Below are 144,179 nucleotides of genomic sequence, written 5' to 3'. Positions count from 1 at the left end.
GAAGTGAGGAAGAAGGACTTCCTGCCCTGGTCATGACCGTCAGTGTCGTGCCGAAGGACCTGACTCCTGACTTTTCTGGGGGTTTTTTGTTTTGTTTTGTTTTTTAATCTGGGAATGACAACATTCCTAACCCAGTTGTCACCCTCTATTCCTTTCCCCTTGGGGATTATATAAGAAGTCTTATATGTGAAAACAAACTTCGTCCAGGTCCTTGAGCTTTTTCTGATGACAGCTCTGTATAAATATAAGATACCTTTTGTTATTGTTTGTAGCCCAAGGGATTTGTGAAAAGACTCTGAGAGCCAACGATGCTCATTTTTATAGGCAGAAAATAGCTGCTGGAAAAAACAACCTGATGTGTAGAGCACAATGTTCTTATCGAGCAGACAGAATTATCTTTCCCAGGCAGCCATGAACATGAAACACCTGGTGCACACGTTTCCTGCCCCTCCACATATTTTGAAGGAAAGAGACCTTTACCCTGGCCTGTCAAGCAGTGATCTTCATGAACTTATGTCCACCAACACTGCAACAGTTATCTTGCTCTGCGGCTATGGATTTAAATGGTAAACAGAGCTCGCAGGGAATCTTCTCTAGATATTCTTCCAGTCTTATCAGATGTACACATGCATTTCTTCTTCCCTAAAATGCAGCCACTGGTTGGCTACAAGTCAGGGGCCTGCTGCTGCATCCGTCCATCATTGTATTGGGTGCCTTTAAAAAGTAAAAGAACTAATCCTGACCTGAAAGATTTTTTTTTTTTGCCTCCAGGGTTATCGCTGGGGCTCAGTGCTGGCACTATGAATTCACTGCTCCTGGAGGCTATTTTTTCCCTTTTTGTTGTCCATGTTGTTTATCATTGTTGTAGTTATTATTTTTATAGTGATTTATATAAAATTTATTTATACAAATAAATTTATTTATTTATTTATATAAAATTAATTTATACAAATTAATAGGAGTGTACATAAACACCATAACCACCACCAAAAGACTGTGACCCACCCCCCTCCCCCTACCCTTCCCCCACCCACCTACTCCATGAAGCTGAACATCTACCCTCACCCTCAACCCAAGGTTTTTACTTTGGTCCCCTATTACAAATTTAGTCAGATCCTGCTTTGAGTTTCCCTTTCTGTTATTCTTTGTCAACTTCTGTTTATGAGTGTGATCATCCCATACTCATTTTATCTTTCTGACTTAGATCACTTAACATAATTCCTTCTAGCTCCATCCAAGATGGGTCAGAGAAAGTGGGTTCATTGTTCTTAATAGCTGTGAAGTATTCCATTGTGTATATATACCACAGCTTTCTCAGCCACTCATCTGTTGTTGGTCACCTGAGGTTGTTTCCAGGTTTTAGCTATTATGAATCGTGCTGCTATGAACATAGGTGTAAAAATATCTTTTTGGCTGAGTGTTATGGAGTCCTTGGGGTATATCCCTAGGAGAGAAATTTTTGGGTCACATGGAAGGTCCATGTCTAGCCTTGTGAGAGTTCTCCAGACTGCTCTTCACAGAGGCTGGGCAAATTTACATTCCCACCAGCAGTGCAGAAGGGTTCCTCTGTCCCCACAGCCTCTCCAGCATTTGTTGCTGCTGTCCTTTTGATGTATGCCATTCTCACAGGAGTGAGATGGTATCTCAATGTTGTCTTTATTTGCATTTCTCTGATAATCATGACTTGGAGCAATTTTTCCTGTGTTTGTTAGCCTTTGGGATCTCCTCTGTAGTGAATGTTTTGTTCATATCCTCTGCCCATTTTTGGATGGGGTCATTTGCTTTTTTGGTGCTAAGTTTGCTGAGCTCTTTGTATATTTTGATGATTAGTCTCTTGTCTGATATATGGCATGTGAAGATCTTCTCCCATTCTGTGAGGGGTCTCCTTGTTTGTGTGATAGTTTCTTTGGCTGTGCAGAAGCTTTTCAATTTGATGTAGTCCCATTGGTTTGTTTCTGCTTTAGTCTTCCTTGCAGTTGGGTTTGTTTCATCAAAGATGCCCTTGAAGTTTAAGTGGGAAAGTGTTCCACCAATGTTTTCTTCTAGGTATTTGATAGTATCTGGTCTAACATCCAGGTAATTGATCCATTTGGTGTTGATTTTAGTTTCTGGTGAGATAAGGTGGTTCAGTTTCTTTCTTTTGCATGTTTCAACCCAGTTTTCCCAGCACTATTTATTGAACAGAGCCTCCTTTCCATTTAATACTTTGGGCCTCCTTTCCATTTAATACTTTGGGCCTTCTTATAAAATATTAGATGTCCATAGGTGTGGGGATTTAGTTCTGGGCTTTCAGTTCTGTTCCACTGGTCTGTGTGCTTATTTTTTTCCAGTACCAGGATGTTTTGCTGATGATAGCTTTATAATATAGTTTGAGATCTGAAAGTGTGATGCCTCCATTTCTGTTTCTTTTCCTCAAGATGGTTTTGACAATTCTAGGTGTTTTCTGGTTCCAGATAAATGATTGTAGTGTTTGTTCTATTCTCTTAAAGAAGCTTGGTGGAACTTTGATGGGTATCCTGTTAAATTTGTATGTGGCTCTGGGGACAATATTCATTTTGACCATATTTATTTTTCCAGTCCATAAGCATGGGATGTCTTTCCATTTCTTGGTATCATTTTCTATTTCCTTGAAGAGTGACTCATAGTTTTCAGTATACAAGTCTTTAACTTCTTTGGTCAGCTTTATTAATAGGTATATTATTGATTTTGTTGCAACAGTGAATGGGAGTGATTTCTGAATGTCTTTTCTTCAGATTTAGCGTTTTCAAAAAGAAATGCCACTAATTTTTGTACATTGATTTTGTAGCCTGATACCTTGCTATATTGCCTAATAACTTCAATCGTTTTCTGCTGAATTCTTTAGGTTTTTCTATGTATACTATCATATCATCTGCAAATAGTGAGAAGTTGACTTCTTCCCTTCCAATCTGTATTCCTTTGAATTCTTTCTCTTGCCTGATTGCTATGGCAATAACTTCCAATACTATGTTGAAGAGTAATGGTGATAGTGGACAGCCCTGTCTAGACCCTTATCTGAGGGGGAATGATTTCAGCTTCTATTCATTGAGTATGATGTTGGCTGTAAGTCTGCTATATATGGACTCCACTATCTTGAGGAATTTCCCATCTATTCCTGTTTTTTGTACTGGTATGAGCATGAATAGGTGTTTGATTTTTGTCAGAGGCTTTCTCTGCATCTATTGAGATAATCATGTGGTTTTTTGTTTTACTTTTATTGATGTGGTGAATGACATTTATTGACTTATGTATGTTGAACCAGCCTTGCATTCCTAGGAAAAATCCCACTTGGTCATGATGAACAAACTTTTTGATATACTACTGTATCCGGACGGCCAGGATTTCGTTTAGTATTTTGACATCTATGTTCATCAGAGATATTGGTCTTTAGTTTTCCTGTTTTGTTGTGTCCCTATCTGTTTTTGGTATCAGGGTGATGTTGACTTCATAGAAGGTGGAAGGGGGTGTTCCTGTTTCTTTGATCTTATGGAAAAGCTTTGATCTTATGGAAAAGCTTTAGAAGTGTATTAATTATTTCCTGAAGGTTTTATAGAATTTGTTTGTGAAGCCATTTGGTCCAGGACTTTTGTTGTTGGGAAGATTCTTACTAACTGTTTAGGTTTCTTTGGCTGTGATTGGTGCATTTAGGTTTTGTAGTTCTTCTTGGTTCAGTTTTTGAAGGGAATGTGTTTCTAGGAATTCTTCCATTATTTCCAGATCCTCTAGCTTGGTGGGATATAGTTCTGCATATAAGTTTCGCATGATTTTCTGGATTTCTGTGGTGTCAGTTGTGATATCTCCTCTATCATTTACAATTCTATTTATTTGAGTCTTCTACCTTTTTTTTTTAGTGAGTCCGACTAGGGATTTGTCAGTCTTGTTTAATTTTTAAAAGAACCAGCATTTGGCTTCATTGATCTTTTGTATGGTTCTCTTATTTTCAATGTTGTTTATTTCTGCTCTAATTTTAGTGATTTCTGTCCTTCTGGTTGCTGTAAGGTTCCTTGGTTCCTCTTCATGTAAGTCCTTAAGGTGTGCCGAAGGTCATTTATTTGAGCTTTTTCTTGTTCTTTAATATGTGATTGTATGGATATGAGTTTCCCTCTCAATACTGCTTTAGCTGTGTCTCAAATATTTTGATAGCTTGTGTCTTCATTTTCATTTGTTTTCAGGAACATTTGAATTTCTTGCTTGAGTGTCTCTTTGACCCAGTGGTTCTTAAACAGTATGTTGTTTAGTTTCCAAATTCTGTGTCTTTTAGTAATTTTCTGTTTGTTGTTAAATGTTAGCTTTACTCCACTGTGGTCTGAGAACATACTTGGGATGATTTCAATGCTCTTGAATTTGTTGATGCTGTCTTTGTGGCCTAACATGTGGTCTATCCTTGAGTATGTGCTATGTGGATTTGAAAAGAATGTGTATTACAGTTTCTGGGGTGAAGAACTCGGAAAATGTCCAGAAGGTCTAGTCTGTCCATCTTTTCATTTAATTCTCTTGTTTCTTTGTTGATTCTCTGCTTTGTTGATCTAAGTGTGAGAGTGGGATGTTAAAGTCTCCCACTATTATTGTATTACTATTGGTGTATTTTTGTAGTTCTTTCAGTAGGTGTTGATGTTTTTAGATGGTGCCTCATTGGGTACATAGATGTTAATAATTGTTAGATCTTCTTGGTTGCTTGATCCTCTAATCATTATGTAATGGCTTTGCCTATCTTTTATTACTTTATTTAATTTAAAGTCTATTGTTGCAGAGAGGAGAATGGCTGTTCCTTTCCTTTTTTGTGTTCCACTAGCCTGTATTATAGTTTTCTATCCTTTCACTTTAAGTTTGTGTTTGCTTGTTTGGTCAGATGATATTCTTGCAGCAGCATATGGTTGGGTTGTGTTTTCTGATCCATCCTCCCACTCTGTACCTTTTAATGGATGAGTTTAAGCCATTGATATTTATTGATATTATGGATTTAATATATTGTAGTGCCATTCTTCAACAATTTTTTTTATTTTCTCTGATATATGGCAAGTATTATGGTGATGTTCTTATTTATAAGAGGTCTTTTAGAACCTCTTTCAGGGAAGGCTTGGTGATGGTTGCCTCCTTTAACTGTTGTCCATCTGAGAAGGTTTTGATCCTTCCATCTAGTTTGAATGAAAGTCTAGCAGGATATAGTATCCTTGGTTTAAACCCTTTTTCATTCAGGACTCAATAGATATCTTGCCATTCTCTTCTGGAGTTTAGAGTTTGAGTGGAGAAGTCCGCTGATAATCTTATGGGTTTTCCACTATATGTGACTTTTTGTTTTTCTCTTGCAGCCTTTAGGATCCTTTCTTTATCCTTACTTCTTTTCACTGTAACTGATGTGTCTTGGTGTCTCCAGGTCTGGGTTGATTCTGTTTGGTACTCTCTGGGCCTCTTGAATCTTAATCTTGTTTAGGTCTGGGAAGTGTTCTTTTATTATTTCCTCTAGAATGTTTACTTCCCCTTCCTCTCTTTCTTCCTCTGGCAGGCCAAATATATGAATGTTACTTCTTTTGAGATCATCCCATATGTCTCTGTTATTGTTTTCAGTCTCTCTCAATCTCTTTTTGAGCTCTTTTACCTATTTCTTAGTTTTCTGTAGCTCATCCTCTGTCTGGCTAATTCTGTTTTCTGCTTCTGTTAATCTGCTTTCCCTTCCCTCAGCTTCTTCATTTCTGTACTAGCTGTATTAGCTTGTTCTGCTAATTGACCTTTTAGTTCAGTTATTTCAGCTTTCAGTTCTCTAATTACCTCAAGGTAGCTAATATTTTCCTTGAGGGTCTCATCTGTTGTTTCCCTAATTCTGATAGCCCTTTCCTCCATAGTTGTCTTCATTTCTGTGATTATTAGGTTTACTATTTCTTGCATACTTTTCTTATCTATGGTTACTTCTGACTGATTTAGAGTTTCTTCTGGGCTCCTGTCTTGACTCATTGTGGTAGAGTTTTATTTGCTCTTGATTTAACCTTTTTTTTTTTTACTGATGTGTTTTTTGCTTTTCTGTTCTGTCATTCTTCACTTGTTGTGTTTTGAGTACAACCCACACTATACTAAAAACCTTTATGACAAATGAATTCACCAACCTCAGAAATTACAACAATAGTAACTAAAGCAAGTATTGATGCAGTTTAACCAATACAAGTTATCCAAACAACACCTCCGGTCCAAGAAAAAATAGAACCAAATCCAAAAGTAAAAGAAAGAGAAAGGAGAAAGGGGAAAGCAAGAATAGACAATTATGCAAACCTACTGTCCACTGGAAATTCTAGGGATAGCAAGAGGAGAAAGGAAAGTAGAGAAGAGAGACAGACACAGAGAGTCCACTCTGAGTCAGATTTCTCCCCCGAAATAATTCACAAATGAGTATCAGTGAATTCAGAAAGCAAAAGAAGGAGGAAGGAAAAAAACAGAAGACAAGAACAAGAAAAATATAAGATCAGTAAAAAAGAAAGAGGCTTTTTTTTAATTAGCTAGGAGGAGGGAAAATGGAGAGGAGAGTGGAGAGAAGAGGTAGTGTGAAACAAGTTCCTCTCACAATAGGACACCCAGTCACCTAGCAATGGAAAAAACAATAAAAGTTAATTTTGGTCAACCTGAAGAAGGAGTGGGGAAAAGGGACACACATATATATAATAGTAATAATAAAACAGAATAGGGTAAAAAACCCTAGCAGTCAGTCTGCAGTTTGGAAGGATCCAGATTGGCTCAGGCAGCCTGAGCAAAGACAGCCAATTGTAAGAAGTATCCACAAAAAAAAAAAAAAAAAAAAAAAAAAAAAAACCTCCAGGTAGCCTTTCCCAGGCAGATATTTTGTCACTCAAATAGAGCTCCAGCCACTTAGAAAAAAAAAGAGAAGGAAATAAAAAATAAAAAGGATTGGAATGACACCTCTGGTAAGCCAGGAATCCTGGTAAAGAAAATAGCTCAGTGGGAAGCCTGTTAGAAGCAGCTGTCCAGCCTCTAGGGTCTGGGGTGAGTGGGGGAGGTGAGCTTCAGAAATGTGGTGGGAATGGTGTTTATGTACACTCCTAGTAAAATGTAGTCATATAAATCACTAGTTAATTAATATGAGACGGGGGAAATTAATTGTATGTCTCAAAGTTTTTTAAAACACAGACTGAATCTTTTTAATATATAGGCTATGTATTTGATATGCAGACTCTCTCAAAAGCCTAGACCAAGTAGATCAGAAGCATCCAATAGCACAGCTATATACAAGATACTGGATACTGTACAGCAAACCCTAACAAAAGGACTTTTCAAAGTTAACCCAATTACCAAATAATGTGATGATAACATTAACTATCGATTGTCTTTTTGAACCCTAAGACAGCAGGAACCTCACATCTCCACTATAGAGCCTCTACTTCCCCCAGTCCTGGAACCGTTGGATAGGGCCCACTTTCCCATATGCCTCTCCCAATCCATATCAAATAATATTGCATCTGCCGATCACAACCTAACCAACACAACGATTGCCACCTCAACATGCTTCACCTCAGACTGTGTCCGGAGACTTCACGTGGAATGACAACCCTTCAGCTTCATTACTTGGGTGAGACCTTTCCTTTCATAGTATACTCTAATTCCATCTCAGGTGGATCACTTTCTAACAAAGTCCCAAAACCTAGATATACACCAGTTTCTGTGAGAGAGAGCATATGTTTACACGTATCCATAAATTACTGCAAAATATATACCTGAAAGCAGAAGTACACTAGAGTTTTCAGTGAGTATCCCCCTAACACTTCCTCTCCACTATTCCAAGCTTTGGGTCCATTATTGCTCAACAATTTGTTTGGCTTTGTATGTTAACTCTCTTTTCAGTCACCAGGTTCCAGATGTCACAAGGATGCCGGCCAGGCTTCCCTGGACTGAAGACCCCACCAATGTGTCCTGGAGCTCAGCTTCCCCAGAGACCCACCCTACAAGGGAAAGAGAGAGGCAGACTGGGAGTATAGACCGACCAGTCAACGCCCATGTTCAGCAGGGAAGCAATTACAGAAGCCAAACCTTCCACCTTCTACAACCCACAATGACCCTGGGTCCATGCTCCCAGAGGGATAGAGAGTGGGAAAGCTATCAGGGGAGGGGGTGGGATATGGAGATTGGGTGGTGGGAATTGTGCGGAGTTGTACCCCTCCTACCCTATGGTTTTGTTAATTTATCCTTTCTTAAAGAAAAAAAAAAAAGAAAAAAAAAAGAAATAATCAAAAGATTTCCTTTCTTTATCTTTCATTTTATAACCCAAAAGTGAGCTATAGGACCCCTCCCTCCTTGGTGTCACACTTAGGACCCCTTATTCACCCTCTTGTTGACGGCCCAGTATCCTACCCTATCCAGTGAATCCTAAGTCACAGGCCACTGCTTGCTGGAGCTTACACCAGCAGCTACCTCCAACTCGCCATCTTGGCTCCGCCCTCTGTAGTTATTATTATTGTTGCTATTGCTGTCATTATTGTTGGATAGGACAGAAATAAATCAAGAGAAGAAGGGAAGACAGAGGGAGAGAGATAATATAGACATCTGCAGATCTGCTTCACTGCTTGTGAAATGACCCCCTGCAGGTGGGGAGCCAGGGGCTTGAACCAGGTTCCTTACACTGGTCCTTGAGCTTTGCACCATGTGCTTAACCCATTGTGTCACCACCCAGGCCCCCTGGAAGGTCTTTAAAGCCTTTGGATAGAGAAAACAAAATAAATCCACTGAAAACTGTTCAAGGGCAATACAAATCTCTTCACTATAAGATTCACTGCCTACCTGCAGGAATCGAAGTGTTTCAAGAAGGTAAAAAGTCAACATCAGTGCATGGAAAACTCCATGGAAGACAAGGACAAAATACACATGAGCAGTGCTTAATAGATCTATATAATGAAGGAGGGAAACTGGAAGCAGGCTACAGATGCTGAAAAACATTTGAAATGATGGAGAAAGTGATGCATAACCTTGGCTGGGAGAGGCATCTGACACATTTAATTTACTTGCATAACTAAAGAGCAGATTAAGGATTGACATTGGTATGCCACTCAACAGCTGTGTGATTTTGGGTGAGTTAAATAGCCTCTCTAAGCTTCACTTCCATTTTCCATAGAAAGTGAGTACTAAGTGTACCTCCTCATAGGTTTAGGAGGCAATTGAATGAAGATAATATAGATAAGCTCTTAGCCTAAGGCCAAGCATAGAGTAACTATTCAAACTTTATTTAGAGGTGCTGTTGCTGATAATGCCATTGTTATTATTCAAGAAAACTTAAACCAAGGAAAGAATTATTTAATCTATACTTGGGAGGAAATATAGCTTCCCTATAATCAAGCAATCTAAAGATTTAGCATTATTATTTATGTGAGCATGAATAGACAGCAGCACTGTGAAGGAATGGACATGTGTGTTTATTACATCTGTCAAAATCTGATTTCTTTCCCCTTCCCTCCTTTCAGTGCCTTTCCCATTCCCACTCCCTTCCCTCCATCATCACTGTCCCACAGTCTCTCTTCCATGTCCTTTCCTGTTGTCCCCTTCCCTAGGGTTGGATAGAGCCTGGTGAGGCATAAGGGACAGATCTACATGTGTGACCTTATAGACAGCATTGAGAGAATGTGGAGTTCATGGGTAGAGATTCTCTTGGGTGTTTCTTCATCCTATCAAGTAAAATAGATAGATAGATAGATAGATAGATAGATAGATAGATAGATAGATAGATAACTTCTGACACAAGGAGTATTCAGCAGGAGAGCTTTGAGTTCCTTTACATATCAAATCTACAAAAAAGGAGAACTTCAGGAATTCTTAATTTTCCTCCTGACAGAGACATAGGTTAGGCCTGACATATAGCTAAGTTATCACAGGTCACTGGGGATGTCCTCATCTACTGCTATACTAAGACTCTGCATATCAAAGCTTGACATAGACATAGGCTCATGAAGCTGTAAGCTCCAGGTTGCTCCCTGCACCGTCTGCCCAATATGTGACAGTCTCATTCCTAGTCCTGATACAGCCTTAGTCACATTCCAAGGCTTGCTTACAAGACTCTCTTTGCTTCAAAACACCTACCTGATAAAAATGAAACTTATTAGTCTGACAGATAAAACTCTTCACATCTAACCTTGTTTTCTCCTTATCTTCTACAATAATAAACTTCTTTTTTAAGAGAATGTTTTTCCTTTCTATTAACTTTGATAGGACAGAAAGAAACTGAACTGAGAGGGAGGCAAAGATGGAAAGGGAGAGTGAAATATGGACACCTGCAGACCTGCTTCACCACTCATGAAGTGTCCTTGCTGCAGGTAAGGAGTTGGGGCTAGAACTTGATTCTTTGCATATGATAATGTGTGTACTCAACTAGGTGTGTCTTCACCCATCCTACTAATAATCTTACCAGCACCCCTAAAAGCCATCACTTTTCAAAACATTGTTCTTCAATCTGAATGCCTTTCTTAACTTTCTTCACCTGGTAACTCTGCTTTCTTTTCCAGAACCTGGTATTACTGGTATTACTCATGTCTCCCTCAGTCTTTTAACTCTGTAGTCCCCTCTTGTAGTTTCTTAGACCCAAAAAGTTTAGTGCCTAGTAGATACCTAAGAAATATTACTTAGTTCAGTGAATGAATATTGATATCAAAAATAACATGTGTTAATATGTGTGGGAATGTATTAGTCCCTCTTGTTTCCTCATCAGACTGTGGGCATCTCAAAACAGTGAGATAAGTGAAGTTTGTGTCTTTATATCTGTATTTGCAGATCTGAGCATAGTGACTCGCATGGTAGATTTTATGTCAGTTTGACTAGTGGAGTTCTAACATGTCTTTTGTGAAAGTCATTTCTTTCTCATTCTGCATCAGTTATTGATGACACTGCCCTTTTTTCTTCATATTGCAATGGGAGATGAAGAGGAAAGTGAAAAATTGCCCTTTATTCCTTTATTAGTGTCTCTTTAGAATATAGCAGAGAGAGAGAGAGTATGGGGGACAGGCAGTAGTGCACTGGGTTAAGTGCACATAGTGCGAAATGCAAGGATCAGCGTAAAGATCCCAGTTCGAGCCCCCGGCTCCCCACTTGCAGGTGTCTCTCTCGCTCTCCCTCTGTCTTCCCCTCCTCTCTTAACTTCTCTTTCTCCTATCCAACAACAACAGCAGCAGCAACAATAACAGCAACAACACCAACAATGGAAAAATGATGGCCTCCAGGACCAGTGGATTTGTAGTACAGGCACTGAGCCACAGTGATAACCCTGGAGGCAAATAAATAAATAAATAAATAAATATAAAAAGGAATATAGCAGATATTCCTAGGCTAGCAGCAGGGAGGGGAAGCCATCTATCTTTAGTTAGAGTCCTTAGAGTCAGAGTCTCAGATAGGGAGTTCTATGCACATAGTCTCCGGAAGATCTTACATGAGACTGAAGAAAGCAAGGCAGAGCTAAACAAAGAGAAGTTCAGTGAAGGTACTAATATTCAGCTGCAGTTCAGTCTCTGTGTACTCCCACGGGGAGCTCTGGGCCGTGGGTGAGCTAACAGAATTGTCCAATCTTGAGCCACAGGGGTGGATTTTCATATCCTTTATTCAAAGTTGGCTGCAAGCCATACCCAGAAGTAGGAGGACAAGGACCCAGAAATTTCTGGGTGGAGCAATTCCTATGAAGTCAGGAATCTTTGGAGCTCAGTAACAAGCCTTTGGTCCCCCTGCACTTCACAGCAGCTGAGTGGCAAGAGAGCTGGTATGATAAAAGAGATTGAACAGCATAGCAAGAGTCCCTACCACACCCCTAAAAATAAAGATGACAGAAAGCATTTATTCCTAGAAAGGTTATCCAAGCCTTTATTTAAAACCTACCTACTCTTGCTTGATCAATAAATCAAATCAGCATAGTACTTATCCAGACTGGTTTCTAATTTATGCTTTAGAAACAGTAAGATAGAAAAAAGATGCACAGACTCTCAACGGTAAATGTACCAAGAGAAGCAAAAAAGAAATAAGAACTTCAAAAAGCATAGTACTCTAGACTCTTGTTGCTCAGAACTCCAGAAGGTCGTAAATTAAAGTCTAAAGAGGTTGATATTTACAATGATGCTTTGAGTCGTGCGGAGATTAAAAATAAGCTTATGTCTGACAGTCTGTGTCTAAGAACATAGAGTGATGTGCAACATAATTTTTTGCAGTTATTATTATTATTATTTATTTTATCTATATCTATAACAGTGTAAATTCTATAACAGTATCTATAACAGTGAAAATTGAACTTACTTTTTTTTATTTAAGAGACATTAACATAACCATAGAATAAGAGGGGTACAATTCCGCACAATTCCATAACATAATTTTTAAATGATTTTATCTGAAGTTTGGGAACTTAAGACATTGGTCAATTACATAAGTCTTTGATTTTTTTTTTCTTTTTTCCTTGCAGGACAAAAATCATTCTCCTGCCAGCCCTGGATAAGTGAGGTGCTATTGAACTTGACTTTAGAGACTGTCTGACCCCAAAGTATTCACAGAAATTTCTCAGACAATAGACATAGCATCAAACTTTGTTTAATATTCTAAAAGTTCTAATTCTACCCTGTACATGTAATTGAACATTTAAAGTTGAAAGAAATCTCCAATCATTTTATATTCACATATCTGGTATAGAGAGCTCCAGCCTGGCATCAAACATGTGGCATTGAAGCATTCCACTGCTGTGTGGCTCCAGGCTGGTCATTTATCTTCTGAGTCTCCATGTTTTTACCTGTAAAAGGGAAACAATCACCTTCATCCTACTATTACATGAAATATCATATGTAATATAATATCTACCATATTAACAGTATTAGTAGGATGTCTCATTCATCTTCCATAAGCAGTGAATGAAATTAGGTTTATAAAGTTGCTTTTTAAAGGACAAAAATGATTCAAGGGCTGGGCAGTGGCAATGCCAGTTGAATGCACACATAACCATGAGCTAGGACTCAGGCTCAAATCTCCAGCTCCTATCTGTAGAGGGGAAGCTTCATGAAGGGTGAAGCATGCTGCAGATATTTTTCTTTCTCCCTCTCTATCTTCCCCCTTCTTTCTCAATGTCTCTCTGTTCTGTCAAATACAAAAGAAAAAAAAGAAGAAGGAGAAGAAGAAGAATTAAGAAAAATAACATGGCTGCCAGGAGCAGTGGGTTTGTCATGCAGCCAACAAACCCCAGAAATAACCCTGATGGCAATTAAAATAACAATAATTCAAATTAAAATGAAGCACTTTAAAATGTATCCATTTTCCATCCCTTCTTTGTGACGAATGTTTGGACAGTTTTCTAACCCCATCAAACTATTATACACATGGGCGCTACACACTTCCCATAGACTTGTTTTCTCGTAACTTACTACCATCTGACCTCCTATGCTGCCTATAGTGGCAGGCCCATATTTCATTTCTTGCTTCTGTTTCAAAGTGGATGTTTTTGGAGAGTGGGGCTTCTCAGCAAGGACATTGCACAATCAGAAAATGCTGATCTGCCAAGGCTACAACCTTTTTTTTTTTTCCTGGAGTCCTTTCAGGAATGTGTCACAGGAGGTGGGAGAGATAGGCTGTGGAACAGAGAGTACTAGGCACCAGCATCCAGGTAATAAAGTGTCAGAGAACTCCTTCTCAGAATATAATGAAGACATCAATCTTCATTGAGTCAAAGGATCTGAGGGTCTATGGTGGTGAGATTACTGAGCTGTTTCAAAAAGGTAGAGGAACAATGACCAAAATGCAGGCCATAGAGTAAGAGGCAGAGAATTCTAGTTGATGATGTCTATTTTCAACAAGTACTGGATTTGCCAGTAGCAATTATCTTTAGACATGAGCCTGAAGGTTTGTATTGTACCAGAGCTTTTGCCAACTCAAGAAAGTTGACTGTTCATGGTTCTTTGACATGTCATGCTTAGTGATACTGTGTTAACAACCTGAATCAGCCATGGTGGCAATATTTACAACAAAGAAAGAAATCAGAAAGTAACACAGACAGCACCCCTACCCCAGAGTCAGCTTACCAGAACACATTCTGTATCATAAGAAAATTCAGATTTAAATACCAATGAGAAAGTACTACATACCTAATTAGAATGACACAAATTGAACACAGTGATAACACCAAATGTTGATATATATATAGCAATAGGAACTCACATGCATTGCTGGTTAGAATTAAAAACAGTAACCTTGGAACAGTTTGGCACTTTCTTACAAAACTAAACATAGCCTTAACTATACAATCCTGCAACTATGCTCATTGGTAGTTACTCAAAGGTGTTGAAAACTTATGCGCACACAAAAACTTCTACATGAGTGTTTATGGTAATATTTGTAACTGCCAAATATTGGAAGCAACCAAGATGTCCTGCAATAGGTGAAAGGATAAATTAAGTGGTACACTCAGACATTGTGATATTTAAGTTCAGTACATGTTCTTGGGAGTCAGGCGGTAGAGCAGCGGGATTAAGGGCACGTGGACTGGCGTGAGGATCCTGGTTTGAGTCCTGGCTCCACACCTGCAGGGGAGTCACTTCACAGGTGGTAAATCAGGTCTGAAGGTGTCTATCTTCCTGTCCCCCTCTGTCTTCCCCTCCTCTCTCCATTTCTCTCTGTCCTATCCAACAATGATGACATCATCAACAACAACAATAATAATAACTACAGCAACAATAAAAACAACAAGGGCAACAAAAAGTAAATAAATAAATATTTATTTTAAAAAGTACATGTTCTAGTAAATCATGAAAAGACACGGAAGGTTGGCAAGATAGTTTACCTGGATAGTGCACCTGTTTTGCCATGTGAGCGACCCATATTCAAATTCAGCCCTCACCACATTGGAAGAAGTTTTGATGCCATATCTTTCTCTCTCTCTCTCTCTCTCTCTTCTCTTCTCTCTCTCTCTCCCTCTCCCTCTCTCTCTCCATCTCTCTCTCTCTCCATTTCTCTCTCTGTCTCTCTCTCCATCTCTCTCTCTCCATTTCTCTCTCTCTTTGTGTGTGTGTATGTGTGTCTCTCTCTGTCTCTCTCTCTCTTTCTCTATTTCTATCTAAAAAAAAAAAAAGCTAAGAATGGGCATCAGGCGGTAGCACAGTGGGTTAAGCGCACTTGGTGGGAAGCACAAGGACCGGAGTAAGGATCCTGATTCGAGCCCCCTGCTCTCCACCTGCATGGAAGGTGCTTTACAGGAGGTGAAGCAGGTCTGCAGGTGTCTTTCTCTCCCCCTTTCTGTCTTCCCCTCCTCTTTCCATTTCTCTCTGTCCTATCTAACAATGATGACATCATTAACAACAATAATAATAACTACAACAACAGTAAAAAACAACAAGAGCAACAAAAGGGAAAATAAATTTTTAAAAAGCTATGGAAAAGTGTCAGAAGCATATTTCTAAATGAAAGGAGTCAGTCTGAAAAGGTACATAATAGATATATAGCAAAACTATGGAGACAAATCTGAAAGCATGATCTAATGGTTATCCTTTTATATCACTAATTTGTGGTATGGTTTGTTATCAAAAAACAGATAAAAAGAGCTCTAATCATCTCGATGATTATATTAAATGTAATTTACGTAAACATTTCAAACAAAAGCATAGATTATCAAATGGATTGACGTGTAGTACTCGACTATAAGCAGTTTACAAGAGAAACACTGACTAGACAAATACTTTTAGGATAAGAGCAAAAAAGGGGAAAAATGTTTAAACATTAATCAAAAGAAAGTTAATATGACTATACTGATACCAGGCAAAATAGACTTCAGGACAAGGAGTGCTAGTAGTACATATAAAGAAACACATTTCGTAATAATGTACTAATAATAATTAAGACAAATCTCAAGTAGATATGTGCTTAGTAACAGAACTTAAAATTTTTAAAATGTGCTGGAATTAAAGGAGGAAATAACATCACAATTACAGTTTGAAAGTTTTTAACAATTATTCTTCAGTAATTGATAGTACAAGTGGGTAATGTCAGAAAGGATATACAGTATCTGATTAATCTGCCTAAGCTAATTAACATTTATAGAACATAAAACCTACAATACAGAATTCAAGTGCTTTTCAAATGTCTGTGGCATGAATATTCACCAAGATAGGTTTTATGTTGGCCATAAACAAATCTTAATAAAACCCAAAGGATTTATATATTATAAAATATATTATTTAAGCACAATATAACTTAATCAGACAACAATCTAAAAATGTATCTAGAAAACTGATCCAAAGCACTTGGAAAGTAAACAATATTTTTCTCAACAATCTTAAGTTACAGAATAAGTCATAGGGAAATTTAGAATTTTTTAAAATTTAAATATTTTAGGAGAAAGAGATAGAAAAAGAACAGAGTATTGTTGACTTATTGTGGTGCCAGAGACTGAACCTAGGAGCTTGGGCCTCAGACTGGAATGTCTAGTGCACAGCCATTGCGCTATCTATGTCCCTAGCCCTAGAAACTATTTTAATTAAAGGGTAATGAAAACGCAATATATCCGAATGTTTGTATTATGGATAAAGTATTCCTTAGGCAAACTTTCAGTTTATAATATTCATACAAAAATAATAAAACAAGGCAATTAATCTACTTTAAGAATTTGGGTAAAGGGGGCCGGTAGCGCAGAGGATTAAGTGCACAGACTGGCATAAGGATCCCGTGGTGCCAGCCCCCCAGCTCCTACCTGCAGGGGGGTCGCTTCACAAGTGGTGAAGCAGGTCTGCAGGTATCTATCTTTCTCTCCCCCTCTCTGTCTTCCCCTCCTCTCTTGGTTTCTCTCTGTCCTAGCGAACAGCAACAGCAATGACAACAACAGTAATAACAACAGCAATAATAATAACAACAATAAACAACAAGGGCAACAAAAGGGAAAAAAGGAAAAAAAGTGGGTAAAGAACAGGAAAATAAGTATAAAATCTGAAAAATATAGACAAGTATGAGAATCAATGAAGTAGAAAAGAAACAACTAGTAGAAAAAAAAAAATCAATAAAACCATGTCGGTACTTCAGAAGGATTAATACATTTGAAAAATTCTCAGCAAGAATGATCAAAAAGAATAGAAATAGAATACAATTTTTCAGTCTGACTTGCAAAGGAGAGGGCCCATTGGAATTCCACAAATATTAAGAGGAAAATAATAAACACCATGAATAGATTTATATCAATATATTTGAAACTTTAAATTGAAATAACGGGGGTGGTGGTGCACGAGGTTAAGCACACATAATAATACAAAGTAAAAGGACCATAGAAGGACCAGAGCAAGGATCCGGGGTCAAGCCTCTGGCTCCATACCCTGCAGGAGGAAAGCTTCAGAAGTGGTGAAGCAGAGCTGCTGGTGTCTCTCTGACTCTCTCCCTCGCTGTCCCTGCCTCCCCTTTCAATTTCTCTTTGTTCTAATAAAATAGAAATCATGGCTATCAGGAGCAGTGGATTTGGAATGCTGGCATGAGCCCCAGCAATAAATAAATAATTGAAATAACCAAATTCCTTGAAAAACACTATTAAACAAAATGGACACAATAAGATATATGTGTATAGCTACCTGTCTGACTACATTCTGTATCATTTATAGAAATTGATTTGAGGGGGCTGGGTGGTGGCGCAACTGAGCACACATGTGCAAGGACTGGGGTTCAAGGCCCCAGTTCCCACCTACAGGGGGAAAGCTTCCCAAGTGGTGAAGCAGAGCTGCAGGTATTCCTGTCTCTCTTCCTCTCTACCTCCCGCTTCCTCTCAATTTCTGGCTGTCTCTGTCCAATAAATAAAGAAATTGAAAAAATAAAAAATAAAGGGAGTGGTCGGGAGAGCAGCTGGTTAAGTGCACGTGGTGCAAAGCACAAGGACCCGTAAGGATCCCGATTGGAGCCCCCCACACACACCTGCAGTGGAGTCGCTTCATAAGTGGTGAAGCAGGTCTGTAGGTGTCTTTCTCTCCCCTTCTCTGTCTTCCCTTCCTCTCTCCATTTCTCTCTGTCCTATCCAACAAAGACGACATCAATAACAACAAAAATAATAACTACAACAATAAAACAAGGGCAACAAAAGGTAATAAATAAATAAATATTTTTTTAAAAAAATAAATAAAATAAAAAATAAAGGGGTACTAAAAAAAGAAATATGGGGAGCTGGGCGGTAGCACAGCGGGTTAAGCGCACTTGGCACAAAGCCCAAGGACTGGCAAAAGGATCCTGGTTCGAGCCCCCCGCTCCCCACCTGCAAGTCTACAGGTGTCTGTCTTTCTCTCCCCCTCTCTGTCTTCCCCTCCTCTCTCCATTTCTCTCTGTCCTATCCAACAACAACGACATCAACTACAATATTAATTTTTAAATATTTATTTATTTTCCCTTTTGTTGCCCTTGTTGTTTTACTGTTGTAGTTATTATTGTTGTTATTGATGTCGTTGTAGTTGGATAGGACAGAGAGAAATGGAGAGAGAAGGGGAAGACAGAGAGGGGGAGAGAAAGATAGACACCTGCAGACCTGTTTCACCGCCGGTGAAGCCACTCCCCAGCAGGTGGGGAGCCGGCGTTCGAACCGGGATCCTTATGCGGGTCCTTGTGCTTTGCGCCACCTGCACTATAAGCATTCTTATATAAACCCTTTGTAAACATTTTTCTTTTTTCAATATTTGCTTTCTTTATTTATTTTGAATAGAAACTAGGAGAAATTGAGAGGGAAGAGGGAGAAAAAGAAAGGTAGAGGAAGAGAGACACCTACAACACTGTTTAACCCCTCATAAAGCTTCTCCACTGCAGGTGGGGACCAGGGGCTTAAACCTGGGTCTGTGTGCACTTAAGCAGGTGCACCACTGCCTGGTTTCATGTTTGTATTTCTATGGGGGTAAATACCTAGAAGTAGATTTGCTAAGTCAAAGACAGTAAAGGGGATATATCATTTCACACTCTCTCAATACATACATAAGAGTTGTACTTAACACTGGCAGTAGGTAAACTTTTTCTCCTAAGGGTCAAGAAAATATTTTAGGCTTTGTGACCTATATGGTCTCTGTTGCAACTATTTGACTCCTGTTATTGTAGTGCAAGGAGGAGCAATAAACAATTTATAAACACGAGTGTATTTGTGCTCCTACAGCACTTTCTTTCTACAAACAGGTGGTAAATCGACTTGACCTGTTTGCCAGTCCTCTCCTATACCCTCATCATTTGGAATAGTCTTTTAAATTTGAGCCGTTATAGTTTGTGTGAAATGTTATTTCACTGTGGCTTTAATTTACAGTCCCTGATGTCTAATGGTATATCTGTTTCATTCTTTCTTTCTCTCTTTGACTCATTTTAAAACTATACTATTTATCTTTGAGTTGAAGGTATCCTCTATATTCTGAATTAATTTCTTTGTTAAGTCAATGAATTGAAAGCACTTTAAGTCTGAGAAGTGTCTGTGTTCTTGGCAGTCTCCTGATGAGTATTTTATTGACGAAATCTAATTTACCATTATTTTCTTAAGAATATATATGAGGACTACCTATTAAATTATTACTTGTCTCATGATAGGCCTAGACCTTTAACATATCCCTCTCACCACTGTCACTGGTCATTTCCATCAGGAACAACATAATGGACCCATTTGTGGGCCCCTATAGGACCTTGCCCCCAATGTGGATTAATAATGGTAGGGAATGTTCCATTCTCTGAGGGGAGGTTGGACAACATACTTTACTTACTACCTGAGGAAGATGGGTCCTGAAATTAGTGCAGCCTGAAATATTCCTAGCCGTGACCACAGAATGCCAGCTCAGACCTACAGGTATGCAGAGGTTATATAGGTTCTTGTGCTGAATATGGGCCCCAGACAAACCAATGGGATTTACAGTTTACAATATTTATATACTTTCCCCTTATTTGGGAGCTACTCTCTTCTCTGACCCAGCTTTCTAGTCCTTTTTCCAACAAAGACACCATCTCCCCAGACAATAACCTGGGTTTACCTCCATATTAGCTCAGGCAAAAACTAGTAAAGCCATGGACCCCTTGAGATATACCTAAAATAGACCCACTAGCTTTTTCCAAAACGGAGACCCCAAATCTTCATCTGCAATATTCTTGCCTTTATGTTCATGATTAGTCAACAATTTGTTATGCTTTATATCTTAACTCTATTTCAGTCACCGGGTTCCAGATGATACCATGATGCCAAACTGACTTTCTTGGGTAGAGGACCCCAGCATGTGTCTTGGAACCCCACCTTCCCAGAGCCCCGCCCCATTAGGGAAAGAGAGAGAGACAGGCTGAGAGTATGGATCTACCTGCCAATGCCCATATTCATCGGAGAAGCAATTACAGAAGCCAGATTTTCCACCTTCTGCACCCCACAATGATCCTGGGTCCATACTCCTAGAGGGATAAAGAATAGGGAAGCTATCAAGGGAGGGGATTGGGTATGGAGCTCGTGGTGGGCACTGTGTGGAAATATACCCCTTTTATCCTATAGTATTGTCAATATTTCAGTTTTATAAATAAAAATAATTTTAAAAAAATTAAAGGTAAATGCAAAGTAAAAAATTATTTGTCCCAAAGTTAAATGATTTTTTTTTCTTTCTTCTAGAAAATTTTCTTTGCTTTCTTCTAGTCTTTGTAGTGTGGGGGAGCAAAAATATGCTACCCCACACAAAATGTATTTCTTTGGCAAGGGGCTTATTTCATAGATGCCTGGCCAACTGAGGTAACAGGTATAACTATGATCAGGAAAAGCAGTCTCTCAACTGGATTATTTCAAATTCTATCCAATTTGTTGCAGATAAGTTATATTTTTAAATAGTTGAATAGTACTCCTGTTAGTATATCACAACTTCTTTCAGTTATCTTTCAAGAGGTTATTTAGGTTACTAAGTCTTGGTTATTATGAATAGCGTTACTATCAACACAGAGATACATACATTGTTTCAAATTAGTGTCTTCGTAGTCTCTGTATAAATATCTAGACATGGACTTGCTAGATTATATAGAAGCTTCACTTTGAATTTTTTGAGGAATTTATATGTGATTTTTCTTTCATTGAGGTTACAAAAATTTACATTTCCACCATAGTGTATGAGAGTTCCTTTTTCTTTTTTATTTATTTTATTTTTGAGAGAGATGCAGAGAGAGAGAGAGAGAGAAACACCAAAGCACTGCTCAGCTCTAGCTTATGATGGTATGGGGGATTGAACCTGAGACTTTGGAGCCTTAGGCATGACGTCTGCTTGCATAACTATTATACTATCTCCTCTACCCAAGAGTTCCTTTTTCTCAGCACAATCATCAAGACTTATTTCCAGTCTTTGTGCTATATGCCATTCTCAATTGTAGGAAGTGATATCTCTCTGTGGTTTTGATTTACATTTCCCTAATAATAAGTGATGGTGAGTATTTTCCCATATGCCTGTTGGTCATTTGTATATGTTCTTTGGAAACATGTTGATTCGATCCTTTGCCCATTGTTTGATTTGGATGTCTTATTGGATGCTGTATGACTTCTTTGTAAATTTGAGATACTCAGTCTTTGTTGGATAGATGATATGGAAATATCTTCTTCCAGTCAGTAGGTTATCTTTTCATTCTTGTGATAATTTCTTTCACTGTATAGAAATTTTTTAGCTTGAGGTTACCCTATTTGTGCTTTTGTTTCCCTTGCCTTTGGAATTTAGGTCCTAGAAGACATCCTTATGTCATGGAACATTTTGTTTATAATTTCTGCTAGGAACTTTTATGATTTTAGATCTTACATTCAAATTTTTAATTCATTCTGAATTAGTTTTTGTATATGGGTTTAGAAACAAAACAAACAAAAATTACACAAAAACTACTCTGATACTGACAACAGAAAAGTAGTTACTAGAAGGGAGAAAGGACACAGAAGCAAGGGGATTAACCTGACAATGTTAAATGGCAGTAGAACTTTGGTGGTGATTGTGATATATTCTTGAAGCATATTGTTGAAATCTGTTGTTTTGTAAATATAATGAAACACACTGATGTCTGCAATTTTCTAGCAATGCAATAAAAAGATGGATTAATGGATGGGTAGGGAAATAATAGATACAAAAAAGGAACAGTAGGGTGGGGGTAGATAGCACAATGGTTATGTAAGGAGACTCTCATTCCTGAGGCTCCATAGTCCCAGGTTCAATCCCCCACACCACCATAAGCCAGAGCTGAGCAGTGCTCTGCTTTAAAAATAATTAATTAATTAATTTTTTTAAAGGAACAGTTAATTTTTTTAAATTTCTTTATTGGGGAATTAATTTTTTACATTAAATAGTAAATATAATAGTTTGTACATGTGTAACATTTCCCAGTTTTCCATATAACAATACAATCCCCACTAGGTCCTCTGTCATCCTTTTTGGACCTGTATTCTCCCCCGACCCACCCCCAGAGTCTTGTACTTTGGTGCAATAAGCCAGGAACAGTTAAATTTTAATGGTAGAACTAGGTAAAGGATATGGAGATGTTTACTGCAAAAATTATCTCAACTATGTTGAAATTTATTTTTTTTAGTAAAATGCTGGAAATTTTCTCCCAAAGAAGCCAAAATCTGGGGCTGGGTGGTGGCGCACCTGGTTGAGTGCACGTTACAATGCACAAGGACCCAGGTTTCAGCCCCCAGGAAGCAGTGCTGCAGGTGTCTCTCTGTCTCTCACCTCCTCTCTCCCTTCCCTCTTGAATTTTTTTTCTTTTTTTTCTCCAGGGCTATTGCTGGGCTCGGTGCGTGCACCACGAATCCACCACTCCTGGAGGCCATTTTCCCCCCTTTTTGTTGCCCTTGTTGTTGTAGCCTCGTTGTGGTTATCATTATTGCCATTGCTGATGTTGTTCATTGCTGGATAGGACAGAGAGAAATGGAGAAAGGAGGGGAAGACAGAGAGGAGGAGAGAAAGACAGATACCCGCAGACCTGCTCCACTGCCTGTGAAGCGACTCCCCTGCAGGTGGGGAGCCGCCGGCTCGAACCAGGATCCTTACGCCGGTCCTTGCACTTTACGCCACATGGGCTTAACCCACTGCGCCACTGCCTGACCCCCTCCTCTTGATTTATGACTGTCTCTATCCAACAAATAAGTAAAGATAATAATAAAAGAATTTTTTAAAAAGAAGCCAAAATCTCTTTTTTTTAAAATAAATAAATTTTAAAAAAAATTTTTTTAAAGAGTACACAGAGAAAGGTGGGTAATGATTCACAAGTTAGGGTTGAATACATATGTGCAGGCCTTGAGACAGGTAGCAGAAAGTTTATGAGATGAGTAATCCGCTCACTTTGGTGGATTCTGTCTGTAACCAATCAGGCCACCTGGACGGATTCTGGATGTAACATTCTGGATTCTGGATGTAACATTCTGGATTAAGGATGTAACATTCTGGATTAAGGATGTTCTGGATTCCGGATGTAACATTCTGCATCATTGTGCAGATTCTGCAACAGTCTGTACCTTGGCGGACTCTGATGGTGACCAATCTGCTGGTGCCTTTTGATTTAGTTTGTTTTGTAACCAACCAGACAGCACTCTTTTTCAGTCCTGCTCTGGAACCAATCATCTTACGCCACACCCAGTTTGAAAGCATAAAAGCTGTTTGCCAAAGCTGTTTGCAGTCAGCTGTGGTAGCAGCCAATCTGGTTTCGCTGGAGTGAATTAAAGGTAACTCACTGCCGTCCACGCAGACTCCAGCTCATTTGTGGCTTCCTCCAGGCTGTAAAATGAGAGCTGTGACAAGGCTTCCTTTAGATACATTTTTATTATCTTTATTTATTTATTGGATAGAGACAGTCAGAAATTGAGAATGTTAGGGGAAATAGAGAGGGAGAGAGACAGGAACACCTGAAGCTCTGCTTCATCACTTGCAAAGCTTTCCCCTGCAGGTAGGGACCTGGGGATTGAACCTGGGTCCTTGTGCACTGTAACATGTGCGCTCAACCAGGTGCACCATAAAGCTGACAAAGGTTTCTTTTTGTAACATTTCAAAGCTCTCAAAGCCATGCAGACAATAGTTGAGGTCTTGAGCCACAGAGAGATCTCCAAAATCTCTTTAGAAAAGAGAAGGGTGGGTAGTTAGTGAGCACTTATAGAGTTGCTCTTTCTTCATTGCTGTATTTCATGCTTTTCAGTAAGGCAAGCAAAAGAAACTGCTTCTCTTAAAAAATTACCAGAGAGCATACTAGAATGGAATTTACAGGATACCTATATTAAATTTTCAAATCCTTGCAGAATAAGTAGGAAATAATCAGGTCCCTGAAGATGTAGGAGATTTGCTTGCCTGAAGTTGTCATAGCCTGTTCTTGGCTGCTGACCCATTTGAGAATAAGCTGCATATATTTGCTTCCAAAAACACTGAGACGGAAAGGTCTAGTAACAAATGTCTCGATGAATCATTTCTTCCAATATAGCATGCCCCACAATGTGTCCTATATTGCTTAAAAAAAAAACAGAAAAGAAAATCCACTGTAGTGAAACCCCACAAAGGCAGATGCTTATCTGTCTTGCTCACAAGTCTAGCTCAAACACCTAGTATAGTGTCTAGCACAAACTAAAGTACTGTTAAATATTTGTTGAAAGAACAAATGGATGATTCTTTCTTTTGAAAATCTTGGGTAATTTTCAAAAAAAAAAAAAAATATATATATATATATATATATATTTAACCTGTGTCCTTTTCACTCAGCACAAATGGAAACAATTCCCCAGCAAGCAAGATCTTTATCAAAACTAGAATTGTCGACATGGCAAATATGTTTTTCCAATAATACAACAATGGCTACTATTAACACCATTCCCTGAGCAAGTATCAGAAAGCTAAGGACTACAAGTATCTTGACATACAAAGCACCTTGTCTTGTCAATCCTTACACTTACTCTGAAAGGTAAGAAAGAGATGAGAAATCAGTACTTAATTAAGAAACAGCTTATCAATGGATCCGTTACTAGTAATCTCTAAAATATTTAAATGTAAACTGCCATACTCCAAAGCATGCTTATTAACACTTCTCATACTCTTGGCAACATATACATAAATGTAGAAAAGCTAGTGTCTAATTAAAATGTTTTCCCCACGTGCATATATGGAGAATCTCTTCTTGGCAGATACCTACTATTGACCATAGTGTGTGTGTGTGTGTGTGTGTGTGTGTGTGTGTGTGTGTGTGTGTGTGTGTAGAAACTGCCTAAACAATTAAGAGGAGGAAGGAAGCACATCCTCTCTGGCCTTTGGCCTCTCCCTTCCTTACCCTCTAGTAAATAAAAGCCTTTCCAAACCAGAAAGCGCTTCCTACTACTAGTAGAGATAATTACCCTTGCAGTATTCTTCTCCACCCAACATAGTTTGTTTTTTGTTTTTTGGACATCAGTTTGCATAAAAGGCCTGCGCCTGCAGTTTGTTGTTTCTCTATGCCATTTATAGGCTCCAGAGCCATGTTTGTCTCCCCACTGGAGAGCTGTTTAAACACTTGATGGATATTAATGTTTCTGCTATGATCACAAACATCCCTAAACAATAATAGCACAAGAATAGCATCCACCAAGGGACAGACCTGGGGAAGAAGTTCATCCTATAGAAAGTCAGGAAGTTCCTAAAAATTGTTCAGTACAATCCACCACTCCCCATCAATGCGTCTCTTCTCCTTGTTGAAAACTTTTCAGTATAGCTGGAGCATTTTTTAGAAATAAATCCATACTACATATGAGCCGAATAGGACAAGTGGTTTCTATAACACAGTCAAAAAGTCAAACTTCCAGGAGGAGGCTCTAATATAATACAGGTCCAATATTATAAATCAGAGTTATACTCCAGAAAAATGTATGTCATGTCACTTTACTTCAATGTTAATCTCAGATAAAATAAAATTCATACATATTTTCTTCCTTGTTCTGGATACATCATGATACAGAATAGAACATAGCATCTGTATGTAGTTAAAATAACTACAACATTAATACCAATCCTAATATCCAGATTCCAAAAGGAACTGACTTCTAAGAAGAATTCATTAATTTAAGAAATCAAAAATAGTAAGAATCACAGAGACCCACACAATTCTACTCTGCCATATTCCCTGACTTCTTTGCTAGAATGAATTTGCTATCCTCTAATGATAAGAAAAGCTCCTTCTTGTTCATTACAGTATGTACATGTTTGTGTTGTGTGTATAAATATTCACAAACAAGATAATTTGAATCTGTCTGGTTTTGAAGTTTATATGAAAGGACTTCAGTTATAAGAAATATAACTATAAGCATCCTTTTGTCACTTGCAACGGTCTCAAAATTATAAGCATGGGGTTCATTCATACTTATACTATAAGACACTAATTCTAAATTATTTTGGAAATATTCATATTTATAAATTTTTCTTTACATATCAAAGTTAATGAATTATAAACAACATTTTCCTTTTGTATATATATCATAATATAACATGAACAATCTTCATGGTCATATGCTGTATTGAATATTGTTGTACATTTGAGTTGCAAGAATTGCTTAAACAAGAAAATGTTGGGGATGACTTCTTCCTTTTCATTCATGCTCCTCCTTCCAGCTCCATCTTCTTTTCCTTCTTCTTCCTCTCCTCCATAAAGACTAGTAGAGACCATTTCACTCTTCCACAATCCCATGCTACAGGGAACTGCTTGATATACAAGTTATATAAGAGAAAATTGAAGTACATAAATATTGACTAGCTTAATGTGACACAGGGTACCAAGAGGTGAGAGCAGTAAATGAAAGCCAAGAAATTCTAAGAGATAGCAATAGAATAAAAACTTTAAGCCAGGGCTAGATGGTGGTGCAACTAGTTAAGTGAGCACATGTTACAATGAGCAAGGTCCCAGTTTCAAGCCACCTGCAGGGGCTAATCTTTGCAAGTGGTGAAGCAGAGCTGCAAGTGTCTGTCTGTCTCTCTCCCTCTCTATCTCCCCCTTTCTCTCAATTTGTGGCTGTCTCTATCCAATAAATAAATAAAGATAATAAAAAATTTAAAACTTTGAGCTTTCAATTTATTTAATAAAAATTTCAGAAAGAATGAGAACACAGAGGATAAACAAAGTTCAAAGTGATTTTTCTACAAGTGAGCTCACTGGATTTTGAGCAGTATAAATAAAAAGAAATGTATCCCTCACCCTTAGGACTCATTGGAGTATAATTATACAAACTTAATTCAGCAAAGAAAAATCTTGGAGACTAGGTGGTGGCATACCTAGTTAAGTGCACATAGTATGAAGTGCAAGGACTAGCTTAAGGATCTGAGTTTGATCCCCCACTCCCCACCTGCAGGAGGAGGCTTCATGAGTGGTGAGGCAGGTGTGCAGGTGTCTATTTTTCTTCCCTCCCCTCTCTACCTCCCCTCCTCTCTCAATTTCTCTCTATCCTATCCAGTAGAATGGAAAAAATGGCCCCCAGGGGCAGTGGATTTGTGATGCTGGTACTGAGCCCCAATGGACCCTGGAGGAAAAAAAAAAAAGGAAAATCTTAAAGTTGCAAAGGAGAGGTGACAACTTACCCAGCAGAGTAGAGTGGATATCATATCATAAGTAAAACCTTCAGTTAAAGTTCCAAAACCACATGGGAACACCATGACATTAGAGGAAGCTCAACAGACACTGGGATGCTACAGATCCCTTTTATTCTCTCTCTCTCTCTATCTCTCTCTCTCTCTCCACCCACCCCCGTGTGTGTGTGTGTGTGTGTGTGTGTGTGTGTGTGTGTGTGTGTGTGCATGAATGAAAAAAATAAACCAAGAGGAGTGGAATCACAAGTGCATGCTCAATGCTGGTATCCCTCTCCACCTCAAAAGAAAACTGTCAAGGAGGAAACAAATGAACTCAAAAGATATGGCAATTACACAGCAGATTCTGCATTAGAAACAATAAGCAAAAAAAAAAAAATATGGGGACAAGAATACATTCATAGTTATGAAAATATTAAGAAAGAATTGAGTAATTGGCTAAATTATCATTCAACTGTGAAGAAGAAAATAAAGGCTTATTTAGAGTAAGGAAGGCTGATGCAATTTCCAGTGCCTAAGTCATTATACAAATAAAATCATGCAAAACTGAAAAGGAAACTGAAGCCAGAAACTATGAATGCCTAAAGTGGTAAACCAAAAAAAAAAAAAACTGGTGATTTGTTCAATCCCTGAAAAAGGTTAAACTCTATTACACTTTAATTATATTTTTATTTATTCATTTATTTAGTGTTGGATAGAGACAGAGAAATTGAGAGGGGAGGAAGAAGTACAGAGGTAAAGAGACAGAGAGATACCTGCAGCCCTGCTTCACAACACTTGTGAAGTTTCTCCCTGTAGGTGGAGACCAGGACATGGGTCCTTGCACACTGTAATATGTGCACTTAACCAGGTGCGCCACCACCTGGCCCCCAATAAATAACTATTTTTTAATATTTATTTATTCCCTTTTGTTGCCCTTGTAATTTCATTGTTGTAGTTATTGTTGTTACTGGTGTTGTCATTGTTGGATAGGACAGAGAAATGGAGAGAGGAGGGGAAGACAGACAAGGGGAGAGAAAGATAGACACCTGCAGACCTGCTTCACTGCCTGTGAAGCGACTCCCCTGCAGGTGGGGAGCCAGGGGAACCAGGGGCTCAAACCAGGATCCTATGCCGGCCCTTGCACTTTGCGCCATGTGCACTTAACCCACTGCGCTACCGCCTGACTCCCTATAACTATTTTTAAGAACTCAATTCCATTTGACTGAAAAGGTGGAGATGACAACTTAGGGTTGAATGCATTTTAATTCCTATGTTGTCTGAGAACTAGAAATAATTGTTAATTTCTTTTATTGTTCAAAGCAGATCGCTTTTCTTACAAAGCCCTTCTAAAATATTCATTTTATATGGAAATTGGTTTGTTTCCTACTTTTAAAATAGTAATACCATAGTCACTATACAATAAAGCCAATCAATGATAGGCTTTTCTTTTTTAAAATTGTACTTAATTTTTAAAATGTTATTAGTGATTTAATGTTGATATGGGGGACATGCAGTGGTGCACCTGGCTAAGCACACACATTACAGTGCACAACGACCTGGGTTCAAGCCCCTAATCTTCACCTGCAGAGGGACAGTTTCACAAGTGGTGAAGCAGTATTACAAGTATCTCTGTCTCTTTCCTTCTCTATCTCTTCCACCCCTCTCAATTTCTCTGTCTCTATCCAATGATAAAAAATTAAAATATTTTTTAAAATATTGATATTGATTTGCAAAATTACAAGCTAACAGGGGTACAACTCCACACCTTCCCACCACCGGAGTTCTGAACCTCAATCCTTTCATTGTAGTAGTTCTTTTAAGGTTGCAGATATGGGTTAACTATTACTTCTACAACTATTTATCTATATTTGTATACATTTGTCCCCTTTTCCCCTTATGGTCCCATCTTCTCTTCCTTTCTAAGTCACACATATACCTATTACTACATTGTAATATCCTTCCCTTTTCCTCTTCTCTCTCCAGGTGCTAATGGAGTTGGAGTTCAGAGCCCTCTGGTCATCTTCCCCTTATCATTTCTCCCCCACTGGGACTATGGACTAAGATTATTTTTGGGGTGCAAAGCTGGAGAGTAATTGGCTTCTGTAATTGTTTCTCCACTGGCCATGGTTGTTGGCAGGTGGATCCATACCCCAAGCCTGTTTCAATTAATATTGTATTTAATAGACTAGGAGCTGGGAAAATGGCTTACCTGGTAGAGCTAATACTTTACCATTTATGTCTGAGGACTTGAGTTTGAGGTCCCCAGTCACCACATGGGAGGACCAGGCAAAGAGAATGCTTCATGAGCAGTGGTGTTCTCATATCATGGTGTCTTTCTTTGACTCTCTCTCTCCCTCTTTCTCTCTCTCTCTCCCTCCTTCCCCCTCCCCCTCCCCTTCCCTCTCCCTCTCCCTCTCCCTTTTTGTCTCTCCTACTCTACCTGGAAAAGAGAGAGAGAATCCACCAAGAGCAGTTGAATCATGCAGGCACAAAGCCCCAGCCAAGTTCTGGCAATAAAATTTTGAGTGCATTTAATTTAAAAGACTATGTTTATTTATTTCACAATAAGATAAGCCAAGAGGCAAACCTACCTGCAAGTCCTGCATTCTATCTACAAGGCATCTCCCAGTCACATGACATGTAACTTTGTAATGCTTTAGATTCTGAGAAGATTTTATATTTGTAAAACAAATGTATATCTGAATACTTTATACTCATGTAAATATTTTAAGCTATATTTTCTAGTTCTCTCTATTCTCCAATAAGGAAATTTGGGATTGAGTTCTAGTTACAAAGTGTTGTAACTGCTTGAGGTAGAAAATTTGAGCTTTGAGAATCCTGTTGTTATAATTTTAAAATAGAAGTCAAAACATTTCGGCTTTCTGTTGTGATGTGATTCTAAGGAACTAATTTTAATTTCCTGGCTGATAGTTTTCCACAGCTGAAAAGTAAGAGATTTTCTCCAAAAGCCCTTCCAGCATATGTTTCTTAAGTATTTAGGTAGTTTCGCAAAAGTTTACTGCTACAAAGGGTGCCTGCCAGTAACCTCTATCTTCTGATAACCTTCGCCTACTATTGTTTATTTCAGATTAATTCCTCAGAATGAATTCCCAGGAATAGGATTAGTAGGTATAAATATTTTTAAGGTTTTAGACACAGCTGCTTAAAGAGTCTCTAAATTACTTTTGTAAGGCATTATTATCTATCACTCATATCAGTTGATAAATTGGCAATAGTTAGTGGAGGTTTAAAAAGTATTCTAAATATAAATCTGCCACTTTGCCTCTAGGATTAGCTCTCCAAAAGAAAAAAAAGAATGGAATGATAGTTAAATTACTATTTATAATAAAGAAAGCATTGAAAGGATGCACATTTTATACATAACAAGTCTATTTCACATAGTATATTTTAACACCATAATTTGATGATCAGATGCCATTATTATGAAGAGCATTTAATAAAACAGGGAAATTTTTAGAGTATATTTATAGTGGAAAAGGGCATCATCCATAATACACCATATTTCAACACATATGAAAGTATGTGCACATGTATATAATACACAAAAATATGAGTCAGATTACTATTGGAATTCTAACTTTATATGCATATTTTGAAATATAGAAATTATAAACCTTATAAATGTAATTGTACATTTATTTGGTTTCAGATATATTCACATTTATATACCAAATCACATATACTAAGCACATACATATCATATACAATATATATAAATTGGTATAAATTAAAAAATCCATGATCTTGTATAAAGTAAGCAATTTTCATTTCCTGAATTTAAAATTGCACCAAGACCATATATTACTTTTGTGACCTGAGGGAAAAAAATCAGTAAATATATCATTTTAATTCACCTCATCACTCACTGTGAATGATACTTTCTTTAGCATTCAGTTGCCTACCTCATTCCTTCAAAGTAAATCTCACTTTATGCAGGAACATAGTCAAGCATTTTATGAAAAAGTCTTCTGTTATGACCATCCTACCCCCGATTCCAAGGGGCCTCCTGGTCATTCTAAGGAGAACATCTTTCCCTTGCCAGTTAATGACTCAGAAATGGTTCAACTCTAGTGGCCCATCAGGCAATGCCTATAGTATAAGTGGAAGCTCCTGGGAGAACCCACAGTTTGCTTCTGAGGAGCCCCAGGATAAGATAGATTCTCCTTTTCTCTCTTATAGCATTACCAACAGCAGCCATCTTGTTTCCTGTGTAGCACCATTGTAAACCACTAAAGACAGGAAAGCAAAGAGATGAAAATATCTTGTGTCTTTGGCTGCATCATAGTTTCTGAAACCCACTCTACCTCTAGCACCACATTATTTGAAGAAATGCATTTTATTGCTGTTTAAACTGATGGGTCTTTTACAGAGTTTCAAAGTATAAAGTATAAAAATGTCTACAGAAGAAATTTAAAACTGCTAGACTTAGTTAAAATCGGGGACTTCAGGTCAAACCCAGGTGAGTCAATCTTGTTAGTTACACCTGCTAACATACTGACTGATAAAGGTACCTCAGGGCTATCTGCCTGATTGTTGTCCTAAAATATTTTAGGCAGCAATTAACTTGCCAAGATGGGGGGGGGGGGTGGTTGTTTCCTCATAGGTCCCTCCTCAGACTAAAGTCTTCAGCATCTAAAGTGCAATATTGTTGACCTTTCCCAGAGACTCAACAAAATCCACCCAAAGTTTACTTCCTGTGAGTTTGGTTCAAGGATGTGGATGATTTTGCTCAATCATCTCATTAAATTTTTTACTTTATGTTTTCACTATGTTTTGTGAAGAATGACCTTTAACACAATTTCACTGTATTTTAGTGAATGCTAAGTTTAGGTACTGCTATCAAGAGACTCTAGTGTTTGAACCTCTTTTGGTTTTGCTTGGCATATTTTAGCACGAGCAGTGTTTGAGAATCTTCATACATTCTATTTTTATAAATTGCCTACAAGCTTCCAAAAGTCTTTTTCATGCATGTGTTAGTAAAATCACACTCGGCAAGAAGACTGTTATAAATAGTACGTGTCTAAAAGAGGAATTCAACAAGTTCTCAAAAATGGAACCTGCCGAAGCATCATTTCTCAGCGTAGACCTCAAAAGCTCCCAGTCTGAACAAGTTGATAGATATAGTGGGGTAAGAGTGGGGGGATCTCACAGGTCTCTCTCAAGGTAGACAGTGAAAGAAGTCACAGAGAAGGGGCTGGGTGGTGGCACATCTGATAAAGTTTACATATTACAATGCACAGAAAAATCTGACTTAAGCCCTTAGATCCCACCTGAAGGAGGGGGTGGAAGCTTCATGAATGGTTAGACAGTGCTGCAAGTGTCTCTGTTCCTCTCTATCTCCCTCTTCTCTCAGTTTCTCTCTGTCTGTATTCAAAGTACATAGATAATTAAAAAAAAAACAGGGAGCCACAGATAGGAATGACAACTTTCTCTTTTTTTAAAAATTTTTTATTGAACAGAGACAGCCAGAAATTGAGAGAGGAGAGATAAAGAGGGAAAGAGACAGGGAGAGACCTTCAGCCCTTTTCCCCTGCAGATGGAGACCAGGGGCTTGAACCCAGGTCCTTGTGCACTATAATGTAAGCCCTTAACCAGGTGAGCCACCTCCTGGCCCCAGAATGACAACTTTCAAACTGGCCCATTATTCTGTTTAACCAGGTTTTCTCTAGGGAGCAAAAAAGATCTGAGGAGAGACACACCTTTCAGAGAAAGTTGTACAATTAACACAAGCTGTAGGCTGCCAATAAAAAAGAATAAATGACGCCCACAGGATAGCAGGATCACTGTGGGAACTCGGGCAGGCCCAACACACTACTCATGGCTTTCATGCCATTAGACAGCGAATAAGTTAATAATTGTAGTGGTTTATCTCAATGCACCCTGCTGCTTTTAGCGCCTAACTAAAAAGTAATGTTCATCAGCTTCTGCCAGGAGGCTAGAGGGGGAGCTTTATCTGAAAATGTAAAGATCACTTTGTGATTATTATTTCCCTTTAGGGCCAAGCTACCCTAAGTGCCCCCACACCACTCCTGGAAGGATGTTATCTCCTTAAGGCTCTGAAAATGAGTATCAAGGCATTTAGATTTCCATCCATGCCTTCCTCACTCCACCCACAACCACAGTAAAAAAATAATAATAATAATAATACTGGACTGTCTTAAATCACATAAAACGGCAACTGATAAGATAGGAAGTGAGCTGTTTTTTCCTCTCAGTGTCGCCTGACTGACCTGGTCACTCTTTAGTCCAGTCCCACCTGGTCCTTGCTGGCCACAAAGTCATTTTCTTGTCATCCTACATCTACTACACAAATTGCCATCTGGTGTAGTAAATCATATTGTCCCCTTAAGTGGGCTTGAATGCTAGGAAATTGAAGAGGTCTGGAAGAGCCTAAGGCTAACTTTTAATTAAGTGCCTGATTAAGAATTTTTGTTTTACTTATTATTTTAATTGGATAGGACAGACAGAAGTTGAGAGAGGGAGGTGAAGTAGAGAAAGATAAGTGGGGAGAGAGAGAGAGAGATACACCTCCATCTCTATTTAACTGCTTATAACGCTTCCTTCCTGCAAGTAGAGAGTAGGGGCTTGAACCCAAGCCTTTATGCATGGTAATGTGTGCTCTCAACTAGGTGTGCCACCATTCAGCCCCAAGAATCTTGTGTCATTTAAAGGAAATCATTAAAGCTTCCACTTAGAGTGACTTAATCTCTAGAACTTGCCATTCATTATAAGTGAGTAGACCCACAACCCGGCAGCATCTTAAAGACAGCAGCTACATCACTAGCCAGAGGTATCACAGCTTGTCATTGTAGTAAATGGAAATGAGATGCTCAGATCAGACATTATGAATGTTCGAATCTTCCTAATTAGACAATGCACAGAGCATAAGGAGAATCACAAAGAGGTAGAATGCTTTGCACTCACCCTCAAGCACCTGTCCTGTTTTCGCATAGAAACTCTCCCAGGGAGCTGTGATGCTAGCATGGCCTGTTCAAAGAAAACAAGCTACCTCAAGAATTAAAATGGGAGGCCAGAAAGGGAACTCATCAGTAGAGAGGATGCCTTGCTTAAAAGTAGACCCTGGATTCCATCCTCAACATAAACTGGCAAAGCAAGGCTGTAGTAGTAGTAGTAGTAGTAGCAGTAGTAGTAGTAGTAGTAGTAGTAGTAGTAGTGGTAGTAGTGGTAGTAGTGGTAGTAGTGGTAGTAGTGGTAGTAGTGGTAGTAGTGGTAGTAGTGGTAATAGTGGTGGTAGTGGTAATGGTAGTAGTGGTAGTAGTGGTAGTAGTAGTGGTAGTGGTAGTAGTGGTACTAGTAGTAGTGGTAGTAGTGGTAGTAGTGGTAGTAGTAGTAGTAGCAGTAGTAGCAGTAGTAGCGGTAGTAGCGGTAGTAGCGGTAGTAGTGGTAGTGGTGGTAGTGGTAGTAGTAGTAGTAATAGCGGTAGTAGCGGTAGTAGTGGTAGTGGTAGTAGTGGTAGTGGTAGTGGTTGGTGGTGGTGGTGGTGGTGGTGGTGGTGGTGGTGGTGGTGCTGGTGGTGGTGGTGGTGGTGGTGGTGGTAGTGGTAGTAGTAGTAGTAGAAAGGATTTGCTTATACCCCCAAAGTTAATGAACAGCAATTTGCCCAGCGTAGCACCCAACGCCTGGCTATTTACTTGGAAATCCCTGTCCTCATAAAATGTGAAGACATTTTAGAAAATTACAAGTGCTTTGGGCCAGGTGGTGGCACGCCTGGTTAAGTGCATGTTACAGTATCCAAGGACCTGGGTTCAAGCCCCTGCTCCTCACCTGCAGGGAAAAGCTTCACAAGTGGTGAAGCAGGGCTGCTGGTATCTCATTGTCTCTTTCCTCCTTTCTACCTCTTCCTCCCCTCTCAATTTCTCTCTGTCTCTATACAATACTAAAAATAAATAAGTAAATAGATAAATTAAAATATTTTTAAAGAAGAAAATTATAAGTGCTTTTCACTGGATACTTTGTTCTTTTGTCATTTCAAAAAGTACCAAACAACATAAAGTTAACTATGATAGAAAAGTCCCAAATGTATTTCCAAACATCACCTTAGACCAAGCCAACCAAGAACACTAGCTATAGAAGAGAGAATTATTACAGGATCTACCAACACGTTTTTCTAACACATTTTGTTCTCGCTGGCTCTGTTCTGAAGAGCAGATATTGCCATGTGGTTTGTCAAGAGATAACGCCTTAGGCTGGTAAGGTAGTTCATCTGGGAGGTTGCCTGCTTTGTTATACACACAGCAATCAAGTCCCAGCCTCCACCATACTGAAGGAAGCTTTGGTGCTGTGATGTCATTTTCTCTCTCTTTCTGTCACTGTCTCTGTACCACTTTATCTACAAATTAGGTCTAGTGCAGTGAACCCCCAGTAACAACAACACAAAACAAAGTAATAATAAGAGATAAATCTTGAATCAATTTCTGATGCTTAAAGCTAGATTTACTACTTGTACAGATGAAGTCTATCTGCTGAAACTTTTTATCTGCTGAAAAAGTTGTCTTTTCTGTAAATTGGTGATAATACTGGTAACCAGTTAATAAGGCTGGTGTGAAAATAGGTTAGATAGAAATACATCATAGAGCGTTGCTGAACACAGTAAGCTCTTAATAGTTATCCATTATGAGTATTGTTGTTATTATTTCTATTGAATCAGTGGAAGCAGTAGAGAGGAAAGCTAATTAGTAGCTATTTGATCCTTCTGATAGACTATAGCTGTAATGGACTTGCCATGCATACAGTGTGCAGGCCTGGAGGGGTCCCTGGGCCCTTTGCCAAGTTCACCTGACAATTTAGCACCACACCGCCAAACCTTAAAGACAGCAGAAAACAATGTGCGAGCCACTTGTCATAGATAGGACTTCACCAAAGCCTCCCTCAGAGACAATTTTTACCTTCTGCCCCCCACCCCATAACATGGAAACAAAGAACCCAAGGCCATTTGATCATCAGCGGTGGAAATTCCCCCAGCTCCTTCTTCCTTTGGAGCCTAGCGGTTGCTGAAACTATTGTTAAGTTCAGCCTCTTGATCCATCATCTACTGTTATGATCTGACAGGAAAAGATACCTGCCCGGTCTGGGTAGGACTTACAGTAATTGATGACCCCACAGAGCACCCCTTGCTCACAATTTATTATGCTTAACGGCTAATTACATCTGTGTAGGGATTACACTTTACATTGTCCAGCTCTATGGAAACAAACCCCGGGCTTCCTCAGATTCCCTTAAACAGCTCCTTATCTCAGTGTGGGAGATGTTTATCGGGGCCATATGTTAGAGGGCCTGTGCAGTTTCCAGTGACCCCAGGAAAGTCTGGGGCCTAATCAGTTTGCAGGCCCCAAGGAGGGGTCAGAGAAGGGGCCTTAATGGGGCCCCAAAGTGAACTTTCCAGGAGAGGCCAAAGCCAAGGCAGGAGATTCTTCCCTGCCTTCTATCCATCATAAACCTTTCAAAGACCCAGGGTCAGGATGAAGATGACCCTGCCAGGCCCTCTCCCCAGGTGACCAGTGCTTGTAGGGTTGACCTTCATACCATGTGGCATGTGAATATGCAAATCCCAGGGGATTATAAGGCACCTTATCTGAAGTCAAAGTCTTCTGACTATCTAAGAGGGTGGTAGAAGCATTATTTTGATAGTAACACTTATTTTTTTAGCTAAGGAGCTAGCTAAGCCTCTAAGGAAACAAGTCAAAGCTACCAGGCTCTTTGTGCCAAGAGAGCAAGGTAAGCCTCAGAGGGAGGATCAGCTTGCTTCACACATAGTTTCTCAAGGCTGGGAATCTCCCAGCCTTGGCAGGTACTAAAAACACTTCTTCCCGTGGGTTATAGCAATTCACTGAAAGGCCTTGTCTTCAGAAAGTTGGGGGAGGGGACCTGCAGAGTGTAAAGAGCAGGAAATGTCTCCCAAGTGTGAGAAGCCCAGGAGTCTGAGAGGAGCCTTGCAGGAGCTTTCCAGGCTGTGACTCACAGGGCCACTTCCCTGATGAAGCCAGCCTGGACTCTGGCTCCTGGGCCACTGTGTCTCAGCACCTCTTCCTGTCTCCATTCCGCCCAGACCCCTGAACAAAGCTGAAGTCCAGACTCCACTGCAGAGGCTCAAGTGTTGTATATATATTTGGGCGTCATCTGTGGAAGTAGTTATTTTGGAAACAAAAAAATAACTTCCCTGCCCTCAGAAAAACCTGGTGAGCTCTTGGAAGTCCGGTTTTAACTATTCAAGACTAAAAGTTTTATTACTGTTTCTTGAAGGGGGAGGGGGACAAAACATGATGTAATTATTTTCACTGACATATATAAGAGATAAGGCATCTACTGAGGGCTTAGTATGTACTAGGAACTATACTAAGTGCTTTATATCCATTACTTTATTTAATCATGACACCTACCTAGTGAGGTATATATACTACTATCCTCTCCATTTTACGAATGAGGAAACAGAGAGGTAGCTTGCACATGGTCAAACAATTAGTAAGTGGTAGAACCAGGACCCAAACATGAGTGAATCAATCAAGAGTGGTTCAATCAAGATTCTAGTGCCTTACCTTAAAGGGAACCTGGAAACTGCCTGGTTCAATGGCTGGTCTGATTTATCACCTTTCTGCAACTCTGTAACTCCCTCCCAGCAACCTGCAGGCAGAGTGAAGCCAGAAGACACAATGGAAAGGGCATATGACTGGGAAATGAATGGTCCAAGGTCTGCCTATCACAGTTTCTATTTATTTGTTGGTCTAGCTCTGCCTTTGTGAAGGCAAAAGAAAATCAGAGTTCCTTCCATGGAAAATGCTTCAAACTTTCAAAAGAGTCCTTGTATATTCCTTAAATCTCCAGTCTGTTTCCAGTTTCCCAGCCATTTGGGGGTATGCTGCAGCTTGTCAAGTTACCCTGAAACAGGGTGCTAATGAGACTGGAGTGCCGGAATTCAAAAGGGTCTAACCAACTTATCCTGTACATCTTTTCTTTTCTTTTTAAATTTTATTGGTGACTTAGTACTTATTGACAAAATTATAATATAACACTGGTATAATTCTGCACGGTTCCCACCACCAGCTTTCTGTGTTCCCATTCCCTCCATTGGAAGTGACAGTCATTCTCCCAAGGTTTCAGGTACAGGTTGACTGTTATTTCTGTAACTGTCTATATTTGCCCATTTTTTCCCCTACAGTCCTACCTTCGCTTCCTTTCTAAGTCACATCTACATCTACTACTACTTCCAAATGTCCATCCTTTTTTCTTCTTCTCTCTCCAGGTCTTGATGGAATTGGAGTTCAAAGCCCTCTGTTCATCTTCCCCTATCATTTCTCCCCCTTTGGAGGTATGGGACAAAATTCTTTTGGGAATGCAAAAGGTGGTCTGTCTTATATAATTGCTTCTCCAGTAGACATGGGTGTTGGCAGGTCCATACCCCCATCCTGTTTCTATCTTTCCCTAGTGGGGTAGTGCTCTAGAGAGGTGAGGTTCCAGGACACACTGGTGAGGCCTTCTACTCAGGCAAGTCAGGATGAAATCATGACAGCATCTGCAAGTTGTTGGCTTAAAGGCAGTAAGAGATAAAGCAGGACAAAATGATTAATGAACAGGTCTGAGTGATAGCTACATGAAATAAAGAAACATAATAATGAGAGTTAAATCTATAATTATATGATGTCATGATTAATCTTGTTATAGTATACCTATCATCCAAAACTAATACCCTAAGACAGGCAGTTTATTTATAACTTAATTAATAATCTTAAATAACAAATCATCCAACAAGTTATATATCTACCTAAATTTACTATAACCAGCACCCTCATAAATATAGTTAATGTGGATGGAGAGATAGCGTAATGGAGACATATGTACAAACTTTCATGTCTGAGACACTTAAGTCCTGGTTCAGTTTCCTAGAACTATCATCAGAACTGAGCAGTACTGTGGTAGAAAAAAAGGGGGGGGAAAGAAAGACAGAATGAGAGGGAAGAAGGAAGAGAAGGACTAGGGACAAGGAAGGGAGGGAGAAAAGGAGGGAAGGAGGCAGGGCCAATAAGGTGGTGGTGCACCAGGCTAAGTGTACGTTACCTTGAGTAAGGGCCTGGGTTCAAGCCTCCCATCTCTACCTGCAGGGAGGGAGTTTCATAACCCATGATGCAAGTACTGCATGTGTGTCTCTCTATCTCTCTTTCAATCTCACCATCCCCTCTCAGTTTTTCTCTGTTTTATCAAATAAAGAAAAGAAAAAGTGGTGGTGGGGGATGGCTAGCAAGAATGGTGGATTTGTTGTGAAGGCACCAAGCCCCATTAGTGACCCTGTGGGCAATAAAAAGAAAATTAAAAAGTAAACAAATAGATAAAGGGGAAATTTTTCAATTTAATCATACACTTAAAAAAATGGAAGAAAAAAAAAAGGAATAGGGCTGGGCAGGTAGCTCAATGGTAAAAGAACTTACACACATAGGATCCATTCTGCATATGCTAGAGCTGACTAGTGCTTTGGACTGACAATCTCTCTCTCTCTCTCTCTCTTTCACACACACACACACACACACACACACACACACACACACACACGCCTTAAAAACTATAAAATAAAAGTTATAAAATAAATATACCTTATTTGTTGAATATTTTCTACTTCTTCTAGCATTTGCCCTTCTTCCGTAGCCAGTCAACAGCGTCAGGTTGAGCCTGATGTAAAGTTTCGAGACCTCCTTTGAATCTGGAGAGGTGGCAGTCGTTGACTATGTGGGTCATAGTCTGTCTGTAGCCACAGGGGCAGTTCGGGTCGTCTCTGGCTCCCCAGCGATGGAACATAGCGGCGCACCGGCCATAGCCTGTTCAATAGAGATTGAGGAGGGCCATCAAAGTCGGGTTGACGCTTGCAGGGGTCTGTGATGAGGTGTTTGTTCTTGACCTCAGCTGACTGCCAGCTCTGTTTCCAAGAGACTGGAACAGAGAAGTTCAGTGTAGGCATAGGGGACCAGATTGGGTGACGAGACGTCAAGCATTGGACAGGGTGGGCGAAGATATCCGCGTATATTGGCAGGTCCGGTCCAGCGAAGACGTGGGAAATGAGCTTAGATGATGCCGCATCCCGACGAATATCTGGAGGGGTGATGTTGCTAAGAACTGGCAGCCATGGAACCGGGGGGGGGGGGGGTGGAACGGATGGTTCCAGAAATTATCCTCATGGAGGAATATAATTTGGAATCGACCAAGTGGACATGGGGGCTACGGAACCATACTGGGGCACAGTATTCTGCAGTGGAATAGCATAATGCCAGAGATGATGATCGTAGTGTGGAAGCGCTCGAGCCCCATGAGGAGCTGGCCAGTCTTGCAATGATGTTATTCCTCGCGCCCACCTTTGCTGCAGTTTTTATGAGATGTTCGTGAAATGACAGAGTGCGATCGAGAGTAACGCCAAGATAGACTGGCTGGGCTTCATGCCGGATTCTCGTATCGCCAAGCTGCACATTAAGCTCACGTGAGGCCGAGGCATGGTGTAGATGGAAAACAGATGATACCGTTTTGCAGTGCTAGGGATTAGTCGCCATTTTTTACAGTAATCAGATATCAGAGACATGTCTTTCGTGAGTGTTTCCTCGAGGATGTCGAACTTGGATGCCTGAGTTGCACAGCAGATGTCATCGGCGTAGATGAACTTCCTTGAAGAAGTTTCTGGGAGGTCATTGATGTAAATATTAAATAGCGTAGGAGCCAGAACAGAGCCCTGGGGGAGGCCACTTGAGACAAGTCTCCATCTGCTAGACTTGTCACCCAGATGCACCCTGCCTATCTCATTTAATCTTCATTTAGATGAGAAAAATAAGGTTTATCAGTAGAGCATGTTTTCATGTGTTAAGCTTTGGAGTCAAGCAGTGTTCTGTACATCCACTCTCTAAATAAATAAATACAGGTATCAAAATAAACATTCATTGACATTTTTTTTAAAGTAACACTTATCAACTAATTCCGCAAGATCTGACTAAGAAATGGATTCTGGCCTAACAATCTCTTTCTTGTCTTATTCTTTAGTCAAAGAAGCAGTCACTTTCTCCAATACAAAAGGCTACAAGGATAGTATTGGGACAGAACAATGAAATTCACTGATGAAGGTGATGAAAAAAGAATGAGAGTCTTTCTTTTCTTCTCTCTTCCTGACAGATCCTCAAAGAAATTTGCCAACCATATTGGACAGGAGAGGGGGAGGAAAATCAGAACAATATAGTGTGATCTAGCCAGAGTGATTAAACTAAAAGAAAAAAACATTTCTACTGACTTCAAGTACCGGTTGCTTAAAATATTTTCAAGGTGATTATACTTTGATTTGTGAAACAGATGTATTTATAAATACTACATGCTACCTGGTGATATTTTGAAATGCCCAAGGGGGTATCATTATGTGAAAAAACAATCCTTGCTAAAGAATTCCCTGTAAGACTGATGACAAGGAATTTATTCTTTCTGTACCTTGGATTCTTATTCATTGGGAAAGTTTAAAATATAATGCAGTAGTAGATAAGACAACACAGTGTTACTTAGTAAAAAAAAGTCAACAATTCCTTCTTTGTTGCTATACAATGCTTCCAACTTGAAATTCTTACTGAGCACTATCAGAAGGAGTGCTTCGCAAGTGAGATTCAAATTTTCCAACATATGGAAAAACAGACAAAAATGAATCCAATTTCCTCAACTGTATATAAAATAACTTTGTATCTGTTTTTTCTCATGAGCACTCTGACCATAAATTGAGGATAAGTCCCCCCATAAATGAATCTATGCATTTTAATACCTACATGTGCTCTTGAACTCAAATCTTTATTCAAGAATGATGGAATAAAGAATGACCAAACCAACAGTGAAAACTACTCAGTCCACTAAGACAAAAACCACAAGGATACATAGAAAGCTCCAGGAATGAGGTTGGAATTCCTCTTCTCTGTGGTTCTGTCGATACCCTTAACCCATGCAGCTAAGAGCTTTGACCACTGATTGCTAAGGAGCCTGGCATAGTCAGTGTCTGGAAGGCACCTGCTGAAGTTTAAGGATCCTCTTATATTTCCTATTCTGGTGTGCTTTCTGGTCTTTGCAATACCTATATGTTGCTCTAGGATCTTAATTAATTAAGTGATGTAATACCAATAATACATTAAAAGATCATCTTATATTGGAAATAACAAGCATTGGAGTGGATAAAAAGAAACTGTTAACACTGTTGGTAGGACTGCAAACTAGTACAGTCTCTATGGTAGGCAGTATGGTGATTCTTTAAAAAATAACAATGGAAATACCATATGATCCAGCAATACCATCCCTATGCATATATCTAAAAGACATGAAAGCACTAAATCTGGATTGGGGATACAGCATAATGGTTATGCAAAAGACGTTAATGTCTGAGGCTTTGAAGTTCTTAAATTCAATCCCCAACACCACCACCACCCACAAGCTGGAATTTAGCACTGCTCTGGTGTCTCTGTCTCTCTATCTCTATCTATCTCTCTTATTAAAATAAGACTTTTTTTTGCCTCCAGGGTCATTGCTGGGGCTCAGTGCCTGCACCATGAATCCGCTGCTCCTGAAGGCTATTTTTTCCCCTTTTGTTGTCCTTGTTGTTGTAGCCTTGTTGTGGTTATTATTGCTGTTGTTGATGTCATTCGTTGTTGGATAGGACAGAGAGAAATGGAGAGAGGAGGGGAAGACAGAGAAGGGGAGAGAAAGATAGACACCTGTAGACCTGCTTCACCACCTGTGAAGCAACTTGCCTGCAGGTGGGGAGCCGGGGCTCGAACTGGGATCCTTACTGTGGTCCTTGCGCTTTGCGCCACATGCTCTCAACCTGCTGTGCTACCACCCGACCCCCAAAAGAAGACACTTATATGAAAAAGAAAACACTAACTCAAAATGATATATGCACCTCTGTGTTCATAGTCGTACTTATTCACAATAGCTAAAATATGGAATCAACTTGGTTATTGGATAAAGAAGTTATGGGAGCAGGCTGGGCAGTGGCACACCAAGCTAAACACACACTGCATGAAGTGCAAGGACTCGCACAAGAGTCTTGTTTTGAGCTCCTGGCTCCCCACCTTCAGGGGGGACGCTTCACAAGTTGTAAAGCATGTCTGCAGGTGTCTTTCTCTCTCCCTCTCTACCTCCCCCTTCCCTCTCAATTTCTGGCTGTCTCTATCCAATAAACAAATAAATAAAATGAAAACAATGGCTCCATGAGCAGTGGATTTGTAGTGCCAGCACCAAGCTCCAGTGATAATCTTGAAGGCAAAAAAGAAAAAAAGTTATGAGACATATATCCAATGGAATGCTACTCTGAATCTTGAACAAATAATACTGTATCATTTGAGATTAAATGGTTGGAATTGGAAGTGATTATGCTAAGTGAATTAAGTAAAGAGATGAAAGGCGACCAGATGTTTTCATTCCTATGTGGAACAGAGAAGACTAAAGTAAACTAGCAAAAGAAAGTGGGTGTGGTGAATTGTGTACACACATATACTGGTCTGAAACTAATTTATAATTCTGCAAACTAGTGTTAAATCATTAATAATAAAAGTTAGCTGGAAGAGAAGCACCTGTAACATTACAGGCATTTTCCAAGTACAGGTGAAATACTAACAACATAATAAAATGTTATTTGCTTAATGTTTAATAAAGGGTGAGAATACTGGTGTTTAATGCCTTGCTCCCACCCCCCATAAATGCTAGAGGAGACTATCTGCTGGTTTAATGCTGACCTTGGGAGTTGCAATGAGTTGCTCTGTATATAACCAATCTGAGTTCTTTACTTTGTATCTAAATTTTCATTTCCATATTTTCATTTCCATATTTTCATCTAAATTTTCATTTCCATATTTTCAGTGGCAAGGAATAAAATGTTTTCAATTCCCTTTGTCAAAATAAGCCACTTTAGCTTATAAGAGATCCCTATGCACCTCAACAGGCTCCCTTTGATGTTTGGATGGTAACAGTAGTTCAGAGGGTTCATGTCTCCATACTTTATGATCTGCCCAGGCAAGTCAAGCACAGACAGTGATTCTAATGCTGGAAAATTCAAACCACTTTCTTAGTTTATTCCTCCAAATACCACTTGCAAAAGGAGTATAAGTGAAACAACAACAACAAAAAAGAATAACATTGGAGCAAAATCCAGTTTTCTTACTCCCTGCCTCTCTTATATCTGAAAGCTGAGTGCTTACAGCAACTAAGGTATAAGGTGCCATATAATTTGTTATTATTGATAAGTATATTGATCATAGGTTCTCAAGTACTTGGAATAAACAGCAGGTTTATTCATAAAATGAAAAATTAAACCATGTAGTATCTCTTTTTTTTTCTTTAAACAGAGTGAAACTACTAAATTTCATGTTTCTTAATGTGTCAAAAAGTTAATAAAGGTCATAGCTTATATCATAAAGAAAAGGTTACAATTTGATGTCCTCTCACTAACATTCACTTGATATCAATCACAGTTTACTGTAATCCTTCTCTTATCAGTAGCCTTCATTAGAATACTTTTTCCCCTTAAGTTGGAGCCCTTATCTCTGTGCCAGACCTCTGCTAAGACTGTTATGGTCTACTACTTTAGCTCCAGAAATTCAGACCAACTTAGCTGATAAATTTCTCTCTGGGTTGATCTCCAAGATTACTCCGTTTACCTCCAGTTGGATCAAAACCAGAGTAGATGCTTTTATCTATTTAATCTGATATCACCTAGAAGCATTCAATAACCTCCCCCCCCAATGAATTTAAGATTGCATTCACAAAACCTGCACAAGTTTTCATTTATGTCTAAATTTTTACATGGAAGATACTAATGTAGAGAATTATTTTTTTATTTATAAAATGCAATTATTGACAAGACCATAGGATAAGAGGGGCACAATTCCACACAATTTCCTCCACCAGAACTCCATATCCTATCCCCACTCCTGCAAGCTTTCCTGTTCTTTATCCCTCTGAGAGTATGGACCCAGGATCATTATGGGGTGCACAAGGCCGAAGGTCTGGCTTCTGTAATTACTTCCCCGCTTAACATGGGCATTGGCAGGTCGATCCATACTCCCAGCCTCTCTCTGTCTCTTTCTCTAGTGGGACAGGGCTATGGGGATTTGGGGAGACGGAGTTCCAGGATACATTGGTGGGGTCATCTGCCCAGGGAAATCAGGTTGGCATCATGGCAGCATCTGGAACATGGTAGCTGAAAAAGAGTTAAGATATAAAGCAGACCAAATAGTTGACTAATGATGAACCTAAAGGCAAGAATATTGCAGATGAAGATTTGGGGGGTCTCTGTTTTAGAGAAAGCAAGTAGGCCTATTTTATGTATATTCCAAGGGACCCATGGCTTTACTAATTTTTGCCTGAGTCTGATAGCTAACATGCAGGTGACCCCAAGGTATTGTCTGGGGAGATGGTATCATAGTTGGAAAAAGGATTAGAAAACTGATCAAGGAAGACAGTAGCTCCCAAATATGGGTAAAATGTATAATTATTTTAACTGTAAACCCCATCACTTTGGTCTGGGGCCCATATTCAGCACAGGATCCTATGTACCCTTTGCATCCCTGTAGATCTGAGCTCACATTCTGTGGTCACGGATAGAAACAATCCAGGCTTCACTAATTCAGGACCCATCTTCCTCAGGTGACAGGTAGAGTATGTTATCCAACCTCCCTTTGGAGAATGGAACATTCCCTACAATTGTTGATCCACATTGAAGGCAAGGTCCTATAAGGCCCCACAAAGGGGTCCATTATGTTGTTTCTGATGAAAATGACCAGTGACAGTGGAGAGAGGGATATGTTAGAGGTCTAGACCCATCATGTCTGTGTGGGCATCCTAGGACTCCCTGACTAAGGTCCCATGTGATGGGGTAGCCTGGTAGTGATTAAAGAGTAATCATTAAAGTATGCCGGTCTCTTGCCCTATCCAGTTTTTGTAGTTCCTACTTTGCCTGACAAGGTTAGCTTTAGAGTGATTGAGGGACATGAAATAGGAAGTAGGAGGTATCTAGATCTAAGTAGAAACCATTTTATTAGGTACTTTATGGTTTCTTTTTTAGATCTTTCTACTTGCTTGCTGCATTTATTGACTCACTGCAAACTATTGTGTATATATTTTTTGCTTTAAGGTGTATATTTTCCCCTAACTTATGGATATATGTGTACATAAACCCTACCTAATGGGCCCTGGTCTATATCTAGGTTTTGTGTGTATATTTTTTGCTTTAAGGTGTATATTTTCTCCTAATTTATGGATACATGTGTACATAAACCCTACCTAATGGGCCCTGGGCTATATCTAGGTTTTGAGGCTTTGTTAGGAAGTGTACCACCCAAAATGGAATTAAGGAGTCCTGTGAACTAGGAAAGATCTCACCAGAGTTATGAAACTGGAGGGTTGACATTCCATGCCTGATGTCTCTGGACATAATCCAAAGTAAAACATGTCAAAGTGGTACTGGCTGAATTGGTGGTTGGGATCAGCAGATGCAGTATTAATCAGTATGAATTGAGAGAATGCAGGAAAGTGAGGCCCATCCCAGAGGTTCCAGGAATGGGACAAATATGGGTTTTGTAGAGAATGAGGAATGTTCCTGCTGTCTTAGGATTTAAGAAGGCAATAGATAGTTTTATTCCTATAACCAAATTATTTGGCAGTTGGGTTAACTTTGAAAATCCCATTGTTAAGATTTGCTGTATCATATAAGACCTCACCATGACTTATGTCCTTTAATGTTATTTACATATAGCTTTATCTTATAAAGTGATGTCACCAGTTGCTTCTGTTCTCCCTGGTCTAAAGCTTATAGGTGATTTAATATTTCAAAGCAAAAGTAATTAAGAATGAAAAATCATACAGAGAAGTTAGAATCTCTTTTGAGCTACACATATTACGTATCATTGAAAGCGTAAGTAGACATATCTAGTGCCACTAAGAGAAAAAAAAGGCACACAAATGTAGAAAGATGTGTATGAAAAGCCATTAATTCAAAAGCTTTAGTTTCTGGATACTTCTTACCAACTTGCTAGTAAGTACCTAATTGGAAGGCAGAAAGGAAACTGGATTATCTACAATGTCATTTGTAGATAATCAAATTAAGATTTGAGATTTGAGGTTTTAGTTTTCTTCTTTCCTGTCATTCAAGAGAACATATGAATGTGATGCATTCATAGGAAAAGGAACCTACTAGGTAATGAGCCTAATATGTAGTGAATCTAAACCTCCCTTCAAATATCCTTGGTACCATAGAGGAGAAAGGCTCCTGTGGGCAATGGAGCATGAGTTCCAGAGAGGAGTGAGATTATGAGAATGACAGAATCAGATGGAAAGAGACTGAGGAACGGAGCAAGTGACGGGCGTGAAGGAGGGAAGCCAGGAGCCCAGAGAACACAGTGTGGCCTTACCAAAACAAAGCAAATGTCTTCCACTAAAGTTCTGAAAATGAGACCATACAGAAAGCACTTTAATAAACCACAAAGTTCTCTTCAATTCAGGGGCAAGTAAGGAGAGAAAGAAGCCAAGAACAAGGGTTGAGGAAGACAAAAAAAGAGGAAGGAGAGGGCTAAACCTTATCTCCTAACCATTATGCCTGAAGAGCTCTAATTAGTTCTTTTTTTTTTTTTTTTTTTTTTTTTTTTTTTTTTTTTAACCAGAGCACTGCTCAGCTCTGCCTTAGGGTGGTGTGAGGGATTGAACCTGGGACTTCGGAGCCTTAGGCACAAGTCTCTTTGCATAACCATTATGCTATCTACCCTCTGCCCAAGTAGTTCTTTATAAAGTGTGAAGTTTCAACTAAATCCAAAATCCTGGAATTGGAAACAGTGCCAAAGGTTGCTTGTGAGAAACAAAACCTCTTTTTCCTAAAATGAAGCAAATCCTGTATTTCTATGTGGTCTCCACCCTGAATAATCTAGACTCTTCTTTCATTCATTTACTGAACAACACTAGTTATGGGAAGAAAGGTCTGGCCAGTTAACATCAAGACCCCAACCTACTAATCCTAGTCAATGACTCAATCTATAAATGCTGTCACCAGAAGCCATGCTCCGTCATTCCACCTCCTTCTCCACCACCAACCTTTGTGGAATGTCTCAGTCAAATGACAGTTCACATTCTTTTTTTTTTTTTTTTTCAGTTGCCACCAGGGTTATCACTGGGGCTTGGTACTGACACTGAATCCACAGCTCCCAGTGGCCTTCTTTTTTTCCTTTTTTTTTTATTAGATAGGACAGAGAGAAAGAGAAATTGAGAGAGTAGGGGGAGGATGATAGGGAGAGAGAAAGACACCTACATAACACCACTGCTCATGAGCTCCCCCACTACAGGTAGGGAGCAGGCTTGAACCAGGGTCCTTATTCATGATCATGTGTACTACCCTCCAGGCCCCCTGATAGTCCACATTCTAACAAGCTCAAAAGTACTCCAAATCAAGCAGTCTGGAGAACTCTCAGAAGTCTAGAAGTGGGATGACCCTGCAATTTCTCTCCTGGGAATATATCCAAACACACCCATCCAAAAAGATGTGTGTATACCTATGTGCATAGTAGCACAATTTGTAATAGCCAAAACCTGGTAGCAACCCAGGTACCTAACTACAAATGAGTGTCTGAGTAATTTATGATATATATACATATATATATATATTATATATACATAATGGAATACTACTCAGCTAGTAAGATTTGTGAATTTACTTTCTTCACCTCATCTTGGATGGAGCTTGAAGGAGTCATGCTGAGATAAGTAAGAAAGAGAAAGTTAAGTATGGGATGATCTCACTCATAGAAGTTGAAAAATAAGTATGGGATGATCTCACTCATAGAAGTTGAAAAATAAGAATAGAAGGGAAAACACAAAGCAGATCTTGAACTGGAGTTGGTGCATTGCACCAAAGTGAAAGACTCAGGGGTAGGGGGGAGAGTTCAGTTCCTGGATCATGATGTCAGAGGAGGACCTAGAGGGGTTTGAATTGTTATGTGGAAAACTGAGAAATGTTACACATGTACAAACTACTGTATTTTACTGTTGACTATAAATCATTAATCATTAACCAATAAAGAAATTTAAATAAAAGAGCTCCAAATGTACTAAGAGCATACATGTGAATGGATTTTTTGTATAATAAAGAAGAGGAAGGGGAAAGCAACTATAGCTCTACAGAAAAATTTCCCCTCAACATAACTGTGATACTATTACAGCATTGTATTTTTTCCACCAAGAGGAATACATTTATTGGTTTATAATCCACATAAATACTTTTATGAAAATATCCTTTATAAGAAGAACAAGGGAACAAGTAAAAATGAAAAGCAACTACATGTAAATTATGTCTGGTTCTCCTTGTTCCATGTTAGAAATGAAAGAAATTACAGGAACAGTGATGCAAACTTGCAAAGGGACTCTTTCAAAATGTTCAATAACTTTTTAATAAAAAGGCATCAGTTGCTGAAAGCATTATGATCTCTGTTATGCTACATAGTACTGATACAAAATGTGAATAGTACAAAGTTCACTATATATAATATAGGGTTTTAATATATTACATTTGTTTCTACATAAACAGACTATAAATACATGTGCCATAGCATGCTTTATAGTCATGGTTCCCAGCATCTCATACTATGGCACCAAACAAAACATCCATTTTCTTCTTTAAAAAAAGGAAAGAGAAATGGCAAAAACCAGTAGAAAAAGCTTTATGTGTTAGAAATCTAAAAAAATACAATAGATGTTATTATAACGTTTGACTATAAAATACTTTTGAAATCTGGCTAATAACCATTCAGTGAGTGAATAAGCCAAATTAGCTTTCACTAGTATGTAAAGGCCAAATTACTAAAATACAGACTGGATGAAGATTCATAGAGCATGATAATAAGGGAAGGGATGAAGGAACAAAGTAAAATCCCTTGAAGCTCTGACACCACAGCTGGATATGGCACCTACTGCATTCAGGCCCAGACGTATTACATTGGGACAGATACGTGTTGTTCATTCATGCAGAAGAAACCAGAAGCTGATGTATAAAGTCAGAAGTCTTCAACACAACAGGGAGCCTTCATCTGAATCTCCTTTCTTTGTGGGGCTCTGAATATAGGATCAGTCTGGGAGACAAGGAGCCAGAGCTCCATCATTTCCTTCCTGGAGGTTGGCCAGAAGACACGTAAGAGTCCGGAAGGAACTCTCATTAGGAGTCGGAAACAGCACAAGGAACTCTCATTTAGCCCAACTGGGAAGAGCACGCAATCTTCTAAATCCAGTCACCTCATTTAAAGTCTACATTTCCTCACAGAGTCCTTGCCCACCTCCACCAGTGCCAACAGAATGTATCTGCAGGTTCCGCTGAGTGCTCACAGGCAGCCATAATCTTCCTTTTAATCAATCCTAAGCACATATGTAAGACTTAGCTCTGGACTCACATTCTATATGAAACTTCTTTGCCAGACTTGGCCCTAATGGTCTTTCCAGTTTTCAACACCTAGCACATTTACTCTGCCTGCTTTATCTTCTGGTTTTACAAAGGTGTCAACTCTCCAGATCCTGCTACTTTTCTGGGACAGAGTCATTGCTCTATCTGCTATAACCTACTGGGAGACCCACAGTAGAGGGCATCATACATGGTTTTAGAAGGAATCAAAGAGAGAGTAAGTTCAACACTGGGAGAAGACAAGAACACATTCTTGGGTCATAAGCATCTTCTCAGGGAATGCCTAAAGGGACTGGCTCCTTGCAGTCTGAGGTCCTTTTTTTTTTTTTCAAATGTAGTACTTCCTGGTGGTGGAAAGAACAACATTTGACAATCTGAGCAGCACCGCGTGTGTGATTTCCAGGAGTTGGGGGACATGGGTGCCTCCTTTTAAACAGGAGGAGAGCTCAATACAGTCCCGGCATCAGGCTGGGGCATCTGGGCTGCACTGCCAGCTTGTGATCCAGTTTCCACCAGTTTTAAAAGTTCTGCTTCCTCGCTGGAGTACACAGTGGTGTCTGTGTCATCAGAGTGATACCCAGACTGGTAGCCGCTTGTCTGGTTTGAGCCTTCGGATACCACAGACTCGTTGCTTTTGCTGGGCATCAGTGCACTGCGGAAGAAATAGCAATAACTTGAGTTGGTGGAGAACAGGCTATTCTTCTGATTCTCACTTCTAACCCCAACCTGGTGTGGGTTTCAGTTTCCCTAGAGGGACCAGCCCCTATCTCTCCTACTTGTTAATGAACATACCAGGTTTACTCTGACAATATCTATTTTCAGGTACAAGTATGAGTTACTAGTTTCAGATAAGTCCTCTAATTCAGGTTCAAGTCTTCCAAGTCTGCGATGAGATTAAGGCAGTTCTGAGTTTCCAATCATCGGAACGTGTTGATGGCCCTGAAGATTGATATCTTTGTATCCAATGATAGGAGCCAAAGGGACTCTTTGATGATACTAAGGAAAATCAGGATGTTTTGGAAACTTGCTAGTGCTTTCCCCACACTGTCAATCATGAGATTACAAGAAATGAGCATAGTGTTAATAAAGACCCTGTGCAAATTATAATGTTAGTAACTCGAAGAGTGAATAACAAACTAGGCATGTCAAAAACTTCATTTTCCTCATCAAAAGCCAATTTATGGAAGGACAAAGAACACAGATCACTCAGTAGCAACTAGAGAATGTTTTCAGTAGTGTGGAATCAATCCTGACAGTAATATCAAAATTTTTCTGGATTTAAATTTTTCTCAAGCTATTAAGAAATACGGTGGTCCCCCCCAACCCAAGTTATCATGTTAACAACTATGAAAATGATGTTATTAACTGCATTAATATTTGGTCTTAAGTATTATTTCAAATAGCCAGAAATATACTGTTTCTTTCAATGCAACCTCAATAAAAGGCGTTACTTCAGTAACTCAAGCAGTGACATAGTACCTGGCACATAGATACTGCTGAGTAAATACATTTTAATTAATGCCTAAAATATATAATTGGTTCTTACAATATTTTACCTTGGCCCTAAGGCAAACAATAAAATCACACAATGTTGCATTTTATTGTTTTGTTTTAACATAAGCATCACTTAACACTCCATGGATATATTCTCATATAATAGGTTACAAGTAGATCAAAATCTTTTCAATTCTTATGTAGAGTAAACTCTCTAGCAAATTAACTATTCTCTACCTTATCTTATACATATACATGTATTTTTTGGATTAAAATCAGGTACAGTATTCAAGGCAACTATAAATTCCTATAGAACCACACGGGGGAAATTACATTCAAAACAATGTTTTGCACAAGTATGTAATAATTCAGGCAAATCATATTTAACTATTTAAAACAAGTATCTTATTTACACAGTAAACTTATCAAGGTTGGATGAACTTATTTATGTACAGACTTGAAAATTCTTCAATCTGCAAAAATTTTAATCATCTTTATAGTTTTTTTTTAATATTTATTTATTCCCTTTTGTTCCCCTTGTTTTATTGTTGCAGTTACTGTTGTTGTTCTTGATGTCGTCGTTGTTGGGTAGGACAGAGAGAAATGGAGAGAGGAGTGGAAGACAGAGATGGGGAGAGAAAGATAGACACCTGCAGACCTGCTTCACTGCTTGTGAAGCGACTCCCCTGCAGGTGGGGAGCCGGGGGCTGGAACCGGGATCCTTACGCCAGTGCTTGCACTTCACACCACCTGTGCTTAACCTGCTGCATTACCATCCGACACCCCATCTTTATAGTTTTAAGAATGCTCTCATTGCTATTTAACCAGCACCATGGAAGGCACTGACCAAAGTAAATATTCTTATAAAAACCCTAGTATTCATAAATTCTCACAAAGCGACCAAATCCTCTAATTTATGTTAGATTCTTTTTTAAAATTTGCCACTTTTCTTATCTGCTTCAGTTTTTTATGAGTTACTTAAATCTGTCCAACCAACACAGACATGAAAAGGGAAACCTCTGAACCTTTGAAATCTCTGGGCGCTGAAAGTTCCTCATTCCTTTCCCCCCAAAATGTGGCTTTTCTAGTTGACTGCGTCTTACCTAAAAGACGGAGCCAATTTGGTTCTGTCTTCCAAAGTTCTCAGTTCTTCTGATGCAAGAACCATACCACTGTCCGTCTGGTTGTCCTTTTTAAGAGACAATGAGATGGCACAGTTGAATAAGTATATTTAGAAGGCATTTACTTAAGCTGATTTCTCAGCCCATCCATAAGATAATAGGCTCTAACGGAGGAGGCAAAGATGCTACAGCCAGAAACTGTGAGCTATAAGAGGAAAAAACTGCTCCCTAAAAGTAAACTCAAAGCTGGAAGGTGAGAAGAATTTAGAAAGAAGCCTAAGAGATCTCCAGCTCTGTCTACTATTTATATTTGAGTGGAACTGGGCATGAAGGTGGGTTATCTTTTTTTTTTTTTTTTAACTTTTTATTTATAAAAAGGAAACATTAACAAAACCATAGGATAAGAGGGGTACAACTTTGCACAGTTCCCACAACTTTGCACAATTCCCATCACCAGAACTCTGTATCCCATCCCCTCCCCTGATTGCTAAAGCTTGGACCAGGAGCTACTTATGGAAGAACTAAGGGGGGGGTGTGTGATAAATTCTCTCTCTGTAATAACTCCATAACACATACTCTCAAGGACACAGTCTTATAATGAGGTTCCAGGACTCTTAATGCTTATACTAATATTTATCTAGCTAATGTTTCATCCTTTGTATTATTTCTAAGAATATTTTTTAAAGATGTACTTACATCTGGGATTACTTTTACTTCTGGTTCTTCCAACGGGATATCTTCAAATGTTTTTACACTCACAGGCCTGCTCTTTCGCTTACTGTTCTGCAGATACTGACTGCAAAAGAACAAATATTTATATTTCAGTGGTGGTATACTTGGCTGCAGGCACCACAAGTGATACCTAAGTTCATTATCTTTCAACCACAACTTTAGTAGCAACCCTTCAAAAAATCTTTTGGAAAAAGGAAAAGCAAAACAAAAATCTTACTCTGCTAGTACACACTGGAGGCTTCATTTCCTGTGGCCATCCATTTAAAAGTCTAATATAATTGAGGGGACTAGATGAACTCCTGTTCCTTTCAGTCATATTTCTAAGGTCCAGAACTGGACTAAAGACAATAGTAGCAAACTGAGCAATCCACAGCCTTCCACATGTTCAAAGGAACTTTGAACATATGACTGAATGTTCCAAATTTCAGTACCCTGTCAATGAAAGATGGACAGCGGAAACACCTGCATATCTCGCTGCTGTCAACTGAACTCATTTAGGGATACAGAACCTAGCAGGCTATAGAGACAGTATCCTCCTTCTAGATGTAATCGAGGCTTGGTATGGAGATGAGGAGGTGAATTGAGTCTCAGTATTTTCAACCCCTTGGTCTGCTAGTCTTCAGAAAGGACAGGAACTCAAGAGTCACAAGTTAATCATGTCTATTTCAAAGTCTACCACTCAATGCTCAAACTTGGGCAAGTCACAATAGTTTTCATGCTTCTATGGTCCCATTTTTGGCATGCATGGGCAGTAGCTTTCCCTCCCCGGCTTATAAAGACATCTGAAATCTGAATGAGGTAGTGAACTGTGGGTGGTAAGAATTATGAGAAAGCGTGGTGTTTAGGCAACCAAAGCTTCTTTCCCTCTTGTATTCAGAGTCCCAGTTCCATTCAGGAGTATAAAGAATAAGAATATTTATCACCTATTCCCTGGATTTGTTCCTTCTCTGCTATGTGACTTTGGGTAAGTCTGAGTTATAACCCAAGTGTAAAGAAGCGAAGTTCTTTTTCAGAGACAGGACACTCTTTGCTCTCCTCCAAGAGTACATCACATGTGAGGCCATATTCTAGACACACTGTGTATCCTGTATGTTTTCTATGAACAAGTAGGATGAGAACTCACTTGCGCCAATGGGAGCGTGGTTCCACCCTTACAGAAAGGAGAAAAGGATCAGCAGTGACAGCCTCACTCAGGAAAACTACACAAGAAAAAGAACATGAAAGACAAAGAGAAAGCAAAGCCCACTTTCTTTTAAGTTCAGTCCATAAAAGTGGTAGCTGCCAATAAAAGTTATTGGATAAAACATCCATTCATTCACTCATTCAAGAACCCCACCCTGAGCATCAGTCACATGGTGAGCCACGTACTACAATATCCACAACCATTTTCCATGATATCTTCACAAGTCAAACCTCTGGTGAGTGGGTGAGGATTATTACCCCAGGGAACTGAGGCCTATAGACATTAAGGTACCTGTCCAAAATCACATAACTGAGAATATATGGATTATTACCTAGAGGCCAGTGGGTAGTTGCTGAAAGATTGTAAGCATAAGTTTGGCAAGGTAAGATATGCCTTTTCTAAGAACAGAAGGGAAAACACAAAGCAGATCTTGGACTGGAGTTGGTGCATTGCACCAAAGTAAAAGATTCAGGGCTAGGGAGAAGAGTTCAGGTACATGATGTCAGAGGAAGACTTAGAGGGGTTTGAATTGTTAATGTGGAAAACTGAGAAATGTTACACATGTACAAACTACTGTTGACTGTAAGCCATTAATCCTTCAACAAAGAAAAATATTTAAAAAGATAAGCCTTTTAGAAAGACAACTTTGGGTCAAAAAGGTAAGAATAAAAGACTCTGAGATCAATTAAGGGGCTATTCCACTTATCTAGGAATGGGAAGCCTGAGTCAAGGAAGGGAATCCTCACAGGGCCTGGAAAATGAACCAATCCATAGATGTTGGTGTATAGAATCAAATAGAGTTGGTATCCTGGGCAACACTACAGTTGCCTTAGGACAGCTCCTTGACTTTTCAGCCCAGCAATTCCAAAAATTACCTGGCCTTTCACAAGTGACAAGAATTGTTGCATCATCCTCCCTTCCAAAAACTATAAAATGGAATTTTAAATGTGTATTTCTTTTTTATTATTATTCCCCAGGTGGAAATGAGTTAAGATAAAACCACAGGAAATTGCTAGAACTGCTGCTCAAATTTAGGTCTTCAAACTCTGAAGTCCATACAGGGTTTTTTTTTTGTTTATTTGTTTATTTGTGTTTGTTTGTCTTTGTCATCAAAGGGGCTTCACTGCTCTGGGATGAATTTTTCAGACAGAAACAGATACAAAGAGGCAAAGCCAAAGAGAGAGAGGGAGAGAGGACAGCAGCAAAACCTCCTTCAATAGCAGTGGCGGATGGGCTCAAACTGGTATGAGCACATGGCAGAGCAACACACTATCCATGTGATTTTTGCTAGTCCATCTTGGTTTCTTTTATTTTTGTTTAACTCTACTAAACAATGAGTCCACTGGAACGACATCAAGAAGGAAAAGAAAAGAGCAGTGAATATGACCAGTCACATCTTTATTAAGCACCTAGTATATACACAATTCTGTTCTTTCCCATGTGTGCACTGGCCATGTGGCAGAACAGGACAGAGGTGAGGGAATGACAGATGACATGTGGAGAAAGGACAGTTGCTTCATGCAGTCTAGAATCAGAGCCAACTTCAGGAACATCTAGCCAGCAGGCTGTTCCAGACATCAATCTGCAAGGAGCATTTAATCATCATGAGCAATTAACCAACATAAAGAAGGTGGTATGTGCCAGAGTCTCTCATTGGGAGAGGACTCAAAAGAGCCCTTTGATAAGCAGTTTGGAGTGGGAGGTGAAACTCCCAGAGGAAATGATGGAGCAACTACAGATGGTCCTTAAACTGCCCTCAAAGAAAGACGAGTCCAATAAATACGTGTTTTCTTGCAGGAAGCATGTAAACTTAGGGCCAGAGCAGATCCACAGGGGAGATTAGACACAAAGCTAAGTCTAGACGTCCATGGTCCTTCCCCCTTCTCCCAGCCCCCACACACCTCTTTCTCAGACTCTTCTCTAAATAAACCGAACAAACATTTTTTAAACAGCTTAAAGGCACAACAAATCATGAGGTTGGCTCCCACAGTGATGTGTCTGTCCAGTTCTATTTATAATGCAATGGAACTGAAAATTACAAAGAGGACACAAGTGGGGAAAATGCCTGGGCTTTTCCACTTGACCTGCAAAATGAAAGAAGGGAGAACAAGTCTCCTGTAATGGAGCCCAGCCTCACTGCTTTCTCCCCAAGGAAGCATAACCAGAATAAAGTATGCAGGGCCTAGATGCCCTGCCTTTTACCCAGATGATTGAAAGGTAGATGTCGAGTCTAATTTTTATAAATAGAATGTGGCAGGAACCAGGAAGAGATGCAGACAAAAGGGTGCAATTTTTCTTTTTTTTTCTTCTTCAAATTACACCTGGATAAAAGAGAAACTGGACTAGAGAGGCCAATTCAAAAAGTACAGACAGAAAATCAGAGCCAGGCCTATGCTGGAAGCATGGTGTCACATTTGTCCACACTTCTGGGGATAAATGTTAGCAGCCCTGTTTTAGTTCCAGCGTTACATTTGGCACTTCTATTACACAAACATGACTTCCTCTACTCCCAGCACCATATATAAAGCACCCAAGTGAACCAAGAGGTTGCTGATTTGGATCCTCACTTCACCAGGCCCAGAAAATCCAAGGAATATAGTTCAAGACCACATGGTTTACTTCCTGATAAAGGAAAGGATAATAGTGTCATGGGAACAATTAACTACACTAGCAGTCCAGATGAACTTGAACTAGAAATTTTTTAATATGGGACTGGGATGGATAGCTTTCATTTGATGAGTCTTTCTCTCTGAAGATTACTCTTCAATGCAGGAGGAAATAGCATTGAACTAAACATCAAGGTGAGACATCAAAAAGAAAAAAACAGAGTCATCTCAAATATTATTTTAAGCAGCTTTTAAAAAATAACTATTATTTATTGCATGTTTTCTATGTGCTGGGCATCTAGAGATACATAATCACATGTCATGTACAAAATAATCATTCTCAAATAACCTCAGTGATCCTGTTTCATTTCACAGAAAGGGAAACTGAACAGATGTCCAGATGATTTCAGCTAGGTCACACCACTGCTAAAAAGGGCAAACATAAGAGTCCAACTCATTTTTTTTCCTTTTAGCCCAACTCATTTTTTTCTAACTCTGAAGTCTGAATCTTTAGCCATAATATTACATGTTTTCAAGTAATCACCCTTGGGTGTCATGTGCAACAGCTCCATTAAAAAAATAATAATAATGATTTGCCTAATTGAAAATTACTAAGTAGGTAAATTTGATGATGTAAGGGAAAGTTCTTCAAAAAAAAAAAAAAAATTCCCAGGTTCTTGACACAAATGGAATGGGCAGTTCATTTACAGACTTCTAATGACTCCAAGTCTTCTTCTCTCTACTCTGAGTGTTTCTCTGCCCTGCTTGATTCCAGGGAGGCAAAGTCTGGCAATCTAGCCAAGCACTAGAGCTCCACATCCTTCCATGCAGCCACCACACACTCACTGGCAGGCTGGGTTCATACTGTCATGCCGCCCGGTTACAGAAGGAGAAGGAACAAAGCAAAGTGAAGTAGTCCCCAGTTCAGAATAGGGTAATTTGACTATCACACTGTAAGAAAGCCATGCCAACTCTTCCCTTGTACACAGGTGCTGGGAGAGAGAAAAAAGAAAGCTGCCTTCAGGCCCTCTTTATAGATCAGGAAAGAATGGCAGTGCATGTGTTTTAAGGAAGCCCAGAAGTCCCATGGTGCAAATAGAATAATGAAAATCAGGCTTGGGAGGGACTTCAGAAGATGGACTGTCCAATCTAATTCAGGACACATCTTCCCAGCATACTGTATTCTAGCCAAAGAGGAATACTTTTTTTTTTTCGCATATGCATAGAAGTCTTCCTTCTTGAATTGGTCCTAGGCCATTTAATTTACATTAAAAATGGGGTAATTTAAATACAGATGTCTTTGTAAAACTGGTCTCTCTTTCTGGAGACTAACCAACTGTGGCATTCCAGCTATTTGCAGCTTCAGGGCTCAGAATTCTGAGAGAATGGCAGCAATGTGGACTACAGATGGGAGGAAACTCACCTACCCAGGCCCTCTACAAAGAGTATTTCCTTTTAGGTGAGTCTCTGGTCTAAGGTCAAGTACAGAAATGAGATGCAGCAGCTTTATAAAATGTTTTCCGTCCACCACCACCCCCACCTTCTCCCCCAAGATGACCTTGAAGCACTTCCCAGGGGATGTTGGCCATATACAGTACCTGATTCCTGCTGTGTTGTCATAATGGAATTTGGGGTCACACACTTCCTCTTCCTCCATACAGGAAACAGGTGAGGTAGGCAGAGAGAGTCCAGAATCCTCTTCCATGCTCAAAGTTTCTGCTATGGGAAGAACAATGTAGTCTTTGCCATCCTGAAACAATAAATACAAAGTGCTATTGTTAAAGTGCTTCAGCCCCTCAAGAGTATTTTTCAGGAGACACAAAGGCCATGGACACTTACCGAGTGTGTAGAATGTTTCTTTCTTATGCAAGGGTAGAACTTCAAGAGAATATTAAATATGACTTGTCAAAAAACAAAGGAGCACTTGGAAGGGACATGCATATGAAATCATATCATAGGAACTAACAACAAAAGGCAGGTGAAGGGACAACAGCAAACTGTGATTGCCATGAATACAAAGCAGGCCATGGTCATAGAATCAGCAGCACAATAAGAAGAACTGAGAAACTGCTTCATTGCAACACCCTGCCTACACAAGCCAGGTCCTTTAAATGGCGTATCATCCAATTTTAGCTCCTACATTTCAAAGGTGATGGAAAAACTGATGACATTCTGGAGGGAAGCAATAAGTGTGCAGGAAAATATGTCTTCTGAGAGAAGGTTGCACAATTTAACATTATTTCATCAAGGGAGTGAAATAAAGGGCAAACTGATACCTTTAACTGTTTGGAAGTCTTATTGATAAAAATAGACTTGATCCATTGTCTTCCCCAACCCCCATTCCACTTTTATTCAAAAGAAGGGCAAGAGAAAAATCAGCTTCCACTGACTACAGTAAGAGGCATTCAATGTAGCACAAATAACTTCCTAATGGCCAAGGCTACAGCTCTAAAATCCTCTAGTAGAAGTTAAAGAAGCTGGGAACTTATAAGGGAAAAAAAGTTCCAATTTTACCTGGCTAGGGTGTGGGTTTTTGCCTATAGGAAGTATTAAAATTTCCCTGAAATTGCATCCTTGGTTAATATTATATGGATCAGCCATACATACATATTTTTGAGAAAGTATCTGATGGCTTATAAAAAAAATAAGGAGAAACAGAAAGATCTGCTCCCAGGCCATAAATTAGAATTTCATCTGTGTAACACAGTAATTATAGATTCCAGAAAATCATTTCTGTCCATTTCTGAAAGAGTAGAGTTGCTGATACAGTGACTAGAAGGACAACATGTTGGCCTTGAGAAGATCTAAGCAGTAGAGGGATCCATCACCTCCTTGAAGACATTTCTTGGATGATAACAAACCTGCTGAGCATTAGCTTGTAACAGATTTCCCAAATGTTCCACCAGCTCTGAAAATGTGGGTCTCTGATTGGGGTCTCCATGCCAGCAGTCAAGCATGGTCTGGTACCTAGAGAAACAAAATACTGATGTCATTAACTGTCTCTTTCCTCCTGGTCTGATATTGAAAATAAGGCCTTAAATGAGTGAGCACAAAAAGTCTATCATGAGTCAAGATGCTAAAGTGTGTGTAAAACACAGCACCGTACACTCGGAGGATCGGACATGCATAGAAAATACTATGGGGGGAGGGGCTGCGTGGTGGCATATTTGGTTGAGTGCACATGTTATAATGCGCAAGGATGCAGGTTCAAGCCCCCAGTCCCCACCTGCAGAGGGAAAGCTTTGCAAGTGGTGAAGCAGGTGTCTCTCTATTTCTCTCCCTCTCTGCCACTCCCTTCCCTCTTGATTTCTGGCTGTCTCTATCCAATAAATAAATATAATTTAAAAATAATAAGATATTACAGGGCTGAGAAGATAGTATAGCAGTTATACTAATAAACATTCATGCCTGATGCCAAAGATCCTAGGTCTAATGCCCAGCAATAAAATAAGACTGAGTTGAGTAGAACTCTGGTTAAAAAAGAAGATGAAGATGGAGGAGGAGGAGGAGAAGGGAAAGAAGAAGGAAGGAGGAAAGGAAGGAAATTCAAGAAAAGACAGAAAATATTACAAGTCAACATCTAATAAAAAAACTTAACTGGTTGGAAAAGATGATAAAGTAAAGTACTATTGTCTGAAGAAGAGATGATTGATAATTTGTGAGATAATCAAGGAATGCTTCAAGGGAGACGGAGGACATTAACTAGGCACAAAGGATGTATGTTTAGTCAAAAACCCCTTTAGATAGGAAGAATTTTTGTGAGTAAAGAAAGAGACGAGAAGGATATTTTCAGGCTTACATTTCTGGTGTGGTATAATCAGGGGCCCTCATTCTAGTTCCTTCTTTCAACCGCCTACAAAACTCCTCATCAATCTTAACTCCTGGGTATGGTGAAGCACCTGAAATAAAATAAGTGTAGACCATTATTAATTTTTATCAATTATAGAAAACCCTGAACCTTATTTCTGAATATGCTCATCATATATATATATATGTGTATATATATATACATACATATATATATATATATATATATATATGTGTGTGTGTGTGTGTGTGTGTGTGTGACTTTTATTTTCAGATTTTACAATCCAAATCTTCCAAGTAAATCTCACCAAATAAAAATGGATCACAAGGCACTGACTTTTATTTAACATGGAATCTAGATGGAGGGAGAAAAGAAAAGTAGCTTACCTAAAGAAAATATTTCCCAGAGCAAAACACCGAAAGACCACACATCACTCTGAATTGTGTATACTCTGTCAAAAATAGTTTCCGGAGCCATCCATTTCAAAGGCAGGCGAGCCTGAGAGGGTAGAAGACAAGAAATTAGAATCTCACTGTTTAGATACATGAAGAATTCTTTGTTGCTGAACTTGGGTCCTGAATCTTGCTAACAGGAATTCAAATGATGCAATTTAACAGCTCCCTGGTTTCATTTTTGAAACTTACATCTCCTTTTCTGACATAATCTGGGTCTTTATAAATATCCCGGGCCAAGCCAAAGTCACAGATTTTAACCACATTCTTCTCCGACAAGAGGATGTTTCGTGCCGCCAGGTCCCTGTGGATACACTGCAAAAAGAAATATGTGCTCATTAGGTCTCAACACAGCTGATCTCTTCTACATCTGTTGTGACCTCATGCTTAAAAAAAAGAAAGAAAAGAAAAACCACATTAGAAAACCAGCTGATTAACAATGACTGGGTTAATATCTTTATTAACACTTCAGGAAGAAAGTTGGTTGAGTTTCATTGAGACACACATCTGCTTACTCCATAAACTGCCCCAGACTTTTGGAGTTAAATAATTGAGTTATAGTATGATGATGTAGTCATAAATAGATCTCTCTTGGACACAAATAAGAATGTGTTTCTGGTCACATACACACATCGGCTTTGCTAGGTACCATGTATGGTTAAAATGTACTTTCTAAAGAGGTCGCAGAAAGCCATTTACTTTGAATGAATGTACGGAAATCAGAAACAAGGGTCTCCTTGGTTTGGTGCTCTTTGTTGGTTTTCCCATTCCATATGTAACTGAAGCAGGACTAACTCTGATAAGCCATTCTCAGCAGGGCTCATCCTGTTTTCAGATTGTGGGGTTATTGTAAAGGTCTATGAAAACAATGTCAATCTCTCACTGGTGAAGTTGGTTCTCCAATACTTTAAAGAGAAAAGCTGAATTCATCTTGACTTCCTACTTTTTTTTTTTTTCTACTTCTCAGTTTCTCCCTTGTCTCTGTCCTCTCACTTCAACTATGGACTCACGACTTGCTAAGCAGCTTCATCTCTACCTGGTAGGTTTGTAAGAGAATAGAGAACATTGAGAAATGAATGAAAGGCTGAGTTGAGGATAATTAAATCAGATCAACAGACAGATCACCTGTACCTTACCTCTCCAAAGCACTTTCACCTGAATACTTAAAATCATGCTATTTAGAATGATGGAGTGAGACAAGCTACTCTGAACAATAATTCTTACTAATTTCCTCTCAACCAAAGGGCTTTCTCTTTTTAACCTACTAACAAAAAGTATTCAAGAAATCATCTACTAGACTCAAGGTCCTTTAAAATCTTTCCCCCACCCTAGATTCACTGCCTAGTCACCAAAAAAGAACCTAACTAAATATCAATCTCCAGCCTTAACTAATTAATAATAATAGTAAGTCAGAATTTTGCCAAGAGCAGAGGGCCTTTCTCTTTAGGAAGATCCAGTAAGGCCCAATCTTCTCTCTTGGGAAAGGAAAAACAAGAACTCCTCAAAAGAAATAGCTCAGATCCTGAGACTGAACGCTGTGAGAAGCTTTAAACTTCAAAGAAATAGGCTAGAAAACTTGCTCTAATTTAGAAATAAATCTATGGGTTAGGGTTACAGTTAAGGTTAGGTTTAGGGTTAGGGTTAGGGTTAGGGTTAGGGTTAGGGTTAGGGTTAGGGTTAGGGTTAGGGTTAGGGCTAGGGTTAGGGCTAGGGTTAGGGTAATCAAAAACAAAAAAAGAAATAAAAAATAGAAAAATGAATGTAAATAGAAGCATATCTACAAACAAAAATTTAAGTCTTTCTCCAATAGGTTGTGCGAAGTGCTTTTTGTCAACTGTTAATTTTTCCTGGAACATAATTTGGATTCTTCTTACTTATGTAAAAACACCTGTTTGACCCTTTCCAGAGGGTTGGTTGCCTGCCACAGATCTCACTCTGTGATGTTTACCACCTCTGAAATATTTGTGATTTGTCACGTCCACACTCCAGTTTTTGTTTGACCTATTTTTCTAATTTTGGCTCTTCTAATCACTCTCATCTGAAGTTTGTCCTTCCTGGTTTCTAATTATACTACTAACAAGTATTTTTTGATGGGTGCTGACGGATGTAAAATAAATTTAAAACAGACCCTTTCACACCCAAGATATTTTCAGGACTCAGTCCCTCATTGCTTGCTGGCCTTTACTCAGGTGGCAATTTCTTATAAAAGTTTCCTCATTACTTTGTTTAAAGCTGATGGACACAAACACAGATATATATGCACACACAAACATAGAGTTCCTGTATAGTCTATAGCCCTTTCCTGCTTATTGTTCCCTCAGCACTTGCTCCACTCCAGCCTATGTACTGAACTTATTTACACTGTTCACTGTTTACTTCATTCACGAGAATGTAAACTCTTCAGCAGTGAAGAGTTTTGCCTGTTTGTTCATACCGTTCATACAGTATTCTCAGTGCTTAGAGAAATGTACTTAGTAGATGCTCAGTAACTATTTGTCACGTAAATTAATTTCACAAAACTCTTACACACCCTTACTTAGCAGAAACAGGGCCTCCCATCAATAGGGCTTTATTTATTTTTTTAATAGTCCAAGGATCATGGAGGTAATTACAGTCCCAAATCCAGGGCTGACACTGCACTTCTATTTCCAAATTTGTGCCCTAAAAAGATGCTTTGTCTCCCCTGAAGCTGTCTTACCTTCCTTGAAGCCAAAAACTCCATTCCCTTTGCCACTTGGAAACTGTAACAGATGAGATGTTCCAAGGTCAAGAAGTTCTTATACAGCTCTTCAGAAACTGTCAGAAGATACCAGAGGCAAGAGATCAGTATTTCCAATGACAAGCACTATTGGTCTTTAAGCTTGTTAGTGTAATGATCATTTTGAAATTTGAGAATTAAATTTTGGGGGAAAAAAGCAGAGAAGTTTCCTCCATCTTTTGCAAATGGACTAAATCCAAATATTGTAAGTCTTAGTAGTCCTACAGCAAACTCCACTTTGGTCTATCTGAATCAGCAAATGTAAGAGGTGAAATGTAGGTAAAATTTGCTTATATGATGAAGAATGAAAGATAATTCTCTATCTATCTATCTATCTATCTCTCCCTCCCTCCCTCCCTCCTTCCCTCTCCTTCTCTCTTTTTTCTTTATTTCCCCTCCAGAGTTGTCACTGGGGCTCCTGCCTGCACCACCATGAGTCCACTGATCCTAGAGGCCATTTTTTCCATTTGTTGTTGTTGTTGGACAGAACAGAGAGAAATTGAGAGAGGAAGGGAAGACAGAGAGGGGGAGAGAAAGACAGACACCTGCAGACCTGCTTCACTGCCTGCAAAGTGACCCCCCTGAAGGTGGGGAGGCAGAGGCTCAATCTGGGATTCCTGAGTTGATCCCTGTGCTTTGTACTATGTGCCATCACCCAGCCCCTGAAAGATAATGGTATTTTTAGGTTTGTTGTTATGAACTTTTTCTCCCTGATGTACCTTGAGGCATAAACAATAGTTTCATATCAAGAACTCTAAAAATAAATCAACAATATTTAGCATCATCATAAGGGTTTTTTCCCTTCAGGCTTTGTCCTGGGACAAAGTGAAAGGTCAAACTATAATCTACGATGGATAACTAAAAATACCAGAAATGTATTTACTTCTTTCACCCCTAGGAGGGTTTTTGTCTTCAATGATAAGCGATGACAGCAACATCAAGAGAAAAATGAATGTATGCAAATTGGTGATATTTACTCTTGCGCAGCTGGTACAAATAAACACTAAGCTATTAGCGGATATTGTAACATAAAAATATTAATTTTGGTCAAATAAGATATGACTTCTTCCCCGAAGACAAATACCAGAGTAAATGAAAACTAAGTTGTAATAATAATCTTGCTAAGTATTAAAAAAAAAAAAACACGGGGAACCTTTTTCTCAATGATTTTTTTATGCTTAGTCGCTAGAGAACAGTAAGATTCTAGACTAGCCATACCCAGCAACACAACCTAGTCCACTGTTTACTTAGAAGCTTGCACACTTCACTTTGGAAGCTACTGAATGGAAGCAACCTAGAAATTACAGTACGGCTCAAATGGCACTGGGTTGTTTCCATGATAAAATCTCCCCTAACACCCTATTACTTTGCCTGTTACTACAGAGTGTATGTTAATTGTGAAGAAAGCAATGGCAGGTACCTTCCTCTTCTTCCACATCACTGAGGGACTTTTCTTCAACAAATCCAGAGCTCGCTGAGCTCTGGCTACTGGTGATACTGTCCAAACGACGTTTAAGATCCATGGTGATTTCCCCAACATATTCTTTCCCCTGACGAAACCGTGCCCCTTTGCTCTACAAAGAAGATAATGAACATATTCCTTGAATGAAAAACAGATTTACAAAGTGTAGTAAACTCTAGAAATTCTGTGATTGTTAAAAAGCAGATAAGAATCATGTAGTCGGGAGTCGGGCTGTAGCGCAGCGGGTTAAACACAGGTGGCGCAAAGCACAAGGACCGGCGTAAGGATCCCGGTTCAAACCCCGGCTCCCCACCTGCAGGGGAGTCGCTTCACAGGCGGTGAAGCAGGTCTGCAGGTGTCTATCTTTCTCTCCTCCTCTCTGTCTTCCCCTCCTCTCTCCATTTCTCTCTGTCCTATCCAACAACAACAACAACAATAATAACTACAACAATAAAACAACAAGGGCAACAAAAGGGAATAAATAAATAAAATAAATATTAAAAAAATTTAAAAAAAAGAATCATGTAGTCTTGAAACTGAAATTCTGAATAAGTGTTCTACATAATTTTCTTCTCCAAAACCTAGTTTGTTTAGCTTAAAGAGAAGAGTGCTTTGGGACTGGATAGTGGCACACCTGGTTGAGTGCATATGTTACAAGGACCAGGGTTTAAGCCCCCCAGTCCCCACCTGCAAGGGGAAAGCTTCACAAATGGTGAAGCAGGGCTACAGGTGTCTCTCTGTCTCTCTCCCTTTCTATCTCACACTTCCACTTAATTTCTGGCTGACTCTTGCCAATAAATAAAGATAATAAATGTTTTTTTTTAAAAAAAAGAGAGAAAACTGTTTTATTTCAAGACGCATTCAACATTATCATAGTCTTCACAGAGCATATAAGGTAAAATATGTGTAACAGGGAAAGAGAATAATCTAGAGCTGCCCTTCCCTTCCAGAACACCCCTTTCTTTCCTTAATCACCTCCCACTTTCTTCCATTTTCCTAGCAATCATGAGAAGAATATATATCCCCAGAAATTAAAATAGTAAGTTACAACATTGAAGATATGTGAAAGAATTCCTTACAACTTCTTCACAGAATTTTTTTTTGTGTGTTTTCAAATACACTTTATTTTCTTTTTTTTTAATTTATTTTTTACTTAAGAAAGGATAAATTAACAAAAACATAGGATAGGAAGGGTACAACTCCACACAATTCCCACCACCCAATCTCCATATCCCACCCCCTCCCCTGATAGATTTCCCATTCTCTATCCCTCTGGGAGCATGGACCCAGGGTCGTTGTGGGTTGCAGAAGGTGGAAGGTCTGGCTTCTGTAATTGCTTCCCCGCTGAACATGGACGTTGACTGGTTGGTCCATACTCCCAGTCTGGCTCTCTCTTTCCCTAGTAGGGTGTCTTCACAGAATTTTAACTAGAAATTTAGCCCATACCACTTTGTGTTTCCCTCCATTTTACTATGTGGCCAGAACTGAGTTAGGAAATGACATACCTTATAGGGGATAAATTCATTTCTCTTGCTCCTTAAATAAGTTGATAGATTTCCAAACTTGCAGAATTCTACAATCACCATGAGTGGCCCTGCAGACCATACAGAATGTCAGGAAAAGGACACGTGCTCTTCCTCATGTTTCTAAGTGTTTACTTTTTTTTACTTACTCCTTTTTGTTGCCATTGTTTGTTTTTTTTTTAATTGTTGTAGTTATTGATGTCGTCATTGTTGGATAGGACAGACAGAAATGGAAAGAGGAGGGGTAAACAGAGAGGGGGAGAGAAAGACAGACACCTGCAGACCTGCTTCACCTCCTGTGAAGTGATCCCCCCAGTTGAGTGGCTTCCCTCAAACTCTAGCAGACAAGAATACACCAAAAATCTAGAACTATCCACAGATACTCACCTCCTGGTTTGGTACAGGCACCTAGGAGATTGACCACATTGAGATGGTGGCCAATATGAATTAGGATCTTGAGTTCAGACATGAGAGCTCGGTGTTCACTGTGGGTTGCTCCTTCTGCAAGTACAAGGCAGGGAAGGAAACCATAAATGTAGGTATTACCTTAGGAGGATTGATGGCCCATGAAAAAGAGCTGTGCCATGTACCCTCTAAAACAACTGCTACACAACTTATAGAGAAGGAGCATTAACTTAAAAGTAAAAATCATATATAAATTATACTTCCTAATTCTAAGTCAAAATCTTACTTCACTTCACGTGTAAACCCAGAATGTTTGCTATTTAAAGGAGACCATTGTGAAGTCCTTGGCAAAGTAGAGAATAGATCTGGATATGGAGCAATGCCTAGATTTCCTTCTTATACAAAACTGGATTTTCATATATCAGGTTCACTATGCTTCTTAAGGTCTGATCATTTCAGTGCTTCCTTGTAAGGAAGCAACACTATGTATTAAAAAATCTTCACGTGTTAGGGGCTACGCTGAAGTTGCAGCCAATATGTGCTAAGTTGGAAACTTAATAAGGGCCAGCTGGCAAGGCCAGTTGGAACATGAGGCTGATGAGGCTAAGACTGAGTTTGATCTTATATAGATTGGTATACCTCCCAGACATGGTCTACACCTCAGGTCCTGATGAGACTCTTCAAAACTACATATCCCATTGGCCACAAGGAAGGAAAGGAAAGAGATGACTTCAAAATGCATAAGACCTACTGGCAAAGGGTCTGTAGCAGTGACTATTGATTAAAGCACATCATAATCGACACTGAGAGCTTTCTGTGCATCCGCAACCCAAATTAAAACGGCAAGACCAAAATTCCATTACTGTTATGATTATCAGTGCCTTTATCAAGATTTTATATTTCAAGATTTCACCCATAACCTTTCCTCCAAGCACATTCTTACTTTGCATATCATTTTAATATGATCTGTATATTTATATAAAAACCTTTATATATGCTAATTCTAGAGAACATGCTGTTTTTATTAATTTTACATATTAAATCAGTTTTCCACAGGCTTCTGGAGGGTCTATAATTACCTTATTAATGCATTGTAATATATTAAGAAATTATTTCTATAAGTGAAGGTATTGTTTCTTCTACAGCTAGGCCACTAAGCTAGGCCACTTGCAAGATATGTTCTTCACAAGCCTTTCAGACAGCACAGGGAGGTGGTGGGTAGAGATGGACCTGAAATCCATCCTTAACTATGTTTTCCAGGTCATGAAAATGAGATCAGAAAAGAGGAACTTTTGATTCATCTTCACAAAGGCATCATATAGGCTGACCCTATGCTTGGTTAGTGGGCCTATATAACCTCATAGTCATAGATACAGGCCTTACATCACATTTGAACTCTGCATCATAGGATTTTACTGTATACCTTTCAACATTTTGACAGCCACTGTCTTGCAAGTTGCTGTCTTGTCAATTCCAAAGGCATCTGCTTCAATTACTTGACCAAAGGCACCACGGCCAAGAGGTTTACCTATAGTCAACAATGACAATAACAAAACAGACTTGGATCATTATACCAGCAAGGTTAAATGGGGATATTCTGATTTAATAATGTGGCTTCATATCCCAGCTTAACAAGGACAATCCAGCTTAGTCCTTTGTTCTAGCTTAATTGTTAATATCTCCCCCTTACTCTCAAAATCCCCTGCTTTGAATGACTATGCACCCCCCCACACACTTCCAAGTGTCTAAATGAATGATTACTCCAATTCAAGAGGTGGAGTGAATATTTCTGAGCCAGAAGCAAACATATGAATAGACTAAACTTGTTCTGGAGAAGAGACGTCATGGTAAACCCAATTGAATTAATATCACTTGAAAACACACCTAGTTTCAGCCGGTCCCTCGGGAACTCCCACTTGCTGGCATCATAAGGCAGGCGTTCACAGTGTTCATCCAAGGGGAGCTCATCTGGATCCATGACTATGGACAAGTAGCCTGTCTTTAGTTCCCCTCCACTGGCCTGGAAAACATTATTCCTTCCAGTCACACACACCCTGTTGTTTTGTGTGCCTATTATTGTTGTTTATAGAAGCCCCATTGCTGATGTCTCATTTTCTAATAAAACTCATGGGGTTTGAGAGTAGTCTTATTATAATCCTGGGTTCAGTGTCCCCTCAACCCCTGAATGAGCTCAGAATTAAGTTATTAAATTGTAATTACTCTAGACAGTCCAAGCCCTTTTGTCTTATAGTGGCTTCCATCAATTAAAGCCCAGTGGTTCAACCAAAAGAAAGTGAGCAAGAATGCTATTGTATTGAAATAAAACTGTGCCCATTGATCCAACAACAATAAGAAGAAACAACTCAAAAAGCTCCAGTCAGCTTCTATTAATCATGAAAACCAACGTTCGTGGGACAGAGAGAAATTATCTTGTTACCCGCTTAACAGTCCGAAGAACGATGACAAGAAGTAACCAGAAGAACATGGCAATCACTGCAGTGCCCACTAGAATAATGACTTCTAAATTTGTCTTTTCCTGAGCACCTGGAGAGACATAATTGAATGAGTATAAGCAGTTGGAAACTTCTATCTGTTCATATAAGAAAGCAAATTTCAACACTAAAGCAAAATCTCAATTTACCAACTGGGATGGGAGAGAAGGCCAGATGACAATCATCACAAACCTCTAATTTGGATCCAGTCTATAATATTTTAATGATAATTTAAAGTCTGTAAAACATTGCACATGAAAATGTCCAAAAAAAATTCTAAAGGGATAAGACAAGTAGAAAATGTTTGGAGGAAGAACAGTCTTTTGTTGGAGAGAAAACAGATCATGATTATAGAAATGCATTTCCATTTGGGAGAAACAAACATCTGGTTTTATACTTATAATATGTATCTTGGTCTGTATAGAGTTTGAGAAAAGAATGGCTTAAGAAATCAAGCAAACTGGTTTCTTACAAATGAAGTTGGTTCAGTGGTCAAAGAATTATTTGCAACCACACACCTAATTAAGTGTTCATCACTCTAAATAAATCAATGCACTTAATCTTCACAACATCCCTCAGTTCAGTTTCCAGATGGGGAAAGAGATGCAGAAAGGTCCAACTGTTTCTTTGAAAGTACCCAAAATGTGGGTGGAATGATCAAGAGTTACAAAAGGTCTGTCCAACATTACAAACTCAAATCTTGTATGGCAGGAGCTTGAAGAAAGAAAAGAATGAGAGCCAAGATGAGCCCATCCCACTTGGCCTGGCAATATGGGTTTGAGCCACTCATGAAAGGAATGGAAAGGAAAGGGAAAAGCTAGAGGTTGGGGGCAGGGGAGGGGAATGCTGCAGATGCTCTGGGCTCCAGAGGGCTGCTCTGAGTGGGAGAAAGTAAATGCCAGAAAGAGGCTCTCAGCTAAGAGTGACCAGCAAAAAGGTTAGAAAGTAGAAATTATCTCTCAGGGTCTCCCAGTGGTTGCGTGTAGTGTGAATCAGATCAGGGCTGCAAGCTGTGACAGACAGCCTCAAGAAAACAGAATGACAAGCAATTAATTAGTTAGCAAAATAAGATTTAATAGCAGAGAGACAGGCACAAAGTATGCTGGGAAGAAGACTTTGTTTTCTTGGTGGTCCTACTGCAGAAGTTATCTATATGTACAAATTTTTAACCCATTTACACATAGTAAACACGTCAATATTCAATTGTTTATATAAATGTGCCCATTCATATTTCCAAACTGACATCTGGAGATGTAATGGGAGAATTAAATATCTACCTCACTCCTTAGTATTTTCTTCAGGTGAGAAGTAAATATAACCACTATGCCAATGTTGCCTAATCCAACACTGGTTATCAGCCAGGAGAGGTGAGGCAGAACTTGGGAAAGGACTAGAAGTCTCCCTAGGATTTGTCCTAAAACATGAAGTGCTTTGGAAGTGACAAAATTATCCTGTCTCTTGGAATCTTCATTTAGCATGCTTGAAATTTTTATCAGCAAGTAAAGTTTATGAAATGATAATAAGCCTGCAGATTTGAAAGCCTGCCAAAGCACTACTATGTAGTGCTTGACAACATCGATTTGACAGAGTAAAGAGACTAATATCTAGACATTGAGAGACAAGTTAGGGTGAGTTCACAGAAATCCATCAACCCTTCTATCTACCACTATCCTCCTTTCATCTCCTTGCTCACCGTTTCTTCACCCACATAGTACAGATGGGTTACTAACAAAACAAACAATACACTTCTAAAGATAAATTACTCTGTCCCAAATTACCCTTCCATCTGAAAAAATTCTAGATTTACCATTATTCTTGCAAGTTTCCATTCACATTTAAGAAAAAGCCCCATATTTTTCATGCCAGAGAAGCAATGATCAATTGTTCACAAACAAATCTTAATTATCTTGGGTACCAGTGAAAACCATGAACCTGGACAGCAATGTTTTTTACAACAAGTTAGAAACTCTAACTTCTTCCAAATAAGTATGGAGGTAACATTCCATAACAAGCTCATACAATTAAAGAAACAGCCTAAGGAAAGGAAGCTATTCAGTTTTCCTACTAGAAAAATTTTCCACAATGAGAACATCAGAGATAGGACATGAGATGCAAACAATTAAAAGAATCGTAATTGTTCTTTCTGTTTAAGATGATCTTTACTTAAAGCAGAAAATTTACAAAGAATGTAAAAATCACTTATAATCACACAAGGTTTATGAATGTATATGTGATACTAATCAATTGTTTCAATCACCTGGTAAGTCAATGCCCCACTGACCTTCTACTATGAAAAATGCCTCCACTTTTGCACAGCCAAGAGCACTGCATGCCTGGCAAGTATAGAGTCCTTCATCCTCCTTCCTCACCCTCCGGATAGTTAGGTTCCTGTTCCCATCTTTCAGTACAATGCCTAAGAAAGGAGCAAAGTGATTATTACCGTTGCTGATGTGGTCTGGTGAAGTTTCTCAGAAACATTCTTTAAAATATAAAAGCGGCCCTTTATCTTGGGCTGTTATCTAACTCCAAAGAGTTACACAGGATCAACTGCTGACTCATCCCACCCCTGACTTCCATGAAAATGCAACAAGGATCTAAATACTCTCGTTCCAAGTCTATGAAATGAACCAGACCCCAGACACTAGTACTGTGGGTTGTATTTTGTTTGTTTGTTTTTTCTACTTAAAATAAATCAAGAAGTAGCATGGCTCTTAGATAACAGTTCTAAGAAAGAAACAGAGATGAAGACATGTACTATTCACCTGAATCTTCCACAAGCGTCTCATTATCTTTAAACCATGTAATCTGTGGAGAGGGGTTCCCAGATGCTGTGCATGAAACTTCGATGGTTTCCCCAATACTGGCTGTTTGATTCTCCAGATCTCCTGTGATCATTGGTGCCATGCGTTCTGTGAATAAACAAATCAGAAAACATTTAGCTTTAATGTCTGAAATGGTTTGAGTGCCATTAAACTACTAAACTACTGAAAATTACTAATTTTACTACATATACTAAAACAAGTAAGGATATATAGAGGTTGATAACTGGATCATTCATCACAAAGTAAAGTGAAACAGGTTAAGTTTCTTAACTATAAAATATAGGTTACTACATCTCTTTCAACATTCAGAATAGTGATTTGTTAATCAAACCACACAATAAAGGTTATCACCTTTATGAAATTTTCCTCTAATCAGACATGACTTTCCTCCCTTCTTCCCCTGAACATTAGAATCAATGAGGGTGGGGGTACATAGCATAATGGTTATACAAACAGACTCTCATGCCTAAGGCTCCAAAGCCCCAGGTTCAATCCCCCACACCACTATAAGCCAGAGCTGAACAGTGCTCTGGTACAAAAGAACCAGTGAAACACAAACTTATCTTGGAAAATATAAAAACCTTGGTATAGTTCAATGAACAAAGAATTTCTTATACTACTTGATACTTTTGACAAAACTCACTTAAATCATTTCTATTGCTCATTATCATTCTATTATGGACAGGACAAGAGTATCAACCTTATTTTGCAGACAAAATAACTGCTATCTAAGGGGTAAAACAAATTGTGAACGTCCTTATAATTAAAAGAGTAGCTGAACTAGTGAATTCTAGTGAGCCTCAAAGACCAGTGCAATGCCATTTCCACCAAAGCACAGACTGAACAATAAAATCCTAAGCACCATCAAAGATTTAAAGAAAAGGAAGTCATCAGACATTTGTTTAAATGTATGGTAAAATTTTAGATTTTTGCCTCTTCCTACAAATATCAACGGGATGCTATGAAATGATCTTGCCCAAAGCAGTTGAAAATCACAAATATATTCATGTTGAAAGAATTCATTTCAATATCTAACAAAACATGATTACCTCAACAGTGTCTACCTTGGAGTTTAAGCAAATTAACTGTACTTTGGTCCTTTTCTAAGAATAACTTTTGGAAAAGAGCCTGGGAATCCTTCAGGAAGCAAACCAGCTCACTGTAAGCACTTATTTCCTGGACATGGCATGGCCAGGTCCTCCTCGTCTCCTTCTGAATTCTTCCATTACAGACCAGCCACCAAAGAAAAAGAAAATATGGATAGATGTGTGGTATCATCTAAAGAGACCCAAGAAGGACTACATCCCAAATATCTCTCCTTTTACCACCTAAGTCTGAATATTAGCAAGCAGTATCCTAGTGTCTTTCAGAAGCTATTTCTTAAAATAAGCCAAGTCCCCTGAAAAGGATACTGTTCCGCTAATATTTTGGTATAAATCAGTTTATCCACAAAGTCAGTTTCCATTCCTAATCATGAAAACATAGAGAACACATGTGTTCTTAAAAATGGAAAGGCACAATTGTAAAAGGAGAAAATAGTAAAAGGTGACTCACAGAAAAAAAAACTCCCCAGATTTACCTTGATTTCCTCAAAGACAGAACCATGTCTATGTAGCTTTTGCACGTGGCACAAGGTCAGAAGCATTAGAGAAAATCAGTCTGTGGGAAATTTACAAAGCCATCTGCTCACCAAAACTATCATCTCTTCAACCTTGAGCCATAGCCAACCATATGTGATGACCCAGAGGTACATCTTGACTACACTTCCCTTTCCATGGGCTGTCAAAAGTTCCTAAACAATCCCATCATCATACTCTTCATAAAGCAGATGGCTTACTGAGTACCTATTATGTGCCATTACGTTCTATGACTAGAGCTCTGCAAGGAATAAAACAGAAAATTAGTCCTATCCTCAGGGACAGAGATCTCAATGTTCTGGGTTATTACCTGTCTACCTGTTCATTGCTGTGAACTTCTAGCACCCTCATAATCAGAGGACAGTCTCCAAATATATATATATTAAAGTAAATGAATGCCTAAGAATAAGGCAGGAGCTTCCTGGATCAGACTAATTCATTGCAGATGCTAGTAAATTATCCCATCACTGGGGTCAGTTAATACATTACTCCATCATTATTGCTACCTTAAGAACTTTTAGTCAGTAAGATACACGCACACTAGTCTGCTTCAGACACTCCTAGACAATAGTAATCTCCACATAGCATCTAAAAACACTACATTAAAGTCATTCCAATCATGTCTGGATGATCCCAAGTTGCCTCCCTACCTAGGACTGTGAGCTGCCTGACCACACAGTGTCTTTTCTTGGTCTTCCTATCTTGAGCAAAGCAGACATAGCTCCCTTGGTCCTGCAAGGATGCATTCTGAAACTCCATGATCAGAATGTCATTTGTGCTGTTGGAGAACATGGTGGCATCCATCTTCCAAAGAGTATCCAAGTGTTTGCAAACAGGTGTAGGCAACACTCCAGTGTGGGCTGGCAGAACCTGTGGGCTAAGCTTGTACCATGTGAGGTTCTCAAACGTAGTTCTGTCTGCAGTACACCATAATGACACACTCTCCTGCTCAGTTGGTGGGATGTCAGGCTGCAAAGTGATTTCAGGACCCCCTGTAATGCAAAAGTCATCATTAGCAGATGCACCCTACTGTCTTCTTGCTGCCTGCTGAAAGTTATAAAGCACCCCAATAAATAAACCTCTAGTAAGCTCAGACAAAGTGGATAATGTAAGTCCCAAAATGTGTTATTTTACCAAAATAAATTATCTGGAAATGTAAACAAATTCCTCAGATAACTAGCAAATCCCCACTTGGAACTTTAAACATGAGTTTTAAGATTAAAAAAAAAAAAAACCATATATTCAAAGTAGATAATTAAGACACAGAGTTTTTAAAATTAGTTCCTTATTGACAAGTAATGCTCAATAGCATTTAATCTGTACTTATGTTGATATTCATTACAACAAATTCAGTTCATTCTAGAATATTTTCTGTAGTCCACTCAGCTAAAGCTTAGTCATAAAGCCAAGATGAACAGAAAAAATCAACAGCCTTGGGAGCACATGCTCCAATGACATGTCAATTGACTCCTTTGTCAACTGTCCAGCAGCAAGACCAGCAAACAAAGCTGATAGTATTCTGCAAAAAAAAAAAAAAAAAAAACCAAGTACTATGCTAGACTCAAATGACAGTGACATATATATGGTGCAGGACTTGTGACTAAAAAAGTATGTGTAAACCCACACTTTCTTCAGTGAAATTGGATGTATTGACTTCCCAAGAACCCAGGAGCTCCCTGAGGAGCTGTAATTTCTGAACAGAAACAACCATGAATAACCCAATGCCTCTCCCTAGACCCCAAGTCACTCACAGGAATAGAAAGACTGTAGAGCATCCAACAGCTTAGTACATGATTAGCAAAATACCCACCCCTAGCCCTCAGAGAAGTACTTACTAGTCACATGGAAGGAGATGACCCTCTCTCCAGTCCCGACTTTATTGATTGCCTCACATTTGTACAAAGTAGACACATTTGCTGCTTGGATAACAAGGGTACTTACAGTCTGTGGGGGGAAAATACAAACTCACAGTCACAAACACTGGAGGCTGCATTTATGCAAATGCATTCAGATTAAAATTCAGAGGTGCTTTTAACTGTTACAACCTGCCTATTTCATTCACACAGAGACACTGACCATTCACAAATTCATGCAACTATAAGGATGTTGGTAGAAGCTCCACATTATGCAAGCTTTTGAAATCATGAAAGAAATAATGTATCTTCACATATTTTCATGCACCCTTCCTCATTTTCCTATTATAAAGTCAGAATCATCTTACAATAGATTTGATGACACCTGTTCTATTTTCCTCTGTTTGTCTAGCAATTAGCCAAAGGTACTTCTAAGAGTGGCTTCCAAGCCCACTTAATGTGCTAGTATTTGTTCTCCAATGTATTGAATCATCTATTGCCAGGATTCCTCACACATTAATATACTATGCTTAAATTCCTTCTCTTTACTATTGTACTTTTTTATTGTTACCAGAATGATCACTGGGGCTCTATGCTAGCACTGCAAATCCACCACTCACAGCACATATTTTTTTTCTTTTCTTATTTTATTTGCTAGGATAATGTCATCATAAGGACAGAGGCAAATTGATGGGAGAAGTGGAGAGAGTGAGGGAGAAAGATGCCTGCAAAACTGCCTCACCCTTGAAGCTCCCTCCCTGCAGGTGGGGAACAGGGGGCTCAAACCTAGAGCTTCGGTTCTTGATAACATGCAGGCAACCCAATGTGGCACTGGCTGACCCCCCCACCCCACCCACAATTCCATGCTTCTATTCTTCTGTGAGGAGAGAGATTTTATATACAGGTACTTAAAACTCACTTTGTTTTTCCCTTCAATTATGGCAAACTGATTTTTGTTGACTTCAATTTTATTTCCTCCCTGAAAGTCTTCCAACTTCCTCCATTCTTGACAAGCATATGGGTTTGTTGAGACAGCTTGGCTATAAGAAAGAGGTAACTGATTTTTATTATTTAATTCTTCAAATTGTTAATGAGTGAACTCAGACTTATTTATAACATTCTTTTAAAGGCCTTTCTTTTGTCCTGTATGTCACAAAATTTAACACCAATTAAAAATGGTCCTGAGCAGTGGAGGAAAAGGTTCTAGGTAGATTCATTCAGGATACAGGAGGGAAGCATTTATTCTGGGAACAAATCTCTATTCATAAATTGGATCGGTAAGACAATTCAAGTTAATTTAGTTCAAAGGAAATGAAGAGACCATTGGGCTTCTTGAAGTAGCCTCTCTGGGACTGTGTCCTTTGTGTAGGAAATGGTCAGTATCTGAGGAAGAAGCTAGTAAGAACCATTTCAAAAACAACAACAGGAAGTGGACTGCTTAGGGTGGTGGTGGGTTGTTGTTGTGGTTCCTAAGGATGTCTGGACTTGTGTTAGAACCTGATAAGCTGGGTCTGAGATTGTGAGGGTTACAGCTAAATCTATCTGTCCCTAGCATTCATGAGCATTTCCCCTGAGATGGACCTTCTCACAGATAACAAGAGTTATTCTACTCAACAGCTTGTGGGTACAGGGAGAAAACCACAGATCAATGGGCAATTACCAAACTGAACAAAGAGCCTTCATTTAGAGAGGTGTGCATGGGGTTAATCTGAAGAGAGGACTAGCTAATTGCAAAGCAGGTTGTCCCAAGGAAAGACATAACTTAAAACATGAGGCCATGAGCAAAGAAGACAGCATAATGGTTCTGCAAGAAGACTTTCATGCTTGAGGAAAGGCCCAGATACAATTCCCCACACCACCATAAACCAGAGTTCATGTATCTCTCTGTCTCTCTGTAGTCTCTGTCTCATTAATATAGAACAAATAAAAATAATTAACAAAAACCAAACAATCATAAGGACAGAAAATAGGAGGGAATTAAGAGTACCACTCGAAGGATAGCTAGATTCTTGGGGAGATGTCTTGGTTTAGAATGCAGTGATGTTGTAGCTTGGCAAAAAGCAGGGGGAAAGAAAGAGAGTGACCCTACTCACGTGGGCTTGTAGATGCAATCCTTCTCCAATTGCCAATACCAGTAGATGTGATGGGGGGGAGGGACAGCATAGACTGTGCATGTCAAGGTCTGGGTGGTGCCATACTGGTAAGAATCCACAGGAGAGATCAGAGATTTCTCACCAATCTGGGGTGGAACTAGAGATGAGAAAAAACAACTTTGGGGTTTTTGGTCAATTCTATGGAATAAAAAGAAGAAGCCACTAAAGTGGTATTTTTTCTAAGAATAATTTTACCCCCATGTATTTTTTTTTTCAGAATACATCAAAGCTTGGGAAAAGATGTGCATTCTAGTGATAGTCACAAATTGTAGTACTCTTAGTGCATTGGTTCATCCATTACTCATAATCTATTTTACTTTTCCATTTATCAATAAAGAAAAGTGGAAAGTTTATGTGACTTGTCCAAGATCACCCATCATTCATCCTTCTTCCACTACCCTCCTTCCTTCCTCCTGCTCTACTTTTTTCATTATCTCCCCAACTCTCTTCCTTCTGTCTTTTTTTTGTTTTTTACTCCAAAGTCATTAGTACATATTTTCTCATTACCAGCAACCTACAGCTTTGGATTATACTTTGTTAAAATATGACTTCTTTTTTACGTTTACTTTATATATACAGAGTAAATTCTGAGATAAATAAAATGCTTAGTAACTGTGTGTGTTGATGACATGGGGTTATTCTCAACCCATTATCACAGCTTTGTTTTTTGTTCATTTCCATCTCCCCACCCTTATTCATTAACTTTCCAGCTTTTCTCTGCTATCCAATCCCCTGTTGCTGAGTGACTTCTAAGTGACCTCTGTGGCACCTGCTGTTCTTGAAGCTGACTCCCCAGCAAGGAAATGACAGCAAGCTCAGCAATGAGAGAACACATAGGGAAGCACCTTAAGGCCACCAGAAAAGTTGTTAAAGCTTTAATACGGGGAGTCAGAACAATAACTATCTTTCCCTAAACCACGTTTGGAGTAGGATATTAATGGATTTTGAAGGGGGTGGCTGGAGAGCTCTAGTCAAATAATTTTGTTAAACTCTGAACACTCTGTCTCTCCCCTCTTTTGCAGAGTTGCAATAGACATTAGCTAGTTAAAGATCCTAAGATGTGCCGCAATAAAGATAGTTTTTTTTTTTTGTATCAACTTAGTACTTCCTATGTGTTCTGGACTACGGCAACCCTCTCATAACACTTATTTCTGTCTCTCAGTTTGGGAAAACAGAGTTCAAATCATCTTTACATGACAGCACAGCAAATTACGCACACATAGCACAAAGCGCAAGGACCTGCATAAGGATCCTGGTTCGAGCCCCCGGCTCCCCACCTCCACAGGGTCAATCACAAGTGGTGAAGCAGGTCTGCAGGTGTCTATCTCTCCCCCTTTCTCTCTTCTCCTCCTCTCTCAATTTCTCTCTGTCCTATCAAACAACAACAAAAACAATGACAACTATAACAACTGCAAGGGCAACAAAATGGGAAAAATGGCCTCCAGGAGCAGTAGATTCATGGAGCAGGCACCAACACCCAGTGATAATGCTCGATGCAATAAAATATAAAATAATAAAATGTGAAGAAAAAAGAAAAAAAAAACTTGCAACCAAGTCATCAATGTCCACCCGCGAAAGGCTCTAGGGTTGGACTCTGTGCATCACTGTTTCATCAACTACAAAGCCACACAGGGGCTTTGCATAACGGGTATGCAAAAAGACTTTCATGTCTGAGATAGTGAGGTCCCAGGTTCAATCCCCAGCACTACTATAAACCAGAGTTGAGCAGTCCTCTGATCCTTTTCTCTCTTTCTCTGTGTCTTTCTCATTAAAATAAAGAAAACATATAAAATATTTAAAGCACACACACAGAAGAAGCTTCCCACAAATTCAAGGAGAGTCTTATACATACATGCAGGTCAAGTGCCCAGTTCCAAAGATAAGAGCAAACATAAGATTGACCACTGTCCCTGCTAGAAGGTTTATTTCACAATATTTAGTCAAGTGTAGCATCTCCTTTAATTCTGCACTTGACCACCAAATCACTCATTAACATTTACAAGCAAACTCATTTAAAGCACAAACACAGTCTCACACTTCCTCTTTACTCCATTGATCCAGAACATCTGATACAAAGGACACCATTCATGATGTCAATCAAGCAGTAGGTGACAAAGGAATGGTGGGCTCCATGTTTGGGAGAATATAGCCACACTCCTCCTAATAAATCTTGGACAGAGAAGGAAAGCTGAGTGAACTCACCATTCACTACCAGAGATACCACATGACTTTGCCTCTCCTTTGAAATGGGGTTGGTCAGGATGACAGTGTAATTGCCTATGTCTTTTTCACTCACTTCCATGATAGTCAGTGCATGCCCCACCTTAACTGTATGATTGGATTCAATGGGTTTTCCATTTTTATACCTATGGAGAAAAAAGAATCCATAAATCAGTGCAAGCTAAGGGCATGCTTTCACATGAAACAGATTTTGCACTTATTTCCAAAAGTTACCATTTTATTTCAGGGGGAGGGTAACCAAGGCACTTCACAGGAATTCTGACGTGATCTCCCACAGTGGCTTCCACCAGAGACTCCATGCCACTATCAAAAGCAACAAAAGGTTTTTCTAGGAAAGAAAAAATAAAAATAATTACTCTTATAAATGTTGGCTTATTGTAAATAGTCTTTTGATTTTTTTTTTTTTTTTTTCTTAACAAGTGAAGAATCAACCACCATGGGGATAAAAGTTTCCCCATACCACCTTTTAACAAGCTAAAGTCCAACTTCTATTATGTTTCCAGGTTTTGTATTTGTCTTTCTCTGTCCCCCAATTGTGCTCTGCAAAGCCTACTCATTGCTCAAGACTTGAGTCAAGCAGCCATTCCTCTGTGAAATTTTCTTTAAGTTCCCCCCTAGAATAGATGCTCCTACAACACAGTCTATATATCCCCATATGTCTCACAACTCAGGCCACAGACCTGCACCTTTCTCAAGTCTCAGGCATAGTGTACCATTCACATTCGTGTGTGTGTGTGTGTGTGTGTGTGTGTGTATGTGTGTGTGTGTGTGTGTCCTGCCCTTTCTGTGGGTTCGAGGCTTAATTAAACATCCCAACCTGGGTATTTAATGGGCATCTCTAAATGAACTAGTGCAGCACTGTCTCCCTAAATCTTACTCACCTCTCAGCTCATGTTAAACACTCAAGTCATGGTCTATTCTTTTTCTCTTATACCCAAGAGGCTTGAATCAACCATAAATCCTTCTCTTTTTTTCTCTCTCTCTATATATACATGCATAACCAGATCAGTTCTCACTACCTATTACCTCCACCACTCTTATCCAAGTCACATGCAAACTCTCACCTAGGTTACTGAAATTTGCTGTCTAGTTAGTCTCCACTTCTGCCCTTACTTCCTTAAAGTATTGCACACAATAGACATGGTAATACTATGAAAACATAAGCCAGAGCATGTTTCTCATAGCTTAAAGCACCTCTAGCATTCTGCTGTTATATAAGCCACACTTAATAAGATCTATAACTAAAGCACAAATGACTGAGATAAATGGAGGCACTTCTGTGAACTAATGAGAAATCAAGTTATTTGCTCAAAGCCCCATGAAAATAATTAAACCCAGGTTTCTTTCATTGAAAAATCCATGCATAGTCAAGTAAGCCTCTTAGTCTTTCCATAAAATGAATAATTTAAAACTGTCTTTGATAGCAACACTTACTGTAGTAGTGTTTATAACAATTAAAACAAGAAATACTTATAGAGCACCTTTTATTAGCTTATCACATTGAGAAAGTTGAGATTTGAATCCAAGACTCCAACTCCAAAGTGATCTAAGCTTTGGACCTCTGGCTTATCTGATCACCCCAGCAAGAGCTCAAAACATACTCTGAATGGACAAAATAGTTGACCTGAATATAATTAAATTACCTCACTTTTCAAGACATGACATAGTTCTAAAGGCAACTTTATCTTACCATGGACTCTGACAAACGTCTTATTCCTCTTGGTCATCAGCCCACTGGAAGCTGCACAGGTGTACCACCCTTGATCATTCCGGGTCACACCATCTATAGTAAAGGTGCTCAAAAATGTCTTCATCTCATTCCCAGATTGGGTTTTTATGTCGCGGCTCACAAGTCTCTTATGCTGGTGCTAAAACAGAAAAAAAGTTCACAGAACTTCCAAAATCAAGCTTAACCTTTGACAGCAGCTTCTAGAAACTCATGTGGTCTGAGAGATGGCACAGTGGATAAAGTAATGGACTCTTAAGCATGAGATCTTGAGTTCAATCCCTAGCAGCACATGTACCAGAATGATGTCTGGTGCTTTCTCTCTCTCCTTCTATCATTTTAATTAATAAGTAAATAAATAAATAAACTTTAAAAAAAGAAAAGAAGCTAAAAAAAACAATTCTTGGATTTTGGTGGACACTAATTAATGCTAATAATAGAAACATTTAGTGTGTGTGTGTGTGTGTGTGTGTGTGTGTGTGTGTCCGTCCAATATATTTGGTTTCCGGAGATATAAATGGAATCAAGTGAATTGCTGTTTTCAAAACCTCACAAAATGAAAATGAGACAGATAGGAACTGAAAAATACTATGAAATGTAATTATGACCACTGTTTAAAAAAGCATGTCCCATGCCACCTCTTGAAGAGAAATTCCCTTGAAAGGGAAAGAAAAGGGTACCAGGTGGTGTTACACTTAGTTGAATGTACACATTACAGTGTGTGAGGACCCAGGTTCAAGGTCCTGGTCCCCACGAGCAGGGGTGGAAGTTTCACAAATAATGAGGCAGTCTGGCAGATCTCTCTCTCTCTCTCTCTCTCTCCTCTCCTTTAATTTTTTTATAATCTTTATTTATTCAATAGAGACAGCCAGAAATCAAGAGGGAGGGGAAATATTGAAGGGATGAGAAAAAGAGACACCTGCAGCCCTGCTTCACCACTTGCAAAGCTTTCCCTGTGCAGGTGGGGACTGGGGGATCAAGCCTGGTTCCTTGAGCACTGTAACATGTGCGCTCAACCAAGTGCACCACCACCAGGTCCCATCTCTCCTTCTTCCTCTATCTCTATTCCCTCTTTCACTCTCAATTTCTCTGTCTCTATCCAAAATAAATAAATAAGGAAATATATAAATTTATTGCCTCCAAGGTTTTGCCTGGGGCTCAGTACTGGCACTACAAATCCACTGCTCCCAGCAGCCATAAATAATTTTATTTAATTAAATAGAACTTTGGAAGATGGAGAAATAATGCAAATTGGAAAATATGATCATCTGGAGAAAACTAATAGACACAGTCTGATCATAGCAGAGAAGGACAGAGTTATTGGCACTGCATTTTTTTAAAGGTTAGAGAAAGTATATTGGCCTAAGTTAAGAAATAGTCACTAAGAGAAGAGATACACAATAAAAAGGAATCAGCTGCCTCAAAAGTGAGACAGAGGGAGACATGTTGACAAGGAGGAAGCCAACTGCCTCTAGCATTGCATTTTTTTTTTAATTTTTATTTATTTTATTTATTTATTCCATTTTGTTGCCCTTGTTGTTTTATTGTTGTAGTTATTATTGTTGTTGTCATTGTTGGATAGGACAGAGAGAAATGGAGGAGGGGAAGACAGAGAGGAGGAGAGAAAGATAGACACCTGCAGACCTGCTTCACTGCCTGTGAAGCGACTCCCCTGCAGGTGGGGAGCCGGGGTTTGAACCGGGATCCTTATGCCCGTCCTTGTGCTTTGCGCCACCTGCGCTTAACCCGCTGCGCTACAGCCCGACTCCCGCATTTTTTTTTATCCATAAACCTTGTATGCTCTGCAGTGTGTGTGTGTGTGTGTGTGTGTGTGTGTGTGTGTGTGTGTGTGTGTGTGTGTGTGTGTGTGTGTGTGTGTGAATGACCAGAAGGACACATATCTCTCTAAAGCAAACTTCACTGGGTTTTATTATCAAAGCAGTTAAAGTTCTGGCTTTTAATTGTTAGTGTTACCTTCAAAGAAGAGTAGAACTCCCAAAGGAAGTCCAGCCCCACATTTAGTTCAGTCCTTGCTGTACAATTTAAAACAAGTTTCTCTCCAACAGACAGCTCGACTCCATGAGAAGGACTCAGCACCAAGTCATAAATCTTATATCCTGGAGCAAATGCATTGGAAAACAGAATGTGAGACAGAAAACTAACCTACTTTTAACATAAATTTATTTGAAAATGATGTACTTTTAAAACTGTGTCACAGCATTTCTTCCTTAGGACCTCACCAACACTTGCTAACTCTCCTAAAAATAGCCCAGAAAGATTTACAAAGCAGATTCAGTGTGTGGTATCATTACATAGAGCTTTAGTAAAATTTGAGTAATAAATGCTCAACAGGACCCGCTCTAGCAAATTGCCGAACTCTTCGTAAAGCAGATAAAATTAAAAAGACTGATGCCAAGTAATGTGCTGAACAAAACATTTTCCATAAAATATTCTTCTGTGCTATCATTCTTTTTCAACTCTAGTCTTGGCAGGAAAGAAGAAAACCTTGAGGATATATAGGCATAAAGGAATTGATGAGATAAATTTTCTAATACTGTATTCTTGATTTTTCAAATCCCTTGTCTTTCACCCTACACCTAGATCTCCAGGATTTTAATACAGAAAATCAGTACTTAATATCTTATATAAATTATATGGAAAGACACTGTCTTCTTACCTAAAACTGCAACTATGTACATAACAGACTGGTAACTTTCATCATTAATTTTTGCTTCGCAGAAGACCATGCCAGCATAGCTAATCATGTAGCTGGGAATAGAAAAGCCATTCTTGCTGTCCCAAGTAATTCTGTTACCATCAGGAACAAACCTCTTCTCTGGATACCTCTGGGTAGTAAAATAAATAAATAAACAAATAAAATATTTAATTAAATGCATCCATGTCAGATGATCACTAAAGAATTAGTCTTATTTTGGGGGAGTCGGGCTGTAGCACAACAGGTTAAGCGCAGGTAGCACAAAGCACAAGGACCGGCATAAGGATCCCGGTTCGAACCCCGGCTCCCCACCAGCAGGGGAGTCGCTTCACAGGCGGTGAAGCAGGTCTGCAGGTGTCTATCTTTCTCTCCTCCTCTCTGTCTTCCCCTCCTCTCTCTATTTCTCTCTGTCCTATCCAACAACGACGACAACAACAATAATAACTACAATAATAAAACAACAAGGGCAACAAAAGGGAATAAATAAATAAAATAAATATTAAAAAAAAGAATTAGTCTTATTTTTAATAATATAAATTACTTTTATTTTCTGTCTTTTTACCAGAGCACTGATCAGTTTATGGTGATGCAGGAAATTGAACTTAGGACTTTGAAGCCTCAGGCATAAAGGCCTCTTGGCCTTTATGTCATCTACCCCCACCCTAGGCCATACATCTTAACAGCAGAATAAGATTGTGAAAAGTTAAGAGATGCTTGCGGGAAGTTAGAACTTACCGCACAAAGTGACACATTGAGGTTTGAAATGGTCCCACGACATGGAATCACCACAGATTTGTTTTTGTTGTCAGTGATGAACACAACTTCATGTTGGTCACTAACAGAAGCAATGAATGGAGATCTGTAATCTAGAAGAAAGTTTAATTCTGCTAGTTAATGGCATTTACTAGAATAGTTGATCATAATTCAGGTCCATGCACTAAGTTAGAAATGTGAATGTCTGGGAATAGCATCTCATAGTAAGCAAAAGATTCCACAGGTAGGTCCACTGATAGATTATCTGACTACAGAGCTACAGGGCTATGGTGTGTGTGTGTGTGTGTGTGTGTGTGTGTGTGTGTGTGTGTGTGTGTGTGTTGAAATCTAAAAGAAAACCTCAAAAGAAAATCGATCCCTTTCAAAGGTTTAACAAGTAGAAAATATACACATTTTATATTAAACAATATTAACCATTCTAAGTTGTTAAATGAAGGAGCATATTTCATTTTCATACATTATATATGTCTTAATGTGTATTCTGTTAAAATCTGCATAATATGTCCTGGAGCTCAGCTTCCCCAGAGACCCACCCTACTAGGGAAAGAGAGAGGCAGACTGGGAGTATGGACCAACCAGTCAACGCCCATGTTCAGCGGGGAAGCAATTACAGAAGCCAGACCTTCTACCTTCTGCAACCCACAATGACCCTGGGTCCATGCTCCCAGAGGGATAGAGAATGGGAAAGCTATCGGGGGAGGGGGTGGGATATGGAGATTGGGCGGTGGGAATTGTGTGGAGTTGTACCCCTCCTACCCTATGGTTTTGTTAATTAATCCTTTCTTAAATAAAAAAAAATTTTTTTTTAATCTGCATAATTTCCGCACTAAATTTTATAAATACTTAGAGAACATTCATATCTTCTCTTTTTAAACATGTAATGTAAATACCATGAAAGCTAGCACATCCCAAGGAACTTTAAAATAAATAGGAAATAACTGACAGTTGTAATTCAGCTACTTAAGAAAATTTTATATGGATACTGGAAGACTGTGAAAACTATATATAATATTCTTTACAAAACAATTCTATTACATTTACTTTGAGACTCAGTAGCCACTAACTTCAATGACAAAAAAAAAAATTTATAGACACCATTACAAAAAGTGAAAAGAGATTTTAATATTATTCAAACATTTTTTTCATAAGAAGCCAATAAGCTGGTGAAAAACTACTCTATTCCCAAGAAATAAGTTGATATGGTGTGAAGTCATGCTTGAAATCCCAGAAAGATAACAGCTCATATCATTATGTCCTATACACCTGATTGAACATTTTCAGAGCTCTACAAGATGGCTGGTCAAAGTGTAAAATGAATTAATTAAACCAAAGGGGGGGGTGACAAACTATTCCCTACAAGAGTAGAAAACTGATTTCCTTCCCAGCTGGAAAGCAAAGAAAGACAGTCAATCCAACCCTACCACATGCCATGACCATTATCTTATAGGGCCAGGAACTACTTCCTGGCTCTATCCATTGCTGAAGGGAATGGGGTCAGAAGACTAAGGAAACAAGGTAGAGAAACAGAGGACATTAAAGGGCTGTCCACAGAGATTACTTCAGTGTTTTTCCCCATTGTTAAATTTTATAACTACAATCCTGAACAGCTAAACTCACAGAGCATTAGGCATGACAGGAAGCAGAGTCTGATGATATACCCAAAGACTGGTAGTGTACAAATAAACAGTGCTGGGATTGCTACTTACTGATGCTGCCTAGCTTTCATCCACATATATAAAACATTATGTCATTTGCTTACAGAGCAAGGTTTTGGAAGCTAAACTAACCCTTTGACATATAACTAAAACCATTCTATAAATCAATTCTATTTCAGTATCCTAAAAAAAAAGGAAACAAACAAAAGAAGCCCAAACAACCACCCATCCTCTCAAAATAAAATATTTACTGTAAGTCATGAAATGAATGTTCACATGTCTCCAGGTTTCCTGACCTGGGGAGAAGGAAATAACGAGATATTACGGGAGAGGTTCATCTTGTAGTATTTCCAGACAGGCTGAAAGCAGGAAATCCTTGCAATCTTCTGAGAAAGCCTGATCTCCCAAGACTGCCAGATCAAAAGGAGCCAGAAATTCTCAAAGATCTAAGCCTTGTCTCTTTTAAATTCTTCTGAGGGGAGGAGGAAGGTGCAGAATTCTGCCTTAGGTTGTGATTACCCAGGGGGAAAAGTAATTTTCAAATTGTGTGTAACAGGAGGGATATATGTTATTTTGCTACGTTCTCCACTTTCCCACTGAAATAACCATACTGCACTATTAAAAGGTGAATGGGTAAAGATGAGCAAGTGTACTTCCCAAAACAGATAAAATTTATATTCTGTGAAAGATGCTTCTAGAAAAAAAAAAGAGTCCAAGTCATCTTCACTTCCATCCTCTGAGATTTAAAAAAAAGTATATAAATGTATACATAAAAAATATGTTAAAGCTCTTCTTCACTGAAATGAAGAAAGTATTTAATATATCCAAGTCAAATATTATGCTAAACTTACTTTCTCCAGAAATAGAAGATTCTCATTAGTTAAAAGCAAGTTTTACATAGGGAAATTAAAGTGGTGTAAAATTCTGAAAACATAAAATAAATTAAAATGCATTTCATAAGTACTAAAGACATGTAACATTGCATTTTGTCCTACAGGAAAGTTAAGTATCCAGAGTACCAATCCCAAACTATAAACTCTAGAAAGATGTGGCCTATCATTCAAGAACTAAATACACAGAGCCAAGGAAAGAAATACTGTCACTGAAAAGCTCTTTGTGGTACTGTCTCCATTTGTGTAAGAATATAGGAATTGATTTTTGCAAAAAAATGCAGAAAAAAAAGTTCTGATGTACAAAAAAAAAAAAAAAAAACCACCAGAAACCACTTTGACTATTTCTCTGTGCATTCTTGAGAAAATCTCCTACTCTGCTGTAGATAACCTATCTCTCCACAGGACCCTCTCTGTAATTTATCCCTGAATCTTCCTTTTCAAGATTTCAGAGTTTTGGTTTCTTTTTTTTTTTTCTTTTCTCAAAGATCAGAAGGCTTTTATAACTTTCCACGGTCAACCGTGAACAGATTTTCCCTTACAATCAAAAGTCAGAACCAAACTAATTAGGCAAAAGAGATATAAGGGGGCCCAAACTGCAGAACAAATCAATGATTCTCAGGGGAAGCTTTGAGAGAGAATTTTGTATATTCCTGTTGGCAATCAGCCTATAGAGAGAGCCTTTGTTGTACTCGATTATTCTTTGTGCCTATTGTGTTTTGTAACTGGCAAATCGACATGGGAAATGAATCCTATTTAACCACTTACCTTGAACATAGACATAAACGGCTGAGGCAATGTCAGTGTCCCGGTAGAAACACTTGTAGGCTCCTGTATCATTTCCGATCACTTTGGGAATTGTGATGGTCTTACAGAAGACATTGTCACTGCATTCGGTCACCTCCACTCTTTTCTCAAAACCACTTTGGTTGTTGGGCCAGAGCCAGTCCAAGTCCCTCCTCCCACTGGAAAATTTAATGGCAGTGAGGTGTTAATGTGAGATGGCGCACTCTCAAGCTAGTCCTAGGAAAACTAAGTCTGGTTCTCAAACTTACATGTGTCCTTCCCCAGATTCAAAACCTTCCACAGACAATGACAGGTTGGATCAACAGATGACAAAAAGTCATAGCCTCAGCTTTACTGGGAGGGATATCTACACTTACTATTAATTATCTCATCCATCCAGTCAACATCTATTAGGCACATACTATGTGTTATGCTGGGATTACAATAGGGAACAAATTGGGAGACAGGAAATTAAAAAATAAGTAAATTTCAACAAAGATAAATATCTTTTAAGTAAGTAAAACATATTATCTAAAAAGTGACAATATGATGAAGAAAATATAGTTAGAGAAAAGTGAAAATATAGTTAAAGAAAAATGAAAACAGTGAGGAGTTCTAGAAGGAGGGAGGCTTAATTAAGTGGAGAGCTGTACTATCAGGAGTAACAGTACTCTTCTGTTAAGGGAGTTACTTTTTTTTTAAGGGAGTTACTTTTAAAACACTTCATACCTTTTATAGGGTAGAAGAAATGCTTATTCATAATTTTAAAAAGTAACAGGGAAATGGGGGAATTTTAAATAGCATATGTTGTTAAGAGTGAAAATGGACAATATCTACTCAGAAGTGTGTCTTGAAATAGCAAAGCTAGAGAAATAGTGCCAGTTCTCACTCTTCCTCTTCCTCCTCCTCCCCCTTCTCCTCCTTTCCTTCTCTCCTCTCTCTCTTTCTCTCCCTCCCTCCCTCCCTCCTTCTCTCTCTCTTTCTCCTTCCCCTCTCTCTTTTTCTCTCTCGTCCTAAAGACTGGATGAGTATAAATGATATATCCTTAACAAAAGGACTAAGACATCAATTATTCTTGCAATCTAAAACAGATTGTGCTGAACACCTGGTGTTTGTCCAGCATGGAGCAATGGCAGTAAGCTGCCCACAGGCCTTTGTAGACCCCAGTGCTCTTCTTAAATGGTAGCATTGCTTCCACCCATTTCTCCATCACACTCCCTGTCAAAATCACACTGGTCCTGAGAAGCATCTGAATCTGTCATGGATAGTCACTTCACTACATTAAACCTGAAGGTCTACATTTTCTTTTGGGTAGAGGCTGGAAGTTCATAATTTATAGGCCTTTTCTTATAAAAAGGTCTGTTTCTCCATGTAGCAAAAATGAATAGCATAAATTTATGCTAATAAGTCAAAAAATACTCAGAACATTAGAACAGATCTGAAGTCTCACCCACGCAGAATATGCATTTGTACTATAGCTACTATTGTCAAAATTTTATCATGGAAATAGTGAAAAGGAGTAAAAGTATCTATGTAGGAGCCATTCTAATAATTCATAATAAATATGGTATAAAACTTCTTTAACTCTATGTCTTCTATTTCATTTATTCATTCAGTATTTATTGGTTGTCTACTATGCACCACATGCTACATTGATTACGAATGTGGATATAAGTGCATGCTTGCAGGAGCTAATAGACAAAACCACCAGGAAAATCATATAGATTTGTTTTGGGGAAAAAAAGTCTCACTTTTTCATTATTATATTATTTTTCAGAAACCACACTCTTTATAAACAGTCATTACAACACTGGTACAATTCTGAAGTATGAAAATATATTCCCTTCAATAAGTGATGAGTTAATTGATGCAAGAAATCTGATTTTAAAATTAATCCTTACCTGCAAGTAATCTGAAGAGTTGTATTAGCCGTAATTCTAAGTATGTCTTTCTGCACGCTGAGCCTTGGTGGCTCAGGGGAAACACTAGGCAGAACTAGAAACAAATTAAACAAATGAATGTAATTGCCATTGAGTTGGACCCAATAGGAAACACTTTCAATAAACAATACACACTCTATACTTTAAAAAGCCTTTTCAGCAATTCATTGTGCAAAACTGTGAAATTTACTTTTCACCATTCCCAGTAAAAGTTCACAAGCTGTGTCATAACAGGAAGAATGGGCAGATGGTCATAACCCAACACAACAGTTCTGGATTCATGAAGCTAGGGTGGAGTTCCTGTTTTCCTGCATTGCCAACTTCAAGGTCTTGCAAAAGGATATGGGGCATTGAAACCAAATGAACCTTCATCTGATGATCTAACTCCCTTGGGAAAGGACCCATTGACATGTCTTATAAAGCATAGGATGCACACGTGATGAAATTGCTGATTACTGAATACTACCCAAAATGATTTCTAGGTAACTTGTCTATGGATCTTGAAAGGGGTGAGAGTGTCCATGACCTTGTCTCATTTTCCTTTATCAGTTTTCTAGGGCATTTCCTTTGGAAACTCAACAGCCAAGGCTGAAAGACAGGTGAGAGGAAATGATGGAAAGAAATCATTTTCCATGCATGTCGATAGATGTATACTAAATTCATGCATATTTATCTTCTTTTCCTCGGAAGGTGGGGCTTAAAAATTAATTATAATTGAAGAATCACAACCTAGTCATGAAAGCTCTGAGCTCAGCTTGCTAACAAGCTTGAACACAAAGAAACCTGACCTACCCAAAAGCACTACAGGACAGAGTCCTCCCCATGGATACTCCATAGAGAAAACTGAGCTGTCTGTCAATTAAATTTGAAGACCTATTAGTACTTCTAATCCATCATTAAAAAGATATCTACTCCTATTCACTGAAAGAAAGATCTTCAAAATACTAGTTAAAAATAGGGTAAGATGGAGGTCTGGTGGTGGGAACTGTGTGAAGTTGTACCCCTCTTATCCTATGGTTTTGTCGATGTTACCTTTTTATAAATAAAATTTAAAAAAAAAATAGGGTAAGCACCCATGTTTAATAGGATCCCTAACTCGCATGAGCAAAAATGACTTCATCAGCCTAAAATGTCTTTTATCTACTAGGAAATTAATAGAAAATGAGAAAATATGAGAGTCTGAGCCAATACCCCACTGTGTGCCCTAATGTGAACAACTACAGAGAAAACAAAAAACTGATCACTTATCTTCTCACACATGTACCCAAACATGCAAAAACAAGTTGCTGACACAACTGAAGATCTACTAATCAATAACACAGTAAAAAAAAATCTAGAAATTGATTTATATGAACCAGTTTCAGAAACCAGCTGATCTTGGTACTTGTGTTTGAGGTGTTAAAATATCCTGAGGCCTATAAATTTACATTTTAACAACATTTCAGGTGACCCTCTCATGTCTGGTCAGTGAACCACTCTTGGTCTAGCTATTGGTCTAGGTGGTCATGTTCATATATCATAGTACTTTTCAATATGTTTTAAAAGGAAATAGGTGTCCCCAAAGGATGAAGATGATAAAAAAAATATTTAATAGTACTAGAAAGACCTTCAAATAATGAAGTCACACTTTGTTTAGGAGAAGAAAAATGAAAACAAGTCATTTGGATGAGCACAGATATCAAACTTGGCTGGGTAACACTATCTTAAGAAACAAATTGAGTTACGTGCACGTGGTGCAAAGTGCAAGGACCAGCATAACGCTCCTGGTTCAAGCCCCTGGCTGCCCACCTGCAGGGTAGTCGCTTCACAGGTGGTGGATCAGGTCTGCAGGTGTCTATCTTTCTCTCCCCCTCTCTGTCTTCCCCTCCTCTCTCCATTTCTTTCTGTCCTATCCAACAACAACAACATCAATAATAACAATAATAGCAAGGGCAACAAAAGGAAATAAATAATTTTTAAAAATAAACAAATTGAAAGCAATAATGATACAACTTATATACTGATACCAATGTGGATAAGAAAGTATTATTTGGGTATGCTTATGTGAAAAATCAATGGCGTTAAAGATTATAATCTAAGTATGTGATATCTATGCCACAAACAAGATACTTTTGAAGACTGTATATTTTTTTAACCATAGGCTGGCTATGTCACACACTAGGCATTTCTTATATAAAAAAAAAAAAATCAGCGTATGTTCACTATTGACAGGATGCCAAGACAATACCACACTATTCCAGAGAAGCATCTACAACAAAAATCTATTCATTGAGGCTATCAATAATATTAAATTTGAATTCATATCTGTAGACCAACACTCAATTATTTTCTGCCCTATTAAGCTTCATTCATTTTCCCTGGCAAGTTTGTGTTCAGAAAGTTCAGAAGATGTAATTCTTAGAAGTACATGTGCTACTACTCCATAAAAAGCCCTTCTATGTTCAAATCCCATAACCAATATTAATTAATTTGTGTGCTGTTACCCTCCCAGCTCAAAGACAGGAAGGAAAAAACAACAGTGCCTCTGTCTGTAAAATTTGATGGCACCAATTACAGCCCAATCCAATTAAGCAAGTCACACACTCCAAAAGGGCAACCTCATCGTTATATTCAGGGCAACCAGATTACAGTTACTACTGCACCACCATGAACTAAACACCCCAGGCTTGAAAGCGACTCACTTCTTTGTGGGATACAGAACCACATGTTCCAGACCTTTCATTCTCTGCCCTTAATGGGAAAGAGTGAGAGGTCTTGTCAGGGACAAATGGGTCTCCATGATGGAGCTAGCCCTGATGAACCAAGTCATTATTAAGAAAATCCAATAACTATAGACTGATAATCTTGTTACTGTATACGAGTGTGAGTGTTCTTTGTTAAAATGTCATTACCTTCTTTCAATATAAAGAAAAAAACTCCCTAAGTGGGTTGACTTTATTTTCCTTTCTTTGCCCTCTCCACTTTCTCACCCTCAACAAAAAAAAAAAAAAAAAAAAGGAAAAGAAAAGAAAAATCTAAAAATGGCAAGCTGCGCCTAGAAAATAAAAAGAAAATAACTGAGCAAAGAGCATGCATTCCTCATCTAAAGAAGTCTGACATTCTAGGTGGTAAGGAAGCCAATCAATGGCGCTAAAGGGAGGTACTACGTTTTTAAAGTGTGACCTTCTGATCATGTACTTACTCCAACAACCAAAGCTCTTTTGAAAGATTACATTGTTTTGCAAATTAGGGGGCCTGCTACTTGGAGACGCTTCGGGGAAGTTAGTCTCAGGTCCAAGTTAAACACCAGAGGGAGAGGAGAGAGGTGCTGGGGCGGGGGGTGTGGAGAAAAGAGAAGTCCTGCACGAAGAAGAAAAAGTTTCCCTCTTTGATGGGTTGAGTTGAGTTCGAGACCAACAGGAAAGTACACCCTGGCCAGGGGACTCTGCAGAGGCAGAGCGCTGTTGGAGGGCTGCGCTCTATTCCGGGGCTGGGAAGGTACTCATGGCCCCAAGGTTCCGGCGGGGCACCTCTCCCTAGCCAGCTCGAGGTTCCTGGGTGCATCAACTACACAAAGTGCGCTTGGGTGAAGACCCCAATCGGAGACCGCAGTCCTTGGAAATGGAACTTGGCTAGAGTTTGGGTCACCAACTCACTGGGTGACCTCAAGCCAAGATCCTTAGTTTCCTCACTGGAAAATTAGAGCGCAGATAGAGCGTCAAGTCCCATGCACCTCTAAGGTTAATTGAATGAGACCCGTTCCAGGTCTTCTCTGCACCTCCATCTCTCCGCCCGCACCCTTCTTTGCCTTCGCTCTAGGAAGTGGGCTCCTTCCTTACCTATAGCGGCGGCCCGGGTCTCGACGCAGAGCCACAGAGCGATGGCCAGCAGCACCTTGCGCTCCATCCCGCACCTCGCGCCGGACGCCGTTCGCAGACCTCGGGCGCAGGTTGCTTCTCCCCTCGCCGCCCCGGAGACCAAGGCACGGAGCAAGAACGCGCCTCGCAGGACTCCGGGGAGCGCAGAGTCAGGGAGTCCCGGGTGCAGGGATGTCGACGGGTGCAGGTAGGAAAGGCGGTCCCGGCTGCCAGTCGGGCTCCTGGCGCTCTGGGGCGCGCAACTGATGTCCCGCGCGAGCAGAAGCACACCACCATAGACCGGCCGCTCTCCCCGGACGCAGTGCAGAGAGCCAGCCAGGCCAAAACTCTAGAGTGCGGGGGCGGGGCCGTGGACGGGGCGGGCTTCCCTCTACAGTCGGCCCCGCCCCTCGCCCGGTACCAGGCCTGCACCCTGGGTTCCCACGCCCACTGCATGCATCTCCCTCTCGCCCCGCTTGCCCCGTCACTGCTCCTGGCTGAGCTGCCAGAGTAACAACTCTGAGCTACTGCAAAGTTCAATCAGTTCCTGCCCACCCCCACAAGTCTAAGATATGGGGGTGGGAGAGAAAGTGGCATACGCAAGGAGCCCAGCTAGGACACTGGACCCTGAGGAAGCTTGTCAAATTTGGGGGCGATCTCAAGCTCCTTTGCCTAGAGTGGCTGGGGTACAGGCCAAGGACTGGAGCCGAAAGTTGGAGCAGGGAGGTGGAAGCGGATACAGAACCAAGAGGAAGGCAGGATTGCAACCTGGCAGTGACCCCAGATGGGAATAGTTTGAGTACCCAGCCTTATTTAAAAATCTGACTCTGGGGGCTGGGAGGACAGCATAATGGTTCTGCCAAAAAAAAAAAAAAAAAAAAAAAAAAGTTTCATTGCTGAGGCTCTGAAGTCTCAAGTTCGATTCCCTTACACCACCATAAGCCAGAACTGTATAGTGCTTCAGTAGAAACAAATAGTTAATGCATCATTGTGATGTTAAAAACAAAATGAATCTAAGCAACTTAATAAAGCATCTTTAGAGTTTTTTTTCTCCATTTTATTACCTTATATGGACCCCCAGCCTGATTCCTCTTGAACCTTTGATCAGACCCTTGTCAAAGCTGAATTTCAGCCAAAATACCCAAAAGCCATGGGGAAAGAGACCCAGACATGGAGGACATGGACAGGTTCCACAGTGATGCAACAAATTACAAAGACTCCCAGACCCCTGCAGCCTGTGCTCTGCACCTAACCTTGCAGCTCACTCCTTATGGGGACTCCCTTATGATCCTTCTTTTCTCTCCAATTCCCCCCACACCAAGGCTGTGATATAAATGCCTTCTAACTTCAATAAGTAGCTCTTCTAATTTTCAGGTAATTTTTTATGACAGCATAAATGATCGTGCTTTAAAGAAATGAAGAAGTAGATAGTTATTTCTATATCTAGTCCAAATCCCTCATCCTGAAATGCATAATCAGTGCGAACTGTTGCTTCCCCACCTTCTACTTTGTTTTTTATGTTCACTGTGTTTACTCTTCTACTTTGCTGGGTTGTCTAATGAAATATTTAACAGTGAAATGAGATGAATGGATATTGTATGGAAAGCTCTTCTTCTGAGAGAAACAACTATAGAGATGTACTAATATTTGATGCAGTATGTATTTATCTGCCAGGACCAGGGTCATCCTTAAATAAACTCCTTCCTTCCTGCAGGTAAACTTAGCAAATGAAACTTGATGAACTCCGGCAACACTGGATAAGGGGTCAACGATGGAACCCTGTTTGGGGAAGGTAATTTTCCTCATCTCCTTCTTCTGTCTCAGCCTTATTTACAATTCATGGCACTTCCCTTTCCACATCTCACTTAAGAAGATAGTTGTCTCCTCCGAATGCAAACCAGAACCTGCAGGCTCACGGTAATAGCCCCCTTTAGAAGTCTTGGAGGAAATGATGCATCTTTAATGGCCACAGGACCAGAATTTGGCAGCGTCTCAGTGAAAGAGGTCTGCCACATTCCTTCCACATGGCCCTTAGAACTGCCTTGCATTCAAGAAAAATGACAAAGCCTATAAAAGAAACAAAAGGTCTGCTCATGTGTAACACACTCCTGTTTTCTGGCATCACAGCAGAGAAGTGATTCTGTGAGTTAATACAGTGATTCAGGTGTGGCTACCAGCTATGAGAGTGTCCATGTGTGTTCAGTGTCCCATAAGTGAAACTCAGACAAGTTTTGAGGCAGGGTGGGGGATGGGAAGGAAAGCAGCAAAGTACTGTTAAGTGCTGCTAAATATACAGATTTTGGAGCTAGATTAACTCCTGATTTACACCTTACAGCCCATATGATCTTGATCATGTGAAACAAAAATTAATTATTTGTCACATGCAAATAAAATAAAATGTCAGTTATTTGGGGTCTGTATACCTATATGGTCTCCCCAAGTATTTCCATGTAATTTCTTATTATAGTTCATGTGTGGCTAAATATAATAATTTTTAAAAGTGGAAAGCATGTGTGAATTGTAAATAACCAGCTATAATGCACAGCACCAGAGAAGGATGTTAGTAAATAATTAAAGTAGCTAACACCCACTGAGCACATCCTTTTGGCCAGAACTACCTAAATGTTCCCCTTCAGTCCTCATTACAGTCTCATAACACACCAGGAGAGCAGCAAGCACACTAGCAATTCTTAAAGAAGAAAAGGTGTAAAAATCAAATTTTGCTTTCCATTTAAATAAATATTCCTTTGCCTTCCTAAAAGTCTTACCCAAAAAAGCTTTGTCTGTGAATAATTAATACATTTTTTCTTATCTTTAAAAACATAAAAGGGGGCTGGATGGTGTTTCACTTAGTTGAGCATACATGTTATCAGGTGCAAGACCTAAGATCAAACTCTATGGGTAGAGGAGTGGGGGAGGGGTCTTCACAAGTAGTGAAGCAGTGCTGCGGGTGTCTCTCTCCCTCTCTATCTCCCTTCTCTCTCAATTTCTCTATGTTCTGTTCAATTAATAAATAATAAATATATAAATAAATATTTAAAAACACACATAAGTTAAGACACTCTGGTTGTCAGATGACTCACACTATCATGCACATGGACCTAGGTTCAAGCTCCAGGCTCCCATGTAGTAGTTGGAGGGAGATCACAAGTGGTAGAATGGAGCTATAGTGTTTCCCTTCTCTCTCCATACTCCTCTATTCTTCAGTCTCAGCAAAGAAAAGAAGAAAAAAAAAAGGCATCCAGGAGCAGTGAAGTTACACAGGCACAGAGACATAACAATAACTCTGGTGGCAGAAATAAAAAGTGACAGTCAAGACACTCTTTGTTGTTTTTTTAAATAAGAAAAGGCAGTAGGTTTCTAGTATACTTATTATCTTGGATTGTCTTATTTTTATGTTCACAGTGATTCCATGGAGAAGATAGTAAGATAGAAGGCTTAAGCAACTTTTTTCCAAAGTTCTTCAGTTGTAAGTGGTGGCACCAGGATTCAAAAGCAGTGAGGTATGAAGCACACAAGACAGGCCCCTCCAAATCTTTGTTGGGGCTAGTTTCTTAACGGGTATTACTGAGTTACTTAATACCACTGACTCCCTCACTCTGTCCATGATGATCACTGCCACGTACAAAGGCAGTTAGAAGTCCATGAGAATTCCTCTGGGATGAACAACCAAGGAAGAACTAAAGGCAAGCTACTAGAACTCACCACTCATACACAAGAAGAAGTCTCAAACAGACTGGAACTCCTGTCTCTACACATCCCTGATCTTCCATGACCAAAAAAAAGAGAGAAGAGAAAAGAAAAAAGATAAAGACAAGTTGCTATTACACACTTAATTCCTTATACAGTTGAGGCACTTCTTTTTTGTGTCTCAGTCTTTTTATTTTTATTTACTCATCAAGAAAATGTTTATTTTTATTTACTCATCAAGAAAATGTTTATTCTATCCCAAAAAGTTATGGGATATATACTTAATAGAGTTTTATTCAACAATAAAAAATATGATATTATGTCCTTTGGGATAAAATAGATGAAACTAGAGAAGATCATGTTTAATGAAGCAAGCAAAGAGACAAAGAACAACTATAGAATAGTTTCACTCATATGCAGAAAATAGAGAATTGAATATACAAATGTGAAAAAAATGTCAAGCTATATCTTAAGACTGTGGGAGAACTATAGTGGTTATCTACGGGGGTGGGAATGGGAACACAGGTGAGGAAACAAAAAAGACTATACTGTAAATCATTAATTCCTCAATAAAAAAAAATGTTTATTCATCCTTCAGTACCTAGCACTAATGTCCTTCCCAAGTGACATGTTTTTTTTGGGGGGGGAGAGGTTGTTTTTTATTTTTTATTTATAAGAAAGAAACATGGACAAAACCATAGAATAAGAGGGGTACAACTCCACACAATTCCCACCACCAGATCTCTGTATCCCATCCCCTCCCCTGATAGCTTTCCTATTCTTTATCTCTCTGAGAGTATGAACCCAAGGTCATTGTGGGAGGCAGAAGGTGGAAGGTCTGGCTTCTGTCATTGTTTCCCCGCTGAACATGGGCATTGACTGGTTGATCCGTACTCCCATCCTGCCTCTCTCTTTCCCTAGTGGGGCAGGGCTCCAGGACACATTGATGGGGTTGTCTGTCCAGGGAAGTCTGGTTGACATTATGGTAATATCTGGAGCCTGGTGGCTGAAAAAGAGTTAAGATAGAAAACAGAACAAATTGTTGACTAATCATGAACCTAAAGGCTGGAATAGTGCAGATGAAGAGTTGGGGGTGGGGTCCTTTGTTTTGTAAATAGCTAGTAGTCCTATTTTAATTATATTCCAAAAGGCCTGTGACTATACTATTTTTTTTCTTCCCTGAGCCTGAAATCTGATATGCAGGTGGATCCAAGTTATTGTCTGGGGAGATGATGTCATGGCTGGAAAAAGGACCAGAAAGCTGCATCAGGGAAGAGAGTAGCTCCCAAATATGGGAAAGGTGTATAAATATTGTTGACTGTAAACCCCATCAATTTGATGTGATCTGGGGACCATATTCAGCTTAGGAGCCTATGTGACCTCTGCATCGCTACAGATCTGAGCTCACATTCTGTGGTCATGAGTAGGAAAGTTCCAAGCTACTCCAATTTCAGGATCCATCTTCCTCAGGTGGAACATAGAGTAGGTTGTCCATCCTCCAAGTGACATGTTTTAATTTCCTCCCATTATCGCTATTTTTGCTTCTGTGTATGTATGTGAATGTTTGTCTTATTTTATTTTTTTTGCCTCCAGGGTTATATCTGGGACTCAGTGCCGGCACTATGAATCCACTGCTCCTGGAGGCTATTTTGTCCCTTTTGTTGCCCTTGTTGCTTATCGTTATTGTTGTTGTTGCTGCTGTCATTGTTGTTGGATAGGACAAAGAGAAATCGAGATAGGAGGGGAAGACAGAGGGGAGGAGAAAAAGATAGACACCTGCAGACCTGCTTCACTGCTTGTGAAGTGACCCCCACCCCCCTGCAAGTGGGGAGCAGGGGGCTTGAACCAGGATCCTTGCTCTGGTCCTTGTGCTTTGTGCCATGTACACTTAACCCACTGCGCTACCACCCAGCCCCTTGTTTGTCTTATTTTTGTTCTGCTGTCTTCAATAGATACCCTCCCAAAAGAAATAAGCAAAAGTTAAATCTTACTTAAATTTGTAGTTGAGTTTACAAGCATAGTTGTTAAGGTACAGTAAAAGTGATGAATGTGTGAATGTATTTAACAAATATGTCTAAGCAAAGTCAACTCCAAGTGGATCAAGAATATGGACATTATATCAGAAACTATTAAACACATAAAATAAAACAGTTCATGATCTATGCTTCAAAAATGTCTTCAAAGCCAACAGCAAAGAAAACAAAAATAAACCAATGGTACCGCATCAAACTGAAAAGTTTCTGCACAGAAAAAGCTACCATAATTTAAACAGAAAGATTCCCTATAGAATGGAAGAAGATCTTTATATAACATATATCAGATAAAGGACAAATAATCCAAATACAAAGAACTCAGTAAACTTGGCAACAAAAAAAACACACAACCACATTAGAAAATGAGGAATGAGGGCATAAACAGAAACTTCACTAAAAAAGCAGTACAGAGGGCCAACAACACAGGAGAAAGTGCTCAAAGTCACTGATTATCAGAGAAATGCAAATAAAGGTAACACTGAGACACCATTTTATAGCTGTGAGAATGTCGTACACCCAAAAGGAATAACAGCAAATGCTGGGGAGGATGTGTAGGTGAGGAACACTTTTGCACTGCTAGTAGGACTGTATATTGGTATAATTCTTAGGATCAACAGCTTGGAGATTTCTCAGAACTCTAGAAATAGACTTATGCTGAAACCCAGGAATCTCTCTCCTGGGGATGTGCCCAAAGAGACCAAAAACAACTATCAGAAGAGACCTATGTACACTTATGTTCAGAGAGGCACAATTTGTAATAGCCAAAACTTAGAAGCCACTCAGATATCCAATGACAGATGATTAGCTAAGTAAGTAAATGATGGTATAAATGTACAATGGGATACTACTCTGATGTGAAAAAGTATGAAGTCATCTCCTTTGTCTCATTTTTTTATGGAACTTGGAAACATCATGTTAAGTGAAATCAGTTAAAAAGAGGAAAATACTGGATGATCTTATAGGTGAAAATTAAGAAATAAGGACATAGAGGGAAACCACAAAGTAAAACTTAAACTGAGTATGGTATATTTCACCAAAGTAAAGGACTCTGGGAATGGAAAGGGAAGGAAAGGGTGATGGGAACCCTGAGGTCCCGTTGCATGATGCACAGGTAGAAGAGTAATAATTGTGCACATATGTCTACAGCTTCACCGTAAATCATTAACATGTAATATATATGTATATATATTTGTGCACTAGAGACTTATTGTGTTGATGCGTCTCATTAAGTAGTACAAATAGTGCAGCAATGCTACAGGCATCTCTCTCTACTCCTCTATCAAAAAAGAAAAAAAAAAAGACTATATCAAGAGTGGTAGATTTATTGTGCAGTCACATAACCCCAGAGATAACCCTGGTGGAAATAGTGATAATGATAATATTAATAAAATTATATGTGTTAACTATCACCTACTCCATAGCCATGGCTCCTGAAGTCCCTCTTTTTAATTTTTTTCATCACAAAATGTACTTTGAACAATCATTCTCAAATTCATATTTAAATAATTGTCACAGGCCTGGGCAATGGTGCACCTAGTAGATCACACATGTTACAATGTGTGAAGGCCCAAGTTCCAGCCTCCAGTCCACACCTGCATGGTGAAAGCTACACAAGCATTGAAACAGTGCTGGAGGTGTCTCTCTTTCTCTCTTCCTTTCTGTCTCAATCCCCTCCCCTCTCAGTTTCACTGTCTCTATCCAAAACAAATAAAATAGTAAGCACTTGTCACAAATTTTTAACTATGTCCAGAATAAACTTTATCCAAAACAAATTAATGTGGACTAGGTTTATAACCTTTAATTTTTCCTTCCCATTCCAGGATTATAGGCAGATGAAGAGGACAGTGAGAAGGATGCTACGAAGATATTGGGCAGAGTCAGGACTAAGAGGCAGCTATTACATTTGAGGAGAGGAAGTTAAGGATAATCTCTCAAAAACCTTTTTGATGGGGATAGACATTGATGCATCCAGTACAGCTCACATGTTACCATACACAGGGACCCAGGGTCAAGCTTCTGATCCCCACCTACACAGAGGAAGCTTCACAGACAGGAAGCAGTGCTGCAGGTATCTTTTTTCCTCTCTATCTACCCCTTACCTCTAAATTTCTCTATCAAAAAGCAACACAAAACAAAACCAGGGAAAAAAAACAGCATCTGGAGCAGTGGATTTGTCAGTTAGACACTAAACCCTAGTAATAACACTGGCAGCAATTAACTTATTTAATTAAAAATAACCTTTTTTATTAAGGAAAGGTAAAACTAGTTTTAGGAAGAAGCAAGATCACATTTTCTTAAATAAAAAATGTAAGTTTTTGTACACAATCCAGAGACCATTTTAATGTCTAATATTTTTGATATGTTGGTTTGTTACTGGACTCATTTTCTCCACATCTGGAACTTCTATTTATATTATGTGGTCAGATGCATGAAATGATTCCCTTATGGCCTTTCATCTGCCTATAACCAGCCTGACCAATTTCTGGATGATTATCATTTAGATCTGAAGCTGTATTTTTTTATTATATTAAAAAATTCCTCTCTGTGTGTGGTGTTCCTTGGTGAGCTTTTTCGTTTGGTCTTATTATGTGCACCATGGTAGTGATGCGTTCGGAATGGACACTCAGAAACATCGCTCTGGGAATTTTTATTTGTGTCATAAGGGACTCCTCACCAATGTTTTGGAAAATCTGGAGACAAAATAATATTCAAAAAACATAAAACTTTTTCTTTTGTCATTGACTAGGTCTCAGTGTTGGTATAGTGAAATTACTTAGAAACATCTTCATCCTGTAAAAACATGAACTGCCCTGTGAGCTGAAACAGCTAAGCTACAAGTGTATGCATCTCTGGTGATGGGAGAAAGATTTGCAATGATTCTCTAGGAGACAAAAACAGTTTTGTACTATGAAGTTCTTTGAAAATTTGATAAACTCTTCAGAGGGGGGAGATGGCATTAATTTGCTGGAAAATGGTTACAATCTGCAAAAGTCACAGAAGTGAAATTCAAGGCACACATTACAGCAAATGCTTTCTTTCTTTCTTTTTCTTCTTTTTAATTTTTAAAAATTTATTAATAAAATAAAAAATATAAACAAGACCATAGGATAAGAGGAGTACAATTCTACACATTTCCTACTACCAGAGTTCCGTACCCTATCCCCTCCCTTGAAAGCTTTCCTATTATTTATCCCTCTGGGAACATGGACCCAGGATCAGTACAGGGTGCAGAAGAAGGAAGGTCTGGCTTCTGTAATTGCATCTCCAATGAACATGGTCGTTGGCAGGTTGATCCATACTCCCAGCCTGTTTCTATCTTTCCCTAGGGAAGCAGGGATCTGGGGAGGTGGGGCCCCAGGATACACTGGTGAGGTCATCTACCCAGTGAAGTTATGTTGGGGTCATAGTAGCATTTGCAACTTGGTGGCTGAAAAAGAATTAAGATATAAAGCAGAACAAATTGTTGACTAATCTCGAACCTAAAGGCAGAAGTATAGCAGATGAGATTTGGGGGTCTTTATTTTGGAAAAAGATAGTAGGTCTATTTTAGGTATATTCCAAGGAGTTCCATGATTTTACTAATGTTTGCCTGACCTCAACAGCTAGCATGCAGATATCCCAAAGGTATTATTGTCTGGGGAGATGGTGTCAGAGTTGCAAAAAGGACTAGAAAGCTAGATCAGGGAAGAGAGTAACTACCAAGTATGGGAGAAGTATATAAGTATGGTTAACTTAAAAATTCCATCCATTTGATCTTGGGCCCATAATGTGGATCAACAATAGAGAGAGACTGAGATATTCTCTGAAGGAAGGTTGGGCCAAATTACTATCACTCAAGGAAGATGGGTTCAGCAGTGAGTGCAGCCTAGAATGTTCCTAGCTATGACCATAGAATACGAGCTCAGACCTACAGGGATGCAGAGGTTACACAGGCTCTTTTTCTTTTTACTCAAAAGAAAAAAGTCTCTAGTCCTTAGAGCATTAAAAGCATTATCATTTTGTGTCTGTCTATGTGTTCCTAATAGGTTTCTCTCTGTAAAAGTGATCGTAATAGGAGGCCAAGGTCAAAATGATTGAATAGGGAAAACATGTCTTTACTCCTTCCCATGATCATAGCAAAGATACATCAAAAGCATGGAGACAGGCACAGACCTGATATGCAGAAAAACAAGCTCCCAAAGAACAGGGCCAAAGAACAGCATCCAATGTTTCAATCCATTATCTTATTATTTATTTATTTATTCCTCTGTGATGTTCTTAATCCTGTGCTCAGCCTGTCCTCATAGTAGGAAAAACTGGCTGTACATTTCATACCACACTGTTCACAAAAAGAAAATTGCTTACCAGAAGTGCTTGATAAACAATGAGGAAGGGCTAGCAATTTAGCTCACTTGGATAGTGTGCTGCTTTGCCAAGTGCATGACCCAGGTTCAAGTCCAGCCCCTAATACAATGAAGTTAGAGAGAGAGAGAGAGAGAGATTATATATATGAGGAAAATTCAGTGTCTGCAGCAAATATCTCCTATTTGCTCATCCACTACCAGTCACCAGGGTCAGTGTGTCTCAGTCCATTTGGAGCTGCTGTAACAAGATACCACAGAATGGTTGACTTCAAAACAACAGAAATATATTTCTCATTCAGAGACTATAAATCCAAAACAAGTGCAAGCATGGTTAAGTAAGGGTCTTCTTCAGAGTCAGACTTCTCAATATATCCCCACATGACCGAGCATTTCAAGTTATCTTTTTTTAAGAGCACTACTTACTCTTCATGACGTCTCCACTTTCATGGTCTCTAATCACTTCCCAGAGTCCCTACTAATGCCATCCTCTAAGGGTTAAGATTTCAACATGTAAATTAGGAGGGGAGAGGACACAAATACTCAGACCACTGCAGGTAAGAAAGACATCAATGGGTCTAGTCAATCAGGATCTAACCCTAATAATTAAGGGTGAGGTTGACTGTGAAACTGTACCCAAGACAACAACAGACTTGTGAAACCACATTTCCTCAATAAGACTATTTTAATCACTTAATAAAAGTGAACATAATTCACTTAGTAAAGATTAGTTCATTCATAAAATGTAACTAAAGATTCTCTAATACAAATTTCTTTTACAAAATGAGATCAATAACATCAAGACTGCATCACTGAAATGAGAAAAGGAATATTTCTCCAAGAAATATATGAAGTTTTTTTAATAGAGAGAAAGGAGAAATGGATGTTAGAAAGGTAATCAACCAATAACCTCTAACTTTCCCATACTCCAAGAATCATATCCTGTCTTGCAATAGATTTATTTGAAAATGTCTGTCTTCATTTACATTTATTTGTAATGTCTTCTTCATTACATGTAAGGTGGAGAGAAAGTCTTGTTCTCTCTGCATTTCCAATTAGTTAAAGACAAGCTTTCCCATTCTCCTTTAAATTGTTTCCTTTCCACCCAGTATTATCACCACAACAATAACTCTCATGTTGAGAGTTAAGGATATATATTGAGTTACCATGTGCCAGGCTCAGTTATCAGGATTTTATTTGTGTTGACTTTTAAAAGTCTCCCCAGCAACCTACAAATTCAATGCCATTATTAATCTCATTTTCCTAAATGTAAAAACCAAGACTCAGAAAGTTTAAATAACTGCCCAATGCCATGTAACTTGTGTGTGTTGGAGCCATGAATTAAACCAAGTTGCAATGAGTCCACAGGTACAGTTTCAAATAAATTCAAATTCTGGTTAATTTCACAGTAAAATACATTTTCTTGAGGCATCAAGCTTACTAACTTCAAACTATATTACAAGTCTATATTAATCAGAACTATGTAGTATTAGAACTAAAGCAGGCACACAGATCAGTGGAATCCAGAAATATGCCCTCACACATATGAATAAAACAATTAATTTATACCAAAGTGACCCAGAACATTAAATGGAGAAAGGAGATTCTTTTTAAATTTTTTTTATTTATTTAAAAAAGGAGACATTAACAAAACCATAGGATAAGAGGGGTACAACTCCACACAATTCCCACCACCAGATCTCTGTATCCCATCCCCTCCCCTGATAGCTTTCCTATTCTTTAACCCTCTGGGAGTATGGACAGAAGGTCATTGTGGGATGCAGGAGGTGGAAGATCTGGCTTCTGTAATTGCTTCCCCGCTGGACATGGGCATTGACTGGTCGATCCATAATCCCAGCCTGCCTCTCTCTTTCCCTAGGGGGATGGGGCTCTGGGCAAGCAGAGCTCCAGGACACATTGGTGGGGCCATCTGCCCTGGGAAGTCTGGTAGGCATCATGGTAGCATCTGTAACCTGGTGGCTGAAAAGAGAGTTAACATACAAAGCCAAACAAATTGTTGAACAATCATGGACCTAAAGGCTGGAATAGTGAAGATGAAGTGTTGGGGGGCCCTCCATTTTATAGATAGCTAGTAGGCATATTTTAGTTATATTTCAAAGGGCCTGTGGCTATACTAGTTGTTTTTTTTTTTTTTTTTTTTTGAGCCTGAAATCTGATATACAGGTGGATTCAAGTTATTGTCTGGGGAGGTGATTCCATGACTGGAAAAGGGACAGAAAGCTGGATCAGGGAATATATATGGGGGAGGGGTATAAATATTGTTGACTGTAAACCCCATCAATTTGATCAAATAAAAGGAGGTTCTTTTTTAAATAAATGACATTTGGAAAATTGGGCTGCAAGCAGGGCCACCACCACATCTCACCATGCACAAAAGTCAGCTCAATATGGATCAGAGTTGCACATTAGATCGGAAACTATAAAAAACATTGGCAGAACACTACAATACCAGTTCCCTTTGGGAGACTCAAAGCCAATAGCAAGGAAGATAAAAGCAAAAGTAAACCAATGGAATTACATGAAACTGAAAATTTTCTACAAAGCAAAAGGAAAGATGCCCTACTGAGTGATAGAAGATTTTCACATGCCATAATTCAGACAAATTATGGCTAATAACCAAAATACATAAAGAACTATAGAAGTTAACAATAACAACAAAAATCAACCCTATTAAAAATGGGGAGAGAGTATAAACAGATTTTTAACCAAAAAGAAGTTATTCAGATGACCAACAGGCATATGTAAAAATATTCCAAATCACAGATTATCAGAGAAATGCAAATCAAGGCAACAATGAACCACATCATACTTGTGATAATGTCATAGGTTAGAAAGGACAGAAACAACTATTGTGGATAAGGATGTGTGGAGAAAGGAACACTTCTACACTGTGGGTGGGAATGTAAATTAGTGTACTCCTATAGAAAACAGTCTGGGGATGTCCTTGAAATATTAAAAATGGACTTAGCATAAGTTCTGGCAACTATTCTCCTTGCTATCTATCCATAAGCCTCCAAAACATTATTTTTCCAAAGAGATCTATGCACACCCATGTTCATTTGCAACCCAAAACTTAGAAACAGCCCAAAATCCAATAACAGGTGAGTAGTTAAGGAAGTTGTGGTAACTATACACAATGGAATGCTACTTAGTAGTAAGAAATGATGAAAGAATCTCTTTTGCTACAGCTTGGATGAAATTTGAAGGAATCATAATAAGTAAAATAATCCCCAGCAGCACATGTACCAGTAAGATGTCTGGTTATTTCTCTCTCTCCTCCTATCTTTCTCATTAATAAATATGGATTCCACTATCTTGAGGAATTTCCCATCTATTCCCATTTTTTGTAGAGTTTTGAGCATGAATGGGTTTTGCCAAAGGCTTTCTCTGCATCTATTGAGATAATCGTGTGGTTTTTGGCTTTGCTTTTATTGATGTAGTAAATGACATCGATTGACTTACGTATGTTGAACCAACCTTGCATTCCTGGGATAAATCCCACTTGGTCGTGATGAACAATCTTTTTGATATGCTGCTATATCCGGTTGGCCAAGATCTTGTTTAATATTTTGGCATCCATGTTCATCAGAGATATTGGTCTGTAGTTTTCCCTTTTTGTTGTGTCCCTATCTGCTCTTGGCCCTTTGGATTTCTATTTTGGTGACTATTTTGTCCATATCATTTCCCCACTTAATGGACTTTTTGTTCTTTTTTTTTGTTTTTGCTGAATTTGGTGAGCTCTTTTTGTATATTTTGCTTATTAACCTCTTGTCTGATATATGCCATGTAAAGATCTTCTCCCATTCTATAAGAGGTCTTTCTACTTGGGTGGTGGCTTCTTTTGTTGCACCCTTATTCATCTCTTGGTGTTGAATAGAAAATATAGCTCTAGAGTCTAAGGAAATCTGTTCACAAAGTGACTAAAGGTTCATTACTTGTTCCAAAGCATTGCTTGTTGCTACAGAGGTGCTAGAAAGGATATAGAGTGGGTTTGATGTGTTGTACCAAAGCAAAAGTCTCTAATAAGGAAGGTCAGGGAGGAGCTTGATGAGAGAGGAGGCTTTGGGGTCCAGGTATATTATGGTGAAGGGAGACCTAAATTAGGGTGTTTCATAGTTACCTATTATAAGAAGATAAGAAATTGTACCTATGTGTCAACAAATATACAGTAAGCAAGCCATTAATCCCTCAATAAAATAATGATTTTAAAAGGTGGAAAACATATTGATAGCACATTCTCCTGCCTGGTGATAATCTGTGAGAACTGCCAGTCTTGAGTAAGATTGAAGGATTCCAGACATCTAAGTGGTCCATCTTCTTCTTTGCCCCCTGGAACACCAAGAAGAGCTGCTAATGACCACAAACTTCATGCATAGGATCAGAAAAGAATGGGAGAGGCTCACTCAGCCACTTCTGCTGATGCACCAATTCAGAGAAGGCTGGTTGACACAGCCTTTTGCCTTCCGCTTGGCTTGAATTAAATCAGGAAAAATGGTTTAGGCTCAGTACTTTCACTGCTCTCCTCAGGGTCCACATGTTTCCTGACCTCTGACCTTTTTTTATCCAAGGGCAATAATCTGCACATGTGCTTAGCTGACAATGACATCCTGCCCATCTCTAAGTCTAGGCCCATAGCTGTATTTCACAAGTCTATCCATGTCTTCTACAGATGATTTCCTCCATATCAGTTGTCTGACCACACTATCTCCTAACTTGATACCAAGATGGTTTTCATTTTGAACAAAGATGGTAATCCTTGACATGGAAGAGTTAGAAGGAGTATTGTCAACAACCAACAAGCTAATTTACATAGTTAAGTATAACTCCCAAGAAATTAAATGAACCTTCATAAATTTTAAGGACAATAAACATATGGCCAAATCTTTAAGGTTGATGATAAAAATATGTGCTTAATGCTGGCTGTTCCATTCTTTCTTCCCTTCTACATAAAGATATTCAAATTTGTTGCTGCCATAGAAATGAGTCAGCACTAGTGTGTTCATCTGTCTAGTTACATTCTGCAGGAAGCCAGATGTGAATCAAAAACGATATACTCCCAAATAATAATATAGTGAAAAGAGTGCCAAATCAAGTGTCTAAAACTTGATTTTTAATGTCAATTCTGCTGCTAACATGCTGTGGGTCCTACTTATTCATCATCAAAATAAGAGAATCATGTAAATCTTCTTCTCTGAAGTGCTTGGTTCTGTGGCTCAGTGGCCAACTAGGGTGTTAAGATTATACTCAAATGTATATTCTACTCCATCTAGAGATCTATGGTTAGGCTGTCATACCTAAATTCTGGAATGAGACAAACTTCCCTCACACTAGTAAAGAATGTGAACCAATTAGATCACCTATGAGTTGAGCCACTCTCTGAAAAACTCAATATACATTCATAAATTGCATTGTAAATGGAAAACTAAGTTGATTTTTTTTCCTATGGTGGTCTGAGAAATTTAGCATAGCAAAAGAAACAGAGACAAAGTTAGAGACAAAATAATAGAGGGGGAGAGATATAGATGATAGATTAGATAGATAGATAGATAGATAGATAGATAGATAGATAAATAGATAGATAAAAGATAGAACTGGAAGGTAGGCATGATGCCAACCTGACTTCCCTGGCCAGACGACCTCACTAATGTGTCCTGGAACCCCACCTTTACAGAGCCCTGCCCCACTAAGGGAAGAGAGAGACAGGTTTGAAGTATGGATCAACATGCCAAAGCCCAAGTTCAGCAGAAAAGCAATTATAGAAGCCAGACCTTCCACCTCCTGCACCCCATAATGATCCTGGGCCCATACTCTCAGAGAGTTAAAGAATAGGAAATCTTTTAAGGGACGGGATAGGATACAGAGTTCTGGTGGTGGGAACTGTGTGGAATCATACCCCTCTTATCCTATGGTCTTGTCACTATTTCCATTTTATAAATAAAATTTAAAGAAAAGAAAAGAATTGGCAAGTAGGCCATAAATAGGTATGACAAGAGGGAAGCTAGTTAAAGTTTGGGTTCTGAAGTACTCTCTAGATTCAGACTTCGTTGATTCACATGGTAACACTGCTCCTTTCTGACTGCAAATTATATCACCTGCTTGTGACACAGTTAACTTAATGGCAGAATTCAAATAATAACAATAATAACTCCAGGGGTGGCTGCCAGGTTTAGCTAAGCTTACTCGTGGGAAGCCATTAGCATAGTTCTGGATATATAGAGTATTTTATAAATATTAGCACTTAAAATTGCTATTATTTAGAAAATAGTATATTAGTTATTCAGTCACCTTCTCTCCAGCCACTAATTCCCCATACTCCATACTCTACCCTGAAGTAATCACTGCTTTCAGTTTCATGTGTGGTTTCCTTTTCTCTTACACACAAATAATATGAGTTATACAAAATATATTCCTTTGAAATTATTACCTATTTATTTGCCTTGTAGAGTTTTCTATATTCTATAAACATATTATCACTATACCAAAACATTTTAGCTCATGTCTCCATTGTTGGATTCTTAAATATCTCAAATTTTCCACTAGATAGGATTTACTATACTTTTTGTTCTCATGTGACTGTTTCTGTGAGGCTGATTTCTACATTTCTAAGTCTAAGGTATGTGCACTGCAATACTATCACTCCAACAGATACTATCAATTTTTATTTCCATTAACAATGCTTGTCTGCTTTACTGAACCTTTACTCATGCTGAGTATTAATATTTTATAACTTAATGGAAGAAATACACTAATTTATTTTAAATTATAATTCCCTATTTGGTTTTGAGATTGGGAAAGCTTTGTGTAAACTTTCATTATGTTCTACCTTTTCTCCCAAGTATTTACCTTAAAATGTAGCCAATAAGTGCAAACATGGTACAATACAACTTCCAGTCAGTCAGGGGATTACTACCCTGGACCAGTGTTCTTAGTTAAAAGCAGGTATGAAGATAAGAAATTCTTCTACTAGAGATTTACATATTATTATACTTTCTTGAGGTGGGATGGGGCACAATGTGAGGGTGTTCTTTCTATGATTTCAATTGGAAATTCAAGACTTTAAATTGACACTATTCTAATAATGTTACCTTATGAACAGCTTGCTCAGTTACATGTGGGAGATCCGTATAACTTTTTTTAAAATTTTTTTTAATTTAAGAAAGAATTAATTAACAAAACCATAGGGTAGGAGGGGTACAACTCCACACAATTCCCACCACCCAATCTCCATATCTCACACCCTCCCCTGATAGCTTTCCCATTCTCTAGCCCTCTGGGAGCATGGACCCAGAGTCATTGAGGGTTGCAGAAGGTAGAAGGTCTGGCTTCTGTAATTGCTTCCCCGCTGAACATGGGCTTTGATTGGTCGGTCCATACGCCCAGTCTGCCTCTCTCTTTCCCTAGTAGGGTGGGTCTCTGGGGAAGCAGAGCTCCAGGACACATTGGTGGGGTTTTCAAACCAGGGAAGCCTGGCCAGCATCCGGATGGCATCTGGAACCTGGTGATTAAAAGAGATTTAACATACAAAGCCAAACAAATTGTTGAGCAATCATGGACCCAAAGGTTGGAATAGTGGAGAGGAAGTGTTAGGGAGGTACTCACTGCAAACTCTAGTATACTTCTGCTTTCAGGTATATATTTTGCAGTAGTTTATGGATAGGTGTGAACATATGCGCTCTCTCACAGAAACTGGTGTATATCTAGGTTTTGGGACTTCGTTAGAAAGTGAACCACCTGAGATGGAATTAGAGTGTACTATGAAAGGAAAGGTCTCACCCGAGTAATGAAACTGAAGGGTTGTCATTCAACACGTGTAGTCTCTGGACACAGTCTGAAGTGAAGCATGTTGAGGTGGCAATCGTTGTGTTGGTTAGGTTGTGATCAGCGGATGCAATATTATTTGATATGGATTGGGAGAGGCATATGGGAAAGTGAGCCCTATCCAAGGGTTCCAGGACTGGGGGAAATAGAGGCTCTATAATGGAGTAGTGAGGTTCCTGCTATCTTAGGGTTCAAAAGACAATCGATGGTTAATGTTATCATCACATTATTTGGTAATTGGGTTAACTTTTGAAAAGTCCTTTTGTTATGGTTTGCTGTACAGTACCCAGTATCTTGTATATAGCTGTGCTATTAGTTGCTTCTGATCTACTTGGTTTAGACTTTTGAGAGAGTCTGCATATCAATTACACAGCCTATATATTAAAAAGATTCAGTTTGTGTTTTGAAAAACTTTGAGACATACAATTGATTTTCCCCCTCTCATATTAATTAACTAGTGATTTATATGTCTACATTTTTCTAGGAGTGTACATAAACACCATTCCCACCACCAAAAGACTGTGACCCATCCCTCCCACCCACTCCCACCCCCCACTGTCCCAGGAAGCTGCATGTCTACCCCTCACCACAGGGTTTTTACTTTGGTGCCCTACTTACAATTTGGTCAGGTCCTGCTTTTAGTTTCCCTTTCAGATCTTCTTAGTCAACTTCTGTTGATGAGTGGGATCATCCCATACTCATCTTTATCTTTCTGACTTAGCTCACTTAACATAATTCCTTCTAGCTCTGTCCAAGATGGGTCAGAGAAGGTGGGTTCATTGTTCTTGATAGCTGCATAGTATTTCATTGTGTATATATACCACAGCTTTCTCAGCCACTCATCTGTTGTTGGGCACCTGGGTTGCTTCCAGGTTTTAGCTATTATGAATTGTGCTGCTATGAACATAGGAGTACACACCTCTTTTTAGTTGGGTGTTATGGAGTCCTTGGGGTATAACCCCAGGATAGGAATTACTGGATCATATGGAAGGTCCATGTCTAGCCTTCTGAGAGTTTTCCAGACTGCCCTCCACAGAGGCTGTACCAATTTACATTCCCACCAGCAATGTAAAAGGGTTCCTCTGTCCCCACATCCTCTCCAGCATTTGTTGCTGCTGTCCTTTTTGATGTATGCCATTCTTACAGGAGTGAGGTGGTATCTTAGTGTTGTCTTAATTTGCATTTCTCTGACAATCAGTGACCTAGAGCAGTTTTTCATATGTTTGTTAGCCTTTTGGATCTCCTCTGTAGTGAGTGTTTTGTTCATATCCTCTGCCCATTTTTGGTTGGGGTCATTTGCTTTTTTGATGCTAAGTTTGCTGAGCTCTTTATATATTTTGGTGATTAGTTTCTTGTCTGATGTATGGCATGTGAAGATCTTCTCCCATTCTGTGATGGGTCTCTCTGCTTGTTTAATAGTTTCTTTGGATGTGCAAAAGCTTTTCAATTTGATGTAGTCCCATTGGTTTGTTTCTGCTTTAGTCTTCCTTGCAATTGGGTTTGATTCATCAAAGATGTCCTTGACGTGTAGGTGGGAAAGTGTTTTACCAAAGTTTTCCTCTAAGTATTTGATTGTTTCTGGTCTGACATCTAGGTCTTTGATTCGTTTGGAGTTGATTTTTGTTCCTGGTATGATAAAGTGGTTCAATTTCATTCTTCTTCATGTTGCAACCCAGTTTTCCCAGCACCATTTATTGAAGAGAGCCTCCTTTTTCCATTTAATCCTTTGGGCCCCCTTATCAAAGATTAGATGTCCATAGGTGTGGGGATTTATTTCTGGGCTTTCAATTCTGTTCCACTGGTCTAGGAATTGTTCCATTTCTTCCAGATTCTCTAGCTTGGTGGCGTATAGTTCTTTATAGAAGTTTCGCAGGATTCTCTGGATTTCTGTGGTGTCAGTTGTGATATCTCCTCCAACGTTTACTATTCTATTAATTTGAGTCTTCTCTCTTTTTTGTTGGGTGAGTCTGGCTAGGGATTTGTCAATTTTGTTTAATCTTTCAAAGAACCAACATTTGGCTTCATTGATCTTTTGTATGGTTCTTTTATTTTTGATGTTGTTTATTTCTGCTCTAACTTTAGTGATTTCTGTCCTTCTGGTTGCTTTAGGGTTCCTTTGTTCCTCTTCTTCTAAGTCCTTGAGGTGTGCAGTAAGGTCGTTCATTTGAGCTTCTTCTTGGTGTTTAATATGTGATTGTATGGCTATCAGTTTCCCTCTCAGTACTGCTTTAGCTGTGTCCCAAATATTTTGATAGGTTGTGTCTTCATTTTCATTTGTTTCCAGGAACATTTGAATTTCCTGCTTGAGTGAGTCTCTGACCCAGTGGTTCTTAAGGAGTACGTTGTTTAGTTTCCAAATTCTGTGACTTTTAATAATTTTCTGTTTGTTGTTAAATGTTAGTTTTACTCCACTGTGGTCTGAGAAGATACTTGGGATGATTTCAATGCTCTTGAATTTATTGATGCTGTCTTTGTGGCCTAACATGTGGTCTATCCTTGAGTATGTGTTATGTGGATTTGAAAAGAAGGTGTATTCCAGTTTTTTGGGGTGAAGGACTCTGAAAATGTCCAAGAGGTCTAGTCTGTCTATCTCTTCATTCAATTCTCTTGCATCTTTATTGGTTCTCTGCTTTGTTGATCTGTCTAAGTGTGAGAGTGGGGTATTGAAGTCTCCCACTATTATTGTATTACTATTGATGTATTTTTTGAAATTCTTTCAGTAGGTGCTTAATGTATTTAGATGGTCCCTCATTGGGTGCATAGATGTTAATAATTGTTAAGTCTTCTTGGCTGATTGATCCTCTAATCATTATGTAATGTCCTTGCCTATCTTTTATTACTTTATTTAATTTAAAATCTATCGTGTCTGAGATGAGAATGGCTGTTCCTGCCCTTTTTTGTGGTCCATTAGCCTGTATGATAGTTTTCCATCCTTTCATTTTAAGTCTGTGTTTATCTTGTTGTGACAGATGGGATTCTTGCAAGCAGCATATGGTTGGGTTATGTTTTCTGATCCATCCCCCCACCCTGTGCCTTTTGATGGGTGAGTTTAAGCCATTGGTGTTTATTGATATTATGGATTTAATGTATTGTAGTGCCATTGTTCAAAAAAAAATTTTGTTTGCTCTGATATATTGCAAGTATTATAGTGATGTTCTTGTTTATAAGAGGTCTTTTAGAACCTCTTTCAGGGCTGGCTTGGTGATGGTTGCCTCATTTAATTGTTGTTTGTCTAACAATGTTTTGATCCTTCCATCTAGTTTGAATGAAAGTCTAGCAAGATATATTATCCTTGGTTGAAACCCTTTTTCATTCAGGGCTCCATAGATTTCTTGCCATTCCCTTCTGGCTTTTAGAGTTTGAGTGGAGAAGTCTGCAGATAATCTTATGGGTTTTCCCTTGTATGTGACTTTTTGTTTCTCTCTTGCAGCCTTTAGGATCCTTTCTTTATCCTTACTTCTTCTCATTGTGACTCTGATGTGTCTTGGTGTCTTCAGGTCTGGGTTGATTCAGTTTGGTACTCTCTGGGCCTCTGAAATCTTGATGTCCTTTCTGTTATTCAGGTCAGGGAAGTTTTCTTCTATTATTTCCTCTAGAATGTTTGCTTCCCCTTCCACTCTTTCTTCCTCTGGCAGGCCAATTATGTGAATGTTACTTCTTCTGAGATCATCCCATATGTCTCTGTTGTTGTTTTCAGTGTCTCTCAATCTCTTTTTAAGCTCTTTTCTTCTTCATTTTCTCTAACTCATCCTCTGTCTGACTAATTCTGTTTTCTGCTTCTGTTAGTCTGCTTTCCCTTGCCTCAGCTTCTTTCTTCATTACAGCTATTTCAGCTTTCAGTTCTCTAATTGCCTCAAGATAATCAGTATTTTCCTTGGGGGTCTCAACTGTTGTTTCCCTAATACTGCCATTCCTTTCCTCCAATGTTGTTTTCATTTCTATGATTAATAAGTTTATTATTGCTTGCATACTTTTCTTATCTATGGTTACTTCTGACTGATTTGTAGTTTCTTCTGGGCTCTTGTCTTCATTCATTAGAGTAGCAGTTTTATTTGTTTTTGATCTACCCATTTTTTTTATTTATGTGTTTCTTTTTTTTTTATGCTCTGTTGTTCCTCAGTTGTTGTGTCTTGAGTACAAGTAACACTGTACTAAATACCTTTATGACAATTGCACTCACCAACCTCAGGAATTACAGTAGCAACTGAAGCAAGTATTAAAGTTGTTTAATCGTTACCAGTTAGCCAAACAATTTCTCCGGTCCTTGAAAAAATAGTAACCAAATCCCAGTGAAAAAAGAGAAAAGAAAGGATAGCAAGAATAGACAGTTATGCAAATCTACTATCCACTGTATATTCTATAGGTAACAAGAGGGGAAAGGGAAGTAGAGCAGAGATACACACATAGAGAGTCCACTCTGAGTCAGATTTCTTCCCCAAAATAATTCACAATTTCAGAAAGGCAAAAAAGAAGGAAGAAGTCTATGACAAGATAAAAAAAAAGAGAGAGAGAAGAGAGAGAAAAGGGAAAAGATAATAAAAAGAGCTGTAATTAAAGAGCAGTGAAAGGAAATTCCCAAATGTGTATCAGTGAATTCAAAAAAGCACACTGTTTGGTGGTGTGGGGGCTGGGGGCTTTGGAAGCTGTAGGATTAAGGAAGAAAGTATGACAAGAATGAGAAAAAGAAAAAAAGAAAGAGAGAGAAAAAAGAAAAGATAAGAAAAAGAACAATCATAAAAGAGCAGTGAAAGGAAAGGGTTTTTTGTAATGTATTTATTTTTAATTATTTAATTAGCTATGCGGGGTGAGGTGGGGTGGGTTGCCTACTTTAAAGAAAAAAGGCCAGAGGTTTCAGAAGGGTATAGACTTAGAATGAATGATACTCCCTGGTGGGACAGGAATTTTGTAAAGAAAAGATCCCCTTCTAGGAGCTAGTCCCCAGTGACTGGTTGGGGGTGGGGGGCAGGAAGGAGGTATGCTTAAAAAATAAAAGGAAAAAAAAATTTTTCCCCCTTTTTTCCTACTCTAATTCTTAACCCAAATTAAGTTATAGTCACCTCCTTGGTGTCACTGCTAGGACCCCTTATTGGCTGGCCTACTAAAGGCAGAAAATCCTACTGTTTCCAGCAGATGTGATCAGAGCTCAAGCCACTAGCAGCTTCTCAGTCCGCCATCTTCCGGGAACCCCAGATCCGTATAACTTAAATGATATTATAGCAAATTTCCTTAAAGAAAATGGCATCAACACTCACTACTTATGGGAACACTGGTTAAATGGGGCTTTCTCAAGTAATTCTGGCAGAAAGTTAAAGTGCTACAATTATGGGGGGGAGTAATCTGTTAAAGCAGATACTAAAGTTAAAATATGTAATGACGGGAGTCGGGCTGTAGCGCAACGGGTTAAGCACAGGTGGCGCAAAGCACAAGGACCGGCATAAGGATCCCGGTTCGAACCCCGGCTCCCCACCTGCAGGGGAGTCGCTTCAGAGGCGGTGAAGCAGGTCTGCAGGTGTCTATCTTTCTCACCTCCTCTATGTCTTCCCCTCCTCTCTCCATTTCTCTCTGTCCTATCCAACAACGACAACAACAATAATAACTACAACAATAAAACAACAAGGGCAACAAAAGGGAATAAATAAATAAAATTAAAAAAAAATGTGTAATGATGTCCTTTACCCTGTAATGCCTCTCCTTGGACTGTAACTATAAAAATGGGAGCACTATTGTGAAAGGGCGTATGTAGTAAGTAGTGCTCAGTCTTTGATGGAAATTTGTATTAGGGATCTTGTTTAAAATGCAGACTTGAATTCAGTATATCAGGATTTAAGCCTAAGGTTCTTCATATCTAAAATATTATCACCTCAAGGCGATGCCAATGTTGCCTGAGTAGCAACGTTGTTTGTTGTATCGCTGTCCATTAAAAATCACATTAGGGGTTTGGGCAGTAGTACAGCGGGCTAAGTACACTCATAGGGTGGCTCAAAGCGAAAGGATGCCGGTTCGAGCCCCGGCTCCCCACCTTCAGGGGAGTCACTTCACAGGGGGGTGACACAGGTCTGCAGGTGTTTTTCTTTCTCTCCCCCTCTCTCCATTTCTCTCTGTCCTATTCAACAATGACAACATCAATAACAACAACTACAACAACAGTAAAAAACAAGGGCACAAAAGGGAAAATTAATAAATAAACATATATATATATATAATTAAATTAAAAGACAGAAACAATGAGTGCTCAGCAATAGTAGCTCAGTAAATAATAACCCACATTGTTCAGTATTATGGATACATCTGAAATAGTAAAATAAAGGTAATGTGATGTCACTTTTGTAAATTAGCAACACAAATTCCATTTGTGTGAGTACAGGATTGTCTTATAGAAAAAACAGTTTTAGATTGTTATTATACATTATCTGGTGGTGGGGATGGAGCTAATGTGGGAGGGGGGAGAGAAAGATAAACTTGAAAAATAAAGGAAATTCAAGATTTACTGAAAACATATGGATTATATATGTTTAAGCACATATGTAAGGAATTTTATTTCCTCCTGGGTTATTGCTGGGGCTCAGTGCCTACGCCATGAATCCACTGCTCCTGGAGGCCATTTTCTCCCCTTTTGTTGCCCTTGTTGTTGTAGCCTTGTTGTGGTTATCATCTTTATTGTTGATGTCGTTCGCTGTTGGATAGGACAGAGAGAAATGGAGAGAGGAGGGGAAGACAGAAAGGCGAAGAGAAAGATAGACACCTGCAGACCTGCTTCACCGCCTGTGAGGCGACTCCCCTGCAGGTGGGGAGCCGGGGGCTCGAACTGGGATCCCTATGCCTGTCCTTGCACTTTGTTCCACATGTGCTTTCTTCTTCTTCTTCTTCTTCTTCTTCTTCTTCTTCTTCTTCTTCTTCTTCTTCTTCTTCTCCTTCTCCTTCTCCTTCTCCTTCTCCTTCTCCTTCTCCTTCTCCTTCTCCTTCTCCTTCTCCTTCTCCTTCTCCTTCTCCTTCTCCTTCTCCTTCTCCTTCTTCTTCTTCTTCTTCTTCTTCTTCTTCTTCTTCTTCTTCTAGCGTTTGCCATTCTTCCATAGCCAGTCAACAGCTTCAGGTTGAAAGCTGTCAGGAGCTGCTTGTTGCTGGCTTTGAAAGTGACTGGGATCCATGTGGATTCAGTCGGCTAGGAAGCATTGTCAGTTTCCCCAATGAATGGGTACTCACGAGATGCACCACGAGAAGGTCGATCCAATGCATCCCGCCACACGTGCTCAACCTGCTGAGCTACCACCGGACCCCCGAAGTGTAAATAAATTTTAAGATAAAAAGCTACAGAAATAATACATAACAAAATGAAACAAAAGGTTAAACTCTAGATTCTTATCTCCCATAATTGTGTTTGTTTGTTTGTTTGTTTTTACTTTGGCTATCACCTGCCTGCCCTGAAATAGTTAGAAATGTGAGTATCTCTAATAGTTCCTGTGTTCCCATCTCATCCTAAAGTTCTTTGACTTCAACTGCCTTACTTAGCAAGTTTGCTGACAGGTCCTCAAAAGACTACACACAGAGTTTCAGATGGCCTACTTCTAAGTATACACTCAAGATAAATGAAAACAGGTGTTCAGACAAAAAAAACTCTTACAAATATACCAATAACACAGTTATTCAAAACAGAAAAAAAGTGGAAACATCCCAAATGCTCATAAACTAATGACTAGATAAATAAAATGCACATGCTTGTATTTATAACATCCCATACACAATGGAGTACCATTGGGCAACAAGACAGAAGTGCTAATATGTACTATTGTATACAAAATGACAAAAACAAGTCACAGAGAGTCACATATTCTATACAAAAAGCTTAGAATATGCAAATCTGTAGAGACAGTAAATAAAAAGCTGCCTTGAACTGGAGGGGAGAGAGATGAGATGGGGAGGAAGGTAATGACTAGAGAATACACATTTCTTTGGTGGGACATTTTTAAGTACTCTGAGACTGGCTGTGGTGTTGGTTGCATATATCTATGAATACAGTGAACACCATCACATCATCTATTTTAAATGGATGGTGTATAGATAGATAGGTGGTACAGTACCTGATCCATATTTCAATAAAGCTGCTTCAAAGATTCTGTAACTGCAAATTTATTTTCTCGTGAAAAACTAAGCAACCCCTTCTGTTTCTTGAGATTTTTTCCTGATATTAAATGTTGAATTTTTTTCCATAGAAATGTAAAGCCCTAACTTCTGCAAGAACTTTTACTCATTTTTCACAGGAGTAAAATAAATTATAATGTTTTTAGAAAAAAGTTTATATTTGGGAGTCAGGCGGTAGTGCAGCTGGTTAAGCACAGGTGGCACAAAGCACAAGGACCGGCATAAGGATCCCAGTTCAAGCCCCCGGCTCCACACCTGCAGAAGAGTCGCTTCACAAGCAGTGAAGCAGGTCTGCAGGTGTTTATCTTTCTCTCCCCCTCTCTGTTTTCCCCTCCTGTCTCCATTTCTCTCTGTCCTATCCAACAATGAAGACATCAATAACTACAACAATAAAACAAGGGCAACAAAAGAGAATAAGTAAATAAATAAATAAATATTTTTTAAAAGAAAGAAGTTTATATTTAAGTAAATATACCTAAATGGAAACAAATTTGTTTCAAAGCTTTAACTGTTTATACCATTCTGAATATTGAATATATATTTGTATATTCCACTCTGAGTTCATACTCACCAATGTTAAGTAGAGTCTAGAATTCTAATATTTCTCAGGCTCAGAATATATTGTACAAACCTTCTCCACTTCCTTCAAAGGCTCCACTGCAACATTATGGAAAAGTGCCTCATCTTCCAGCATCTATCACATCAATCTACTCACATCTGTCCTTGTTCTATTTTTATTTATTCTGACTTAATAACAATTCTTTCTTTTGATTATTAGCAATTTAATATTGACTTACAAAAATATGGGGCTATAGAAGTATAATTTCACACTGTTCCCACCACCAGAGTTACACGCCCCTACCCCCAGCATAGGAAACTGCCCACCCAAGGTCACAGACATGGTCAAATATTATTTCCATATCTGTCTATATTTATATATATGTGTACCCATTTATTTCACAGTCTTGCCCTCTCCTTCCTTCCAAGTCAAACCTACACCCACCACCACTGCTTTTTTCCTTTTCTCTCTCCAAGTCCTGATAGAATTGGAGTTCAGAGCCTTCTGATCATCTTCCCCTAACATTTCTCCCCCTCAGAGCATAGACCAAACTTTTTTATGGGGTACAGAAGGTGGGAGTTCTGGCTTTTTTATTATCTTTATTTATTGGATAGAGACATCTAGAAATAAAGAGGGAAAGGGAGTGATAGAGAGGGAGAGAGACAGAAAGACACCTGCAGACCAACTTCACCTCTTGCAAAAATTTCCTCCTGCAGGTGGGGACTGGGACTTGAACCTGGGTCCTTGTGCACTGTAACTTATGTGCTCAACCAGGTGCACCACCACCCGAGCACCTTAACATTTTTGTAATTAGAAAGGGTATCAGGAGTTGCCATTCTTTTGTAAAATATATTTTACTACCCTTTTTTAAAACTTTTATTGGAGGCTTAATAGTTTACAGTGTAGTTGTGGACATAGTTTAACGTCTCATTTCCCCATAAGAGGTGTCTACAAAACACTCACTGCCCCCCTCCAACTTAAGTCCGTTTTCCACTATCCTGAGACAACACTTCAACATCTTCTCCACTTCTTCCTTCCCCCTTCTTCCAAAGAATTTTTTGCTTTGGGGCAATACATCACACCCAGTCCAAGTTTCACTTTTTTCCCCCATTCTTTCCTTGTTTCTTAAGGTCCACCTATAAGTGAAATCTTCCTGTATTTCTTTCTCTTTCTTTAATTTTTTTATTTAAAAAAGGAGACATTAACAAAACCATAGGATAAGATGGGTACAACTCCACACAATTCCCACCACCAGATCTCTGTGTCCCATCCCCTCCCCTGATAGCTTTCCTATTCTTTATCCCTCTGGGAGTATGGACCCAAGGTCACTGTGGGATGCAGAAGGTGGAAGGTCTGGCTTCTGTCATTGCTTCACTGCTGAACATGGGCATTGACTGGTCGATCCATACTCCCAGCCTGTCTCTCTTTCCCTAGTGGGGCAGGGCTCTGGGGAAGCAGGGCTCCAGGACACATTGGTGTGGTTGTCTGCCCAGGGAAGTCAGATTAGCATCATGGTAGCATCTGGGACCTGGAGCTGAGAAAAGAGTTAACATATGAAGCCAAACAAATTATTGACTAATCATAAACCTAAAGGCTGGAATAGTGCAGATGAAGAGTTGGGGGGATCTCTGTTTTGTAGATAGTAAGTCTATTTTAGTTGTATTCCAATGGGCCCATGGCTATATTAGTTTTTTTTTCTTCCCCTGAGCCTGACATCTGATATGCAGGTGGATCCAAGTTATTGTCTGGGGAGATGATGACATGGCTGGAAAAAGGACCAGAAAGCTGGATCAGGGAAGAGAGTAGCTCCCAAATATAGGAAAGGTGTATAAATATTGTTGACTGTAGACCCCATCGATTTGACCTGGGGCCCATATTCAGCTTCCCTCTGCATCCCTGTAGATCTGAGCTCACATTCTGTGGTCATGAGTAGGAACATTCCAAGCTGCCCCAATATCAATCCATCTTCCTCAGGTGTAGCATAGAGTACATTGTCCATCCTCCCTTTGGAGGATGGGACATTATTGTTGTTTATCCAAGTTGAGGGCAAGGTCCTATGTGGGGCCCACAAAGGGGTCTATTTTGTTGTTCCTGATAGAGATGTTCTGTAACAATGGAGAGAGGGATTTATCTGAGGTCTATGCCTTTCTCTTTTTTACTTATCTCACTTAACATAACTCCTTCAAGTTCCATCCAAGATGAGGCAAAAGAGATGACATCATCATTTTTAACAGTGGAGTAGTATTCCATTGTGTATACATATTAGCCATTCATCTGTCATTGGGCATCTAGGTTGCCCAAGACTGGGCTATTGCAAATTGTGCTGACATGAATATAGTTCTACACAGATTTCTTTCTATATATGTTTTTGCTACATTTAAATAAATCCCCAGGAAATTAATTACTGGATCATTTAGTCTATATGATATTCTGCTATATTAATGTGCTATAATTTATTCAGTTATTCCTTCATAAATATTTGGTTGTCTATAGTTTCTTGGTAAATAAGTCTGCAGTAAATATCCTTGTAAGTAAATCCATATGTCTAGTGCTTTCATTTCTTCAGGCTAAATTCATAGACATATATTACTAAGTCAACGTCTATGTAAATTTGAATTTAAATGGATACAGACATGTTTTAGTGATCTCTAACAAGTTTCAGCACATTATTTCTCAACAATTTATGAGTATAATTCCTCCCAGTTCTGGTCTATGCTGAATATTATCAATATTTTAAACCTTGGCCAATCTAATGGGTCCTCAAAAAACTCATCTCATTGTTACTTGTGTTTCCTGAATACTATAAAAGTTAAAACACAGATGGAATGGCAAGAGTATATTGTTGTTAAAATTCGGAGGCTCTAGCTGGCCGGGCTAGCTTCACAGGCGGGTAACAGAGACGCGGAGACAACAGCTGGGCAGGGAAGCTGTATTTCTTTATTCAGGAACAACGATTCACAAACTAAGACAAACTAATCACCAAACAGAACTCTGCTGTCTCTTTGCGGCGGCACAAGCACTCCCTCTTACTCTGTAACTCGGGAACTCTCCAACTCTCCAACTCTGGAACTCTCGTACTGGGGAACCCTCTGAAACTCTGGCACTCTCGAACTCAGGAACCCAGGAACTCTGTCACTCTGGAACTCTGAAACTCTTCCACTGTGGAACTCTCTCTTACTCTGTAACTCTGAAAACTCTCCAACTCTAACTCTGGAACTCTGGCGGGGTTCCTAGGGGCGGGGCCAAGCGGCCCGCGAAATTAACCGGACTGATCTAATTCTCTTGTCGGGGGAGGGCTAGAACAAACCAATGTAAAGCATACGACAATTCCCCCTTTTCTTTTTAACTAAATGACTATAGTATCAAGAACCAGTGTGCTGCTAAGGGAAGGCCTGAGGGGGCCATATCTGCCTCTGTGGGCTAAACTTTATCAGCTTAAAAAAAACATTTTTTGCCTCTGGGGGGCTACTTGCCTCGATGGGCATTTGCATGGGGGCTGGGAATGGCCTAGAGTCCCAAAGGCAGCTGGCTGCAACTTACTTACTATGAAACAAAACTTGTTATTAGCATATCTACTGCACGATCCTTTCTAATAGAGAAGGAATTTGAGACTTTTACATATCAACAACGTCTTTTAACCTTTTGTTACACCCATTCAAGATGGAGACACACCCTAGGTGTGGGCCGGAGAGGAAACCTCAGGCATGAGAATAATTAGCATAGCCATTGTGCGATCTACCATTTCTAATAGAGAAGGTAATGGAGAGTTTTACATATCAACAAGTCTATTTAACCTTTTGTTTAGACCAACTTAGTTAAAATATATTGCTTGTTAACTAATTTTTACCTTAGACTTTAAATGTAAGTTAATTTTATCTTTATGAGAATTACGTTGAAAACCTTTTTCATTTAACTTTGTCTAGTAAGAATTTAGCCTTAAAGTTACTGTTTACCAAACTTTAAACACAGACATAAACATGGTCATTAATACACGAGGAGAGAAACCTTTGTTATGAAGACATGTCATTTTAAACACGAATTTAAATCTGTACTGTCTTAGTTGTTGGGGGGGGGGGTTCACCATCCGGAGGTGGCTTCCCGCGCAGCTTCACTTTTAGGAATTGTAGGTTGCGATCTCTGCACAAATCTCTGCGTACTCCAGCTTGTCTGCCTTCAGACCGGACCGGCGGCTGGAGATCTCGTGTGCCCAGTTTCGGCAGGGAGCCCGGGGGTCCGGGAGGTTCGGGATGGTTCCAGAATTTATAGAAAGAGGGCAAGCAGCCCATCTTTGTAGAAGGCGTGGGCCTAGGTGCCCAGGGGTGGCGGCTATGATAGGCCGCCGCGGCCCTGCCCCATGGCCCTGCCATGTCTGCTGCTCTGTTCGCAGTGGCCGAGCAGCGTGGAGGGATCACGCGTCCAGTGCCCTGCGCCACGCAGTGGAGAGCCGGCTCCTGTGGGCTGGCCTCGGGCTCTTGCGTGTTGGCTTCGGGCTCCAGGGGCTCTTGTGTGCTGGCGTCGGGCTCTTGGGGCTCTTATATATCTTTTTTTTTTTTTTGCCTCCAGGTTATTGCTGGGGCTTGGTGCCTGCACTATGAATCCACTGATCCTGGAGGCTATTTTTTCCCCTTTTGTTGCCCTTGTTGTTGTTATTATTGTTGTTGTTGGGTAGGACAGAGAGAAATTGAGAAAAGAGAGGAAGACAGAGAGAAGGAGAGAAAGATAGACACCTGCAGACATGCTTCACCACTTATAATGCAACTCCCCTGCAGGTGGGGAGCCAGGGGTTAGAACCTGGATCCTTACGCAGGTCCTTGCGCTTTGCACTATGTGTTCTTAACCCACTGCGCTACCACCTGACCCCCAAGAGAATATCTTAAAACATTACATGCTTTCCTTGTTGTGAGACTGGCACCTTTGAACTCTGACAGAATGGGAGGGGGGTTGTTAGAAAGAAGGGAAGAACTTCAAAGAAAACCTTAGCTCTCTGACTTGTGGAACAAACTGAGCTGCAAAAGTGAGATTTCCTAAAGGCTAATTCACTCTATCTATTGCCACTATTATGCTTTCCATTTGCGTTTTCATTTGTAATAATCACTTCATGTGTATTTCCCGTTTTTCAAATGGAGGTTGCAAACAGTTCCTCTTCATCAGACACTGGGATTTTTATTTTGCTTATGGCATCTTATCAATAGAGGTCATTTGAAATGTTGTTAGATCAGTGTTTTTCCTGTCTATTTCCTGGGATTTCTATCTTAGTTAAGAAAGTTTCTCTCAGCAGGCTAGTAGTATGGATCGACCTGTCAATGCCCATGTTCAGCGGGGAAGCAATTACAGAAGCCAAACCTTCCACCTTCCGCATCCCACAATGACCTTGGGTCCATACTCCCAGAGGGTTAAAGAATAGGAAAGCTATCAAGGGAGGGGGTGAGATACAGAGTTCTAGTAGTGGGAATTGTGTGAAGTTGTATCCCTCTTATCCTACGGTTTTGTCAATGTTTCCTTTTTATAAATAAATAATAAAAAAAGAAAGTTTCTCTCTAGATTATAGGGTAAGAGAACCTTCCTTCACTGCTGGTGGGAATATAAATTCATCCAACCCCATGAAGAGCAGTCTGGAGAACTCTCAGATGGCTAGAAATGGACCTAACCTATGACATAGAAATTCTTCTACTGGTATATGTCCTAAAGAATCAAACATATCTATCCAAAAATATCTGTGTATAACTATGTTCATAGCAGCCCAATTTGTAATAGCCAAAACCTGGAAGCAACCTAGATGCCCAACAACAGATGAGTGGCTGAGTAAGCTGTGGCATATATACACAATGGAATACTATTCACTATAAAGAATGATGAATTCACCTTCTTCACCTCATCTTGAGGGAGTCATGTTAAGTGAATTTTAAAATCTGACAAGGAATATTCCTCACCATGCTCAAAAGGAAACTAGTACCAGGCTTCTACCTGAAGTGGAGAACAAATTTATCTTAAGTTATTCAAAGGTACTTAAAACTTCTGGCATGAAGATGCAGACTCTAGAAACAAAGGGAAGGGTCAGGGACTATCCATTCATTCATTCACTCATTCAACAAATTCCACAATTGCACTATGTATTGCTCCATCATAACATTTAAAAGTTTACACCTGAGGGAGACTATGCATGCAAATTAAGTCACTTAGCTGCAACTACTTCACAAAATTATCCTTAATGTGAAAGAGTGTTAATTTCTCCCAACACACCAGCCATGGGGCACAACATAAAGATTCTCATGTGTTTACTTTAAACTGTTTGGCATGTATGCTTTCTAGGATAAAATAGTTTATCTGGATTTGTAAAATCATTTCCTGTCGTTCCAAGATCAAGCACCATCTTGACTGTAAACATGTATGCTTCTTTCTGCAAAGCAGCTTGGAGGGCACCAATTCAGGCTTCCCTTCAGATCATGACCAGGAAGAAGCCTAATAAATATTTCAAACATAAAAGGACTGTTATAACAAAGGGGTCTTAAAATCCTCCTGGGTTATCTGAACAGTTTTCCGTTTCATTTTGTTTTTACCACCACCTCTCCTGAAATTAGAGTGATTATTATTTTGGGGAGGGAGGGTGAAACCAAAGTTTAAACAGAGATGGACTGTGATAAGAAAAAGAAAAATGAACAATGCAACAACAACAACAAGTTGGGGTGGGAGAATCTTAATAAGAGAAGTTACGGTTAATGACAGGCAAAGAAAAGCTGAGGTATGAACAAATCTGACTGCAGGCCACCCTTAGTAATCTTCACTGAGGACGTGAATCCTGATAGCAAGCAATTCCTGTCTCAACGACAACTTCATGTATTTGGGTTATAAACACAAACCTATCAAAGCATGTATTACACACACCTTATTGGGACATGGCAAATGGTGCCTGCCTTCCAGATAAGCTTTATGGAGAGTGAAAAGGAAGGGACAAGAAAAGTAGGTGAAAGGTCCAGAGGGAGGGGGGAAAAAGACTTCCCTTAATCCTTTGATGTCACCAAAGTGATCAGTGATGAAAGAAACATTGTTCTTACTCCCCCCCCCTTCCATAGATTGAAATTAGAGCCTAGACATCCAAAATGGCTCTAAAGAAGCAGCTTTCTATGAGCCTCAAGTCAAACCCCCTCGCAAATGACAGTGAATGTGTTGGCCTGGTGTGACTGCCAGGCATTTCTCCAGCTTTATTCCTTAAAGGCTGTTCACAAGTAGTGTCATTCTGAACTATCTTGAGGAGATGGTATCCTTTTAATCTTCTACAGATTAAAGAAGAGAAGTGATAACCCCCTGGAAATTGTCACAGAAACCTGATAGCCCAAGATAGTTTATAAGAGTCTTAATTTTACAAAAAAGCAAAACAATCAGATAAACAAAAACTTGAAAATAACATGTGAAGCTAAAATAAAGAAAACAATATTTGGTTCAATAGAAACAGGTTACAATACAACAAAAGAGTCTGGACAATCCGTAAAATCAAAGGTATAAATTTTGCAATTACTCTGTGCTTGGGTCTGTGAAAGATACTGGATATCTTTCACATATGAATGATTCACAACCAGAAAGAAAAGAAATGTACACAGACACTTGTTGGAATAATACATAGACAGAAAATTTACATAATATGAGGTCATATATGATTGTACTTTTCAACTATGAAGAAACCACACAAGTAATTGTAATGACGGTAAGACAGAAAATGGTTCTTTGGATTTCATTCTAAGAAGACTACCATGCAGAATTCAAGCTACAGAGTCAGTTCTTCAACTTTACAACTTAAAGTTTACTTCCTTTTTTTGAACTACAACTTTGGACATTTCCTCTTCTAAACCCAAATATATTGTTGTTTGAGGGAGGAAGGATCTTTAAAAGTCCTCAGGTGGGGCCAGGCAGTAGTGCACCAGGTTAAGCACACATAGTACGAAGTGCAAGGACCAGTTTGAGCCCCTGCCTTCCCACCTGCAGGGGGATCGCTTCACAGGTGATGAAACAGGTCTGCAGGTGTCTATCTTTCTCTCTCCCTCTCTGTTGTCCCCTCCTCTCTTGATTTCTCTCTGTCCTATCTAGCAGCAATAACAATAAGGGCAACAATATGGGAAAAAATGGTCTCCGGGAGCAGTGGATTCCTAGTGCGGGCACCAAGTCCCAGTGATAACCCTAAAGGGAAGAAGAAAAAAGAGAGAGAGAGTCCTCAGGCTTATATATATGTTTAGCTTTATTCAACTATTTGAAAGTAATCTGACCTGAGATAAAGTACATAATAAAATTGTCTTCCTCCATAAAGGTAGTCTTAACTTCGCTATAAAACCCCTCATCAGCGCAAAGTGCAAGAACCAGTGTATGGATCCCGGTTCGAGCCCCAGCTCCCCACCTGCAGGGGAGTCGCTTCACAGGCGGTGAAGCAGGTCTGCAGACGTCTCTGTTTCTCTTCCTCTCAACCTCCCTCTTCCCTCTCAATTTCTGGCTGCCTCTAATTAATAAAGATAATAATTTTTTTAATCCTCATAAAAGCATTTAATAGTATTTAAGTACAATTCTTAGTAAGCATGAATTTAATGTAGGAAATAACAGAGAAGAAAATCAGGTTATGCAAAGAGACTCTCATGCCAGAGGCTCTAAAGTCCCAGGTTCAATCCTCTGTACCACTGTAAGCCACAGCTGAGAAGTGCTCTGGAAAAGAAAGAAAGAAAGAAAGAAAGAAAGAGAGAAAGAAAGAAAGAAAGAGAGAAAGAGAGAAAGAAAGAAAGAAAGAGAGAGAAAGAGAGAAAGAAAGAAAGAGAGAGAAAGAAAGAAAGAAAGAAAGAAAGAGAGAGAGAGCAAGAGGGAGAGAGAAAGGAAGGAAGAAGGAAAGGAGGGAGGAAGGAAGGTAGGGGAAAGAAAGAAAATCAGTTATTCATCATAAAACAGATGTTTTCCATAATGAAGAAAAAAAGCAGAGGGTCGGGTGGTGGCACAGTGGGCTAAGCGCAGGTGGCACAAAGCGCAAGGACTGGCTTAAGGATCCCGGTTCGAGCCCTCGGCTCCCCACCTGCAGGGGAGTCACTTCACAGGCAGTGAAGCAGGTCTGCAGGTGTCTATCTTTCTCTCCCCCTCTCTGTCTTCCCTCCTCTCTCCATTTCTCTCTGTCCTATCCAACAACGACGACATCAACAATGGTAATAATAATAACCACAAGGAGGCTACAACAACAAGGACAACAAAAGGGGGAAAAAATGGCCTCCAGGAGCAGTGGATTCATGGTGCAGGCACCGAGCCCAGCAATAACCCTGGAGGGGGTGGGGGGGAAGCAAGCCAGCAGGTAATCACAAGTACAATGAAATGGCCAATTGAAAACTATGGTGTCAATAATGGATCCCCCAAAAGGCACTAACAAAGTGATGTAGGACGATCACATTATTCAGAAACATTGTTCACACTGAACAAATCACATAGATAACTCCTTACAACTGCAGTTATTAATGAAAAGTCATAGAATTAAGCTATATATTCAATTTTCCCATTTTGAGCAGTTAGGCCCTAAATCATAAGATGATTTGGACAACAATCTGATAAACGAATTCGAAATTCACTTAGTAATATATAACATTCCTGCAATACAAGAATGTTCACAAAACACTTCCATTTATAGAAATTGCCTAATTTCTTCCTAAAAGTAACAATGGAAGCAAGCAAAGAAATTACTACAACTCTCATATTAAAGAGGACACTCTCTCAGAAAGCTTAAGTGCCCATTCACCTATAACCTCAGGTGAACTCAGTTCTCTCTCTCTGACAGAATCACCCACTCTGAATTGTGAAAGCTGCACATGTTCAACTAGGGGATGAAGAATCTCAATTCACAAGGGACCAGGCAGTGGTGCACCTGGTTAAGTGCACACACTACAGTGTGCAAGAACCCAGGTTCAAGTCTCTGGTCCCCACCTGCAGGGGGGAAGCTTCACATGTGGTGAAGCAAGGCTGCAGGTGTCTATCTCCCTCCCTCTCTATTTCTGCCTCCCCTCTCAATTTCCCTTTGTCTCTAAGAACAATAAATCTCAATTCACTGGAATTGTATATATTGTAAATATTTTAACTATTTTAAATTACTACTATCAACTGTTCTGTCAACAATATTCTTTCCCCACACCCACCTGCCCCCCTTTCCAGCTAGAAAGTGCTTTCCTTAATCATAATTTAGCATGATTCCATAACTTCCCATCACCTTTTTGGCTTTTTTTTTTTTGAGAGAGAGAGAGAGGGAAAGAGAGTATATGAGCTGTATGTAGGTGTCAATTTCTGTTATCCCAGAGAGACAGTGTAATGATTGTGCAAATATATTTTCATGCTTGTGGCTCCAACTTCCCAAGCATAATCCCCAGAACCATCACAAACCTGAGCAAAGCATATATATAGAATATGTAGATATAAATATAGATATAGATATAGATCTATAAAAGCAGATCAAGCAGTGAAGGGGGGCAATGAGCATAGTAGTAATGGTGGAATGAGTGTGGAGAGGTGACAGTCCTCTTTCATAACCATCAAGACTGTAATTCACTGTGATCTCTTGGAGGCCTGGACCAGTATCACAGAGAAGGAACCCTGCCCATGTCTGCCCTGGATGCAGAGAACCTCTGCGGTGCTCTGGTCCTCTGGGCTTCAGGCCTGTCCAACCACTGACCCTAAAGTCCCTGCACGGAACACCACACCCCAAGATGAGCGTCCCTTGCACGGCCTCTCTCCTGGCTTTCTTCAGTGTTCTGGGAGCTGCCAGATGCTCTTTTGAGACGCCCACGGAGTTCAGATTGGATGCCTTCAAAGACTCTTGAGTTTTGACAGAACCAGGAGAGCACACCGCCCCACACCAGAACCCCTTTGGTCACTTCTGGCACCCAGGCTGAGCTCTCTCTTAGTTTTGCAGCCTGTGCAGCTATGCCTGACAAAAGAGTAACTCAAGTTTGTTTTACTTCTGCACTAAATGCTGATTTTTATCCTCCTCTCACCTGTAGTGCCAGGTAACTTCTGACAATAGGAAAAAAAAACTCAGGACATGCTCCCACATCAGTCAGATGTAATGATGTATGTATGCGCATGCACATGGCTAGAAACAGAGGTGCTGCCTTTCCCCGTGTATCACTTTAGCTTAGTTTCTAGATCCAACAGTGTGAGTCGTACAAAAAGACTCAAAACTTTTTCCCCCTGATCTATATGACTGTTTTCTACATGAGGAACTTGATAACATTTTTTTTTTGATACTTGACATTTTTATGCCTTTCACAGTGGACTTAAAGTGGCCCTTCTAGTAATAAGTATCTTTTTCCAAATGTTTAAGGTACACTGGGTGCTATCAAACTTGATAAAATGCAAACCACAATCACCAGAGTATGTATTCAAGTGTTACTCAAGTGACCAAGTTATAAGAGCTAAGCCTCTTTTTAACTTATTCCCTTCTGTTGTCCTTGATTTTTTTATTGTTGTAGTTAGTATTGTTGATGTCATTGTTGTTGGATAGGACAGAGAGAAATGGAGAGAGGAGGGAAAGACTGTCGGGCTGTGCCTCGGAGAAGAGAGAGAGGAGATCCGGAGCAAATGGGGTACACAAATCTTTATTACGGATCAAACAGGGTGGCTCAGGCCAATTGGAGTCAGCTGAAAAAATGGCTGTCCCTGCTACCTCACCACTGGGGAGAGACAGAGAGAGAGAGAGAGAGAGGAAGTGGGAGGGCTTTATTGGGTAACAACAAGGAGTGACGTGTTGAGACAGGATTGGTTGAAAATGGCACTGCAAGGATATCTCAGGGAGTGGCAAAACCTGAGGGCAAAGACTGCATCTGTATAATTTCCCAACAGAAGACAGAGAGGGGAAGAGAAAGATAGACACCTGAAGACCTGCTTCACTGCTTGTGAAGCTACTTCCCTACAGGTGGGGAGCCAGGGGCTCTAACAGGGATCCTTTTGCTGGTCCTTGTGTTTCGCACCACGTGCACTTAACCCACCATACTACTGCCTGACTCCCACAGCTACTAAGTCTTTTTTTTATTATTATTATCATTATTTAAGAAAGGATTAATTAACAAAACCATAAGGTAGGTGGGGTACAATTCCCCACAATTCCCACCATGCAATCTCCATTTCCTACCCCCTCTCCTGATAGTTTTCCCATTGTCTATCCTTCTGGGAGCATGGAGCCAGGATCATTGTGGGTTGCAGAAGGTGGAAGGTCTGGCTTCTGTAATTGCTTCCCCGCTGAACATGAGCGTTGACTGGTCAGTCCATACTCCCAGTCTGCCTCTCTCTTTCCCGAGTAGGGTGGGTCTCTGGGGAAGCTGAGCTCCAGGACATATTGATGGGGTCTTCAGTCTATGGAAGCCTGGCCAGCATCCTGATGACATCTGGAACCTGGTGACTGAAAAGAGAGTTAACATACAAAGCCAAACAAATTGTTGAGCAATCATGGACCCAAAGCTTGGAATAGTGGAGAGGAAGTGTTAGGGGGGTACTCACTGAAACTCTAGTGTACTTCTGCTTTCAGGTATATATTTTTCAGTAGTTTACGGATAGATGTGAACATATGCTCTCTCTCACAGAAACTGGTGTATATCTAGGTTTTGGGACTTTGTTAGAAAGTGAACCACCTGAGATGGAATTAGAGTATACTATGAAAGGAAAGGTCTCACCCGAGTAATGAAGCTGAAGGGTTGTCATTCCACACGTGAAGTCTCTGGACACAGTCTGAAGTGAAGCATGTTGAGGTGGCAATCGTTGTGTTGGTTAGGTTGTGATCGGCAGATGCAATATTATTTGATATGGATTGGGAGAGGCATACGGGAAAGTGGGCCCTATCCAATGGCTCCAGGACTGGAGGAAGTAGAGGCTCTATAGTGGAGATGTGAGGTTCCTGCTGTCTTAGGGTTCAAAAAGATAATCGATAGTTAATGTTATCATCACATTATTTGGTAATTGGGTTAACTTTGAAAAGTCCTTTTGTTAGGGTTTGCTGTACAGTACCCAGTATCTTGTTGTTTTTTTTCCCCAGTATCTTGTATATAGCTGTGCTATTAGTTGCTTCTGATCTACTTGGTCTAGGCTTTTGAGAGAGTCTGCATATCAATTACACAGCCTATATATTAAAAAGATTCAGTTTGTGTTTTGAAAAACTTCGAGACATACAATTAATTTTCCCCCTCTCATATTAATTAACTAGTGATTTATATGACTACATTTTACTAGGAGTGTACATAAACACCATTCCCACCACCAAAAGACTGTGACCCATCCCTCCCACCCACTCCCACCCCCCACTGTCCCAGGAAGCTGCATGTCTACCCCTCACCACAGGGTTTTTACTTTGGTGCCCTACTTACAATTTGGTCAGGTCCTGCTTTTAGTTTCCCTTTCAGATCTTCTTCCTCAAGTTCTGTTGATGAGTGGGATCATCCCATACTCATCTTTATTTTTCTGACTTCTTCTTCTAGCGTTTGCCCTTCTTCCGTAGCCAGTCAACAGCGTCAGGTTGAGCCTGATGTAAAATTTCGAGACCTCCTTTGAATCTGGAGAGGTGGCAGTCATTGACTATGTGGGTCATAGTCTGTCTGTAGCCGCAGGGGCAGTTCGTCGTCTCTGGCTCCCCAGCGATGGAACATAGCGCGCACCAGCCATGGCCTGTTCGATAGCAATTGAGGAGGGCCCAATCATAACGTGCTAGGTCAAAGTCGGGTTGACACTTGCAGGGGTCTGTGATGAGGTGTTTGTTCTTGACCTCAGCTGACTGCCAACTCTGTTTCCAAGAGTCTGGAACAGAGAAGTTCAGTGTAGGCGTAGGGGACCAGATTGGGTGACGAGACATCAAGCGTTGGACAGGGTGGGCGAAGATATCCGCATATATTGGCAGGTCCGGTCCAGCGAAGACGTGGGAAATGAACTTAGATGATGCCGCATCCTGACGAATATCTGGTGGGTCGATGTTGCTAAGAACTGGCAGCCATGGAACCGGGGGGGGGGGGTGGAACGGATGGTTCCAGAAATTATTCTCATGGAGGAATATAATTTGGAATCGACCAAGTGGACATGAGGGCTACGGAACCATACTGGGGCATAGTATTCTGCAGTGGAATAGCATAATGCCAGAGATGATGATCGTAGTGTGGAAGCGCTCGAGCCCCATGAGGAGCAGGCCAGTCTTGCAATGATGTTATTCCTCGCGCCCACCTTTGCTGCAGTTTTTATGAGATGTTCGTGAAATGACAGAGAGCGATCGAGAGTAACGCCAAGATAAACTGGCTGGGCTTCATGCCAGATTCTCGTATCGCCAAGCTGCACATTAAGCTCATGCAAGGCCGAGGCATGGTGTAGATGGAAAACAGATGATACCGTTTTTGCAGTGCTAGGGATTAGTCGCCATTTTTTACAGTAATCAGATATCAGAGACATGTCTTTCGTGAGTGTTTCCTCGAGGATGTCAAACTTGGATGCCTGAGTTGCAAAGCAAATGTCATCGGCATAGATGAACTTCCTTGAAGAAGTTTCTGGGAGGTCATTGATTCTTCTTCTTCTAGCGTTTGCCCTTCTTCCGTAGCCAGTCAACAGGTCAGGTTGAAAGCTGTCAGGAGCTGCTTGTTGCTGGCTTTGAAAGTGACTGGGATCCATGTGGATTCAGTCGGCTAGAAAGGATCGTCATTTTCCCCAATGAATGGGTACTCACAGGATGCACCACGAGAAGGTCGATCCAATGCAACCCAAGGAGGTCATTGATGTAAATATTAAATAGCGTAGGAGCCAGAACAGAGCCCTTTATGACTTAGCTCACTTAACATAATTCCTTCTAGCTCTGTCCAAGATGGGTCAGAGAAGGTGGGTTCATTGTTCTTGATAGCTGCATAGTAGCTACTAAGTCTTGATTGCAAGAACTGACTCACGACCTTTCACACCCGTAGCCCTTACTGTGTGTCAGGATCTGTTTTAACTTTTTTAGTAATGTTATCTCAGTTATATATGAGAACTTATTTAATCCTCAGAATCTTTCGGGATAGGTGATCTACAGACTGTCTTCATCTTACAGATGAGAAAACAGAAACCCAAAGGTCCTTGGCTAGATAGGAGCAAGATCACACTCTAGAGGTTATGCAACTCTTAACCACTACACAATACTGTCTCTGATGTTGCTTCTGAAGAATACAAAAGCAGTATATTGGACCAAGGATATATCTCAATGACAGAGCATGCTTGTGACACCAGAGGTCCTAAATTTAATCTTCAGTACCACCAGAGCTGAGTGGTATGCTGCTTTCTCTTGCTCTCATAATAATAGATAAATGTTTTTCAAAGCATTAAAAACTAGTTTACATGAATTTCTGTCAGCTCTTGTACAGTGTGCATTATTAAAACAGTACACAACCGCTAAGAACTTCCACCCATAAGACAGATGTGCAAACTGCAACCCCATTTCACAAATATAAAAACTGTATCTCCAAGACATTAAACTCCTTGGCTAAGGTCACAACATTAGAAAGTGTCAAAGCCAGGCCACAAATCCAGTTCTCCCTGACACCAGAGCCTGTGCTCTAAATCCACAGCACTCTGGGTTCTGTTCAAAGTGAACTAAATTAGGTTTAAACACAACCTCAAAACCAACCACCTGGCACAACAACTGATGTTATTATCAAGTGAGAGGTTGCACACTGATGCCTTCTGAGCTCCCAGCCTCTCTGGAAATGCTACACTGCATGTGCCCATGGTCCTCACACAGGGCAACATAGCCACAGCTTCCTTTAATCATGCCAGCACTCAGGTTCCACCTAGTCTACTTCACCCAATACTAGGTCCTCTCGGCCATTTGAGTTTTGAGTTGTCAATCCTTCATCTAAGCATGCTGAGATCAGACAGTTGATGGAATAAATTCTTGCCAGTTGAGCCTGGATTTTCCACTGTGTAAAGCTGACTATTTAGAATTGGGAAATTCTAGTTCTAATGTCCTTGTGGCATTAGGCCCACTCTATTACAACCCCACAAACAAGAATCAAAGATGGGGTGACTGGTACTAGCTCCGCTCCCTGGGGAAAAGATTTTTTGTTTGTTTGTTTATTTGTTTATTTCTTTGTATGTTTGTTTTAACAGAGCACTGTTCAGCTCTGACTTATGGCTGTGCAGGAAAATGTTCCTTCCAACATAAGACTAAAACCAGCCTCTGCTTATCATGTATAGACTCAGCAGTCTCATTTCTCTTTCTGGAGCTTGTCACTACATATCTGTTTAAGTCTTCCAATTCTCCTCTTTTCCTTGGGTCCTAGAGGGTAAGGATAATTTTGATGTCAGTATGATTCATGTGCTAATATGGGGAGATGATCATCTGAAAAGAGAAACTTGGCTTCCATTGAACTCCAGACAAGTAGCAGAATGTGTAGTAAAGACCAAAAATATGAAATAAGGGACACCTAGTCATTGCAAAACAGATACAACTTAAAATGATAAAGTTAAACAGACAGGATTATGCCTGAACTCTGGCTATCTTAACACCATGTGGCTGTCAGGAACACATTTAGGAGCAAGAAAAAAGATAAAATTATTTCTCACTCTGACATGTCTTGGAAGCCTTCCAGTAGAAAAACAGTCTCATCACTGAGACATTTTTCTTTTTTATCATCATGAGAATTAACAGAATTACTGGTATTTTATTTCTTCAAACTATTAACTTGTATACTGATAGATACTTCCTTTCTGGGCTTAGGATACTTAGATTTCACTCTACTAGAGAATTTTTTAAAGCACAAACTGGCTTGAACAAAGCCAGTTGTTGGTATAATAAATGCCCAAGTAATCTAGCATCAGGTATGGCTGGATCCAGATACTCATTTGGTGTCAGTAGGCATTAGTATACACTCCTGGCTCTGCTTTTCTTTGTCTTAGCCTCCTTCTCTGTTGGGTTCTCCAGCTGTGACTGCAAGATGGCCTCTCACAGGTCTATGTATACATGCTGCCAGCTTAGCCAGCCCAAAAGAAAGGCATAGTCTCTTTCCCAGGAATTTGAACAAAATGCTCAGAATTGCTTCCGTTTAATCTGGCGTTGAGGGTCCACCCCAGAATTAGTTACTCTGACCACCGGAATGTGGTCATTCTCTCTGGATGGAACTATGTCCCTACTAGAAGCAGGCATTAGTGCCATCATCTCCACGAAAACCATAAGACCAGTGTCAGTGAGATGTGATTCTCCAAAGCAAAGAGATAGATTCTATGTCTAGATGGACATTGGGCAGGCCAAACCACAGATGGTTGTTATAGAATTCTCTACTCAGATCTTTGCAGAAACATCATTAATTCTTTTTTCTCCTAGTCCTTTTTTAGTATTAAGTTCCCTGGCTTCTAAGTCCAACCCACAAATGAACCAGAAAAGTAAAAATTATTGTTTTCATTGGATCACTGCACCAAATACAATGAAACAGAAGCCAATATAACAACAAAGGAACATTTTTCCTGGCTGGGCCCAGTGGTAGCACACCCAGTAGAGCACACAGGCTGCCATGTGTGGAGACCCAGGTTCAAGCCCCCAATTTCCACCTACAGGGGTGAAGCAGTATTACATTTCTCTCTCCCTCGTCCTCCCCTCCTCTCCCTCTCTTTCTTTCCCTCTACTATTTTCTATTTTTCTCTGTCTCTGTAAGGAAAAGAAATAGAAAAAAAAAAAAAGTCAACCAGGAGTCATCACACAGGCATCTAGTAGCAAAAAAAAAAAAAAAAAAAAAGGGAGAAAATTATAATGATTTCTTGGCTACTCTTACAGATTTAGCAATTACTTCCATGTAATACTAAACATCAAAATGTAATTCACCCAAACTCTTACAGAATTATTTTGAAAGTGCAATGTTATTGATATATAGGCAACTCCTAATTCTTGAAGGGCACAGAAAATGAGAAACCATAAAAAATAATAATAAATTCAGTCTTGTTTTAGTCAACAGATTCAGTCCTTTTCCCAGATAAACCACCACTCCAGCTGCAGGGAGCAATAATGCGAACTAATTTGACTTTCACATCTGGTGGGACTACTCCCACACATAGCAGATTGGCCATCTACTCCTCACACACCACAGCATTCCATTAATTTGTGTTATTGCCTACAAATGCAAAAGAAGAGGCTTTTATCATTTTGGCAAAAAGACTCAATTAAATAGGATCTCAAAAATTCAATGGTGAAAATAAAGTGCAAATGCTGACATTTTAAACTTCCAGTCCTACCCTCATCTCACATGAACCAAAACTCCCAATAATCTTTCCTTCCATTCCTGTAATATAAAATTTGTTCTTTCTCAAATATCCCTAATTATTCTGCTACTATTTAAACATAAACAGATAGTCTGGGAGAGACTAAGGAGCAGAAAAAGTTGAAGATAGAATCTTTTAGAAGTAATATTCATATTATTCAATTTATGGGGGTGAAAGGGACAGAGCATTGTTCTGGCATGTATCAGGCATCAAACTTGGCAAGACACTAGTGAGCTCTCTCTCTAGCTTCTGGTCTACACTCTTTAATGTAAGTCATATTAAAACATTAAGAACAGGGGGCCAGGCAGCAGCACAGCAGGTTAGCACACATGGCACCAAGCGCAAGGACCAGCATAAGGGTACTGGTTCAAGCCCCCAGCTTCCCACCTGCAGGGGTCACTTCACAAGTGGTGAAGCAGGGCTGCAGGTATCTATCTTTCTCTCCCCCTCTCTGTCTTCCCCTCCTCGTTGGATTTCTCTCTGTGCTATCCAACAACAATGACATCAATAACAATAATAATAATAATAACAACAACAACAATAAAAAAGAGCAACAAAAGGGGAAAAAAATAGCCTCCAGGAGCAGTGAATTTGTGGTGTAGGCACCGAGCCCCAACAATAACCCTGGAGGCAAAAAAAAAAAAAAATTAAGAACGATTGAAATTTTAGAAATAATCTTTCAGGATCAATGCATTCTAGGAGCACTGAGCTCCAAAAAAATATTTTTAAAGATATATTTATTTATTTATGAGAAAAAGAAAGATAGGGCCGGTGTATCATCCTGGTACATGCAATGCCAGTGATTGAATTTAAGACCTCATATTTCAAAGTCCAGCACCTTATCTACTGTGCCATCTCATGGTGCTGGGAAATTGTGCTGATGCAGTCACATCTGCCATGTTGTCCCCTCAGGCTACTGCTAGTTCCCGCGAGAGTTGGGACATTCTCAGAGTTCCTGTTCAGCCATGTTGTGCCCTCAGGGCATTGTCTATTTCCCCGTGATATTTGGAGTGCTTTGGTCACTCCTCCCTTTTCCCATTCTCACGAGAGTTATTATCCTATCCTGGAGTGCTATGGTTACTCCTCCCCCTTCCCATTGTCACGAAAGCTACTCCTATAAAAGCCTTTCTTCTTCCGCCTCTTGCTCTCTTGCCAGAGCTTCACTCCGGTGTTCAGATGCAGGAAAGGTGACTGCGTGAGGCAGCCATTTTCACTACCTCCACGTGGCCCAACCTGCCTCTCTAGCACCCAACTCTGAGGTGCTAGCGCAAATAAAGTTTTGTATTTCCTCTTCGCTCCGGACCCCCTCTCTCTCTTCTCCGCAGCCTGTGCACAACAACATCCCAGGTCACTAAAATATATATTTTTGGGGGTTATCTGGATGGTGGCACATCTGGATAAGTAAACATATTTTCAAGCACAAGGACCTGGGTTTGAGCCCATGTTGCCCACCTGCAGGGGGGAAGCAGATCTGCAGGTGTATCTATCTCCCTCTCTACCTCCCCCCCTCTAAATTTCTCTCTGTCATACCAAATAAAATAGAAAGAAAGGAAAAAATGAATAAATGGCCACAGGGAGCAGTGGATTTACAGTGCTGGCACTGAGCCCCAACGATAACCCTGGGGGCAATAATTTTTTTTTTCTAAGTGCACAAATCTTTCTGAGAGAGAACAGAAACCCTATAACAATGGTGGATCTGGCAGTTTAATTTCTTCCAAGAACTACCTCCAACAATTCTCCAACCCACTGTGATTATAGGTCAGAAATGTAAGTTATGGTGGAATTCACATAGGACATGGAATCAGGGATTCATGTGCTAATTAGATGTGGGGTTGAAGACAAGTCTAAACATCTAAGACTATGAAGACAACATGCATGAGTTTGCCATGAGATTAGTTATAGTGGTAAAAGGTTTGACACCAGCACATACTCAATAAAGGGAATTTAGTAGAAAATTTAAATATACCTATTTTCTGGCCCAGCACTCCCACTTCATGAAGATAACTTCTACACTGTATGGACAAACCTTAAACAAATAAAATTGGAATTACCTTATGACCCAGCAATACCACTCTTAGCCATTTACCCAGTGGACATTCAAACACTAATTAGAAGGGACATATGCACCCCTATGTTCATAGCTGCATTATTCACAACAGCCAAAGAGTTTCCACCAACAGATGACTAGATTAAGATGTTGTGGGATATAGGCATTCCATGGAATATTACTCCACAATCAAAAAAAAAATATTGTGTCCTTTGGGAGAAAATGGATGGAATTGGAAATGATTATGCTTAGCAAAATAAGTAAAGAAACAAAAGACAAGTGTACCACCAGATGGTTTCACTCTGATGTGGAATCTAGAGACTTAACTGAACTTGCCAAAAAAAAAAAAAATTCAGATGTATGACATTCTCACAGGAGTGAAGTGGTATCTCGTTGTTGTCTTTATTTGCATTTCTCTGACAATCAGAGACTTGGAGCATTTTTTCATGTGTTCATCGGCCTTTTGGATCTCTTCTGTGGTGAATATTCTGTCCATGTCCTCCCCCCATTTTTGGATGGGGTTATTTGTTGTCTTGTTTTTGAGTTTGGCAAGCTCTTTATATATGTTGGTTATTAAACTCTTGTCTGATGTATGGTATGTAAAAATCTTCTCCCATTCTGACATCAGAAAAGGTAATAGCAGCAAATGCTGGAGAGGGTGTGGGGTCAAAGGAACCCTCCTGCACTGCTGGTGGGAATGTTAATTGGTCCAACCTCTGTGGAGAGCAGTCTGGAGAACTCTCAGAAGGCTAGAAATGGACCTACCCTATGATCCTACAATTCCTCTCCTGGGGATATATCCTAAGGAATCCAACATATCCATCCAAAAAGATCTGTGTACACATATGTTCTTAGCAGTACAATTTGTAGTAGCCAAAACCTGGAAGCAACCCAGGTGTCCAACAACAGATGAGTGGATGAGCAAGTTGTGGTATATATACACAATGGAATACTACTCAGCTGTAAAAAATGGTGACTTCACCGTTTTCAGGTGATCTTGGATGGACCTTGAAAAATTCATGTTGAGTGAAATAAGTCAGAAACAGAAGGATGAATATGGGATGATCTCATTCTCAGGCAGAAGTTGAAAAACAAGATCAGAAAAGAAAACACAAGTAGAACCTAAACTGGAATTGATGTATTGCACCAAAGTAAAAGACTCTGGGGTGGGTGGGGAGAATACAGGTCCAAGAAGGATTCAGAGGACCTCGTGGGGGTTGTATTATTATATGAGAAACTGGGGAATATTATGCATGTACAAACTATTGTACTTATTGT

At 39.5% G+C, this 144,179-nt stretch overlaps 1 protein-coding gene across 2 annotated transcripts; it reads right to left on the bottom strand.

Moving 5' to 3' along the window:
• Positions 1 to 49,921: 49,921 nt before the first annotated feature.
• On the bottom strand, positions 49,922 to 96,346 carry KDR (kinase insert domain receptor). Of its 2 annotated transcripts, XM_007534622.3 has the most exons (30): positions 95,994 to 96,346; positions 92,137 to 92,230; positions 90,218 to 90,414; positions 86,866 to 86,996; positions 86,092 to 86,260; positions 85,389 to 85,531; positions 83,379 to 83,556; positions 81,902 to 82,016; positions 81,650 to 81,813; positions 79,388 to 79,544; positions 78,214 to 78,334; positions 77,277 to 77,385; positions 76,092 to 76,433; positions 73,745 to 73,891; positions 73,264 to 73,395; positions 70,928 to 71,034; positions 70,375 to 70,510; positions 69,914 to 70,018; positions 68,473 to 68,586; positions 68,068 to 68,156; positions 66,521 to 66,674; positions 65,041 to 65,138; positions 62,535 to 62,657; positions 62,277 to 62,388; positions 61,882 to 61,981; positions 60,944 to 61,049; positions 59,681 to 59,832; positions 54,258 to 54,357; positions 53,544 to 53,629; positions 49,922 to 51,598 (listed from the first exon to the last, which is right to left on the bottom strand). In XM_007534622.3, the coding sequence occupies exons 1-30, from the start codon at positions 96,058 to 96,060 to the stop codon at positions 51,376 to 51,378; spliced, it is 4,071 nt and encodes a 1,356-aa protein (XP_007534684.1). In that variant the 5' UTR covers positions 96,061 to 96,346; the 3' UTR covers positions 49,922 to 51,375. The 2 variants fall into 2 exon arrangements, with proteins under 2 accessions (XP_007534684.1, XP_060044029.1); XM_060188046.1 differs by lacking the exon at positions 53,544 to 53,629 and having other exon boundaries at positions 51,379 to 51,598; positions 95,994 to 96,192.
• Between the last annotated feature and the right edge of the window lie 47,833 nt (positions 96,347 to 144,179).

This window comes from Erinaceus europaeus, chromosome 3 (assembly GCF_950295315.1).
Source record: "Erinaceus europaeus chromosome 3, mEriEur2.1, whole genome shotgun sequence".
NCBI classification, from domain to species: domain Eukaryota; kingdom Metazoa; phylum Chordata; class Mammalia; order Eulipotyphla; family Erinaceidae; genus Erinaceus; species Erinaceus europaeus.
The sequence above is the reverse complement of the archived record's forward strand: the minus strand, read 5'-3'. Positions and strand labels throughout refer to the sequence as shown.

Excerpts from the sequence above, each read along its gene's own strand:
- KDR (XM_007534622.3), bottom strand. The coding sequence starts at position 96,060 with ATGGAGCGCAAGGTGCTGCTGGCCATCGCTCTGTGGCTCTGCGTCGAG. Across the intron at positions 70,019-70,374 it reads GAGGGACCGGCTGAAACTAG|GTAAACCTCTTGGCCGTGGT; the intron begins GTGTGTTTTCAA and ends TGTTGACTATAG. Across the intron at positions 61,050-61,881 it reads GATTATACCACACCAGAAAT|GTACCAGACCATGCTTGACT; the intron begins GTAAGCCTGAAA and ends TTGTTTCTCTAG.